The sequence below is a fragment of the Mchenga conophoros genome, linkage group LG11 (genome assembly GCF_057382185.1).
Source record: "Mchenga conophoros isolate Kocher_MC1m ecotype Shallow Benthic linkage group LG11, M_conophoros_male_GT1.1, whole genome shotgun sequence".
NCBI classification, from domain to species: Eukaryota; Metazoa; Chordata; class Actinopteri; order Cichliformes; family Cichlidae; genus Mchenga; species Mchenga conophoros.
Window position 1 is genome coordinate 6,409,041 of NC_140536.1, and position 109,495 is coordinate 6,518,535.

The 109,495-nt window shown below is 42.3% G+C and overlaps 5 protein-coding genes across 9 annotated transcripts; 3 read left to right on the top strand and 2 right to left on the bottom strand.

The window, feature by feature from the left end:
* Nucleotides 1-2,437: 2,437 nt before the first annotated feature.
* LOC146563494 (dolichyl-diphosphooligosaccharide--protein glycosyltransferase subunit STT3B-like) lies at nucleotides 2,438-76,949 on the top strand. The gene is made up of 16 exons (XM_085290612.1): nucleotides 2,438-3,047; nucleotides 44,131-44,239; nucleotides 45,164-45,451; nucleotides 48,089-48,154; nucleotides 50,126-50,225; nucleotides 55,698-55,796; nucleotides 56,221-56,367; nucleotides 59,434-59,482; nucleotides 60,292-60,446; nucleotides 67,988-68,199; nucleotides 69,462-69,649; nucleotides 70,793-70,964; nucleotides 73,430-73,603; nucleotides 73,705-73,818; nucleotides 73,902-74,111; nucleotides 74,217-76,949. Exons 1-16 carry the CDS (start codon nucleotides 2,776-2,778, stop codon nucleotides 74,295-74,297), a joined length of 2,436 nt encoding a protein of 811 aa, XP_085146738.1. The 5' UTR covers nucleotides 2,438-2,775; the 3' UTR covers nucleotides 74,298-76,949.
* Nucleotides 76,950-77,312: 363 nt separating this feature from the next.
* On the bottom strand, nucleotides 77,313-80,455 carry kiaa1143 (KIAA1143 ortholog). Its single transcript, XM_085290616.1, has 3 exons — nucleotides 80,246-80,455; nucleotides 79,546-79,696; nucleotides 77,313-79,410 (listed from the first exon to the last, which is right to left on the bottom strand). Exons 1-3 carry the CDS (start codon nucleotides 80,357-80,359, stop codon nucleotides 79,187-79,189), a joined length of 489 nt encoding a protein of 162 aa, XP_085146742.1. The 5' UTR covers nucleotides 80,360-80,455; the 3' UTR covers nucleotides 77,313-79,186.
* On the top strand, nucleotides 80,453-85,016 carry LOC146563496 (uncharacterized). Of its 3 annotated transcripts, XM_085290613.1 has the most exons (10): nucleotides 80,453-80,843; nucleotides 80,975-81,159; nucleotides 81,831-81,941; nucleotides 82,113-82,253; nucleotides 82,331-82,567; nucleotides 82,659-83,034; nucleotides 83,156-83,391; nucleotides 83,490-83,665; nucleotides 83,739-84,178; nucleotides 84,304-85,016. In XM_085290613.1, the coding sequence occupies exons 1-10, from the start codon at nucleotides 80,732-80,734 to the stop codon at nucleotides 84,555-84,557; spliced, it is 2,268 nt and encodes a 755-aa protein (XP_085146739.1). In that variant the 5' UTR covers nucleotides 80,453-80,731; the 3' UTR covers nucleotides 84,558-85,016. The 3 variants fall into 3 exon arrangements, with proteins under 3 accessions (XP_085146739.1, XP_085146741.1, XP_085146740.1); XM_085290615.1 differs by having other exon boundaries at nucleotides 80,453-81,741; XM_085290614.1 differs by lacking the exon at nucleotides 80,975-81,159.
* Nucleotides 85,017-85,123: 107 nt separating this feature from the next.
* On the top strand, nucleotides 85,124-87,063 carry LOC146563497 (transmembrane protein 42-like). Its single transcript, XM_085290621.1, has 3 exons — nucleotides 85,124-85,344; nucleotides 86,159-86,305; nucleotides 86,439-87,063. The coding sequence occupies exons 1-3, from the start codon at nucleotides 85,150-85,152 to the stop codon at nucleotides 86,580-86,582; spliced, it is 486 nt and encodes a 161-aa protein (XP_085146747.1). The 5' UTR covers nucleotides 85,124-85,149; the 3' UTR covers nucleotides 86,583-87,063.
* A 354-nt stretch (nucleotides 87,064-87,417) lies between these two features.
* On the bottom strand, nucleotides 87,418-105,139 carry zdhhc3a (zDHHC palmitoyltransferase 3a). Of its 3 annotated transcripts, none has more exons than XM_085290617.1 (7): nucleotides 105,031-105,139; nucleotides 102,725-103,148; nucleotides 102,406-102,530; nucleotides 98,052-98,148; nucleotides 97,769-97,850; nucleotides 96,301-96,431; nucleotides 87,418-88,996 (listed from the first exon to the last, which is right to left on the bottom strand). In XM_085290617.1, exons 2-7 carry the CDS (start codon nucleotides 103,064-103,066, stop codon nucleotides 88,790-88,792), a joined length of 984 nt encoding a protein of 327 aa, XP_085146743.1. In that variant the 5' UTR covers nucleotides 103,067-103,148; nucleotides 105,031-105,139; the 3' UTR covers nucleotides 87,418-88,789. The 3 variants fall into 3 exon arrangements, with proteins under 3 accessions (XP_085146743.1, XP_085146744.1, XP_085146745.1); XM_085290618.1 differs by having other exon boundaries at nucleotides 102,725-103,186; nucleotides 105,031-105,119; XM_085290619.1 differs by lacking the exon at nucleotides 87,418-88,996 and adding an exon at nucleotides 94,741-94,979.
* Nucleotides 105,140-109,495: the final 4,356 nt, after the last annotated feature.

A 109,495-nucleotide genomic window follows, 5' to 3' on the forward strand; every position in this document is an offset into this window, starting at 1 on the left:
CACTGAGGTGAGCCCAACTATACCTAGCCAGTATCTCTCAATCTCAGAGGGGAAATGTTTCATGGTCTAATGGATGACCTCAGCAGGCAGGGATCAGAAAATCTACAGGAAATCTCTCTTTTGAGAAAAGCAACGCTGTTGAGAACCAGACTGAGCAAATATGTTGATAATTGTTCAACACAAATACTATGATCAGCTGTCTTAAAGTAAGATTCGTTTAAATAAAACTGAAATGAACCCTCACCTCTCAAATGTTGTGCCATCCTTTCTTAGTTCTCCAAATGAAATAAAGTCCCCACATTGTGAAAAACTAACAGAATTATCACTGATTTACATTTCAGATACCTGAATATAAAAGATACAATAACACACAAATGCTCAGACCTGCTCAGGGTTAATTTGTGGAGGAACCTTGAAACAATGGCTAGACTGTCACAGGGAGACATGCTGCTCTCAGGGTTAAGTCTTTATTCTCTCTTCCGTAATTCTTCTTGAGATAGCTGACTCTGTTAAATGTGATGGTGAAACTCATTACAGGGTCCGAAGATGCCTTTTTGTTCAGGAAGATTCCCTTTGCCTCAGTAGATAAATTATCAAGCTTGAGGTCTTCTCAAAGCAGCACAGCTCTTTCATCTCAGGACTATTGCTCTGCTTTTCTTTTTGTAAGGATTGGTTTTAAAACAATCTCTTTATCTGTCAACTTGTATCCAAGACACACGGATTTAATGGTCTCAGATTCCCCAAACTGCTGCAGGGATCCAGCTTTGTTTTATAGGCCAGTGAAGATGTTTCCTGGTAGAGAAACAGCTATTGTAGATCTGTTGGCTCACTGCTCCACCAAGACACATGACTTGTTTCAGAGTGGAGACAAGACTGAAGGAGAAATGTGAACAGAACTGAATATTGAGCCTCTCCCGCAGAATAATATAATACCACTGTGACTGGTTATTTATTCATTCATTTGTAACGTTTGTTTTTGCAGGTAGCACAATGAAAAATGGTGAAGAATTTGAATAAACAAAATAAAGGCAAATAGAATCCACAAATAAATGTGGAGAAATAAGTTCAGCCCCATGCAGTATGGTTTTACACTCTCTCAGTATCACCCTAAAACTGTCAAAGTATTGATTTTAAACACTAACCTTGATTTTTATTCATTTAAAAAATGTGTTTATTTATGAGCACACACCACACCACCACCAGTCTCCTTCATTTTCCCCCTCATCCAGATCCAAATGTATTTTTGAGACCAATATCCAAGCTAGTTTATGAAAAACACGCTCTTGACACACATGCACATGCTTTAATTTAAATGGGCCTATTGTGAGTCTCCCAGCTTCAACTAAGTGCGCTTTAATTAACCTCCCAACATTCAACCCCCCACCCCATAGGTAGCTATTGACCCTATAGGTCATTAAGACGCTATAAAACTTGACTGCATGCTGAGGTGGCAATTCAGACATTTGATTCATGTTACAGCACCTCATGAATGAATGAACATGGTGCAACAAAAGTACTTTTAGAAGTACATTTTTCCAAAAACTTACATTTATTTGAATTTACTTGAGTAAAGTTAGGGGTTGCCACCGGAGCATGCTGTCAAGTCTTGCTAATGACCTACTAATTTTATTCAGGTGTGTTGCAGCAGGGACACATGTACGTTTCAGGACACCGGCCCTTGAGGACTGGAGTTTGACACCCCTGCACCACACAAGCGTTTTTATGTAACCTCAGGTTTGCTAAAGTCCCCCCATTTATCCGTGTTACATAGTATGAATTTGTTTAATTAAAAGGACAAGATTATTCTTTGAACTTGTAAAATTTAAAATTACTTTTACATTCATGTTGAAGGTCTATATTTTTCAATGTTTTGAAATATAAAATTGCTTTTATTCTCTTTGTGTAGTCAAATCATAAGCTTATGGCGATAGGAGGTCTCTGTCACTTCACTTAATCATTAATATAGCCGGTAGTTGTAACTGAGACCTTATCACATAGTGGTAGCGGCATGTACTGGTTGATCTGACACAACTGTCTTTCATCTTGATGTCTTCATCAGAAACAGCTCATTACTTCCGGTGTGAATGGGTAGACCGGCTTGTACCACACAGAAAGTTGGCACAGAGCCCTTCTTCTGGCACATCGGTCCTTGTTCTGTCAGTTTCTTTACTATTTTCCGTGAGATTCATTTATTTCATTGGCTGGAGAGAAAGCCTGCCGCGTGCCATAGGCTTTTCCCGCTGTCTGTCAGCCCCCCTCCAACACCATCTTTCACTTCGCTTCTCACGCTGGAGCGTCTTCACCGGTCAGGTTGCTCTTTTGTCATTGGTCGTATTGGCCGTCTGTCAAATGCGCTTGGTCGTGGATTGGGTTTCTTCTGGAACCGCGTCCTCCTCAGCTGTACCTGTCTCGTTGTGAGAGGCTGACAGCGCTTCCTGTTCCACGCGCTGCTCCCGCCCCCTTTCATCCAGCTCCAAGGAAGGAAGGAAGAGCTGCTCGAGCCGCGTGTGTGTGTCATTTCCAGTGTGCTGCAAAACCGCGCTGCTATGTAACTCCCTGGGATTATTGAACTGGTTTAGCGGTCGGTGGGAAGTAAGGTTAGAAAGTTTGGAGATACAGCCGGTGATTTTGGGGGGTCCGGGGCCCGCAGGGAAGGTGGTGCGAGTGGGTTTGGAAGTGGAGCGTGGCAGAGAAAAGGAAGAAAGGGGGGTTCTTTCCTGTGCGAGAACTGATAGCTCGCTTCGCTTGCTTGCCACGACAGGACTGACGTAGAATATGGCGGAGCATCACCCGGTTTCTGAAAAACACAAATCCTCGCTGAACTCCGGGGTGGCGTACTCTGGGAACGGGCGCAGCAGCACGGCGGTGGCGGAGAGAGGCAACAGCGCAGGAGGAGGAGGCGGGCTGTCCGGCGGCCTGTCGCAGCCGGCCGGGTGGCAGTCCCTGCTGTCGTTCACCATCCTGTTCCTGGCTTGGCTGGCTGGGTTCAGCTCCAGGCTCTTCGCTGTCATTCGTTTCGAGAGCATCATCCACGAGTTTGACCCCTGGTAAGTTAGTTTCTCCGCAGCCCTGGCGGGTTTAGGCGGTTCGCCGAGATTAGCCTGTTCTGTCAAGAAGTTTCTGTGAGAACATGGCAGGTTAACTGTGACACATTTCGTAACGATCCTTCGTGAAAATAAAAATGATAAAATGACGGCCTGCACAGTTTATAAAAAGCAGCTTCTTATTGTGCTCAGTTATTAGACGGTCATTTAGGACAGAGCTCCATTGTGCCGACGCAGTGCTTTAAAATTATACGGCTTTCCCCCCCTCACTGTCCTGTTTGGGGGAAAAAAGGTGAGCCTGAATGACTTTGGTGAGGCTTTTAGAGTCATGTGACGCCTGCTTTGATACTGTAGTTCCTAGTAAAAGTGCAATATCAGAGCAGGCGGTGGGGAGAAGGGGGTCAGAGGAGTGACCGAGGACAATAGTGACAGCTTCATCTGACGCTGGGTGAAAACGGAAAGAAGCGGCCATGAATGAGCGTAGTGGCTCCGGTCCTTCTGACACAGATTTGTCCTGTTTACCCGCTGATAAGCACCAGCACAGGTTATGGAGGCTAATATAGTTGGTGTGCCAGCAATGTGCCTCATGCATATTACAGTAAAAGGCTTCCAGTGAGCAAAATGTACCCAGTTTTCTTTCTTTTAAAAATATTGTTGCGATTTTCAGTGGAAACCATTGTTTCTCCTTCTGAAACTCCCTGCCTCTGCAGGGCACCTTTGGTTTTCCATACGAGTACATTTTCTAAAGTTTCATTTTCAGGTGGGGTCTGAGTACAAACTGCTGTGGTGCGAAAAGGGCTTCCTTACACTCTGAGACATTTAGTGCAGCTGACGGCTGGGATACCGAGTCCACAGTTAAGACTTTGATATAAGAGAGTGTTTTTTTTTTTTTAAAAAAAAGAAGGGCTTCTGGCCAAACTTTGAACTTTTTCCCGTGTTTGTGTGCCTTTCTGAGATTCTTCAAAACTTTCCTCGGACATAGTGAAGCCCCTCACAGGCTGGCTCTCTGCTAACCAGCCGTGACACGTCTGTCATGCCTTTTTTGTGTTTCATTTTGAACTGTGTGCGTGGGTTCTGCCAGGAATAGTCCAGGTTTTTTTTGGGGGGTCCAATGTATTTTATTTGTACTCTGAGGGACGATTGCCTGGTCCAACCCTGCGTTGCATCACTGAAAGCATTTAATGATTACTCTGAGACCAGCAGCGTGGATTAAACTGCCAGCTCCATGTCTGTCTGCTGAATAAAAGAGGAGGCTTGAAAGCTTTGGCTGGGTGAGAATCCCTCAGTTTCTTGTGTGTCACTGTCTGAAAGTGTAACATGGCGTGACATGGAGTGAAATTTATTCATGCACTGCTTTATTGTTCTATCACTCTCCCTTTGCTATTAGAACAGCAGCCTTAAGTAAAGTACATGTTTGGATGGCGGAGGGGGTGTGCATGCACCTGTTGTTTTTTTGTTTGTTTTTTGTAATTTATTTATATTAAAAAATGTGATTAGTGATTACAATAAATGAGGCAGGTGGCACAATCTGCCTCACCGCGTGCATTGAAGGGGAATCCCTGGTGTGCATGCGTGAATGTATAAAGGAAGTAACAGAGCGAGAGTTTGAATCCTCTCTGCATGTGCACCTTGTGTGATAGAAGAAACCTTGAGGTTGCCCAGCATTCAGGAGAACAGGAGCGAGCGGGATTTACAGACGTGTGCGATTGTTGTCTGATGACACTTCTGTCTTGCACAGCCCTGTGACCTCACTGCAAGGTTGTTTGCTGTTCATGAGCTTATCTTTGAAACAAGAATGGAGGAGTATCAACCCTCCGCAACCCTGTTTGTTCTCCACCTCCCTCCCTCGCGCCCCCTCTCTCTGATGCATCCCTTTGATGTGGCTGGCTAATAGTGCGTTCCCCTCAGAAGTTCTAGATCGAGCTATTAGATTTGACAGGAAAGGGAGCTGTGGCTGACATTAGGTAGCCAGCCCGTACGTGGTTAGTTCTGCTTTAAGTTTGGACTGCGTTAATATGCACAGTGCAGCATCAGAAAGAAGAAAAACCAGCTTCATTAGTACTTATGTCTTTGTCTGATGGACTAAAAGTTGCTTGCTTGTGAGCTGGACCTCCCTCACAGCAGCAAGGTCTGGCAAGGAGAGCGCGTCTGATCCACCTGTCATCTTTTTTCCTAAAGCGCCATCTCTCTGTATTAAAGCTTGTGGGCAATTTAAGGGAATTAGTGTCACTTGGTGTCCGGTTCTCTGATATCGGTGCAGGCATCAAAACCATTCATAGGTCGTCCTATCAAAGTCATCCAGTTTTATTTTTTGAAATGTTGTCGTTGTCATGGCTGTTTCAATGCCTCTCTTTGGGTAACTGAGGGTTAATGTTTAACCTCATCGTATTTTTGACTGACTGTAGTTCGTAGTGAAACTGAATACTGAAATTGTTCAGTACTGAAAGCACCGAAGCATGTCTAGTCAAATGTTTAATCTTGTTTCCTAACCCTTGAAGTGGATAATCCCAGAATAAAATGAAAACTGTGACTGTTTCAGATGCTTTGTTTTTTTTTTGATATTTTAACTGACAGAAGATGAAATCGGCTGCAAGTAACAAACACAAATGCTGTAAGTAACTTACAAAACACATTATGTGCTCTTAGTGGGAGAGCCTCTGTGTGCATACTGACAGGATGTGATGCATAACTAAAATTACAAGTGAATGCTTTAGTTCAAGGCCAACAGGAGTGAGAGTCATCGCTGGAGAAACGATCTCACCGACTGCATCACAGTCGATTTCGAGAAGTGTTCTGCTTTAGTTTTCATTCATCAGGGCCTTGTGGTTTGCTGGTACTTGATGTCCAGATATATTTGTCTGAAGATCTGCTTTTCAAGTTGAAGCTACATGTTGAGAACAGTGAATATGCTTATACCCAAACTTGTGCTGTTTTTCACTTCTCACCCAAGGGAAGTTGCAGCTTTTGCACAGATCTTTTAAATGCTGGGATTAGGGCTGCACGGTTAATCGTGAGAGAATCGTGATCTCAATTCTAAGCCAAAAAAAATCGTGATTCTCATTTTATGCAAAAGCGTGCAGCCCTAGCTGGGATGTGCAGTTTGAGGAAAAAGATGTTGGAAGCTAATTGAGATTGGGATTTCACCTCGGTGGCTTCGACTGGCAGGAGGAGGTGGTGGTTAATGTTAGTCATTGTATTTTTGCCCTAGATAACAGGGAAACTCATTCATCTCTGAAAGACTTTCGGTGATGCCGCTATCCGGTCACGCTGCTGTAAGCAAAAAAAATTATTTGCTTGCTTTAGTAAAACAGAAGTTCAATTTTACAGCCTATAAAGAAACTCACTGATGTACTTTTAATCCAAGGATGCTGCTCGTGGATTTGCATCTGCAGACGGGGTCGTTGCAGTAGTAACTGCTGGGTGAGGGGTGAAAATTGCCTAACACATGCCCTGTATGAGTAATGCTGAAATCATCCCATGAGCTACAGAGTGAATGGACCTCTAGCCTTGATTTGAAATAATATTGCAGATGGCTTGAAAAAAAACAACCCAGAGGCGATTGGAAAAAGCATTTTATTTGATTTCAATCTTACAGCATTATTCAAATATATCTTAGTAGAGACATTTCCATTGAATAATTCTCTATACCCAGCTGTGCTCACATCACTGGCTAAATTATTCTAAGATTAATTTCCATGTTTGAATTCTGCAAATCAATTGAGGCAGACCTTGTTAATCAATAGAGGAAGAGAAGCAAACTGAGCGGGATTACAGTGAATTCTGTCTAACGTGAAAATGCTGTTCTGTTCCTCGTGTCCGCAAACGTGGCATAATAAGAAATGGCTTGCTGTTTATGGAGGACGGAGTTGATGCTGTGTGTGAACTGCAGAGTGGGCTATCATTGGGGCCACATTACCAGGTGCTCTGCGAATGGGAGCAAGAGGTTTTGTTTTGTGTAATGAACAGGTATTAGACCCAGGCTGTGGCGCTGCTGTATGTCTGTCTTTAAAGATCTAACCCCTCTTCTGCACGTTCCTGAGGGGGAGAGGCGCTTTTGAAGATTGAGAATGTAAAACAGGGCAGGCAGGGGAGGCGAAATGAAAAGTGCCTCATTGAAACTGAATCGGAAATCAGATTCTGCACTTAGCCTGGTTGGCTACGAAATTATTTCATCCCCACTGCCACTCAGTTAGAATTGTTTATTTCCTTTTCCTGTTTTCATTCCCCAAGTTTAGGTGACAGTAAAGTCACTGTGTAAAACAAAAATTGTGTCCCAGTCAGCAAAGCACTGCAGCTACGTCTGGGCTTTGGCTGATGATTCACGAGAGCAGCCCTGTGGTCTCCTGTGAGGTGCCTTTAGCGGTGCATTCAGCTCGGTCACTAAGGTCATGACAGTTTGTGCCTCTGGTCAGCTGTGTTGCCAGACTGAGTTGATCCAACTGACACCTGATTCCTTAGTGGCACTGACTCTGCCAAGCGCCAGCGCTTTCTTTGGGCAGGGGAGCAAATGTTCTTTCCTACTGGCTGATGGTAGCAGGCAGCGAGATGAAGGCCCGGACAGGCTATCTGGCTCACACACAGGACCTCGAGGGGACAGCGACGTTGTGAAGCGTGGACTTTAATCCACACACACATTGTCATATTTTATTTACTGCTGAACTGATTTCAAAATTTTCACCTGTGATTTTATTTTTTTTGTGTTTGTTTTGTTTTTTCAGTTGGGTCTGACACACATTGTTGAATGTAAATCAATACTGTGCAACTGCCATGCAATATATATGACCTTTATGAAGCTGATAATGATGAGCTGTAGATGCTGGGGCTGTGCCTGTTGCTGCATTACCAGAGTAATATGATGCCTACCACAGAGTTGAGCTCATTACAGGCATCACGCTACTACTTCCAGTCATTCTCATTCTCAGTGTTTAGCATTGCACGGAAATGATGCAGATGGAAATGGAATATTAAAATCCTATTTTGATGGAAACTGGAACAGCAGTAATGAAAAACAACATTATGAAGGAAATATCAATTTAGCCACAGTCATGGCTGTCAGAATGTGTCAGGGAGAGGTTTGCTACTGTACTTTGAATCAGTGCACTATAATGACCTGATTCACCACAGGACAACAATGAGTGCAATTTAAAAATAAAATAAATGAATACATTTATTGTATTGTTAAAGGTAATCTATTGTGGGAATGCATATTTAATGGCATTAATGAGGATGGAGCAGCACTCCATGTCATCACAGACGCTGCTCAGGAAGCAGGAGCTGCTCTTTCTGTAATAGCATGTTAGAAAGGATCCAGTAATGCTGTTGATCCTGGACAGGTCACCGGTCTGTGACAGAGCTGACGCAAAGAGCCGCACAACCGTCCACATTCACACCTACGGACAGTTTGGAATGATCAGCTAAGCTAAAACGCATGTCTTTGCACTGCGGGAGGAAGCCAGAGTACTCTGAGAGGAGCCATGCAAAGAGTCGGTGTTCTCTCTTTATTTTCATATGTTTTAAATAAATGTATATATTCAAAACAACACGACAAAAATCCCTTCATGTTCACACACCTGGTATTATCCACAAGGTCTAACAAAGGCGTTTGGAAATACTGCTGAGCCAGTTTTAATTTGAATCTTCTTGGATTGCATTTTAGTCTGTATCTGTAGAAACACTGACACTTAAGAGCGATGAGCAAGACACGTCTGCTTCCTGATCTGGGGCCCGTTCTTCGTACCTCGCTAAGTAAGTTAGCTGGATTTGATTGTTGACGATTTCGCGTGATCTTGGATCGTTCGGTTCCCCGAAGCTCATCCGGGACTTGCTGTCATAGCAACAGAGCCGTAAGCGTAAACCTGCTCGGGAGCAGGTTTACTTTATGTAAACAGGATTAGATCGCGGCCACGCAGGTATGTCCGCTTCATTTATACGAAAGCAACAGCGATATTCCACCACTGTTCACCATAAATAAATAACATCAATGTAACTAAAGATAATGCAGTACTTGATCCTTTTATTGATTTCATACAGATACATACAGGTCATTTCCTAAAAAAGGGAAATCTACTATTAACATTCTATTACATGTATGTGATTATTACAGATGTAATTCATATTTCAGAGTAGCAATTGCAAATTACTTTGTGTAATCAAGATGAGAGGCCACGGCTATAAAAGCGAAGGTGGATTTGGGAAGCCTGTCGCAGCCATGTCCTGTCCGTATACGCGAGACACCCATTGCGGAAGGTGCAAGATTGATAAGGAGAGTTTTCAGAATTCAGCGTATATTGCGGGACAGACAGGATCCTTTAGCTCAGCGCGACAGTGTGCTCATAGAGAGATATCGATTTTCCCGTGAGGGTATTATTTACTTAACCAACTTGTTGACGAGGGGGTGCAGGACCACCACCTGTCTTTTTTTTTGCTCTGCCCTTTTCTTGGTTGCTGTTATAAACAAACAGATCATTCCAGGGTCTCTTTCCAAGAGACGAAAAGCAATATAAGTGATAAATATTACCATTCTGTAGAATATTCTTATATTTCACTTTTACCTGTTCCCATGTTCTAGTGGGTCCTGTTGTGGCTCTAATGTGAAAGGGGATATAATATAACATATTATAATATAGTGTAATATAATAAATCTACCCTACCGCCTACTGGTGTTGGCCAGAGGGGCCGATGGCGCGATATGGCAGCCTGGCTTCTGTCAGTCTGCCCCAGGGCAGCTGTGGCTACAACTGTAGCTGCCTCCACCAGTGTGTGAATGTGAGAGTGACTGAATAGTGGCATTGTAAAGCGCTTTGGGTGCCTTGAAAAGCGCTATATCAATCCAATCCATTATTATTATTATTATTATTAAATTACTTAAGAGTTTAATTTGTCAGCAACTTTCTGCCAGCCCTCTCTCCTTGCTTTTGCAGCCTTTGCAGTGTTCCCTTGCGTTCTGATTAAACTCTGAAACTCCTGAAATCCCTCACTCAAGAGTTCTTGCTCTGCTGCCGAAAAATACCGAGCGCGCTCCGTCGACATTTTCGCCGACCAATCAGAGGGTTGCCGATCAATGTTTCCACTATCGATGCGTAGCCCCTTTTACGACACCCAGTGATGTCACATTACTGCGTCCAGCTGTACTAATCGTCAACAGCAGGTGTGTTCGGGGAACCGGATTAGCGAGCTCACGGTTAGCGCGATGGTTTGGTCTTGGATGTGTCATTTGATCTTGGATGTAGTGAGCGACGTACGAAGAACGGGCCCCTGGTGTCATCACTTATCACTTCTTACTTGATTCCTGATGACATGACTCTTTCCCGGTGGATAAACGCCAGTAGTTTATCCATCATGGGCAAAAAGCTGAGTCAGTATTTCATCTCATCACCTTTTCAATTTTTTGTGTGATTCTGTTAGTTTCACAAAGTTTGTATATCTATGGATGGATGGATGCTTTGAATTTCCCCTGTGGGATAAATAAAGTACATAAAATATAATTATATATAGAAGAAATGGAACAAAAACCTCCCGTTCAACAAAAATTAAATATTTGGCACAAGGTTATAGAGTCCAGGCAGGACTCTCGGTTAGCGTCACTTTGTGTTGCTGCTGTTTTTAAACAAACATGACTGTTTTTACAAACTCCAATTGGACTGCTCATCTGTCTCCAGGTAAAACACCTGTTAACCTTGAGTGACACATTATCTTTGCTTCACCTGGTTCCCTTTCGCTGTGTGTGGAGGAGCTGCCTGTGGCACACCTGCTCAGGAGCATGACCAGAAATGAAGCTAAACGAGTCTGTTTTCCAAGCTGACACAGCTCCTGCTTTGGTCCCAAGCAGCTCTGCTTTTTTTTTTCTTCATCCTGTGTCTGGCTTTACACTTAACCTTGGTTGCCTGTCCATTTTAGAATTCATTTTAACATTTTATTGTTTGCTTTTAAAGTTTTAAATGGCCTGGCTCCTTCTTACCTGTCAGACCTTCTACACCGATACACTAGGGGTGGGGGAAAAAATCCATACTGTGTAGTATCGAGATATTTTGTTGGCTAATAATGTATCGATACAGGGACAGCAGAAATCGATATTTTGTTACAAAAAATGTTTTTGTGCTCTGACTTCAGAGCACGTTGATCCTTTTTCTGAGCAAGAATCCTGACATTCCTTCACTGTCCAAATGTGTTTAACTTTTTTATGGCAGCAATAAACATGATAGTTTACTTATTTTAATTTAAGACATGTTTTATTTTAATTAAGTTTAAAACTTTTTTATTTAATGTAAAATTATATTTTGTTTTAATTTACTTTCAAATTCTTCAGTTGCTGAATGGGCTGCATGGTTTTCATAAATTGCATAGTTCAGAATAGCTATAATTGTACCAGATGGTTGCATTCAGTTAAGTTGGACTAGACTGTAATACAAACCGTTCAGTTTGTCAACAATAAAACTGACTGAAATGAGAGAAAGACTGAGTGTGAGACTTTGATATTAGATAAAATGAATATTGATAAAGTTTACCTTTATGTACAGAATCTGAATATCGCAAAATATTTTTAAAAATTGCAATAATATCGTATCGTGGGATGTATGGTGATTCCCACCTCTACGATACACTCCACAAAGGTCTCTCAGATCAACTGACCAGTCACTCCTTGCTGTCCCCATGTCGAGACTGAAACACTGGGGGGACCGAGCTTTCGCTGTTGTGGCCCCCAAATTATGGAATAAACTGCCCATCAATATTAGGCTGGCTCCAACACTTGAAATGTTTAAATCTCTTTTAAAAACACACTTTTTTTCAAAGGCTTTTTAGTTGTACCAGAGTCAGCTTGTAGTCAGTTTTAGTCAGCTGTAGGTCACTCTTAATCTTTTTATTTTGCTAATTTTATTCACTTATTGTCTATTTTACTCATGTTTTAATATTTAATATATATACTGTCTTTTATCTTTTTCATTTATGTATTTATTTTATTGTTATATATATTTATTTCTTTGTCTGCTTAATGTATGTTTTTAACTGCTATCTCTGTTTTATTATTGGAAAGCACTTTGGCCAACTTTGTTGTTTTTAAAGTGCTATATAAATAAAGTTGGATTGGATTACATAATAATACTAAGTGACACCTCTGCTGCAGCGCACTGACTGTGGATCAAACCCACAGCTCATGTAAAGATATAATGTGGTTCTGTCAAAGTGCAGACCTGTTGGCTGCTCATTTTTTCCTCCCTCACGCTGGCCCTTTCCTGTTGATTAGCGTATGTTTAATCAACATTACAGTGTCAGTCTCTATATATATCTATATCATACCTTATTTTTTCTGTTGTAAATATTGACGGAGTAGTTCTCCTCACTGTAAGGTATTACCCACGACTAGAGGTCTCAGGGCAAGGACTGGGTGCTGCTGTGGAACAGCGTAGCAAGATGACCGGGAACAGTGACATGTCAGCGGTTCTTTGTTAGCACTTTTGTGCTAATAAAGTGAACTCCTTGAGAACAGTCTCTTCAAGACATGAGAATTTCTTTCAACATCACCAGCTGCCACTGTGCCCTGATTCAGCTGCAGTGTCACAGCTTCACACAGCTGCACAGATGAGCTGGCAAACAGCATCAGGAGGGGACGAACACCGAACGAGTGTCATTAATAACATTTTGGACCTTTTGATGTGCCAGTAATTTGTTTTCCACCCGGAAATCCTGACCACTGCGTACACATGAAAGATTTCCTTTATTCAGCTTACATAATACTAATTCTGCCGTTTCATTACGCAACAGTCAGAGTGGGGATGAGTCATTTTAAGCTATCGTTCAAGGGAGAGGGGGGAAAAGGTCGAGCACTAGTGTGAACTTGACTTTATGGCCACCCCCACTTTACAAATGTTCATGTATTTATTTAATAAGATGACAGGGAATGCTTTTGTTGCTGGCCCCTGATTTTTAGGCTGTTGCATGGAGCCGTTAATGTGAAAGAGCAGTTAGTGTGAAAATGCATTAAAGTTGACAGAGTGTTTTACTGGGAGATTGCAGTCAGAGGAAGTTGATGGTGGTAGCACAGATTATCAGGCCCAGTATCTGCGTGTGTGAACATTGGAGTGACTGCAGTGAGCTCTGGCTGCTGCTGGAGCTGTGAAACCGATGTATTAACATAGGCTGACAGCTTCTCTTCCACCAGTGCTTTTTGATCTATGATTGTGTGCTCTACTTTTTTTTTCTCTGTGAAATCTGTGTGTGTGTCTGTGTATGGGGGCATGCGAACATTTACAAGTAGCACTGTGATGTGCTGTGGCACTTCAGTGGGGGATATAATATGCACCCGAGAGCTAGATTTCTTTGTCCCATAATACCAGTTCTGTGTAAGCAGAGTGACAGACAGCAGTGATGAAACGGCTGCGCAATAAACCCTCGTGTTTTTGGCACACGTGTCCCCATCACAATGTTTTGGATTTTTGACTGCTTGTTGTCTTTCTGGTTGTATGTTTGTGTAATGTCACCATGATTTGGTTTTGTGAGCTTGAGCTCAGATCTGTCTACAGCTTAAAGTGTGCTACCCTAACCAGTGGGGTTGCTCAGTTCTGACCTTGTGGTCCATTCTTAAACAGCCCAACACTAAAGAAGCACTCATCAGATATGGGACCAATTTATATATTTTTTAAAAAAAGAACAACACTGAACGCATTTGAAGGAGTAGTTCTCTGAATAAACTGTAAATAAACTGGACAGGAAGAGTCACGTCTTTTCTAACAGCCTGATTCAGCCCTGCTGCCACAATTACAAAGACGGGAAACCTGGAGGATTTCTCTTTTGCTGCTTTGAAATATTTTATTTAGCAAAATGATATTGTGAAACAGCACAGTGGTTAGCACTGTTGCCTAACAGCAAGAAGGTAATGGGTTTGAATCCTCTATCTCTCTGGGTTCTCTGGCATCCACCCACAGACCAAAGTCATGCGGTCAGTGGGGTCAGGTTAACTGGTGATTCTAAATTCCCCATAAATGCAAATATGAGTGTGTGTGATTGTTTCTCTATGTTAGCCCTGTGACTGACTGGTGACCTGTCCAGGGTGCACCCCACCTCTCGGCCTATGGCAGGTGGGATGGGATTCAGTCCAGCGAAAACTTGAGAGACTGATCGATAATGATTTCTTATTCCACCTCTTTTGCTTTTGTTACTGTGACACATCTTTCAGCTTCCACTGTGGATGGACCTGTCGTTGTTTGACCTCCAGCTCTATATCTCTGTGACAAACACACACACAGCTGAATGTCAGTTAACTTGTTTTCATTCACCCTGCAGGCCTCACCTCTTTGAGCTCCATGCTCTCCTCCTGCTCGGCTGTGTTTTCCCTCGTCTGCAGCTAATTGGCTCCTCTTTGTCTCTCCGGGACCTGTCTCTCTCTCTCTGCGCGTGTGGAGGTGGATTGGTCTGTTCATGCTGGCATCTGACAGAGTGAGGCAGTAGTTGCGACTCTGTGAACTATTGTCATAGTGCTTGCAAGCCTCATGAGTTTGAAAAGTAGAACAAGTAATGGCACAGACAAACTGTTTGCCACGCTGTGCATTAAACATTCTGGATTTTAAAGTGAAGGGGTCACTGCAGGACACGAAGTCATGTGACTTGTGGAATGCAGAAAGACACCAAATGTGAGTCTTTGTTTTAGGTTGTATATTAAAGCATGTGTGTGACAGTGCCTGTGACGCTTCAGTGTTTATAAAAGGTTCCCTCCTGGTGTAACTGACGTGTTCGCTCGAGAAAGTGGTCCTGTCTTCTGAGTGATGGTGTTGCACACTATCCTTTTTCCACACAAAACAGCCATGGATCCTTTGATCTCTCCCGTGGAGGGCTCCTTCACTGACCTTCTATATGTACAGACATATGGACTCTACTCATATTAACCCACTGCAACGCTGACTTAGTTGCTCTCAGTTGGGGCCACCAGTTGGGGTGGCTGTAGCTCAGGAGGTAGAGCAGGTTAGTGGTTCGATCCCTGGCTCCTCCAGTCTGCATGTCAAATAAATGTGTCTGAATGTAGTTAGAAGCACTAAGTATAGAAGAAAGTGTGTGTGAATGGGTCAATGTGGCATGTTGTATAGAGCGCTTTTATTACTCCGGGAGAGTAGAAATGCGCTATATAAGAATCAGTCCATTGCTCTCGTGGCTTCCAGTGCTGGGATGGACTCCCAACTCCACTGTCCCTGGAGTGGAACCTTTATCTGTTACTCATTTGTCACAGTGGGTTCACTTGTATTTGTAGATGGTATTATTTTCAAAATGTGTGGGTGAGCCTCCTTTTGTGTGCACCAACACAAGTTCATTAATGACGACCTCCTTCTCAGGCTGTGAAAACAGCTGTGCTCCATGGCTTGAAGGCAGCTTTCTAAAGCCTGCAGGAAAAAAAATGGCACTCATCATGTAGTCAGTGTTATCAGCTTTTTCCTCGACACTTGAAAGAGTGCACAAAGTCTGCATTGCTAATTAGAGTTGTGGTGCAGGCTTCTTGAGTTCGATTATGGGAAGGGTGCAGAACGTTTGACCCACATTGGTTATGTTGGTCTTTGATGTGTTTTCATTTTGGCATTTTACATTTTCCCTTGTGAGGCTTCAAACTTTACAGTTAATATTTAGGACTGCTAAACGTCTGATAGGTGTGCACTGATTGTGAAAGTGTGTGTAAGGGGGTAATTTGGCTCATAGCTGATGCAGTCACACTGATTTATTTATTTAGCCTCTTGGTCACTGTCAACGAGCACAGCTAATGTCACACGATGTATTATGGTCTCTGTAACAGTGCCTTCCTGATTGCCTAGTACACCTCCATGCCCCCACACACTAACAACAGTCCAGCAGCAGTCTTATGGGTTCACAGACTGTTACTGGGTGAACTGGGTTGCTTTGAATTTCTCACTAAACTTTAAAGAAGCCTGTTTTAGCTGCCTTTTTGGCTATGTACTGCATATGTGATTTGTCAGACCAATCTTACATCAGTACCCTACATCTCAGATTGTTCCATATAGTGAAGCATATAGATATTTAGTTGGAGTTAGCTGCTGCTATTACTATTATTAATATTGAAAGTTTAATAATTGAATCTGTAGGATTCCTGCAGTTTTCCATGTGGATGGTTTATGGACGTGAGTAAGCAGCAGTTCATCAGAGAGCCATTCTACAGAGACGTTTCTCTGATTCTGTCTGAGGCGGCACATGGTTGCATTTTGTTCTGGTAAATTTGTTTTGATGTCTCCACATTGGCACTACTGTCTTGTGGTGAAGATGAGAATATGAAGTTAAGAGTGTGTGATCTGTCAGTTCACCAGAAGGTGATGGATACTGGAGAAGCATCTATAATTAAAAATGGCACCCAGTGTTACAAACTGCTTTCTTCTGTTTGGTTTTTAATAATTGCTATGAATTAAACTGAAGGGCCCTGCTGTTTATTTTGAGTAAGAAGATTTTTTTTTTTTTTTTTTTTTTGCTGTGAACACAATCCTTTAAACTGCTGTATCTGGCGGTGTGCCTCCACACTGCTAACACACTAGTATCTGCAGTCTTTTGAAATCCTATTATGGAGACACTGACTAGATGCACAGATCTCTTTGTAAATTATTCAAATGAGTGGCAGATGCTTAATTTTCACTTGCCCTCTGCAGTGTTTTGGAGGGATTTGTGTTGAAGGAAAAACTGTTGAGTGTGTTGTTGCTACCTGTGGGTGCTCTGACACAAGCGTTCTGCCTTAATGAGTGCATTTTTATTCCAAACCAGATTTCATTTAAGTTAAACATTTTAGTTGTTTGCAGCTAAACTCTCTAGCATGCTACCATCCGTCTGTGATATCACCCACTTCCACCACCCTCACATGTGTTGTGTCTTTGCTTTGAGTGCAACTGTGTGACAGGTCTACAGGCAGTGTGGGAGAGCTTTGTTTGGGATGTGATATCTTGGTTATGTCTTCAGGATATTTCATTTTGTCCTCCGTAAATGTAAACTTGAACTTGATGCTCAACCGATTAGAAAGGTCACTTTGACCTACCTACCCCCCCCCCCCCCCCCCCCAAAAAAAACAAAAAACAAAACAAAATAAAAAAAAAACAAAACAAAGATTTTGTCAATACCATTCCTGCACCAAGCACGACGTGATTTCACTTGAGTGTATTAAAGATTAAAGACAAAGTGATAATTCAAAAGGTCAAGGTCAGCAGGTCATCACGATGGTCATTTTATAACTTTCTAGAAGCGGCTCATGTCGGACTCAATCAGTGTTTAAGCTTCCTCCACACCGTGTTCTCAATTACTTTTATATCTACCAAAACATCAAAGCACAGTAAAGGTTAAGGATCCTTAAAGAGGTAGTGCACACAGAGAGCAGCACCACACACCATCAGAATAGAGGGCACTGAAAAATATTCAATCTGACATTTTATATTGTTTCTTTGCTGTGATTGCTCATTGCTTAAATGTTTGTCAGAGATACTGAAGAAGAATATTGCAAACTTTTCCTGCAGCATTTACTGGTGTCGTGACACTAATGTTGTGTAAAGGGTTACCCCGTAGACCCATGTTTGCTTTTAAATTTCCATTCCCCTGCAGTGGGTAAACTACAGCTCCTACAAAAAGAGTGTTTTTACTCATTTGTGTCAGCAATATGCATGGTGGCACAAGTTTATTAGTACATATTAAGAAAATTTGCAGTTTTGGGAATATTTATCAGTGGTTGCCCCTTTCAGGTGCAAACTTTCAATTTTAGGAAACTTACTGTAGTGATGTGCAGACATTTTCTGAACTGAACACATTTCTGGTTAGTTTGCATCTGGAAACCTTTGGATACAACTTTCTTTAGTGTCTCTGTGCCCATTTGTTATTAGCAGTTGGTACAGTTAGTGAGTCACAGGCCAATCGCCAGCATCTCAGCCAGTCAGAATCCTTTTGGCATTAGCTCTTAACTCAGCAGCTGCTTCCTCCTTTGTTTAGTCAGATGTCTCACTTTGGATACCTTTAAACCAGGTTTATTTTATTTAAAGGATATAAGAAGCATCACTCTTTCTGACATGCAGCTGTCTCCTCGTCTCTCTCTTAGCCAGTCGTCCTTTACCATTTCCTCAAACATCCTTTCGTGTATCAGCTTCCTTCTGCCTCTTGTTCAATCAGTGAAGAGAAGCTGACGAGCTCAGTGCCGGCTCCACACAGGCAGCCACTGAATCACACTCTGACTGATTTAGCTCCAAGTATTTCCAGCAGCATCGGTTTGGAGTGAATGTGCTGCGCTTGCAGATTGTCCCATTACATTGAGGAAAGTCATCTGTAACCATCTGAGCCCTTTCACTATCTGTCGGGGACCAAATGACTGCTGTTGGATCTTGTGTGCATAAGTAGTGAGATTTGCCATGCTTCATTTGATGAGTAAATAGATGCAGTCTGGCTGGAGGACTTTCCTCCTGATGATTTCTTCCTCTGTGCCTCTGAAGGAGTCCCTGCTTTGTCTATACTCGATGTTTGAATATGACACGGATCAGTTGAGCTTTCGTCATTAGTACATCACAGTTGACACGTCCTGAGTTTGGTAGTTTCTGATAAAATCAAATCTTTGCCTGAGCTTTTGTTTGTTTTGTGCACTTCAGGCCTGAAAATGTTGTAACTCGCTGCACAGTTGGCATTACACTGAAACTCTTTACTCTACATATGAATGCAGATGAAATGTGAAAAAATAGTATTTGGCGTCTCGACTCTCAGCAAAAAGAGGATTTGCTTTGTCACTAGTCAGCGAGCAGCTTTCTTCTTTCCCAGCGGCGCTGTCCGATACGTTCCCTTGTTAAAATGACGAACGTGACTGGCGGCAGCTCATATCAGCTGTTGCTAATTAATTTTAATCCCACAAATAACTTGAAGGCAGACCGACGTACTCGACACAGTCTGTCTGTATCCTGCCAAAGAGCGCCAACGCCCCATCACGAGAGAAATGTGTGTCTGTGTTTCACATCTAGCTGACGGACGGGCCTGCTATCTGGCACATTGCATCTGTGGAGACTAGCATGATGCAAACTCCTAGTTAAACTTTTACTTCTCTTTCAGTAATTTAGGTTGTGAACTTAATGCAGCTGCTGTACGTGTTTTTATGTTCACATATGGTCATTAAGAGCTCATTCCAGTCATGCATACCGTTGATGACTTTAGGATTTCTCTTATCTTTAGAGTGTGTAGGCAACACAAACAAAGACGGGAGCTCTTTCTTTCTGTAGGCTGTTGGATTATAACGGAATCAACTAAAATGGTTTTCTTTGTATTTGATATTTTGTGTAAATTACACAAAGAGTCCTATCCATTCGATTCAGAGCATGAAAAGAAAAATCCACTGACTCGGATAAACATGTTCCTGTGTGTGTGTGTGTGTGTGTGTGTGTGTGTGTGTGGTGTACGAGTAAGCCTTTGACATAGTGGCTTTTGTCAAAGGTTCAGCAGTGGAACCCCACTTATTTAGACCTGCTGTCAGCTTCTGATTTAGAGGCGCTTTGAATTAAATGGCATGCTGTCAGAGAAATACTTAACTTGTTCTAGTCTCACACTTGCATAAAGTAATAAGTAACGCTAGAGCTGGGCGATTAATTGCATTGTAATTCAGTGCCAATTTTTGCCTTTCAAGGATTTTTTTTTTTTTTAAACAGGATAATCGGGATAAGACTTGTCCTGTGTTATAAATGAAATGCACAGCTTTTCTTTACGACAAGCTTTCAGCCCTCTGAACAAGCTCAGATTCATTCACTGTTTAGTGCAGCAAAGGTGACAGAAAAAAAAAACCCTTTGGACAATGAAATCTGTTTAGAAAGAGCTACATTTGTTAAAGGTTTCCACAGGTGAGCCTGTGCCTGCAGCGGCTGGAGGCTGTTTCACCTGTCCGAGGCACTGGTTGCTTCAGCTGGTGCTGTAGTTTCTGTTTCTGGGAGTCTCTGCTTGGGTCCGACTGTAAATTTCAGTATCGGCTAGTGAACATCTTCCTCTGCACCTCAGTCTGTGCCTGCTAATAACCGCACTGCAACACACCAACTACACATGAATCCTTGAGCTAACTCAGCACAGTGGACTTGGGGCCACATTTACTAACATGCTCCAACAGTGCAAACTGGGCTTTGGCCAAAAGAAAGTACCGTCTGTATTTACAAAGAGAGCACAGTGACAAGATTGTGTTTCAGAGGTGGGAACTGTGAGAGTTTTAATGGTGTTGCATGTGTGTTTTTGCGATTTACTTTCTCAAGGCCCAAACTAGAGCTGGGCGATATGAGATTTTTTCATATCACGATACGTTTTTTTCATTTCAGGCGATAACGATATCTATCACGATATAAGCCAAATAACTATATTTGTAAGATTTAAATGTGCCGTTGCTCACAAGTAAAATGTGAAATAATCAGCAGCTTGTTTTTATTTAAATATTTATTTCCCATAATAAGTTCAACAGGGTAGATGTACTTAAGGAACATGAGACTTTTTCAGATAAATAAAGGCAAATATTGCAAACTACACAAAAGGCAGCCGCTAAAGCGTTTAAGTTTCAAAATAGAACAAACGAAACAGACTAAATTGTCAATTCCACTTAGAAACAAAGTATTAATTCTAAAAATAAATCTTAGTTTGTTTTACAGAAGAACAGACAAAACTGACTAACTTTTGTCAATATCAAATAAACTGAGAACTAAAAGGAAATTCTCAATCTCTCCTTGTTGTATAGCTGAGCTTTTCAAACACTTTTAACAGTTACTTTAGTCTGACAAAAGCCGAATGACGAATTAGCGCTTCCAGTCAGAGACTGAGGCTACGTCCACGGGTACACGGGTATTTTTGAAAACTGAGATTTTCCGTTTTCGTTTTAAAAAATAATCCCGTCCACACATAAAGGCAGAAATGAAGGAAAACGCTGCTATGAACATGCCAAAGCAGCAGATGGAGCTAGATTCCTAACCGTGCAGAAATGTTGGCCAATCAGAAGTCTAGAAGCCTCGGTGGGAAAAAGTAAACAAAGCTGGGGCATAGAAGCAGAACAGAGTTGTATGTGTGGAGGGACTAACTGTGTGTATATGTAAGCATTTAAACACTGCAGAGAGTAGAATTAACAGTAACAGTATTGTAGAAATTCATTTCACCGAAACAATAACGTGGCGCACAGTGTGACGCATGCACCAGTTTATTGTATTTCCAGACTTGCTTTCGGCACAATTTACAGTGCACGCTACTCTGTTTTTTGTCAGACTTGAAATAGCCGAAATACCTTCACACTACGGAACTTCTATGGCTCTTCCGTTCGACAATCTCTCCGGCATTGGAACCATCATCTGTTTTCTCTTCGGTCACGCTCGGTTGATTTTTCTAGTCGGCACACTCATTTCCTCCATTACCCGCTGGCTGCTTCCCAAACAAACACACGGCTTGGCACTTGTGCTGTACGTAACAAGTCACGCGACGTGACGCTGCGGCTGTGATTGGTTCGGCTCTGCGCTACTTAATTTGGATTGGCTGACCTTTTTTTTTTTTTTTTTGAGGACAAGAGCGGCGAAGTCTATCGCGATAGCTTAATTTCTCTATCGAGTAAAAGTTATATCGCGATACATATTGTTATCGTTCTATCGCCCAGCTCTAGCCCAAACTATAGGGAGGAGAATATTTAAACAAAGTGTGCAAACTGATGCACTAACATTTGCTACGTGCAGTTTACTGCTAATTGTGCTGATATTTGATGCACTGTTGAACAGCATATCTGAATTTCACTGACTGCTCCTGTGTTTAGAAAACACAACTTTTGAAACCACCTGGAAACTAATCGCACTAATCACACCTATGAGTGTGTTTGGCGATTGTGCTATTATATTTTGCCACATTCAGGATATCTGGCCCTTGGATTACAGTAGGAGTGACAGTATGTCTTTGGAGTCCATGCTGGGTCCACGTGTGTGCCTGCAGGCAATGATGTTTCATACCTTAGGCTCTGAAGCCTGGATTATACTTTGTTGTGAACAAAGACAACTGGAGACCCGACAGTAGTCGGGCAGTAGTCATTCCTCTTATACAACTTGAAAGTCTTTTTGAAGACTGTTGCCAGGACGCATGCATGATTGATCCACTGTAATGTAACTTCTGTGTGGGCGAATCATCAAAAAACAGGCAGGGATAAGAACCTCTATGTTGACACCCATCCTCATTGTCCAATGATAAAATCTGCGTGAATTCTGCATGGCTCTTTTTGTTGCACCTGAAATGCCCCACAAATTGCAAATTCACATGTATTGCGCTATACAAATACGGGCCATTTACCATTGTAAGATGGGCTTGACAGTCAAACTGCCTATTGGACAATCCTCTGTCCCACTCCATGTCTACCTGTTTTTCATTTAAATTATATTTAACGTTGAGGGAAATTTCCTGCAAAAAGACATCTTTTAAAAGTCCAATAACTATATAATTAATTTGATAAATCAGTGCAGTAAATAACAGCAGTTACAGTTGATGATTACAGTTGACAAACATAATTGTTATCATGTGGAAAGCTAGCAGGATTCCAGCTATTCTAATGTGCAAAAATGTAATGATTAGTTTAGGGTTGGCTAAGGATGCTAGGTACTCGTGCTGTAGCTGATTTGGGTAATGCTCCATAATAATAAATCTATTATGGTACCTATTTGCTGTAGTTCTGTATTTAATTGTTAAAGCATTGCACACATATTTTTCTCATAACAACTAATTTTCACAGCATGACCTAAAAGCAGAAGTTTGAAAGGTGCAATGGCTTGCAGTACAGGGAAAGGTGAAAAAGCTGCGGTCAGGCCTGCAGAGGAGAAGTGCGCATGAGTTCCTCTGCTGTGCTTCTTTGATATTCCGCCCCATTGTTCCTCATCTTAGATCCACATGAGCGGCATATTAAAGGGAGTTTCTACAGTGCTAACTTTGCATCAGAGAAATGTTGTTACCCAAATTAAACGTAACAACAAAGCTAAAATGATCAGAATGGTGTCGCCTTCTTTTCACAGCTGATTAATCTTTTAATGTGACAACAAACAGTCTCTGTGGCTGTCACTGATAAATATTTATCAGTATTACAAATTCGTTGTCCTGGTTTTATAGCTGACAAGAAACACAAAGGAGCTTGTGCAACAACAACAACAACAAAAGACAGCAGTAAACCTGAATAATTTTTCCTGCTTCCATTCCTGTCTTCTCTCTCTCCTTAATAGCCCGAGCTAGCCTTGCTTCTTCATTGTGGTGCTATGCCTTCACCAGGTCAAAGATATTCTAGCCGGGCATGTCTGTTTAATGCAGCCAGCCCTGTCCCTGTGCTGTCTGCTTCACTCTCGCACTTTCTCTCCATCTCTCGTCACGGCATTTCTCTTTGACTCCCAGCAGAGCGACGGGTTCTTACATGTAAGCCTGGCAGTGATGTGAATAGCACAGTGATAATAGGGGATCTTGGTGATGAAGATAGCAGTGGTTTTCTCATTTTGCTCATATTTTCTTGGGAACAGATTAAAGGGTTTCCATATAAAGGATGTGCAGCATCCAGTCTGTACTGCTGATTGGATGTTGCTGTGTGACTATGGGAGAGTGACCTGCAATATGCCAGGATGGATGCAGCAAATTCACCTCATGCAATCTTAAAGCAGTGTTAGGGACATAGTTTTTCCATTAGGCGTTTTAGTTGGAAAGTACAGTGTGGCAGATTCCCTGCAAGATTTTTTTCACTCAAAGTCAGTTATTGACTGCTTGTCTGTGGCTGCCAGACAGGTGGCTGTTAAACTCGAATAACCAAATCAACACTTTGACCAGTGTTTTCAGAAAGTGCAAAAGGACTGCTGGTAACCATAGCAACGATATTTGAATACAGCCTGTCTTATGTTTTCTTTGATGTAGAAGCATGATAGTGATGTCCTGATAGAAAACACCCACAGCTGTGATGTTCAGAGTTCAGACATCCAGCAATCATAAACAGACCTTTAAACCCACAGAGATCAGCTCTGTACAAACCTTAATATCATACAATCTTTTAAAGGGAACCTCCAATGCCCCCCCCCCCCCCCCCCACTCCCCCCACTCTGTCTCTCTCACTCACACACACACACACACACACACACACACACACACACACACACACACACACACACACACACACACACACACACACACAAGTTTTCAATAATGAGATCAGTATTCGTGCAAGTAATAACCTGAAAGCCAAACGTTCAGGCTTTTTGAAATGCTAACTCCAGTGTCCCACAATAAGTACCTAATGACGGAATTGTTTCCCTCTTGTAGCAGTCTGTGTTGCTGGACATGTTCATGCTATCTGCATATTCAAATACGTGGATTTGGATTTCTGTTTGCAGAAGGCTACCAAAGGGCAACCGATCAGACGAAAGTGTACTCGTGGGGCCTGAGACGGCAGCTAAAATGGTTCTTTTCATTTCAGAAGTTGAACTGCGGGGCTGCACCAAAGCTCACTGTAAAACGAGGATTATTTTGAACTGTGTATCTTATAAAGCTAGACTAGGTCTAGACTAGTTCTTTTCCTCTGAGCTCAGCTCAATGTCGGGTTGTTCTGTAAATAAGCGCAGCTTTTATAGCTGGGATACTTCATTTTACCAAAACTGTAAGTAGCATTGGAAGCAGTTTCTCCTTGCTTGACATCTTTTTGTTCAGTGTTGCCTTTTACTAAAGCCACAGGTAGATTATTTTGATTGGAGGATCTATCAGTTTTTATTAATTTTCTATTAATTGCCCAGCCCTAATCAGGGGAAATGGTGTAAACAAATTCCATAACATGTTGGCTCACATGTGCCCCAGAGGTGATCCTACCGCATGCTGACTTCACAGCATGATTGCATTGATGGTGCGTATAAAGAAATGCAGAAATTCATATTTGAATGACTTTAGCTCAGTTTTTGGCAACACTACTTGACTGTAGTCTAGAAAAAAATTCTGAGCTCCTATCTTTCCTCCAGCAATTTAGCAGCTTTTTAACTCTTGTAAAAAGCGAGCCCATGTCGAGGGAGAAGCTTTGTCAGGAGCTGGCTGCGAATTTCTTTTTGAGCCTGAGAGCCAAATGACAAATAGGACAGCCTTGCCCCAGAAACCAGACTCAGGGAAACATATTGCCTCCTTCATCATGTGGGCAGCCACCCACCATAGATAGACCTGTGACCTCTAATTTAGGAAACAACGCTCCAGGCCTCACAATGACAAACTGCAATTGCTTCAGTTACTTTAAATGTATTTGCATCACTTCTCCTCGGTCAGACGTGTGGGGCCACACTGGGCTGAATGTTCCATTGTGATCCATAATGGGAATCATTATGCTTTGCTTGCACTTTGATTACTGTGATGGCAAGCCTGTCACATAGCAACCTTGTATTATTATCACCGGCTGCTATTAAAATGAGTATTCACACAGCAGCCGCTTCCACTGCTGCAGCTCTGTGCCATTTATTATTAGGAATTTGACCTCAGTCTGAATGAAGACAGTGTAGCAGAGTCAGAATTTAGGCCAAGGGAATGAGTGGGTGAGCAGTGTGCTTATGCTCTGGGATTTCTATGGGCTCAGCAAACCTTAAACAAAAGGCATATTATTTATAAAAAATGGTGATTTTTTCCACCAGACTTTCACTGATGTGCCGAACTTTTTAATCTTTAAACACACTATTCAAGTCAAACCAGTATGTTTCAGCGGCCTCAATGCCCTACTGACCTTAGAAACCGCTGCAGATCGACAGGCTTACGGTCAAAAAACACATAGTACTCACTCCCTTGCTGAAATCCCTTATAAATATTACTCTATTTTTTTTTTAAATGTTTTTTTTTAAATATTGAATGCACTTTAGTGAATAATTATGTAAGGTAATAAACTATTTATTGAGCAACATAATCATGGGATTAGTTTTTCCCATAATGAAGCAGCCCTGTGATTGACTAGAATATCAAATGAGACAAACAATACACTGCAACAACAGGAATGCCAACCCCTGTAGAGGATTGGTGAAATGCAGAATGTAGATGGGGAAGAAAATGATACGACACACACAGCGACCAATGAAAGTCTCGAGTCTGGCTTGAGAGACTTCTGGTCTCAGTGGGAGTTCCCTGCATCAGTAATATAGTACACAACAGACCAAGACTAGCCAGCCGTCCCGTGCATCAGTTCAAATATGTTTTCTCATACAGGTTCATGCTGGTTTGGATCCTTTGGGCGAATGCAGTCAAGTACAAGCACAGCTGCAACCGCTGGTTTTATAGGATGCGTTAGCACACACGACGACCTGCTGTACCGTCTTCTCCGTGTTCTTAATGCGCTTCGTGATTTTTATGGAGGTATTTCAGAGAGGCTGACGTGCAGCAGTCACAAAAGTGCAGGCCTCAGGCCAAGGCTACACTGATATGAAAGGAAATGAATTCATCACACAGTGCAGAATATGAAAGACCACAGCAGACACTTCAAACACTTCAAAGCCCGTTTGCTGCCAGAGGAGCAGATTTGACAGGAACGATCTTGACATGCATCACGTTTTATGCGTCGCTGCTCAGAAAGTGGCCTTACAGCCAAATTTCCTTGGAGTAAACTTGAAGCTTTGTATGTAAAACCAATACATATTTACACCAGGGAATCTTAAATTGATGTTCGTGAAATGTCAGCTCTTGCCTCGCCATCCTCTCCCCATGTAGCTTGTGCATCCACACTGGGTACTAAACACTTAATAACTTTCCCTGACATGCAACGTGAGTAATGGCACCGAGCCACCAGCTAAATGGAGGTCAATTTTCACAGTGGCTGGTCAGTTTGTCTCCTGCCAGCCGTGGTCGCGTGTACTATACCAGCTGGAGACTTTAGTCAGCAGCAGCACTCTGTTTTGACTCTTTAATGAAGTGAATAAAGCTGGTGAACTTTGCAGAACTTGGCAGTGTGGGCAGTACTCACAGACATCTCTGTGCTCTAGAGGACGAATGGACCACTGAATATGATTGATTAAGCTTTATGCTGGCGGTAGGTTAATGTTCATTTTATCAGTTTAGACTGGAATTATTAGATGCTTGTTTCTTTAAGGTATTGATAAGGAAACTACTGGTGTGATTGTACCCATATATGCCAGGAGTGTCAAACCACAAGGGGCCAGAATCGGTCCTTTCAAAACCTCCTTGAGTTTGATGTCCCTGAGCTACACTATGTGCTCGATCAGTGTGTGTAGCTTAGCCAATGAGTAATTAGTGTGTCCTCTGGACTGGAAGCAGTGTTGGCTTATTGGAGTGAAAGATTGCATACATTTTTCCTTATCAATCAAGATACATGAACGACAAATTAGACAAACATAAAAAATCTTAATGAATACATTTTTACCTAATTTTATGATGTCATGAATGTTTTAAAACTGGATATGACAAGCAAGAGATAATGGTATTTGTCCCCGATAGCTGCTGTTTGCTTTTAGTCTTGTTTCAGATTCTGTGAAACCTTTGAGTTCGTTCATAGGTTCAGTATGAAATGCTTAATGATTATTTTGAACTGGGAATCACATAAAGCTACTTTAGTCAGTGCTAATAACGAGCTTGAAATGCTTTAAAAAGCAACTCGTGATGTTGTAGCTGGACTCTAGCCCGTGAGCATGTTCAAACCCTGGCTCTCAGAATAACTCCATATGCCTTAAGCACCATTACACTGATATAGTATTGTAAATTAGCAGTAGTACTACTTTCGGCTTTATGCCCTCAGTCTCTTCATAGTCCCTGACTTGCATTTCAGAAGTGGATAATTTCATGAATAATTTCACAGGCTCCTGAGGGGATGACCATTACCTTTTCTAAAGCTATATTCACATAAGAACTTTGGACAGTCTAGAGGGGATATTTTCTGTACACGGCCCACAAGATGAAATGGCCACATCATGGTAAATGGCCTGTATTTGTATAGCGCTTTACTAGTCCCTAAGGACCCCAAAGCGCTTTACACGTTCAGTCATCCACCCATCCACACACTGGTGATGGCAAGTTACATTGTAGCCACAGCCACCCTGGGGCGCACTGACAGAGGCGAGGCTGCCAGACACTGGCGCCACCGGGCCCTCTGACCACCACCAGTAGGCAACGGGTGAAGTGTCTTGCCCAAGGACACAACGACCGAGACTGTCCGAGTCGGGGCTCGAATCGGCAACCTTCCGATTACAAGACTAACTCCCAACTCTTGAGCCACGATCGAGCCACAAGCCAGATCCTTTTGCACATGAGGGAACTACCCGCTTTACTTTCCAGTAGTAAACGTAAAGAATATTAGCTGTATTATTTGCACAGCTGAATTTTTACCAGGGAGCTGACAAGTACAGGAATTTGCATTCCCATATGCACCTCTGACCAGTGATTTCCTGAAAACGTCTGAGCTGCAGTGAATGTGTCAAAGCCCCAACCTGTGCTAGCAGCGAGTCCTGGAATCATTGGTTTATAGACTCTGAGAAAAGACAAGCTGAGGTGAGCTGGTAGATGTGCACTGGCTGATTTGCAGGGTGTGGCTGATCGTCTTATGACGGTGTGAATAACTGCTCCCTGCGTGCAGTGAAGAGAGTGCGCTGCTCTGTTTCGTCTCCTCCGATCTGTTCCTGAAGTGCTGAGCAGCTGGTTGGAAAGGCAAAGCAACTCCTCATTAAATAATCATCAGGACTGCAATGGGCTGAACGATGGCATTGGGCTGTTTGTGCTTCACGCTGACCAACCAGCACCGCTGAAAACAAGAGCTCCAACCAACCCGTGAACTCGGCTTTCATCATAATTATAGAAATTTTGCCATAGTGGATTTGCATTTGTGCTCATATGTACTGAATTCATGTTTCAAACACAGTACAAGTTGCACAGGTCAGTTTGAGCACCCACCTCCTCGCTGCTACTGCAGCGGGCTCTACAGCCTGCTCCAAAACTCCAGAAATGCACATTCACTTTATACATATTTGATAGACTCCTTGTCCAGGAGAGAGGTGCTTTCAGGGTGTTGTTGGGTCTCAAAGTCAAAGCAATCTGCAAAGAATGCTCTTCTGGGAGGCTAATATGTTGCTCTCGCCAACTTACTTTCTTCAAGGGCCTGTTAACTTAAACTTGGTGTCATTTTGTGTCATATCACCTGTTTTTGAAGAAGTATTACTCGGCTGTTTTCTCCCAGTCTTACTGATTCCTATGAAAAATGTTTTCTCCTCGGCTCTTTAAAGTTATAGTCAGCTGCACATGCTGAAGTCCTTGAAGATGAGCAACTGCACATTGAGGAGAGTAAAGACATGGAAAGGAAGCCACAGCTTTGTTAGTCTGCTTATCAGATCACACATTGTGCCGTCCTCTTTCATAGGATTTGGATGCTTTTCTGTTCTGGAAATGGAGACTAGTTCAGCTTCACTGTGCACCAAAAGCAATCTGGGTCCTAAACCTTTACACATTGGGCCTCCTTCTCAAACTTTTCTATAGAAATGTTATTTTCCCTCACATGAAAAACTCCCACTGGATTTATGCTCACAGACCAGTTTCGTTGAAACCTCTGTGTTTATTTGACAAAACGGTGGCAAAGGACCCTGAATAACCTTTAGCTTCATTTTTCTGCCTGGCGTTGAGAGATCGACGCTCACTGTAATCAGTGTACATAAGTGGTTCTTTCTTTTTGATTAAAAAAACAAAAAGCTTGGTCAATAAGGTACGTTAGCTAACTAAATAGCTGTAGCTTAAATGTAATTTTGAATCAGAATCAGTCTCCTGATGGTTGGGCACGGGGAGGTGTTAATTTAAACTGGGCAGGCTGCCAGGCTGTAATCCACTGGTGAAAACGCTGCAACATTTATAAAGCGCTGGATTAAGCTTTTATTTATTTATTTTAGCTTTTAGACTGTTTGTATTTAAGTGATAATGGTAGTACTGAGAGAGCGGTCAGTTTTACTAATCCACTCTTCGGTGTACAGCAAGTCCTCCTTTGTTTTCATCGGTGTTACCGACGATGCATTAGTTATCCCGGCTGTTTTCTTTCATGTCATACGAGTTAAAGATGAACACATAATAATTAAAGTGAACTGGTGATGAATCGTCCTCCACCCCAAATCATACATTAACAATAGCCTGATTTTGCACATGATTCATAATGATGAAGATAAAGGAAAAATAGAAAAGACCAATTAATGAGACTGAAAGAATGACCCATTTAAACCTGAAAGTAACTGCATCATGATGTATCTGTAGGTTGTGTTGTAGAGGAGGCCTATGTTGAAGATGTGTTGAGCATTTGTTTCATTGCTGTTCTGTTTTAAGAATTTTTAGACCAGGTTGAACCGGTGGCTGTGAAATGCTAAATGAATGAACTGGGGATTATTTTTTTATTTAATCTTCTTATGCACGTCAGAGCTGTGACTTGTAGCTTATTTTTAAAGGGCAAAAACTGACAATTGCAGTCCAAGTTAAAGGAAGCTGCTTTGTCATCACTCGTTCGTGACCCTAAACTCGGACTAGGAAGCAGGATTAGTGGCTGAGTGAGGGAACTTCATGGTATATTCAATCACTGTCTACTGATCAAGTCATCAATCATTTCTCTGGAAAATAGTAACAGTAATATCCTCTGAAGCAAGGTGTGCAGACAATAAGATCATGTAGTTTTTAAGAGGACATCTAAAGACTTTCTTTCCCTGATGAGCATCAAAAGATCAAGATCATTATGAGCAGCTTTATTTCTGGCTTTTTCCTGGTTGGCTGCAGGAAATGCCCTCGTTTAAGCCCTAGCATAGCGATATCCAAGTGTTCCTAAAACAGCCTTTCTGAATCCTTACGCAGCGTAAAAGTTGAAAGTAAGCCAACTTCCTGGTTGAAATATGTTTTAACATTTGTTGTTTTCTTGCTTTTAGATTTTTAGTTTTCAGAATCTCCAAAAATGATAAATATATTAAAAAAAAAAGTTTTGTTAATGGATAATATCTGGATAAATAATCTAGCTGGGGCTACTAGATAATCTCCAGAGCTTTCTGCATGCTCTCATTTGTTCTGGGACGGTTATGTAGTGTAACACAAACTTCATGTAAATGCACTTGTGGGTAAATTTGGAAACCCTGGATTACCTACTTATCTAATAACCACCTGTGACCGCGTATCGTAATGCTAACAATTGGTTAAGTGCAAACAATATCCTGAGCGTGTTCATAGTGCAGCTCCTCTGGTTTACTGGACGGATGCAGACCGACGTCTCTTAAATAAGGTGGAAGATCCACATTCAACTAGATTTTGTGCTTTTCTCCAGGAAGTGACAGCTGTGACGCAGACGATCAGTAGAGATTGATGTAAGGAATCAGACTACATGATGAGATGAAGGGAACAGTGATCGCAGTCCTTTTTAAAAAGCTTTCGTTTTTCTCTCATCACTTTCTGAAATGGACTCCAAGTGCAGAGAATTAGACCATGAAATAGGCTACTGACTCAAATGGCTTTTCTGAGTCAGATTTTTTTTTGTGTGTGTGTGCTTGATTTCAGTCACAAAATGGAGAATATGAACACAGTGGCAATAACACAAGTCATTTAAATTAAAACCGTTGCAGCTAAAGTTAACCTGCAGTAACAAACTCTGCCTCTCTGCTAGTGTTGAGGGGTTTCGGCATTCAAATATATTTTCATTTATTTACATGTACAGGAAGCACAAGTTTGATGGCATAGTTTAGTAAATGCTATTAGACAGGAAATACCAGTGATGAGGTAAAACACCTGTAATTAGTTAGCAAAGATGAATAAACCAGTGGTAGCCATCTACCAAGAATGGGTTCATGTAAAGAGTGATAACAGAGTCAGTGAGCAGACATGTGCGCCTCGTCTCCACTTCCAGAAATGATATTAATGCATATACAGGCTAAAACGTCATCTCTTAAAAATGAAACCTGGTGAGCAGCTTTCCCAAAAATCTCCTTCATGGCACTTGGACAATTCCAGAGCAGCGTTAACACAAAGTTTCACAAAGGATATATTTGGCTTGTGTACAAGAATTGCCACTCTGCTTTTTCATTTTTCCCCACTCTGTGTGGGTATGAAGACATTAGAAAATTTAATTTTCCCACATGATTCCATGAGTGCCAAGTCAAAAGACAAAAGGCAAGTATAACAGAGACAAAAGGCTGACTTTTTAAAATATTTTTCATATGACTCCCACACAGTTTCATGATTTCCAAGAACAAATCTGTTGTAGGTGGCAGAGGCTGTTTCAACAAGTTAAAGTAGCTTTGATTCTACCAATTACTGAAACAGGTGGAGACCCCCATCTGTCTGTGGAGTCGGTGATTTCTTCCGTCACTGCTTCATAATTAGTGCTGGCAACATCCTCCATCCTTAGCACAGCTTGTAGCCCTAACACATTTGTTTGCTGTGTATTCTCGGATACCCCCAGATATTTATATTAAATTTATGACATCGTACATGTAATTTTATTTTATTTATTTTTACAAATAAGTAAATAAACATCACAAACAAAAAGAAGAAAGGAGGAGAAAAAAGCAGCATAATAGAATAAGAGGCCATGGTGTGGGATTCACAATAAAACAAAAAGCACAACGTCTCGTCTCACGCGATTGGCTCGAGTCTGTTTGAAGGCCTCAGTAACGGTGCCAATTCTCATGATATATGCAGTTTTGAAATAAATGCAGTTGCATCAGCATACACAATGTCTCTCTGGTTTAGGGGTCAATGTATTTGCCTTACATGTGAAAGATCATTGTTTTGACACCAGGAGGATTCATAAACCCAGCCTCAGGTGGCCACAAGCTAATGTGCTTCCAGTGGTGGAAAAATTTGGTGAGCTATGGGCTCTTGATTTCTGCTGTTAGCCTTGAAAATAAGCTATTATTATTGTTATTATTATGAAAACTCATTAGTGTGGCTGTAGCCCTAAAGCACCTCCTCAGCTTGAAGCTGTAGTATTTGGCTCGAGCTATCAGATAACCGATGATCGTACTTTCCTGGCTGATTACTAAAGCAAGTTTTTATTAGAGCTGGCCCGGGGGTAAAATATCATGCATCGAATTTGCTTCTGTTTCTGGCCATATGATAAAGAGCCATCTCCGGCCCCAGCTGCCGCCTCCCCACGCCTGTTGAAGGTGATTTAGACAATGAATGAGGGTCACCATTTCCTACGGTAATTTGCACTCTGATGATTTCTTATCTTGTCTGCAGCATCCTCGCTGCATGCTCAGCATCGGGTCACTGGTTGCTTTAGTTTGGAATTTGTTTCATTTCATTTACTTGATTTATTTAAATTAAGGGAAAAGTTGTGGGTGATTTTGGTAATCTCTGATTCGTACCTGTGCTGACCTTTTGTGGTGGTTTTTGTTTTTTTAATTGGCCAATAATGCTCAGGTGGAGTTATTCTCATATCCTCATTGTGTCTTCTTGCTTGTCCACTGCTTACCATAATATAGGATTTTCAGGAACCTGATGAGATGTGATCTCAATGAGGATAAAACCGAGATCCTCCTTATTGGCACCAAATCCAACCTTTTGAAGGCAAACCATTTCTCACTCACCATCGATAACTCCACAGTTTTCCCTTCTCCTCGGGTTAAGAGCCTTGGTGTCATCCTAGACAGTTCACTTTCCTATAAATCTCACATCAGTAATCTCACCCGTTCTGCCTACTTCCATCTACGTAACATTAACAGATTGCTTCCTTCTCTTTCCACCCAGTCTACGTCCATTCTTGTACATAGTCTTGTTACCTCCCGTATTGACTACTGCAATTCTCTTCTGCATGGTCTCCCCCAAATATCCCTCCATAAGCTTCAACTGGTTCAGAACTCTGCTGCTTGCATTATCACCAGAACCCCCTCCTACCAGCACATCACCCCTGTTCTTCAGGAACTTCACTGGCTCCCTGTGAAATTCCCGATAATATTCAAACTTCTTCTGCTCACCTTCAAGGCCATTCATAACCTCGCTCCTCCTTACCTTTCTGATCTGTTAACCACCACTTGTTCTGCCCGTTCACTTCGATCTTCTTCTTCTATCCAGCTTGCTTCCTTCCGCCTCACCACCATGGGAAGCAGAGCTTTCAGCTGCTCTGCTCCCAGAAATAAGAAACACTGGTTCTCTCCCACAGTTTAAATCGCAACTCAAAACTCATCTGTTCAAATCTGCATATTCACTGTGAATCCACTGTTTGTTAATTTTATCTTGTGCTTTTGTTTTATTGTTCTTATTCTGCCATTGTTTTACTAAGTGTTTTATCCTATTGTAAAGTGTCCTTGGGTGACTTGAAAAAATAAATAAAATTTATTATTATTATCTGATTATGCTTTTGTGCAAGGTCCCTCTCCTCTCTTGGCGTTCAAACCACCATATTTGTTTTTCCTCTTAGCCTCTGACTTCCACACTCCATGCCTGCTCAACCAACCAAACATTAAGAGATCAATGATCCTTTTTTTTTTTTCTTCAGTTTCCCAGTTTTCTTACTTGCTAGTGGGTTTTTTTTTTTGTTTTTTTTTTTTGGAGGGGCTTTTAGTTATTGTAGTCCACATTACAGGTGGATTCAGAAGAAAAGGTGAAAATCAAAAGTCCATACTGTACTATCCACACAGACTGGTAGAGCTCTATGTGTTTTCAGCTTTCCAGTGTTTCTTTCAGCACACACTGGTTTATTGAAACTGGTGATGGGTGAAGCTGGTAGCACTGATTTTCTTCCAGTACTCAGAAACTCTGAGGGTGTAACCACCCACCTGAACATTGTTTTGGACCAAACACCCAATCAGAGTGCGCTGCTGCCAGGCATCACAAAACACATTAAAGGAGACAATAAAGGACAATTATCAGTTTTATCAGAATGGCGGCTGTTCTTCCTGTGCAACATGGATATCCAGTGGTTCACTACAGTGATGGTATAAAATTAGTTCCTCCCATGTACAACCGTTGAAATAAAGAGTCAAGCACCATATGCGTTTCTGCTCAAGTCCACCTTTATTAGCTTAACTTAAACTTTACTTTAAATGATGGTTTTTGTTTTTTGTCTTTATAAACAAAAAGGTGAAGTCTCTCTCAACCTGCTTATTTCAGTTAGTTTGGTATGCTTTGTTGTGCCTAAAGAGTTTTTTGCAGAGGTTTAACAGATCCTAAGAAGTTCAAAAATGCTATTTTTTTTTATTTATTTATTTTTTTTAGTCTGGCTAACCTTTACTGATCACTGATGTTGGTACGCGCTTACACTGTGTATAAGAGAGAGAGAACCAGCTGCAGACACTCTTTTTCTCTCTCTGACAAACATGCATATATGCACACACTACACACACACCCTCTCACACAGTGATTGCTAACTTTAACAGGGGACCTATGTCTCTTTCGCTTTCACTCACACACACAGGCCACTTAAAGTGGAAGCCTCTGTAATATGGGGTTTATTCTGAGCAGAAGTGGCGTTCGCTGTCCACTCCAGGAACTGCCCGTCTGCCTGCAGTGAGATCTGTTGTCAGATGGAGGCAGTGTACAAAGTATGTACTACAACTGGTGTGTGGGCCATTCCTTGCTTGTGCCGTTTTTGGTCTGTTAGCCAGCCGCAGAAGAGAGTGAAGTTCTAACATGCAAAGAGCTGAAGTGAAGTGTCCACCTCTGTCTGTGCTTTTCATGCATCATTCAGGATCATGAAGGACTCCACTGGAGTGCATCTGGGGTGGGTGAAAACCCCTCTCTCACTTCTGACTGGAATCGTGTATGTGGACAGGCACATGTGGGACCATAAATCCCTCCCTGCCAGTGTAACGCCTCAAAGTCTGTTTTTCCAGGGGCTGGAATACTGTTGCACGATGCAAACTCTCTTAAGGCTTAAACGTGCTGATGAATGACTTGGCTAATAGAAAACTAATTACCAGCATTTTTGGTCATTAATTTACATTCATTATAATGCTGAGCTGTGGGTAATCTTGATGGCCTCTTTTTGTTATTTTCCTCACAAAAATAAATGAAAAAATAATTGCCACATTAATCAGTAATGAATGAATTATCAACTGTTCATTTGGAGCATATTTAAAATTTGATGGGAAAAAAAAAAAAGTTAGCCTGTTCATACTCCTATCCTCGTCGTCCCCTCTTGCCTGGCTCTGATCTTTCCTCCGCACTCCTCCTGCTCCTCTCTACATTCATTTGAACTAATGTCCCATCCTCCTGTTTCCTGTTTCTGCTCCTCTTCTCCTCCTCTCCCTCTCCCCTGGTAGATCACTTCTCAGCCAAGACTCGGAACAATGCAACAGTTTAAAAAGAGAATAAGAAACCCCCAACACACACACACACACACACACACACACACACACACACACACACACACACTCCTCTGTCTTGTCTTCATGGACTGTGAAATTAGGTTTTACTTAAAATGGGGCCAGTGGAGTTTGGTGAGGATGAGTGATTTAAAGGATTGTTTGCAGTTTATGAACATAAGGAGAGGCAAGGGAACAGAGCTCCATTTCTTTCATGTTGGCTGCGCCCATCTCATCAAGCATTCACAGAAGTCTGACCTCATACACAAACACAAGCACGGGCTTGATAGGTGGAGAGAATGCGCTCTTATACTTTTTACTGCAGGGGCCTCTGACCCTCTGCCCACTCATGTCAGTGCACGTGCCGAGTACCCATCAGCACGGTACGGAGCTTGATATGGTTTCTCCCGCTGCCCTTCTGACCTGAGCCCCCACTTCAGCTTTTTTGAAACTGTGGCTGCCTCTCCCTTTCAGGGATCATTCTCACAACCTGTGTCCACGTTCTGGTAGTTAACTTGCAGGAGTCCAGACTTGCTCTTGGAAAAGTGTCAATATTTTGGGTTGATATGAAGCTCTGTGCAGATAACCTGGTGATGGGTATTACTCAGTTTTCATTGACTGCGGAAGCTGCTGTTGGTGGTTCTTTTGCATTCCTGCACGTGTTGTGTGAGCAGTGACTGCAACAGTCTGTTAACTTAGTCATTGTTAGTTTAGCAAATCACCTGCTGTTGTGGGCTTTAAAGCTTTTTATGTCAAATCCAGTGCATTTACTGTGACACTTCACTGTCTCCCTGTTAGTCTAAAGAGTTTTGAGGGTGGCTTTATTATTAACAAGTTTTCAAGGAAAAATATCTCGAATCTTTTAAAATATCTTTTTGGGAAAAAGTGGAAAATGAAATCGCACTTTACTTTGCAGCATGAGTCGACTCTACCAGCAGTTAGAGTAACATTAGCAGACTAGTGTAGGTCAAGTGTTTCATACAGGCTGTACACAAAAGTTGGCATAGCTCAGTGTTCCCCAACCACTCAGGTGTGCTGTGGAAGATTATCTGGTGCCACCTGACTAGTACTCTAAGCGACTGGTGTGAATAACGGGCAGAACAATTACATTCTCCTATACTAGAGGGCAGTACAACTACCTGCTACAATTAAATGGGTTGCCAACTGCCAGTAAAAGAGAAGAAGACGAGGAAGAAATGACATAATAGTCATGCTGTAAGACACCCCAGCGTGTAATAGCAATAGATAAATATTTGAAAACAAAAAGGAGTCAATCTGACCTGGGTCATGGAGAAAATTCCAACCCGTTACATCAGTAACGTGCTGTGTGGATCTGCTGGCAGCCGTACAAGACATGATCTGGGTGCAAAATGAATCAAACTAAGACTACCCAAATAGTGATGCTGGCATGGCACAAACACCGTCACTGTGAAGGCTTAAAGAGACGGGGTCTTAAATAACCTGGCAGAACACTCGCCAGGTGTTCTGAATCTCCGGTCATCTCTTGAGTGTGCAGCCAAACAACTCCTGCAACGCACACATGATGGTCTTGGAGCCGTAACACTGTAATAACATCAGTCACTGTAATATGGAATCATTTGAACGATCGCAGTTACAGACATGAATACTCATTTCCTGTGTTTTGAACTTTAGAAGTTGTTTTTCAGTAAATTTCCCCGTCTCTAACTAGACCAGTCACTTCCTGCTCTGTGTAGTAAGCTGATTTTTAAGACTTGGTGGAAAGAGGAAAGCATGGTGTCTTTATTTGGATTAAAGCAGAGTCAAAGTGAAGGATTAGAGAGTCCCAGTAGAAACTGCTGTGTTACTTCTGGAGAAACCTCTCTGCCTGCCTCTCTGTACTGCGAGCATTTTATGCATGACAGCACTTCAGAAGCCATTTCATTTCTGTTGTCAATTTAAATCTCGAGGGTTTGGGAATACATATAAGATTTTGGGGTGTACTGCTGTCGCTCTCAAATGGATTTGCTTTAGTTTGGCCGATTTGAACATTTTTCTGGGACTGAAGTGTGCAGGTTGGAGAAACCAGAGATGGTTTGGAAAGTGTCATTCGCTGAGTGTCCCACCAGAACCTTAATTTTAAACACATACTCAGGTCACATCTGCTGAAAACGAGTTGATTCAGAAGCAGTGAAACAACGGGAAAACTAGACTCAGGCTGGCTTACATGACAACAAGGCTGCTCTTTTAAGTGCTGCTTTGCTGTTGGTTAAAACAAAACAAGGTTTAACTGAACTATAACAAGTTCAGAGCAACACAAGGCAGCATGCAGTATTTGGAGTGTTTATTGTATGTTTTTATGGAGGACACACACATTGGTGCCTTTGTTTCCTTCATGCACCTTGTACAGATCCTTCACTCTTAACTTGGCATGTCAACACCACAACACTATTCCTTCTGGGACCTTTTTGTGTAAATATTTTTGCATGCATGCCTTTTTTTATTATGTGTGTATATCATCTGCTGTGTGTGTGTGTGTGTGTGTGAGATTGAAGTGTACAGCTGCGCATTCATCTCTTTGATGTCACTTCCTGTCATCTCCTCAGAGCTGTGTGTTTTTCAGTCCTCCTGTGTCGAGCTCCCCCACACACCATCTGAAAGCAGCGGGAAGCAGGATCAGCCTGTGGAGGCTGCCGCTGCGCCGCCTGTCCTTGGAAAACCTCGCGGCGTGGGTCATTAGAAGGGGACGCTGCCCTCGCTTTGGCTGCACTTTGGCTGCCTGCCGCGTTTAAAGATGCAGCAGGCCAATTTTCAGCGCACACAACGAGGAGAAAGGCCTTGTTCTTTGAGATAATAAAGCAGAGTTCTATATTTGACTTCACTCTGCCCTAAAATGATGGCTCTGATTCAGCTGCAGAAATCAGCTCTGACCGATACTGTTATATTGACAGTGAAATGACATTTACTGATGTCGGTGCCAATATTTATCTATTGTCACATCACATTTGTGCTGCCTATATTCTGAAAAATGTAGGCTTGAAGAGCTTCGTTTCCCTGCGACAGAAGGAGAAATAAACAAGAACAAAAAGAAAAGGAAGCTAAAAATGATCAGCATCCACTCTTGGAAGTAGCTGCTGTGACATCACTCACTGGTTTATGAAGGCCTGTTTTGAATAGCTTGTCAAACAGAAGTCATTCGCCAATGAGCACACCGGAGATGATCTGTCATGTCAGTCTCATGTGCTTCAGATGAAGAGAGCTGGACTTACTTATTTTGTTTCTGATTACATCTCACCTCTCATCTAAGAGGCTGCTTAAGTTCTCAAAACGGGTATTGAACCCCTCGTGGAGTTTTCAGCTTGGAGTTGGTCCTGAGAGAGTGACGGGGGGTGAATTTCCCAAGAAGTGCATGTTCAGTTAGACGCCATTTGTGTCCACTGTGAACATGAACAGAGGTGATCGTTGAGCAGGTGGTGGCGGCCTACAACACAAGCTATTAGCCATCTCTCAGATCAGACCTGAGTGCCCTTCGCAGGATTTAAAAGGCATTTCTTCCTGGAAGTTTTACTTCTACCACCACGATACTGTTTCAGAGCACTGAGTGGCAGGTCTCTCACAATCAGTGGATCCCTATAAAAGACAAGAAAATGTCCAAATGGAGACTCTAAGACACTGTACTAATAAATGGATACATGTACAGACCATGCATTTGGTACTCCTGTGAAATTACAAGCAGACAGCGTTTTGCTGCAATTTCCAGACGACCTGCAGAAGGTGTTGTCATGGTAATCTGTCCCAACGATAGTTTTTCATTCATTGCTTGAGTTTTTGCTCCCCGGGGGCCGAGCGAGACCACATGTTGTCTGTGGTAAAGTAGATTTATCTCAGTGCAGTAAAGCTTTCTGCTGGCTCTGAATTATTTCCAGACTATAATTTTTCTAGCCAACTCTTAATTATCTGATGATGAATGGCTGAGAGTGATTAGTGTTTGTTCTACTCTGGAAAAGAGATGTTCGTATTTAACCCAGAAGGCTGCTGCTAATGGAAGCGTAGTGCTGGATTTGAGGCTCGATGTTGTACTGGATCTCTCATACATATACCACTTGAGTAATATCTTTAAGTGGAAAAACAGCGAAGTAAACAGCTCATTGGTTTTTGTCAGTGGATTTGAACAAATGGGCATCTGAATATATTCTCTGTATACCCCACCCCAAAGCTATTAGCAAAGAGTGAATAATGTGCAGAGTTTGGTCAGCCAATAGTGCTGTCATATATCTTAGATTTGCTTTTTTACTTTATCTTCCAGGCATGGGGAAGGGCCTGACATAAGTAGGACTTTATCTGCAGTATTGTGGTTCACTTTGTGAAGTACAGATTTTACGGAGGCATGTTTTAAGCAAGGATCAGCCTGTTCAGACATCCCAAAACCTCAGGTGATAAAAGAAAACAGAAGAAATATGTGGAAATGAGAAAACTCAATCAATTACTGCTGGGTTTATGCTGCTCACTCGATCATCCTATCGCCCCTTTACTTTTACACTCCTGTTCAAAATTGAGAATGTTGTCTAGTTCCCATAAATGCAAACAGCTTGGCTGACCTTTAAGACTGCGGTGTGGTTGCTTGCTTTAATTTAGAGCCCTGAAGTGTTTAAGTTTTGAAGGTGCAAACCTTGATCAGTGCCATGGAGCAAGAAATTGAAGTCCCAACAACTCACTCTATAATTTACTGAATGACACTCTGAATATGTAAAACCTTGATATACAGGGAAAAAAACCCAATTGTGTAAAAACACATTTCCCCGTAGAACTTTAAAAGTCCCCGTTGACTCATTTAGTGTGAACTTCTGGGGTTCAAGAGCCCACACTGCCTGTAGTGCTGTGTGGCTGGGATCAGATTTTCTTATCTGTGTTGAGCTCTTAAGTCTCTGATACCAGTTTTAGTTGGTGTTATTATTTGGAATAGGATGGGACCAAGCTGGAGTTTTAGCATAGAAAGATTTCAAAAATAAAGAAGGTACTCATTCACCAGCTTTTGTTTGGTACAGTAGCTGGAGTTAGTTTCATGTCCTTGACTGAATTTAGAAAGGCTAGTGTGCCTTTTCTGGGGAGTAAAAAAAAAAGTTTTTCTGTGTTTTAATGAGCCCATATCCCACGGGTGAGACAGAATTCTGCTTCATCTGACATCCTGGCTGGAAATGGTTTTGAGAGCCCATCATCCAGAGTGTTGAGTGTGGGAGGTGAGTGTTTAGCCCATCCACTGGCTGTCTGAAAAGCTTTAGGATACTGCTGGCTTTCCCAGACTGTAATGGTAAGAGGAAAGTTAGAGGAATTTTCTCAGACCAGGGAGGAACCAGGGCAGCAGACACACGATGGATGACTTCTGTTGTATGTACAGGCTCCTTTTCTCTCATTGCTTTTTTTCTTCTCTCCAATCAGCCTGCAAGAGTGAGCATAAAAACCTGCGCACGTACCCTCAATCTAGAACTCATTCCTAAGGGGGCTGAGCAAGCCATATGCTGCAATCCCGCCATCAAGTTCTGTTTTTCGTGGAGGGACAGTTTGTATTGAGCACTCTAATACTTTGGAGAGGCTCAGGGGACAAGCAGACTAACTGCTGAGTAGTCTCAGCTTGGAAACTAAGAGCTGCGTGCAGGATTTGTACAATAGCAGCACTCTGTCTACCTGAACCATCTAATTATAGACCGGGCTGTAGTTGAATTGCTCTAAAGTCTCACTGTCTGTAAACAACAGGCAGGCAGAAGGCTGGGGAAGAAAAAGAAGGTAAAAGTGAAAATGTTAGCAAATGAGCATGAGTGGAGAGGGAAAAAACTGCAATGAAGCTGTGCATCTGTTACGGGTGTCAGCTGAGATCACAGTAGTATGTGAAGGTGTGGATGAGGCAAGTTTCTGCCAGTTTACCCAACAACCCTTTCAATTAGCAGTAATTGGTTTTTCATACGAGTGTTAACGGTGCAGCCAAACCATTGGGGACCGATACAAATACGGTCACACCCGGCAGTTTGCAGGAAAACTAGGCACGGATCTGACCTGACTTTGATAAAAATGCAGTGCTCAGCTCCATGTAATGATGTCCTGTGCCGATGGTTTCTCAGCAACACACTGTTAATAGGTCGAATACAGAGCTACAGCTACTGTTGCTTGTGGAAATGAAAAAAGCATCTGCCTGTTAGCAAGACTGCGCAAAAGCTGCCTAGCTGAATATCAAGAAAGTTGATGAAGAGATGGCACAAAGGCGAAGAAAAAGACCATTGCATTTTGCCACACAACCATACTTTTGCTAAAATTACTGAATAAGCTGTTGACCTCACTTCTTGAGTTCTGGCTCTGTTTAAATGCTGAAATAAAGGCCAGTTTTTCCTACACATAGACGTCTGTTATAGCATACTGCAAAGTTTTGGGCAGTAGGAGCAAGTCGGGACGTTCTCAGACCTGAAATGCTGAGAAATGGTAGGAAAAGACTGAACCCTACATCTAAGTTGTGCCCTCTAAGGAACAATGTAGGTTTTTCTTTAGTAGATTTAAAAAAAATAATCCACTCTGCATTAAATATCGCCCACTCTCCAAGCCTCTACTTACCTTAAGCCTTCACCTGCCTTGTGGCGAATGATGTTTTTAAATCACTTGCATAAGGTTTGGAAACATGTTCAGGTTAAAGTTGTGGTCTCCATTTGCGTTACAAAAACATGGAAGATATTTTCAGAGACGCAGTGAGGACATGCACAGTGTAAATACTTTAAGCCAGTGGCTCATAAAACATTTAACTCCCTGATGAAACAGAAACACAGGTCCCATTTATAGATTGCTATATTTCTTTTTAGATACCCCAGAAAAAAAAAAAAAAAACATGTCACAGGGGTTGGACGTGTCCACACGTGTGTACTGAATACATGTCTAGACTGGTGTCTCTTGGCTGTGGTCAATTACTTGTTTACATCATTACAAATAAACCAATCAACGCAGATTGGGAGTCATATGAAACCAGAGGTGACTGAACTGAACCCCTGGCGAGTGTCATCCACAGTGAGTGCTACGTGGACCTGCAGGGGAGGGTTTATATATTTAGGAGACTAACGGGAAGCCGTGCTGTGCTTGTTTATCTTGTCAGTCGTTGCAAAGAGCTTCAAAGGTAATGATGATTATGTGATCTGCTAGTCGTGACTGGAACTGAACCTCATGTCAGGAATAATGAGAAATGTTTAGAAATTGGCAAAGATAAAGAGGTGCTTTGTATTGTAAAATGACATGGAGAGTGAGTGGGAGGTAGTTATGTTAAAATGCAAGGGATAGAAACTGAGAGGCATCCAGGTTATCAAAATCATTCTTCCAAGCTCAGCAGTTTCCCTGTAAAACAATGTCATTAAAGTCATGTTGGCAGCATTTCTATTTTTACACAGTATTCATATTTAAAGTTCATAAAACTTTCACCCCCTTAGACATATAAGCAGAATCAATAATTGTAGTTTTGTCTGTATTCATTCTTATTCTTGCTAGCTGATGGTCAGTAGGTTGATTTGTTTACTCCCCACTTGGACTTGGTAGTTAAATGGTAGTTCAACTCTAAATCAATTCATTACGTTTTTTTAAAATTGCATTTACAATAAATAAATGTTATATTTATAAGGTTGGTGGTTTAAACCCTGGTTGTTCCAGTCAAATACTTTTGGGCGAAATGATGAAATCCAACTTGCTCTCCAATTCGTTCATCAGAGTGTGAACGTTAAAGGCACTTAAATGTCCAAAAAAGTGCTTGTGTGAATGCCGCATGTTGTATAAAGAGCTTTAAGTACTTGAGCAGAGTAGAAAAGCTTTTTATAAGAAGCAGCTGTTCGGTTGCTGTCTCTCGTAGGTCCTGGACTGTGTCTAACTATCTTGTCTCTGGTTGATTGTTTCAGGTTCAACTACAGGTCGACTCACCACCTCACCACAAATGGCTTCTATGAGTTTCTCAACTGGTTTGATGAAAGAGCCTGGTATCCTCTGGGTAGGATAGTTGGGGGCACGGTAAGTATTTTGTGTCTTCTGTGCATGTGTGTGTTTGTGTGCGTGGTGCGAGTCAGAGATGCCTGACTCAAGGTTATGAGGCACTGTGTGCACTTTCTGCCTGTACTGCACCTCTTTCTTTGTCCTTATTTCTCAAGAGTCACCTTATCATGATGAATCTTCCATCATCAGCTCACTTTAAACAGCGCGCGCACACACACACACACACACACACACACACACACACACACACACACACACACAAACTAAAGCGTTGCTGGATGGCTAAACGGCTCCGAGGGGAAGCGGGGAGGTAAGAGCTTGTACGACACAGAGTGGATCTGTCTTCATAACCGCTAAAGGACAGACTGGCTCGAGTCACTTTTAACTCGTCATTACATTACAGCTCATCTCTGAGCGCCTGACTCCTCCTCTTCTCTATATTTATAACTTACGTGTGATCTCTCTGTATGGGTTATGGGCTAATCTGTTCCCCAGAGTGCACTTCAGTGCGTTCACATTATCAGAGAAAACAACAGCTTGAATGTGTTTTTGCATAATGTGACACTGGGAAGAGAAAATGTTCTACTGAAGCTATACAATTATAGTTGTGTGTGTGTGTGTGTGTGTGTGTGTGTGTGTGTGTCCGTGCGCAGTCTGTAGAAACAATGCGTTAGGGCTGGGCAGTCGTTTCCTTGTGAGATCTTTAGAAGGCGATACAATCACAGCTGGGCGAGAGGGGGAGGCGGAGGGTTCCAGTGCACCCATTAATTAATGAAATCTATACACTGTATGTCCCAGGAGGAGTTATGTGCACACCCACATTGCTTGAATGAATTATTTAATAAATATTGCTGTTTTTTTAGATAAGGCTTTAACACATTGAGTGAAATGGAAATAAAGATTTATGATATTCTGAATAAATTTCAACCCTCTTCCTTCTAGGTGTACCCAGGCCTAATGGTCACAGCAGGCCTGATCCATTATGTGCTCAACCTGCTGCACATCACTGTCCACATACGGGACGTCTGCGTGTTCCTGGCCCCGGTGTTCAGCGGCCTGACCTCCATCTCCACCTTTCTGCTCACGAGGGAGCTGTGGAACCAGGGGGCAGGACTGCTGGCAGCCTGCTTCATTGCCATCGTTCCTGGCTACATCTCCCGCTCCGTGGCTGGATCCTTTGACAATGAAGGGATCGCCATCTTCGCCCTGCAGTTCACCTACTACCTCTGGGTATGCCTGAATACTTCTTCAGCCTTGCCATAGTCTTATCACTCATACAGGGAATAATTAGAGTGTGAGGCTTTGAAGCACAACTCATGTCTTTTATTTAAAGCTGCATTAATCACTATTCTTAGATTAACAGTGAACCAAAGGACGTGAGGTACTGCTGCCCAGATTACTAATTAACAGCCAGCACAGCACTGACCTAGCCTCATGATCTGACTGAAGTCCATTTTATTCATGCCTCATTAAAATATGCCATAGCAGGGGCTGTATTTGCTCTGTGATAAATCTGATCCGTTGGTTGCTACTGGTTGCTAGGAGCAGGTGACTAAGAGATGGGCCAGTTTTCGAGCTGTTATTGCTGCTGGCTGAGTGACAACCATTTCTATGTTGTTTCTATGTTACTGCACTCATCTCATTCACACTGGTTACTGTGTTCACCATATTTTCTCTGGCATGTGCGCAAGAACATCATAAGCCTCGTTTTTTTGCCCTCCCAACAACAGCTGTGAATGGCATGGTTTTTCCAAGTGCGGAGCAGCTGTTGATGGGCTGGAACAGTAAGGTTGAGAGGTGACACGGAGATTCAAAGGCCCAGCAGGGTCATTCAGCCTGAGAGGAAAGATATCGGGGTTTTTTTTTTCCACCTTTCACTTCATAAAGCTCTGATAAACCTAATGCTAACTGCCTTATACCAACAAACAACTAGCTGGTGAACACAAGGGAACATTTGGTGCACAAAAACGCTGCCCTGTGTCTGCTTGGTGTGGATGTAGGTTAACAGACTGCAAACACAGTCACCCAGGTAACGTCAAGAAGTCATGTGCTTTTAGCTTGTTTCCCTTTTAATAGACAGGTTCCAGTGTACTTTTACACTGAAGGTCCTTCACTCATTGATAGAACAAGTGCTTTTCTTTCAGTGGAGACTTTCCACCTCTTTAGCCGCTATGGAGTTATCTGAAAATGAAGCGGTAATACTTTGAAACTCTGCATGTTTCAAACCTTATTTTGGGGCTTTTTTTTTTATGTTTATGTGTAAATATAGTTTTTATTTCTCAGTGACCATGCCCATCCATTTAGACTTTAATAGTTGCTCAAACATCTCAGTGGCTGCCAAGTTGCAACACCTGCTGATGGACGTATGGTATCACTTTCAAAACTCACAAGTCTAAAAATGCATGCAAGATAAACCTGGACGTCTCTCTTGGGTTTCTGCGACTCGCTCAGCTCACTGAAAGACACGATTGTTTTGGAGAAAGCCTTAAATAACAATGAAAATAGGAAAAAAGCAAATGAGCTTGCCAAGTGTTAACATTTTGGCCTGAGATGGTTGCTTTCAGTCTCACGCTGCCAGGATTTTATCTCACGCCAAGTAAGAGGAAGCCTCAAAGCTGCTCATGAAAAAAACAGACATGTTAAACAGGACAAAGTCTGAGGATCTCATTTTTCAGCTTTTCACCACCAATGTTGGTCAATAAAAGTTATTTATTGGCAGAGGCAGGTCAAGCTACTTAAAGTTTATTAAACCCCTGCAGTGTGATGCAGCAGCAGGATTCATCCACAGTGACTTGTGGAGTTGTTAAATTGCCAATGGCAGTGTGTTGACTTCGGACAGGGGAGCTGTCACTCAGGGTCGCTATTTAAGAATTCAATGTGTGAGTTAACAGAAAACTAAACGCATTCAATGCATTAGAACTGGTTTTGTAAATGTTGTAGCAACGTCTGAATGAAGCCCTGAGGCACCGACATGTGACCCGTGTGTGGGTGACAATGCCATCGCTTTATCAGACTGATGAAGCCAGCAGTGTTATCTGTCCCAGGATGAGAAGGGCTTAAGCATCTTTCTGCTTCTACAGATTATTCCTCACACTGGTCCTCAGCGATTTGTCCACATGGGCAAATGGGCTAATGTTATTCTTACTAAAGACCATCACCATGACATTTCAAGCATACCACTGAGATTCAGAGGACCCCTTTATCCCTGTTAAAGAGCCCTGAAGTCACTGTTAAGTGGTGGAATGGAAAGATGGGGAATACTAGAACAAGAACTGATTTCTGTTTCCTGGATTCAGGCAAGTCTGAAATAATTGCACCATGAATAAATCACACACATAAGTACACATACAGGCTTTTGAGGGCTTAGTAGATCTGCTCTAAGTGAAATACAGAATAGCTTAATAGTCTCCAGTGAATGCTCCTCATTCTCCTTTATCATCTTGTTTCCCCACTTGTTCACTTGTCCTCAACTTTCATTCAGTATCTGCTCTTCCTCCATCCACCACATCTCATTGGTTCGGCTCCATCATCTGTGCAGCCAATTGCAACAGCTCCCACCTGAGCCTTCGTTAAGTCAGGGCTCGTTAGCCTCGTTAGGCCCTCGTTAGCAGCTGCTGTGTCCTGCTGTGGGCAAGGTAAAGATCTGTAGGACACGGTGGTCTGCTTTGTGTGTGGGTCATTAAAGAGGCAAACATGATGAATAATTCAGACTATCATGTTGGGCAAGCAGCAGTGGAGCAAAATCATCGAGGAAAGAAACAGCGAGCAGCACAGCTTAGTTAATGGAAGGCTCTGATTTACATTTGTGTGTGTGTGTGTGTGTGTTTGTGTGTTTGTGTGGTTAATGCTCTCTGGTGTACACCGCAGGTGAAGTCTGTGAAGACTGGATCAGTTTTTTGGGCCATCGGATGCTGCCTCTCCTACTTCTATATGGTGAGAACTCACACGCACAAACACACACAGATCCTTTGTTATAATTGTGACACTTTGCTGGTAACACTTGTGTTCTAATATGGCAGGAGGATGGAAATCATTCATGAATGTTGTTAGGACTAAATGTGCAAATGCAGAAGTGTTAAAGGTCATTGTTTACTATTCCTCGTACCTCCGTGTGTGTGCTTTATGAGAATGTTTGGCATAATCAGGAATATTTTCTTTTATTGTTGTGCAGTAGTTTGGAAATTTAAACCAAAGGCCTGGTCCCATGGCTGCCTTAGTGCTTCCATTTCTGACGTATATAAACAGGATGTCTTGAAGCCTTCTCACCGTGCAAAAGAAAATATCGTAGATATTACAAATTTAATTGTATTTATATAGCACTAAATCACAACAGCAGCAGGCACTTTATATTATAAGATAAAGACCCGACAATAATAGAAGATGCCCTATGAGCAAGGACTTGGCGACAGTGGGAAGAAAAAACTCTGAAGATGCTCCTGGCAGAACCAGGCTCAAAGAGGGGCAGCCATCTGCCACGACCGGTTGGGGGTGAAGGGAGGGAGACGGGACGAAAGATGCACTGTGGAAGAGAATCAGATTAATAACAACTAATGATTAAATGCAGAGTGGTGTATAAACGCAGAGTGAAGAAAAACCGCTGTGCATCATGGGAAGCCCCCAGCAGCCTCGGCAGCTTAACTAAGGGATGATTCAGGGTCACATGATCCAGCTGTAAGCCAAACACTTTGGTTCTCCTTTAAAATATGACTATAAAAGGTAGCAGGCGATAACTCTTAGATTATGATGGCTTCTTTTAACTTCTGTTAAACGCAGGTGCCACTGGTTAACTCTTTTAGCTTTCATTGGCTCCTGTTACCTACCTGGTTAGCTAGTTTCATCGAATGGCAGTCGGTGCCTTAGCACGCCCTGAATTTCTCCAGACGTCTTCCGCAGTATTCGAGTTTGTTATATGGTTGGTTTGTAGTTGATTTAAGCTGCTTATTAATTTTAGCGGTAACCTACAATAGTTATTAATACACACACGCATAAAATGATCTTTTTTTAGTTAGCGGTGTCATTGTTATGTTCTGCCCCTGGCTGAAAATAATTGGAAGGGGTTCAGCAAATAGCCTCTAGCCCAACTTCAGCATTTGTAGTCCAAGGCTCAGTTTGAGCACAGTTCCTTAGAGAGAGTGATTCTGACACTTGATAAGGACGGGCCCTGAACCTTAAACTGAAAAGGAGAGCAACTTGTGGATCGCAGAGTCAGTGCACATCGCCGTGCCCTTCACAGAACTGTTGCAGCAGTTATGATGTCCATCAAACTTTGTTGCACTCGAACCACTGGGAGCCATTTTCATCAGACGAAGACATGAAAAATGTCCTCGGGAGAACCGTTCCCTTAACCTGCCCATCATTCACGTCAGAATGTGAAGAATCACCTCGTGCCGTAAACTGTGACGCCGCTTCACTGGCAGCCGCTCGCTGCCTGGCAGCTACATGACACTTTGAGACGAATCAGAACAAAGCTTGAAAAGGGTTGCGTGTGTGTGCATCTCTGTTCTGTGCACGTGTGTCTGTGTGTTTGTGCTTCTGAGGGGTTTGTACCAGCAGCATAATGTGAATGCCAGTCGTAATGCTGAAGCTCATAATGATTTCACAGCTCACAGGTGGGCTGTGCAGCTTTGCACCCTGCTCCTTATTGCAAAGCGTCTCATTATTGAAGTGAATAAAAGAGAAAACACAGTCACTCTTTAGGGATTCGTGGGCCAGTTATACTTCTACTGATTATCTGCTACAGTCGAAAGCATTGTACACATTCAGCGGGGATAAGCTAGCCATGTAGCAGTCTGTGTATGTGTGGAGGTAGGCCTTTCTGCATGCATAATCCAAATGATTCCGCCCCGCCATTAATGAAAGCTTTGAATTAATTAAAGTGGGCTCATTAAATGTGTTTTTTGACAGGTTTCTGCTTGGGGTGGTTATGTGTTCATAATCAACTTGATTCCTCTTCATGTGTTCGTCCTGCTGCTCATGCAGCGCTTCAGTCGGAGAGTCTACATAGGTGAGATGCAGCAAAAACACACACACAAACTCATTTACATTCATTCGAGAGTGGGAAGCGACGACTTGAGGGTTTGCAGTTGTGCTCATTTGATGTTGACTTTATGCAGAATCAAGAGAAGATGTAGGGGTGCATTCAGCAGCTATGCACACACAGGCTCTGCTTTCTCTCCTTGAAAAGACTTTCAGGCCCAGCACATGTGGGGATGCCACACAGAAGACCATGTGCTTCTTTTTCATATCTGCGCTGCATAAACACAGTTACTAATAATTAACACCATCCACTAGCAACTGATGTTCAGTTTACACAAATCCCCCAGAGAAGGGCAGAAAGGATCTGGGATAAAAGTGCGGGACTGAAAGTGGAAATGCAGGCAGGCAAAGGAAAGATTAAAGTGGTCTTCCTTTCAAAGAGCTTGCGTCGTCACACACTCCTGAGCTCGCCGTGCTCTGACTCTGATGCCACATCACCGTGCCGTTGTTTCAGATTGAACTCGGTAGCTGAGCTCATGATCGTTTGGAAGTGACATGTGGATATGCACAGACAAACTGGTGAGGGGAACTTGGTGGGAAAGCTGTGAAGTGTGGAATCAGAGAAGCCATGCTGACTAGTGGCTGAACTCAGGACAAGTATAGAAAGAGAAGGCTAAAAGTAGAGATGAGACGGGGCGACTGTTGGGTTTTGCATCCTCCAATAGGATTATTGGCAGAATGAATAATTTAACATGGCGCTTTCCTCCCTTGGTCTCTCACCTCCTTCATCCTCCTCCCCTCACCTCCTGCGTCTGTCTCTCTCTGAAGACCAGCACCGTACATTCTGCTTGCAGCAACACAGTAATTGAGTTAGTTCAAAGCTGTAATAGCTCGCTGTGTTCTGTGATGCATACCTTGTACAGTGATTTGCAGTCCAGTCTGTGGCCCACTGTCACACCCCAAACCCCGCTCGCTTCATCTTTCCTGTCTTCCAAAGCAGAAAAGCCGTAATGAAATCCAGCTGAAATTTCGTTATGAGCAGTGCGTCCTCTGTAGCTGAATAGAAACCCACTCAGATTCCTCTTTTTCTCTATCGGACTCAGCTTCTCACTCAGTGCTCGTCTTGAGTCGGCATATTGCTCAGCATCTAGAGAGCTCGCACTGTGTGCGTCTTTATCAGAGAAGGGTAAAGTGTCAGAAATAGATCACATATATTGATCTTTTATTTCTTTATTTTTGCTTGATGTTAAATAATGCAGAGAGATTTAAGTAGATGCCACAGTGGTGGCATACACTTTTACCAATAAGAAACTTGTTTACGCAAAGTCAAAAATCTAATTAAATAATAGAGTATATACTCTGTGACATAAGCAGCTGCCTCTGTAGAGAGTGCATGGGCTTGAATTTGGTAGGATAGACCACTTCTCCATGTGATGCAGGGTCTGGTTATAGCGTCCTTCCAGCTGGAGAAATACAGTTCCACCTAGGGCTGTGCAATATGACGAAATATATCGGATGACGAAATTAAAACATCCGTCGTTTCACATTATACGCTATCGTTTGTTTCATGGTGACGCAAAATACACTGTTTATGGTAATATTTTTTTATTGTTTGGATGGTCACCGTGTGGATGCAGGCACAGAGAATACTAGCATGGCCACTGAAGATGAGGCAGAATCGGGTAGCTCCAAACAGAAGGAGCAAGAGGCTACCTCTGTAGCATGGACATGGTTTGGTTATGAGAAGTCTGACACGGACCAGAAAACTATGCAAATTATGCCGCAAACCGGCCGCCACCACAGACTCAAACATGACAAACCTCTTCTACCACCAACGCAAGAGTCACGTGAAAGTAAGGAGAGAGTTTGCGGATGAGAAGCAAAAAAGAGCCGTCAGGTACTCAAACTAAACCTTACACGCAAACATTACATCGCGCCACGCCATGCAATAAAGACTCACAAAGAAAATGGCGGCCGTTACAACTTATGTCTAAAAATGTATGGGTTCATGCATGGGTCATAAAAACTCGACTCCAGGTACACAGCGCCCGGCTGATATGATTGTGATCATATCACACATATCGGCCCCAGTTCCCCCGGCTATGGAAAGTTTTGCCCAACTTCAAAACAACAGACTTTCTGGAGAAGTGGTTAAATGATATGAAGAACTGACACAACAGCAACGTGAAGGCTGGGGCTCGCTGGTACACAGCCACTAAATTTCCAAAATAAGAGCAAAATAACACTTTAAGTAGTTCACTAATAAACGAGTCAAGACTCAGGCAAATATAGAATAAAAAGTGACAGCCATTAATATACCTGGGAAGCACACTCTATATTGCACCAAGCACCAAAACGGCCACCTTAAGCTGCTGTAAGGTAAAGACTCTACAGTAATACACAGTGGTGTGATAGTAATGTCTTTGAGATGGATGTGTGCCTGAATATTTTCTTATGTAAGGTTCCCAACAGTTTATCAGTGAAAGCAGCTCCACCTATCAGAACAGAAAGCATGTGCTTTATATACATATTAGTGTAGTTCTGTATTTCCACTTTATGTGACTTATAAGGTCATTAGGTACAGCTATTATCAAACACGGAGCCCTGCTCCAAGTCTGTCTCTGCTAAACTTAATCTGTTCGCTTTTAATCAGCATCAGAATCATAAAAGCCCTTCTCAGTGTGATGCAATACACTCCCAGCAGCTACAGCTTTGAAAAACACACCGTCGTGTTGAATCTAATTTATGTCACAATATCATTTTTACAAAGGATTTATTTCAAGTCTAATTCTGTTTGATCACAGTAGACTGTACGCGCATCAATGTTTCAGCTCAGTGCATCAGCGCGGCTAGAGCAAGGTGTTTCCTTACATTAATTTACCACAGCAGTTGGTGAATCAGATCAGGCCGGCATCAGCAGTCTTTGTTTCCATTTTCCTCGTCCATGATAATGTTACCGTCATCAAAAGACAGTCACGGTGGGAGATTGATCGAGTCAGCGACCAAACAAGCTGCACTGCTTTTACATGGAAATATAAAGTCTGCTTTGTGGGCCCACACGTGGGGGATCTCTAGAGCACTGCCAGAGGAGGAGAGGAAATGTACATATCTGATTGGATAGTTGAACATTTGAACTTCCTGTTCCTCTTTGTTCCCTTCAGTTGGGTCAAGGCAGCTTGAATATTAAAAAGAAAACTGAGTGTATGTATGTCGGAGTGAGACATCTCTCGGTGCAATAGCAATAATAATCATGTCAGCTTGTGAAGACAGCAGTGGGGGGCTGATGTTTGATTCCTTTCTCATGAACAAATTGGTGTAGAACCCAACCACGTCCCTCCACACACCCCTACCCCGCACATCCCTTAGATGTGCTTTTTTGAGGCTCAAGTGGAAATTGGAATCCTTACTATTGTTACAGAGTGACAACCACATTATGTTTTCTCCTGGCATACAGCAACAATTCACTTAATGTTCTATTTAAATACATCGACTGCTTAAACTAACATTGTGCAGGACATCACTGTTTTCATCATTGATTCTTGTTTCCTGTCCATTCAGTCAGTTTGGTACAAGAAATCTCCTTTATGGATTCACTGCAAGTGTAGCCACGGTAAACATGGTTTAAAATATGTATGCCTCAAAGATATAAAGGCCTGGATGATCTGTCCTCTTCTTTGCAGATTAGGTCAAACTTGAGGTTATTTGGCTCTAAAAATATCAAACAGTGTCTGGAGCAGGAACATGAAGATTTTGCTCCATAGAGCAGCATTAACAGCCACAAAGCCACTCTGAAGCGCTCCTGTCCCCAAGTGTTCCCTGGCCTAATTATTAAATGCAGTCGAGGGGTGTACCTAAGCTGCAGTAGAGAAAGCAAGACACACCCACACAGTAGGCTGTAGGTGATTATGTGCAGCTGCAGAGCCTACAATATCGTGACATGAGGCAGTAGTCTGTGATGGCAGGCCACCAAACGAGCTTGGAGGAGAACGAGGCAAACCCCCATCGTCTTGTTGTTCTCCAGTGTTAGTGAGGATTTTTACATTGTGGGCACACCTTGATCTTAAATGGGCCCGACCAGGGAAACTCTCCTTTCTGCCAGTGTAAAGAAGTTCAACTGCACATTTATTTCCTGAGATATCATAATATAAGATGGTGTGGATGGTCGTTGGGAAGTCTGTCCTACTAAACATTTGTCAAAGCTGTTCAGTGGGCCAGTATTTGACCAGTCGATTCTGGCCCACGGGCCTTATGTTTGACACCCCTGCCTTAAAATATTAAGCTCCTCCAAATAACTGATGTTGTGATCTGGAGCTGTACAAATAGAATATAGAAACAAGTATAGAAACATGAGTCAGATGGCTCTAGCAAGTGCACATTCTCAGCTTGCGTGTTAGCCTGTTGTTTCATTAGCTGTGTAGTGCAATTTTTTATTTTTTTTATTAACTAGCAGGACTTGTTTGGAGGCTTTTATTCCTGAAGCTCTGTTTAAGTGTGTCTGATCCCTGAGCGCTCATTTGAAATGGTTTTCAGGTTTAGTCGACATATTTTACAGCCTGTTGTCTGGTTGTGCCGCTGACTCCCAAGTGTGTAAATCATTTGAACTCTTAAGTCGCTCTTACACTGTCATTCATAATTTAGGCTCAAAAGGCCTTCTTTGTTTCTTTCTTTTTCTTGTGTTCAGCGTCAAGGACCTTTCTGGGTTTGTTTGCAGCTCTTCTAAAATCACAAACGCCATTTCTTCTCAGGCTCCATCTTTCTTTGAATCGCAGACATTCTGTTTCATTTATTCACATTACCAACACATTCCCCAAGTCTCTGGTAATTAGAAACACAGTAGCTGCCACAGATGCATTTGTGCATGTTAAACAGGAACACGTTTTTTTTAATTAAGATTAATGTGCCAGTTGTAGGTCCTTCTGTCCAGTTCAGGTTTTCTGTATGATGTAAATTGTGTGCTGCCTCATGTGATGAAGTACTTACATCTGTGAGATCTGTACAGTGTTGTTTCTGCAGTGAAAGGTCATTCTGTCATTGTGAACGGCTCAAATGAAAGCCTCTGCTTACCCACTTCTTACACTGGAAGTTGCCCGGAGCGCACTGATTCTTAATGACACATAAAAAGACGTCGCAAATACCAAGTTTAGTTTCAGAGGAAAAATAAAAAAGGGGATGCGGTTTGATTAATAGCGGTTTGTTTTCAGCTGTGGTGGTTTGCAGTGCTGTAATGAGTGTTTTGTGCAGCTGCATGGAATTTGTGGAACTGAGTTAAAATAAACTAAAATTATTGTATGATCAGTACAGTGAAGGATTCTGTCAGCAAATGTGGGGCTCAGAGGAACCGGATAGACTTGCATGTACACGCTGCGCTTGTTAATAGAATCTATTCATCAGTTGGCCAGTGTGCTGACTGGATTAGATTCAGACTGATGAGTGAAAGTAAACACATGTAACACAGTTGACTGTGCTCATCTGGTCTTAACTGGTTGTTGTCTTCCTGCAGCCTACAGCACTTTCTACATCATCGGCCTCATCCTGTCCATGCAGATCCCATTTGTGGGCTTTCAGCCAATCAGGACCAGTGAACACATGGCTGCAGCAGGTCAGTAACCAGTCACCTGGGGTAAGGGTGGAAAGTATTGTTGGAAGTTGTTTACTGCAAAGCTATGGAGCAAGTCAGGTTTTCTAACATTCAGCAGAATCATTTTTATACTTGCAAAAAAAATCTGCACTACTCTCATGCTTTGTCAAACACTGCACAGTATGCTAAAAGCTAGATTTCTACTGTGAAGGCTGAAGTGTAGATTGAATGCACGTCTTGCCTATGATGTTTGCTCATTTCCATGGAAGCATTTGCTTTGCGTGCTCTAAAAAAAGATGTAATTATCTGCAGCTTCATTTTTACTTTGTCAGATACAACTTCTCGGTTTGCTTCTCTTCTGGTGACTTTAAACAGTTCTGCATATATTTTCTGGTTGTGTTTATTTCAGATCTTAAACCCAGTCTTGTTTGCACTGTCTCTGCAGGTGTGTTTGTGCTGCTACAGGTCTACGCCTTCCTGCAGTACCTAAAGGACAGACTGACCAGGCAGGAGTTCCAGACTCTCTTCTTCTTGGGAGTCTCTCTGGCTGCTGGAGTTGTTTTTCTCTCTGTCATCTATCTGACATACACAGGTTGGTTATCTATTAGAAGGCTGGTTGTTTATTTGACAATGTGTAGTAAAGATAGATAAATATGTGGCGAGAAGCAGAGAAATGACATGCAGTAAAGTTTAATCTAAGTTTGTTTTTTTTTTTAGTGCTGAGAACATCCTATGTTATGTTAACAATTTGGAAATGCAGTCACTCCAGAAAGATTTGATAACATTGATGACCCTGGTCTAAATACTGTATCTTCCTATGGGAACGCTGCCCTGGTGTCACTGATCATGGAGGTTCCACTAACACCATGTGTGTCTGAAGGCAGAGCCCTATCCACTTTAATGACACGTGTTCACTTTTACAACAGTCTAAATCCAAACGGTGCCCATTCCTGATGGTCCATTCAACCGTTTGTCCTCACAGGTGTCAATGCAGTCTGTGAACATGGACCTTCTGCTGTCAGGATATACACGTTCCTGTGTAAATGATCATGCAGAGGCCAAAAAATCTCGGGAAATCTGCACGATATTTGGCTCCTGCTTAGTAAAGTATCAAAACACTAATAGTTTCACTTTATTTCCAAATCTTCTGGTTCTTTTTGGTCTTGCACTTGCAGGTTTTTACTTGGATGTGCAGATTTTTGCTCTTTGCCTGGAGAGAGCTGTGACGGTGGTCTCAGTGGGCACTGGGACACAAACTGGACATAGAGACTCATCAGTGTAAAATTCTTTTAAAGCTTTGGGGTTTTTGCTCAAAAGTGATTTAACTAGCTTTTCCCAAGCTCATGCTTATATGCTGTGCAGTTTTACAACATTTTGCAGTTCGTGCTGGGAGTAGGGGCAGAATGTGTCATGCAGCTGCAGTCTTTGGCACATTTTCCCATAATTCAGTTTTTCAATTCAATTTTATTTATATAGCGCCAAATCACAACAACAGTCGCCTCAAGGCGCTTAAATACATAGTGACAGCCTAATACAGTCTTGTTGTGTATTCCTTATGACTGCAGACTGTATACAAAGGGATGGATTTTTACACATACAATCCTATAATTACATAATATTTCTGTTTTCATGGTAAGACATGGTTATTAAGACTTGACAGAAGCTATTCTTGAGTTGGCTAGTCACTCAGTTCCACGTGTGTGCAGCATTTAACATATCTCCAAAGGGTAATGATAAGTCAGAACAGCATGGCGTTAGTCTGGGATTTTTCATGAGCGGTATAAGGAAGTAATGTCCTGTTACACAGTCCATCGCTATTAGGGGAAAAATGATGCTGTGAGAGGAACGACACAAGAACGACTGAGCAAACGTGATTGTGATGGCAATTTCCATGATGGAGCCTTTACTCTGTCAGAGATAATAGTTCTGCTTTCTACGGATGAACTGTAATCAGCACTAGAATGAAAGCGAATAGGCAGGTCATTCAGCTGAAATGCACTGCGCTGCACAGGTGAGCTTTTCTAAATCACTCTGTTCTGACACATCAGGGCTAAGAAATCTCTCACTATATCATTAGGCTGTCACTCTCCTCTGTGCCGCAGAGTGCTGTTGAAGCGCGTGGCATTACACGGGGAAGTGGCTCTCTTACTTCATGGATCTCAGTTGGTGTGAATGGGATGGACAAAAAAGTAGGAACGCTTGTCAGTTCAGAAGAACCATTAAAAACAACCTCAAATGATCACACAGTTGAAATCAGTCCTCTCAGAGCATTGTAATCTTGTTGAAAGGAGAACCTGACCGCTAGGATGGATTCACTAAGAAAGATGTAATGGACCAAAAACTGCATTGTAGTGTGATTGACTTGGCTTTATGCAGTTCCCCTGAAGGTACTTTTAGTTGCTTCACATGGCTTCACCACATCAGATGGTTTCCAATCCTCTGCAGAGATGTCGTTTTCCAAATCTTAGTTCCACACATTTAGCTTTATAAACTTTGGATGTTATTTCTCTATCAGTCTAGTGAGTGAACATCTGTGTATAACTTTAAATTTAAATTTAAATGTATGCCTCAGTTTTTCAAAGGACTTTGACCTTAGAGTTTGAACAGTACAGATCTTAAATCTTTCGGGAGCCTAAACAAGACAAATACATGTTCTTCAAATGTAACATCTGCCAAAGCCAGCATCATGTTTGTCTGCTAAACAAAAAAGTCTGAACTTTTTTTAAGAAAACAGATGATACTTTACTTTTGCATGAATTGTGATCCCAGAAAAGATCGTAGGATCCTTAGATGAAATATTTAAAAGATGTGGACATGACTCTGGAGTGTAGTGGTTTACACGTTCGCCTAACAAGTGAAAGTTTCAGGAGCGGCATCTGGTTTAAAAATCTGTCAAATCACACATGCGGCGCTGCCCTCTGACCCCCACTACAGAGGGAGCAGCAGCTTTCCTTATTAAAATGTCACAGAAATATAATTTATAATTGAATCGTAAATTATAAGTATTTATTCTGGGGTCTTATGTAATAAGACACTGCAGCTTCTTTATAGTGGGCTTACGCACGTCCTATTATGTTACACATACTGTAAGTTTGATGGATGTGCAGAGACCCACCAACTTGCTGTTCAAACCAGAAGCCAGGGTTTAAAAAATGGGATGAATGTACAATACATAAGGATTGATTTGACCTGTGAGTTTTGCAAGTCTTTGACAAATGTGCTTTATTACTTTGTACCCGAAATCACCTGAACCTTTAGTGCCATTAGGTCTTCTTTGGATACTGAGTGCAGGCCAGGTAATTATAGCCCTCATCTAAGGTCATTGAGATGCTTCGTGTAAAACAATAGCGCTCTCTGACTGGAATCAGTAAGACAATAGAAGCACCGATCTATTATCCGCATAGAAAAGGACCACCTGCTGGCTCTCTAACGGCGGTGATTAGTTTCCCTGCTCTCATTTATCATCGCACCGCCCACATCAGAGAGTAATTTCATGATCGATACATGCAGGAGGAGCGTAGCGGACCAATTAATTGTTCCACCGGTGTGTGACAGAATACACAGATCACTGACCGTCCACAGCCATGTGTGGATGTGAATGTGAATACATTGTGAGCAGGGTTCAAGTTCATATGGATGTTGTGTGTTCCTTTCTCAGGTTACATTGCTCCATGGAGTGGGCGTTTCTACTCCCTCTGGGATACCGGGTAAGCCAAAACTCTGTAGTAGCACAGTTACTCATGCAGGTACAGTCAGTCAGTTTCACAGCAGATTTATTCCACACTGATTTACCATGAAAATCTCATTTATTCAGCTTTACTCCATCTCACAGCATGTGTGTTTTTGTGTTTTTTTCCTCTCATGCAGAGAGACAAAAGTTGTCACTCAGTTGTAGAAATCACTGCATTTTTCAAGTAGCGTCCTCACCTTTAAGCCAAATTAAATGCATTACAGCAAAGCAAATGCCGTAGCCTTGCCTCCCCCCTCATTCTAGCTCCCAGAATTTATTTATTTATTTTTTTGCCATTGGCGAATCAAGTCAGCACGTCATCCTGCCCCATCATAAAATCCCAACCAGATAATGCTCCCCTTCTCTGCTCCCAGATCAGGGCTTACAGAGAACTGCCAGACTGCAGCATCAGCTGTAAACTGCAAAACTCTCACTGAGTGAATGTGCACATGGGTGTGTGTATATGTGCGTGTGTACGTACATGCCTCAGTAATTTTTTTTCAGTTTTTTTATTTTTTATTTTTTTTGAAGGGTGTTAAGTTTTCTGCTGCAGTGCAGTAAAACTAATTGGGTCACGCTCGGACCCAAGATAACTGACATCAGCCAAACCTGATTCTCTGCTGTCTGCATGAGCTCTCACATGTTCACCATCAACACCGTTGCTTTATTGGTGTGAGTCGGGTGGATGTTAACTGTTCTGATTGACAACAGTTCATATAGAGTTTATAGAGACCCCCTTTTTTCACTTCCTTTTATTAACTGTTTTATTTCCTGCGCTCTTCACAGCTATGCTAAGATCCACATTCCAATCATCGCTTCGGTATCAGAGCACCAACCCACCACCTGGGTGTCCTTCTTCTTTGATCTTCACATCCTCGTCTGCACCTTCCCAGCAGGCCTCTGGTTCTGCATAAAGAACATCAACGATGAACGTGTCTTTGGTAAGAACAGAATAAATAATTTTTTTCCCCTAAAACGTGGAGCACTCCTCATCGCTTGCTCTTAGTGAAATGCTTCTGTGTGTCGATCCTCTATTTTTGTTGCCACTTTTAAAGGAGACATGTGGCTCATTAGCATTAATCTTTCCACAGAAGCACTTAGACTCCTTTTTCACTTATTCTTGCAAACTTGGTGGCACAGGTGATTGTGTTGATGCTAAAACCACCTGTTAGCCCTGAGTAACAGCTAATCTTGATCTCACCTGGTAATGGTGAGGGTAGGAGCTGTCTGAGCTGGTGTAAAAGTCCAGCATTGAAGCACCAACCAGAAAAGAAATATTGGTGGATCTCTGCTCTTTATTTTTCATCCTCTGTCCGTCGTTACTGTTCTTGAGTCTGTTCAGAGCTCCTCCCGCTACCTAGCTAGCTAGCCTGGCCACCAGCTGTGTAATTGTAAGCTGTGCAGTTATTGTTAGGATTGTTAAAAGGATATGCGGAGAGGTGCAGGAAGAAGACAGCAGAGTATACAGAAGGTGGATGTGCTCGGTAAACTGAGTAAAAGCATGACCGGTAAGCTCCAAAGGAAGCTACAGGATGTCCTCCAAGTTCTGTTGTCTTACGGTGATGTACTGTTGCATATTGCTGCACATGGGTTTTTGATGGTGTTGAGCTACAGAATTTGTACAGTGCTGTGTATGCGTTCACTTTCCGGTTACTGTACCTGCTGTTTACAGTGTTGTGTGACCACTGGAGGAAAAATATTTTCCCCTCACAATACACGTAAAGGTAAATGCACCCTTTTCTCTGCAGAGAATGTAAAAGTGTGATTGTGATGTAGTATGCAGAGCAGCAGTCAGTTATCCTCAGAGACGCATTCTTTCATCAGCACACACACACTTTACACATTACGCATAAATGAAAAGTTTGAGGTGAGTCCCATCTTTTTTCAGATTATCTCTAATTTTGTCTTCATGCGTGAGCTGTTTTGTTGAAGATGAACTTCAGAAACATTACAAGGACTGTGCCAAAGCGATAAAGAATAACTATAATAAGGTTCCATTATGCACTGGAGAGCCATCAATGTGTGCAGTGCTGTAACAGATGAGTTTTGATGGCTGGTTGGTAAAATAACCATCAAATCCCTTCTGGAAGCTTTTTAATCTGTTTCTCTTTGAGTCTTTCTGACACTGCAAACAATAAGAAATGCTAATCTGACAAATACATGCTAGCAGAGTGATGCAACTCTTAACAAGGCTGATTTAAGTATTTCAAATGTGGAGGCATTTCATCAAAGTCATTTAGAGAAGATGACTCATGACAAAGTACTTAATATATTAATATCATTTATGTAGCTCAAGTAAACGTTGTCCCTTTTAATAGGCTCATTTAATGTCCATCACCTTTAAATAGGAGCCGTCTTTTGACTTGAGGATGAGCGCTCACCCTAACAACACAGTTGCACAATATTCCTGACCCGAGTGCACCACAGTTTGCCTCCTGCTATTTACTCAGTCGATATCTGCAGGCTCACAAAGTCCAGTGAATGTGTTTTTTTACTTCTGTGGCTTCAGCAGCAAAGTTCTCAGTGAGGAGCAAACACTGTTCTTTACTATTCACACACTGAGATCCAGAGCTGGCAAAAGTGCAGACATTCTGTACTTGAATAAAAGTACGAATACTACTGTTAAAAATACTCCAGTAAAAGTTGAAGTACTTATTCAACTTTTGTACTCAAGTAAAAGTAAAAAAGTACAGGCCTCTAAACGGGAACTTGAGTACAGTCAGGAGTTAAAGTTGATTCAGCAGAGGTGGAATCCTAAAATCAGTTGTATTGGCTCAGTGTGGGGAAAAGAATCACACTCTCAATAATTACTATTGAGAGCTTCAGTAGATTTTCTTAGTGTACAGGCTGTGATCAGCTGACCTGCTGCTCTTTGTGGAAGTACACAACTCAATTCAACCAGATGTCAGCAGATGTTTCATGACTTTTCCTGGCTGAAGTCCATCCTCTACGTATCTACACATCCTCTTTGTGTTGGATCAAGGACACGTCTAAAACCTGCAGGACACCGGCACCTAAGTCCTGGAGTTGCCTACCCCTGCTCTACACTGACAGTACGCTGTTTATGCTCTCTGTTTGGTATAAAGGTGGAATTCAGTGAATTCATCTAAGCATCATCAGCTAAAAATCCATATGAATCTCTGCTACACTTAATGTAACCTAACTCTGACCATAACCACAGTCACTGTGCACCAGCCACACACTGTTCTTTATTTTAAATCCATCACAGTACCGCAAACTAACCTGGTTATCCTTCACTAACCTGCAGAGGATTGTTATGCAACTATTAAATAACACAGTTGGTCTGAAGTGTTGTGGAAGTTTTCCATTATAATAAATCCTGCAGAGAAGCGGTGAGCGGTAGCTAACAATCTTTAATCACAAACAAAGAACAGAAAACCAAGCTTGGTGAAGAGCCTGCATGATCGTGGGGCAGACGGTCAGCAGAGTCTCCCCTGAGCCCAGCATGGCTCTCAGTTAAATACCTTCTCCAGGAACAAAAGGCAGTACACAGCTGTTCACACCTTAAGGTTCACACTCCCTTGCTACCTCCCAAAGATGTGGAAGAGACAAAAGATTCTTCCGGTGGAGTTGTCTGCTTCCCCCAACTTCCTTACCAGACCCCCACCATCTGTCTACCTGCATGAGTGTGAGAAGTGCTAAAATTCAGTGGCACCAAGGCATCACACAATACAATAATGTGATTAATACATAAATAAAAGAAATTGTTATACAGAAGTTAGCTGTGCTGTGAAATACAGCAGCTGGAACTTTAGTTAGCAACTCACATAAAATGTAAGGAGTAGAAAGTAAAAAGAAAAGTAAATACTAACGTAAAGTACAGATACCTGAAAAATGTACTTAAGTACAGTCATGAAGTCTTTGTACTTCATTGCTTCCCACCTCTGTTGAGATCCAGTCAAATGCTCGAGTGCCCCTTCCTGAGATGTTGTTGACAAAGAAGAAAGCTTTCACCGTTGCACTCTGAAGGCTTTCATGTAACTGTCAGTCAGGTGGAATTTGGGCTCTGGATAACCTGTCCCAGGTTTACTCATTGTTATTTTACAATTAAAAGCTCAATAAAACCTGTCACTCTAATGCAGGAACTCTCACTTTGGTAATATAGAGTGCATTACACTGGTGAGCATCAAGCTGCTAGCTGAGCAATAAAAGCACAGATTAAACTGCACCGGGCTTGATGGAGCTTTCAGTCACACCCTCTGCTCTCAGCTGGAGTTGAGATCATTCTTCCCCCAGTTGTTCTGCCTTCTGCATTTTGTATGTTGTTCCCCATCAGTTTCTAATGAAATGCCTTCGTTATTAGAAAGAAAGGCACCACCATGCACAGGTATTATGTTAATTAAATCATTTATTATGCAGATCCTTGCTGGATCTATAAAAATACACATTCTGCCTTCTTATTAATCTTTTTCTTTCAGTAGTACTAGCTCACAGCTTACTTAGTTTTGAGACCCTTCGGTTATCAGCCTGCCCTGCTGTGGAGGGGATGGGAGACGTCTGCTTTGTTCCCAAGTCTGATGACATCCGATGGATCAGTCAGAGCTTATTGAGTCGTAACAACTCAGAATGATGACTGCTGTGGCTCATATAGTGACCCATTCCAGAGAGCCAGGGTGGAAAAGCCTGGCGCAAACAATAAGTAAATAAATGTAAAAAAAACTTTGCTACAAAGCTTCTTTTTGTGCCATGTTGCTAAGCTAGAATGTAAGTGAAGTCTCTGGTCTCTGTCTGCACATGTGGAGTTGTATAGTACAAAACATCAGTGAGACATAATCTATTATCAGATCTAATTCTACCACAATTCTGGCACAGAGCCTTTTATTTGCTCTCATGTTGTTCTAGGTCTCGTGCATGTCTACATTTTCTCCAAGAACTCAGTCTTTCTCCCACTGTCCAGGTGTGGATGCAACATGGATGAAGCGCCTAAGGGTGTAAAATAATGGGTTGTATGAATGTGGGTTAAAGGGTGAATATAGCTTGTAGTGTGTGGCGCTTTGAGTAGTCCCTATGACTAGAAAACTGCTTTTAGTGCCAGCATTTGCTCAGAGTTGGGCTTTGAGTAAGCAGACCCTGAGGTGAGATTGATTGGATTGTAAACTGTTTTTGGATTTACTCAAACATTGGAGAAACAAAATCAGTTTGCAGTTACAGCAACAAGGGAATCGTAAGTAATCCTGTTTTTTTTTTTGGCCTGTGTATATCAGACATTCTTAGCTTTCAGAGTAACAGAACAGCCTGATCTTCCTCTGTCAGGTGATGAAAACACAGTAACCATGTTCTCTGCACTCCAGCCGCTGTCAGTCTGTATTTAGGAGTTTCATGTTTTAACACTGGAAACTGATCGTGTCTCCTGTATCAGCATGAATACAGAGCATAGTTTGTGGTCGAGGTAAGAACATTTGCACAAAAGTAGTGTGTAAAATGGTGCAGATGTAGGAAATCCTTTTAATGAAGCTAGAAGGGACACTGTGAAAGCACAACCCTCTGCCAAGGCCATTCTCCTTTCTTGCAGTTTTAATGTGTAAACTGCATTTGCACCAAGGATTTAATGGCTTCTTGTTTTGCCCACGTTCCACCCCTCCATCAAGGAGATCCAGCCTTGTTAGTTTTTGTGTAATCTTGCAGACAGAAAAACAAAAGACACTGAACACATTAATTAGCCCTCTGCCTGAGCTCTCGACTTGGCAGAGAACTAATTTATCTCTTTGGATTCATTTATTCTTCTTGTTTGTTCATCGTGTCAACAAACACCTTTCAGAATCCAGCGGGGTCCCAAAGTCTGACAATCCATCCAGGAACCTGAAGTATTTATGCAGAGATAGATACATATAGATATATATATGTATCTATAGATGTATAGAGAGATAGATATACAGGGTGGGCCATTTATATGGATACACCGTAATAACATGGGAATGGTTGGTGATATTAAAGTCCTGTTTGTGGCACATTAGTATATGTGAGGGGGCAAACTCCTCAAGATGGGTGGTGACCATGGTGGGCATTTAGAAGTTGGCCATCTTGGATACAACTTTTGTTTTTTCAATAGGAAGAGGGTCATGTGACACATCAGACTTATTGGTAATGTCACAAGAAAAACAATGGTGTGCTTGGTTTCAACGTAACTTTATTCTTTCATGAGTTATTTACAAGTTTCTCTTTGTTCACAGCCACCGACATGTCGAAGAGGTTAACACGTGAGGAGCGGATCGAAATTGTGTTGATATCTGGTGAACGCAGTAACCGGGTCACATATACTAATGTGGCACAAACAGGACTTTAATATCACCAACCATTCCCATGTTATTACGGTGTATCCATATAAATGGCCCACCCTGTGTGTGTGTGTGTGTGTGTGTGTGTGTGTGTGTGTGTGTGTGTGTATAGATAGAGATATGATTCTGCAGTATTTCAAGGTTAGCTGTCACACTAGGAGAGAATCAGTGCCATTGACCAGCGGTAACTCGTTTGTACAAAAGGTCTTGAGTTCATGCAGACTGTGGTCTTGTGTTGGCATCTGCTCACACAGCTCTGTGACTACACAAAGACGCTGGGAATTCAGCACTTGCCTTAACAGCAATCGTATCCTCCTGAGAACAGATGAAAAAAGAATCTTCCCATTGAACTCTTTTTGTGATTTCCTGCCTCTCTGGAGATAACAGAGGCCACCCAAACACACCAGATATCAATGAAGTTGTCCTCTATTTAGTACATCACAGACTATTACAGAGGACATAAATGAATAGTCTGCTTCCCAGGAGGATATCTATGAGTCCAATGCTGATTGGTTTGTTTGGCAGGTAAGGGAATGACAGTGAAGTTCATTAGGAAGAGAAGGAACATTGCATGAGAAGCACAGACAATTCAATCCACTAAAGCAAAAATCTGCCTGACTGAGGGGGCAGCTGTGACTCAGGTGGTAGTGCAGGTCATCTACCAATCGAATGGTTGGTGGATCTATTGTTGGTGGGGATGCTGTCCTTGGAGTCATGGGCAGTATTTTTCTTCCTCCAAACACGGCGAGTTGAGTTGATGCCAAATAGCTCGATTTGGTCTCATCTGACCACAACACTTCACCCAGTCCTCCTCTGAACCATTGAGGTGTTCAGTGGCAAGCTTCAAACGTACATGTGCTTTCTTGAGCAGAGGGACTGCAGGATTTCAGTCCTTCGTGGTTTACTGTGTTACAACTGTTTTCATGGTGACTGTGGTCTTAGCTGCCTTGAGACCATTGACAAGTTCCTCCCGAGTAGTTCTGGGTTGGTTCCACACAGTTCTCATTATCGATAAGGTGAGATCTTGCGTGGGCTCTGGACCAGGGGAGATTGGCAGTTATTTTATGGTTCTTCCATTTGCGAATAATCGCACCAACGGTCGTCACCTTGTCCCCCAGCTGCTTGGCGATGGTCTTGTAGCCCATTCCAGCCTTGTGTAGGTCCACAGTCTTGTCCCTGACATCCTTTGAAAGCTCTTTGGTCCTGGCTATGGTGCAGAGTTTGGAATCTGATGGATTGATTGCTTCTTGAGAAGGCTCCCAATGTCAGCTCGTTACCTGGATAAAATATATACCTGGGAGCCAGAAATCTTGCTGATTGATGGGGATCAAATACTTATTTCATTCCTGAAAATGCAAATTTATACGTTTTTTGAAATGCATTTTTCTGGGTTTTTTTTTTTTTAATTTTTGTTCTGTCTCTCACTGCTCAAATAAACCGACCATTGAAATTATAGACAAAATCAGCTGAGGTTCAAATAATTTTTTCATTGACCGTACAAAGTGCATTATTTGTGACGGACTCTCTCAGAGGTGCTAATTTAACTGTTTTAGCACTGAAACTCACAACACCAGCCTCTTGCTTGCTTATATCATAGTTTTTGTTCCTGGTTGAGAAGAATGAAATCTCTGTTGCTGATATGGAAACATAAAACATCGGGTTAGAGACCTACCTACCAGTTTGAAGTCCGTCTTTCTCCTCCGGCTGGTTATTGCACTTTCTTCCTTGCACCACTTTGTTGTTTACTTGTTTCGCTGCTCCTCTCTCCCTTGGCAGTTTTTTTTGTTGCTCTCTACCTGTTCCCTCCTAATCACTCCACAGATAGGCTTTGATCTTTCACTCCATGAATAAAGCCACACATGCACATTTGGCTTTGTGTTTGATTTTGTGCTGTACTGGTCTTTCTGCTGTTCTGTTTCTTCTCATCTTGCTGTTCATCCTCCCACCCCCCTCTTTTGACCTCCTTTCCACCTATTAGTGAGGTTTACCCTGTAATAAACACAGAAAAGAAGTGCAGCCATTTAAGTGGCTATCAAACAGCAAATGCATTGCAGATGTAAAGTGACTTGGTCCCATTAAAGTGACTAAACATAGTTGAATGCAAAACTTAATGAAACTCATCAAGTTTGGATTGTTGCGTTGCGGTCACCTCTGACCTCCTTGTGTCTCTCTGCTTCTCGTCACAGTGGCCTTGTATGCTATCAGTGCCGTATATTTTGCCGGCGTGATGGTGCGCTTGATGCTGACTCTGACTCCGGTGGTGTGCATGCTGTCAGCCATTGCCTTCTCCAGCGTCTTTGAACACTACCTGGGCGATGACATGAAAAGGCAGAGCCCACCTGCAGAGGACAGCAGCGACGAGGACGACAGGAAGAATGCCGGCAACCTCTATGACAAGGTCAGGGGTCATCGTGTGTTCCCTGCACAAAATATTTTTTACAGACTTTGCAGTCATTGTTTTGTTTAAATGTACTACGCAGGAATGAAATGGCATTCCATCAATGGGTGGACATGACTGTAGTGTCACATGTCAGCCAGCACCACAGAGTCAAATATATTATAATCCACCATGCAGCATCTGTGTCAATGTGATCATGACTGCAGTTCACTGCAACATCTGGAGTCATTTATAACAAGTCTTAAAAATTATGCAGAGAAACTTTAACACTTACAGGCGATGAAGCTGTGAAGCTGTAAGTTTTGTCGGGTGGAAGCGGTTCTGTAAACTCTATATTTAATAGTAGACAACACATCTGGCTACTAACTAGATGTTGCACATAGTGAAAGCTTTTAAAGAAATACATTTTTTTTGTTCAAATCAAACTAGTGAAAAGGAAAATGAATGCTAACGCGTATTCATTCTAGCTGGGTGTGGAAATGAGCCGCTAAAATCCAAGGCTGCCATGAGCTGCACTACACTCTGAAGTGGCTAAAAGTAGTGGTTCAAGTTTCTAATCAAATGCACAGCTTGATTTTTAACCTCTGTTGGAGTCATTGTGCTAAGATTAAATATATTTTTTAAACGTGAACTAAATGCTTCAGAGTGGGATGAACAGTGGTGTAGTAGAAATAAGGATTATTTTGGATTGTGTATCATGCAGAGAATCAAACTAAAGAGCTGGAAATGATCATGAGTCTCTTTTAATTGTCGTGTGACCTTGCTCGTTTTAGAGTTCAAAGCTTGAGTCGGATACGAGGCATGAAAATAGGAGCAGAATAAATCACCGTTTAAAAAACCCCAAAACAAGTTCTGTCCTAGTCCCTGTGTGTGCACCACTTGCTGGATGGATCAGAGGGTAAAAGTTTACGGGAAACATTTATCATAAAAAGTTTGAAGTGACAACACTGCAGTTTGTAGCTGTTACGCTCCTCCTCCCCCTTTAACCTTTCAGGAGAAACAAAGAGAACTCACGTCCAATGTTTTCCTCATCCTTCTGCTGCTTTTCCTCCAAATCGATACGTGGGGAATAATGCATCACAGGTCTGCTGAAGGGTGCTGTTAAATGTCACACTATAAAAGCGCAACAACAGTTAATTGTCTGCCTGAGAATTCTCTGCGAGGACTATTAAATAACCCTCTAGTACATTAGCAGCTTGTTTGGACAGCGGACATGTCCTGATGGAGTTTCAGTAACCTTTACCTCGGCTTCTCCCTGGCAGGCTGGGAAGGTACGCAAACACGTGTCGGAGCAAGAGAAGGCGGAGGAGGGCCTCGGCCCCAACATCAAGTCCATAGTCACCATGCTGATGCTGATGCTGCTCATGATGTTTGCCGTCCACTGCACCTGGGTCACCAGCAACGCCTACTCCAGCCCCAGTGTGGTGCTGGCATCGTACAACCACGATGGGTAAGGACTCTGGTTTAGCAGGACCTCTGTGATTGGAGGAACTATTCTGTGTTTGAGCTGTTTACAACAGAGCTGAGAGTATCCTTGTACAGTTGGCCCCTCTATAAAGGGTCAGTCCACTGAAATTACATATTTTTCCCCTCCATGCTGTAACTGTGCATTTAGAGATCTGCCCCTGACATTTCTACCCTCACTCTAATGTACGAGCATGGTTTGCACCTCTTACAGCAGTGACATTTAAAAATCCAACAGCAGCTTCTCTACACAGACCACGCTGTCATCATAGTTTCAGTGAGGTTACTCTCTATTTTGTGGGCTTAAGTGGATTACAACATTTGGCTCCACATGATGCTACCTACCAGATGTGCTGTGTTTTTTTTAAAGTTCTGTTTGCTGAAATTGTTCACTTCATGCTTTAAATGAATAGAGGCTGTCTTAATCCGCACCAAAGCTCCTTGCTCAGCGGCTCCATGCTGCCACTCCTCTCTGCAGATATCAGAAAACGCTGTGGCAGAGTGCTGCACAACAGACTGCCGTCAAACAAACTGTCAGGCACATTCTGGTTCCTGAGGCAAAGATTTTAAAGAGGGACCCATCCAGCGTGTACTTATTTCCTGTCAGAGTAGATGCTGTTACAGTGATGGACGCTCATTATTATTTTAGAGTTCTTACCTTAAAATATAAAGTGCCTTGAGGCAACTGTTGTCAATAAAATTTAATTGAATTCATATTAAACATGGCCAAGGTTTCAAATAATTATAGCTGGTGTATATACCAGTAACCCCTGTGAGCTGAAAGCTCAGGCTAATAACCACTGAGTTTGTTTTCTACATGTTAGGGACATGATGCAGGACCACATGTTTATCTTGAGTCCATGGCTCTGAGTGTGAGCATGTACCTGCTGTTTTCAAGGGGCAGCCAATCAGAAGAGTTCTTAAAGGGAAAGAAGCTAAAAGCACTAGTATCAGACAGGATTAATGGGCCACAACAAGCCCTGCATACGATCAATAAGCATTATTCTCAATTACGGATCAGGCAAAGCTCATTTAATTAAGTTATAAAATAAATGTAATCAGCTGGAAACGCGTATGCTTAGGCCCAACGTCACAGGAGTATTAACACATCTGCAACTGTCCCCAACAGCTCTCGCAACATCCTGGACGATTTCAGGGAGGCCTACTATTGGCTGAGGCAGAACACGGACGAGCACGCCAGAGTGATGTCGTGGTGGGACTACGGCTACCAGATAGCAGGCATGGCCAACAGGACCACGCTGGTTGACAACAACACATGGAACAACAGTCATATAGCACTGGTGAGAGCTGATCTGCCCGTTCCCCTTTATCTCCTGTCCCAGGTTTGGAAAAGCTGGTTTGAGTTTACCCTTTTAAGTCTGAGCCATGAAATGATTGCCAGGAAATTCTAATCCGGGTTGAAGGGTCATTCCCAGAGTTTACACTTCTGCTTGGTCGTGTGTTTGTAGAGGAGTGTTGTCAGAAATGCGTTCACTGCCTTGTCTTGTTTTACTCGTGTATTTCTGACTGCTTTTCTCTTACCCTTCTTTTGCTGATGGTTGCCTAGTTACACAACTTCTGGTCGATGTTTGTCAGCCCTCGTGTAGCGCCCTGAGTATTGATGTGTTGTCTTGGTGTATGACACCACCAAGTGGACACAACTGCATCATTTCACTGCACTGCAAAACCCTAAGAGAGCTTAATACTGTACATGTGAAAGAGGCACTCCATAGATTCAGTGCTGCACCGCTACAAAGACGCGCTGAGAACGGAGATTTAAATCAAAGCAGCAAAACCCGACTTACTCCTCGAGTCAGTTACCTAAAACCTAAGTCACCTAACAGTTTCTCTAACTGGAAATGGGTTAGTTATAAGTTGTTTCTTATCAATAAGTTCAAACCATTTAAATAGCTGACTGTGTGGATTGCATCCATGTGTTCCAGAGCACAGACACACAACTATTATTTTTTTAATAATAAAAGCAGACCTTAAATGATCTGTATTACAAGATGAACAAGTACGAGTATGAAGCTATACAGCATGGGCGTTTGATGCCCAGAGCGAGCTCTGCTGTGAAAAACAAGGAACAACAACATCTTTTCCTCAACAACAGCCCATGAGGGACCTGTAGTGCATGAAGCTTTTATCACTTGCTTATTCATTATTCAGTAAGAGCAGTTGAGGTTTCACAGCCCTGCTGTCTACTGACCAAAATCCAGAGTATTTCCACTCGAGGTCACTCTGGGTTGTGAACTCTGCTATCATTTCCACACAGCTGCTGGGTTGTTGCTGAATAATTCAAGCGCCTAAACCAACCACCAGAAGAAAAGACCAATTATTTTAGGTTTAAAATGTTTGGTTTGTTTCCCTTTTGTATTTTACATAAGCTGCAAACATTAAGTTACAGTGGGGGAACTGATGATTTGACCCCCTGGTGAATTTGCAGGTTTGCTCACAAATAAATGATGGTAGTTTAGATTTTTATGGAGAGAGACAGAATATTAGCCAGAAATCTTGAAAAGAAAAACATGAAATAAATGTTATAAATTGATTTGCATCTCATCGAGTGAAATCTGGGTTTTGATTCTCTACAACACGTGATATGTGTATCATGCTGAAATCAGGAGTCTGTTTCTTCCATTCCAACCTCTCCTCCACCGTCGTAAGAGCAAAGAGCTATCAAAGGAGGTCAGGAATAAGATTGTAGACCTGCAGGAGTCTAGAATGAGCTACAATACCACCAACAAGAAGCTTTATGAGCAGGTGACTGTTGGTGCAGTTGTTCAGAAATATTACATGAGCATCAATCGTCCTCAGTCTGGAGCTTTGTTCGAGATCTTGCCTCGTGGGGTGAGGATGATCATGAGAAATGCGGTGAATCAGATCAAAACTACACAGGAGGAGCTTGTTAATGACACGAAGGCAGATGGGACCATAGTCAGTAAGAACACCACTGGTAACGCACTACAACATAATGGAATGAAACCCTGCAGCGCTCGCAGGGCGTGCTGTGGGAACATGAAACATCAACTCGACCCATCGTGTTTGGAGGAATGGAAATGCTGAGTATGTCCCAAAAAGCACCATCTCCACAGGAGGTGGAGGTGGAAACATTATGCTTTGGAACTGTTTTGTTTTTTTGTTTTTTGAGAACCTCAAAAAAAACCCAGTTCCTTTCCAGTTCCTCCTTTCCTCAGCCAGAACATAGTCGAGTCTTCAAGCATGACAATGACCCAAAATATGGCGTCAAGGCAGCAAAGGAGTGGTTAAAGAAGCAGCACATTTAGTGGCCTAGCCGGTCTTTAAACCTTAGTCTTATAGAAATTTGTGGAGGAGGCTGAAGCTTCGAGTTTCCAAGCAGCAACCAAGAAACCTAAAATGAAGGAGTGGAAGAAAATCCCTCCTGAGATATGTGCAAACCCACTGACCAACTACAAGAACCATTTTACTGCTGTGCTTGCCAACAAATGGTTTTTATAGGTCGGGCGTCTTTTGGAGTTTTTCCGACTTTTCTCAGAGAATTCTAACATTAATCTCAAAGCTGTGACATTCTGAGAAAAATGAATAGTTTGCTCTCAGGGGTTGTATCTGTGCAGCTTCTATCTATCTTCCTTACCTAAACTTAAGCATGGCTGCTCTCTGTGTTGCATATGGAGTCCAGCTTGCTCCCACAGTCCAAAGACGTGTTAGATTAATGAGTGTAAATGGTCTGTGAGGCAGCTTAAGTGTGATATTTCTAACCTGCGGTGTGTTTGTGCCTTAACAGGTGGGCAAAGCCATGTCGTCCAATGAGACTGCATCCTATGAAATCATGAGGTCGCTGGATGTCGACTATGTCCTGATCATCTTCGGAGGGGTGATTGGCTACTCAGGTGATGACATCAACAAGTTCCTGTGGATGGTGCGCATCGCAGAGGGGGAGCACCCCAGGGACATCAGGGTGAGGGAACCATCTCGCACTCTCTGGTTACATATGAACACGTGTTCGTTCTTTTCTTTAATTTATTTTCTTTCTCCACCTTTTGTTACGGCTCACCCCAGGAAAGTGATTATTTTACCCCCCAAGGAGAGTTCAGAGTGGACAAGGCAGGCTCCCCCACCCTGCTCAACTGCCTTATGTACAAAATGTCTTACTACCGCTTTGGAGAGATGCAGGTATGTCATCGTCAAGGAGCTTTTTCTACTAAGCAGAAACTAGTCAGTGTTTCATTTAAGTTATGCTTTTGTTTCTTGTTCAGTTGGACTTCAGGACGCCCCCGGGCTTCGACCGGACACGCAACGCCGAGATCGGCAACAAGGACATCAAGCTGAAGCACCTGGAGGAGGCGTTCACTTCAGAGCACTGGCTGGTCAGGATTTATAAGGTCAAGAAGCTGGAGAACAGAGACCGGGTGGAGCACAAGCTGCGCAGCACTGACACCAACAGGCAGAAGTACACCTCTAAAAAGGTCCCCACATCCATTCCAGCTCACCGCTGTTTTGGACATTTTAGCCAAACTTGCACACAAAATCATACATTTCTACTTGAACCTGTCATTTTCTTCTGTTTACAGACGGCCAAGAGGAAGCGGGGATATGTCAAGAACAAGCTGTCCCTGAAGAAGGGCAAGAAACTCACCAAGAGATCTTTATAGAAGGTCCACCTCCTACAGAGGCAGACTGTGGAAGGAGGGAGGAAAACGAATCTGACACACAGCTCAACAATATCAAGCAGTAAAAAAAAGAAGAAAAAAAAAAAAAGAAAGAAAAGGAGAAAAAAATCCACCAATCGAGATTGAATAAGGAACAGCAGAGGTTCTCTGCCCCGCCCCCGCCATCATCTTGAGCATCCTCACCTGGAAGCCCAGGCTGGGAAAGCATCGCCCAGGATCCCGCTGAACCCGAGCCGACCTTTGACTTGATGCTGGGGTCGAGGAGGAAGAGAGAGAGAGAGAGAGTGGGTTTGAGTTTGAGAGCCTCCTCCACGCTGGATTTAACCTGACGAACTGTGACCTTTGACTCACTTTTCTTTTTGTACTTGAACGTGCTGGGGAGTGAGGACGGACCGAGCAAGAGAGATTAGCCGTCCCTCATCAGGGGACTCTGCTTGGGGCTGCTCTATGCATCGCATCATTTACACACATACAGAAACTCTGTCAGCACTGAAACCCAGACTGACCGTACAGTACGCTTTCATCTAACATCATCCTGCTGCACCGACAGCACGCCTTCATTTTTAGGTTAATTCTCACTTGCTACAGTGCATTAAAATTTTTATCAGCATGCCAGATCAACACAGTTGTAAACAAAGATGGTGCAGAGGGTTAAATTACTTTTAAAAGCAAGCAAAGTCACAATTTGAGCACCACAGGCTTACGGCCACATTTCAGGCTTTCAAGGCAACTCTCTAATATACTGTCACATGTCAAACATCGGCGTCCTCTGCTCTCACCGCTGTTCGCGTCAATCACTTATTTCAAAATTCGAGGAAAGTTTCCCCCTCACCTACCAACTTTTTCTGCCATGTCTGCAGGTCGCTCCGTGTGTTTCATGAGGCACAAAGACATGTTTTCCCCCCTTTCCCCACATTTGTGTAAGATTTTCTACTTCAGAGTACAAAATTAGCGCCGTGAGCAATTCAACGAATCACATAAGCAGAATTTAGTTAAAGGCACAGGTGGATGGCTTAAAGCTGCGAGTGTGGTGCCAAAGGTTAACTTTACTGACTCTTCTGTTGTTTCTTTTTACTTCTCTGTAGTATCACATCAAAACTTATTAATGTGATTCGGTCAGCTCTGAAGCGTGTTCCTGTTCCTCGTGTCACTGAATGTAAATATGGAGTTTTGCAGGCGGCTGACAGTCGTCATCGTTCTGGCTGTCCATACACGGAAACAGGGTGGCACAGTAACTCTTCACTAACATGCAGCCTGGTAAATAATTGCGTTGTGCTGTTGTGTGTATCCTAAAGGCCCGCCATCACACACAGATGTCAGGTTTATGAGGTTCTCTGGATCTTGCTCCACAGTCGTCATCAGTTTCTACCAGAGGAGGTCGTCCTCATTATCAGAGTTTAATGTTTCTCCTTCAGCTGCTTCTCACTGATGTGAAATCAACATGTTACCCTGTGATTATGTTATTCAGGTTAGTGGATATTATCTCGTGTGCTCTGCTCAGTAAGATGCTGGCATCTGTGCTCACGAGTTAGCTCAGTGTTGGATCACATGCACAATTGTTCTCCCGCTGGCACATTTTTTGTGATGACTAATTTGCCCTGTGATAAATCTGACCCCGAATCTCTAGTCCTGTTCAGTCTCCAGAGGTACTGGAACCTACATTTCCCACGATGCACCTGCTCTGCTTAAAGTGATTTGTTTACAATCTGTGTGATCAGCTGGCTGTTTACATTATCTGAAATGGTAATGCTGAGCTGCAGCCCAGCAGGTGGACACGAACATATCTGTACCCTTCAGTTTTTAATCAGCTGACTGTAATTAGTAAATGAACGAATGTGGGAGGGATCAGCGCTGCAGAACGCAGAGCGGTCCGTCCCACCTTCAGGTCAGTAGAAATGTGCTTGCTTTGCTGCTGGTGCCAGTGTTGTTGTTAAGTAGCCATTTGAAAGTCTCCTCTGCTCTCAGTGAAAACAATGAAGAGAAATCAGCAGCAGCAGTCATGCACCCAGCTGTTCGTCTGCAGTACCTGCTGTCTGCATGTCAAAAGGTGTCCCCGAGGCCTCGTTCCCTTTGATCCCCCGTCACGTATCCCACCGCACTCTGTAGATATCAGGCTGAGTCTCCCTCCGCAGGTACCGGGATCAAACGCGTTCGCTGCTCGTCCTCTCCTGAATTTAGAAAACCATCATCTGAGCTGGCAGGAGCAGCAGGAGGCTCTGCGGGTTACAGCCGCTCTACACTCTGAATGTTCCTTTTAAATTGGCGCACTTCTTTCTGTAAACCAAACTTTCCCTAGATTCAAATCTGCCATGTTCATTTTCTTACAAATATAACAAGTTGACTTTTTTTTTTTATGAGGTTTTGTTAGAACACTGCTCCAAGAGTCCGTGTGGAGAGGGACAGCACAGGCCTTAAAGTTTAATAAAAAAAAAGGTGTTTCCAAAGCTGCATGTCAGCGGGTGTATTTATTACATGGACGATGGAGGCTGCTGCCTCACACGAGCGCAGCGTCCTATCATGTGATGCAATGATTTTGATTTTTTTTCCAAGTCAAAGGTTCTTCCATCAATTGTAATGATCTGGATGCAGGTGTGAGAATGAAACATGCCTTTTTGAATAAAGAGGTTGAAATAACTCATCTTTACTTTTTTTCTTTAAATGAACAAAAATGTTAATCTTTAGAATTTTTTTGCAGGTATAAAATTCACAGGTTGTAAGCATCGATTTTATTAGCTGCATTTATGTCCAGTTTAGACCAAATCTGCTTTAAGACACAATGGAAACTTTAAAAAATATTTTGAACTGTAATCGTGCAAAGCTGCTCTTAGACAGTCCTGGAGTGAAACTATGCATGTGCAGAGCTTGACAGGTGGCGTGAGAGGAAGAAGAATTAGGCAATCGGCATCTGAAGAATAGTGAAGGTGTAGATCTGTTCATTCATGACATGAACACAGGTGGCACTGATGAGGCAACGCATGACAGTAAAAACAACCAACAAAGATTTCTTAATATTTTTATATCAAAAGTTCACAGGAGTTGTAGCACTGTCAAAAAATACACAATGAAAACTGATGCACACACCAAAAAAAAAAAGGATACATCACAACTGCATTGACACAAATGCATCGTTTCTACATGAACTGTTCAGCTCCGCAGTCGAAGCTAGAAAATATTCATACATTCAGTGCATGACTGACTGTATTTAAGATTCTACAATGAGCCCCTGCGTACGGCTGCCAGACACGCACACACCTCAGCACACACAACACAAGATTCAAACACAGCAACAAAGATCCAGGCTGATTCAGAGTGTGACACAGTGATCCGCAGCACTTTGGAACCTGAAGAAAGAACTCACAATGCTGTCATATGGGGACAATTTAATTTGTAATCACACAAAGTTAATTTAATTTCCATTAAACTAGCTGCTCCTGGAATTTAATGACATCCATTTATCAGCTGCTGATGTTCGTTTGTGTCTGATGAAGGGACGCATTACATGTAATACTTTAAAAACAAAAAGACCCCCACTGCTTCCAGTACACTAAACTGAAGCTGGACAAATTTAGCTCCCTGCAGCTCTCAGTGTTTTAAATGCGAGAGCAGACCCGCTTCCGATGATCTTAAATTTTTCTTTGGGATTTGCTTTGTGGAGAGCACTGCTGAGCGGCTCCTGCAGCTGAATTAATTGGTTTTTCTAAATTAAAATTCACAAGCAGCTCCCGCTGTGACTTTGATTAGAAGTATAACAAAAAATAATTAAGGAAAGCTGCATCAAATAAATTTCAGGAAAACCGAATCTGCTGGAATTCATTAGCACTGATTCTTTGATACAGAAAAGCTCTCTGCGTGCTGCTGCTTCAATTGTTTACACTGGGCTTGAAGGGTGGGGTGCGGGGCACACTGTACAACTGATTTTCCACTAATTAGTCCTGGTCCTATGACCACAGCTATACAATAGTGATTGGATCTATAGCACAGCACACAGTTCAGGTTATTTATGGACGCAAACGCGGGAGAAATTTACACCTGAAAACATGTAGATGAGCTGGTTTCAGAATCCGTGCAGTTCAGAGACACTGCTTCAACTACCTGCCTGTGGTGTGTGAAAGAGCTACACTGAGGTAAAGCCATACGGTGATGTGTGTCTTCACTCATCAACTCCAGAATCAAGCAGAAGCTGGTTTACATCTCTCTGCTTGTGTTTGAGACATTTATAAACTTTGAGGTGTGAAAATATGAATTCTTGTCCCACAGCCATGACTTTAGTCCCCTGAGAACTAAACCACCTTAACAGTTCATATTTGTCCTCACAGAACACACACGAGAACATGCAAACTAAAATGTTAAAACAAAGTCACGGGGCTGGAAAAGAACAAACCCCAAGTTCTACAAAGTGACACGAGTCAACACAGTCTGGTAGCTGTAACCAGGGAAACGTCCTGCTAACATGTCAGAGTGGGCTTTCACACAGCAGCTGAACCAACTCCCCTCTTATCAGTAACACAGTACTGTATAAATGTCCTTGTGTAGTTTGTGACCCTGACATGGATGCAGGATAAAGTTACACTAACAGAAGTATAACCTCATCGTCTTTGATGCATGTTCATTTTCCCCCTCAGCTTCACTGTTTCTGCTCAGACTGTTAAATGAATCGGAATCATCCCTGTAGTCAGACGGAGACGACTCGGAATAAATTCAGTTTGTGCCAGCTGATTTTTATGCTTTACTAAAAATGTATGAATCTATATGTCATGAATGACATGCAAAAACAGTAGCACTGTCCTTTAAAAAGAATGGACAGGTTGAACCATGTCTTATACTCAGTACAATGTTCCTGTTTCCTGACAGCCTACTCTCACCACTTCCATTCAGTCCTCCTCCTCCTCATCCCCTCCAAATGACAGGAGGCTGTTATTTTTAACTTTCTTTCCAGATGCCTCCTTTTTCTCCTCCTCCTCTTCCTCCTTTTCCTTGTCCCCTCCACTGCTCTTCTTCTTTTTGCTGGAGCTAGCACCGATGCCCTGGAATTTATCTGAGGAAGAGCGCTTGGCTGGTTTCTTGAAAAGGATTTTACCGTCAGGAGGCTGACCATCTGCGGAGCAGACGGAGGTATGTATGTGCAGGGTTGCAAACACAGGGTTTTATGTTAACATGCTGTATACAGTGCATGCATATGTAAATATTTTCTTACTCCTGGTGTAATTAAATCATTGAACTGGACTCTCACCTTTCTCTGAGCTGCCTCCAGCCTGTATTTCATCCTTCACCTTCTTCACCTCCTCTGCAGTCAGGTCTCCACTTTTAAGGACCACGACCTGGGGCAACTCGTCCTCTCGATCGCTGCCGCTGTCGTCATCCAGTGTTGGCATCACCTGACGCTAGGATAGCAAACAGACCGTTAGCCTGTGTGAGAAGTGTTTTGAAATCCTGCATTCACTGTGAATGACGATACCGAGGTTTCTTATTTCAGTGATAATCATTTCATCAGCAGCCCGACACTCAAACTAAAATCAGGAACCTGTACTTCAGAGTCATGATTCAAGTCGTGGTGGTTTTTTTTTTAAAATACAACTTCATAAAACAAAAAACAAACCCATTCATGAAAAGCCATGGCTTTCTGTTGTAGAGTACATAAATTCAGTTGTAGAACGCCTGCGCAGTCACAGCTGAACGCTGCAGCGCAGTTCGAGACTGCTCTGATGGTCCGGAGGAACAGCTGTAGCTCGTGCGGCCTCACTGCTCAATTCAGTGAATGGGACCCTCCGTTGAATTATGATTCAGAGCATTTATTCTTCCTTATATGAACACCATGCGCCTGCGCTCAGAAACAAACGTCGCAAAGTGTAGCTGTCACACAACTGAAAGAGATAATGGTTTGGTAGGCCCGGTGCAGCTAACTGGCACGGCTAACCCAACCGCGTAGTTACCTTAGTGTCGACATTCGGTCCCTCTTTGTACCCCACATCGTTCTTAAACTTCTTGAGAAACGACGGCTCCGCCGGCTTCACCCATGCTACTCCGCGGCCCTTATTTTTATTCATGGCAAAGAAGCAAAACAAGTCAAGCAGCCAACGAATGCAGACTGCAGATCCGAGCAACTTCCGGCTAGCACGGACTCGTCAAAACAGAGAAACCGTCACTAAAACGCGCCGCGTCACGTGACTTCAGGAGCTACTGTCATTGATGGATTTGGGAACGTTGATGCCACAGCGCTGCTTGGTGCTACATTGGATCTGCACAAGGGACGATAAGCTAAATGATGATTCAAAGCGAAACATCGCAGAAAAACTAAGCCGATGAATGTCCTCCACATAAAGCAGCAACTCGCCCTATTTAACTTGAAGAAGGAAACTCTCCGCTGTGACTGCTCGTAGCGCCGTTAGCCGTATGAGCATGAAAAGTTAAGCATTAGCATGAGACAGTTTGAGAACTCTGCCGATCTGGACTCTTTTATTAAAGAACTGGAGGAAGAGTCTCAGACTAAGTTTATCACCTTTTCCGTGGGCCGCCATTATAATGACAAAGGTAACGAAATGGAGAGTGACTGCTAGCTGGACAGCAGAGCCGTAAACACTGCTCCCTGCTATGGTCCAGTAGTGAGTGTGTCGGTTAACGCCGGGGTCTTATCAGGTCGTGTGCTTGTATTTGTCACACAGATTGGCATCCTTTGCCCGGAAACCGCGTCTACTGGCAGTGGGCTGGGGGCTCTGGGATGCCAGCCATTGAATTCACCGGAGTCCCATTTATGTTTGTGGGCTCTAAAAGGCTCGTCTGCCATCAGGGCAAGGACCTCGCCGTAGCTCAGAAGCAGAGATATGCCGAGGAAAGGGCAAAAAAGACGGTGATTTCACTGCGCGTTCAACACACACACAGAGGCTGGCTGGTGATGCGAGGAGCCGAGGGATTGGTTGTTTCGCTGCTAGGCAACCGATGACGCTGCAGCCTTGGAGAAAAAAGCGCGCAGAGTAGACGAGTTGGGAGTAGTGCTGTGGGATACTGAAATTTGTGTATCAATGCAATACTAAGTAAATACAGGACCAATAGTGACAACACTTTAAACCTAGAAAAGGCAGCTTATGTAGTGGAGAGCATTGCGTCATGATTTATCAGACGAATCCTCATTAATGTCCAATTTCTGAACACGATTTAATGGCCTATAAGTCAGTGTGGTTTTTACTTTTCCACAACAAAACACACCTTTTAGTTTTTCATTTATTTTGAAATTGGGGCTTTCTGGAGACCTTGGATGTGCCTGTCTCTAAAGCACTTTGGATCAACTACTGTCATTTTAAGGTGCTATAGGCTTGGATGGCATGGATATTATCAATATTAGGATCAATCTGCTCACTTCTAATGGACAGCAGTGAACCACAGCTACTAAGAAAGGCGCACGACTCCACCTGTTTCTCAGTGTTTGATTTGAGTATGCTTAGATGTTCTGCTCAAGTTAGCTAATCTTGACATGAATTATTGAATGCATTATTTAACTGATTTCTTTCCCATAATCCACAGATGATTGACCACACTTTAGTTAGGAACAAATCAAACTCGCAGTCTAGTAAAAAGGTGGGATGCCCAGCAGCCATATCAATCAGCAAGATCGCAACATTCCCTAAATTCAAGGTAAGTGGAAATGTTGGCTCTCCTACAGGAATGTGACCTTTAAGCAAAGACAGCTGAATTTAAAGGAGAAAGGCATGGAGTACGAGTTTAGGACTCAGACTAAATCATTTTGTTTCGGCACATGTTTCTCTCCATGATCACCACTCTGATTTCTATCTGCATGCATGTTAGTTGGAAGAAGACAGGGAGAGGAGTAAGAAGGCAGCCTCCAAGATGCTGAAAGAGGCTTTGGAGAGAGATCCAGTTGTGTGGGGAACATGCTATGTTGTTACACAGCCAAGTGCGCATGCTGGGCACGCAATGGGAGAAATGGTAACGAACAACAGTCTCCTCACAAAGGACAAAAATCTGTGTTTCCATGTGAAACTACAAGTGTGCTATATTTAAAGGAGCCCGTGGACGCAAGAGTGGAGCAGCAGGTGGTGGAGCTCAGAAAGCAGGGCGTGAGGAAGGTCAGCGAGCTGAAGCGTCATCTTGCTCAGTTTGTAACAGCCGAGCTTTTTAAGGGAGCTAGCCCACCCCCTGCGTCCAGGCGCCGGTACTACCCCTCAGAGAAGGACCTCCGAAATATAATGGCTAAGGTGAAGGACCAGGCTCGGCACAGAATCGATCAGGTGAACCTGGAGGTGAGCGGCGCCTTTATCATTCCTGTTTGGGTAAAACACCAGCATGTGACTAGTCCGTATAAAAAAGAAAAAAAGATTGTATTTGTTGCAGGGCTTGTTTGAAGAATGGTGTGCTGCTACACCTGAGGACAAGTTCCATCTGCGCCTCCGTACAGAGGACGCCTCCTTCCTCTTCTGCCATCAAACGTTGTGGCAGATGAGGCTGCTGCGCCTGTATGGGGCAGATGTCTGCGTGTTCGATGCCGCCTACAGAACAATCCGCTACCCTCTGCCCCTGTGCTTCTTGTGCGTCCGCACTAACATCTGCTACTCCGTTGTGGGAGTGATGGTACTCCAAGAAGAAACAACAGAAGCCATCAAAGAGGGTCTGGAAGTGTTCAAGTGTTGGAACGCAGACTGGAGGCCAGCAAGCTTTATGGTCGATTGCAACGCTGCCGAAATCCAAGCTGTTGAGTCTGCGTTTGAAGGTACGGTGAGCTAAAATGAAAACAAAGTGATCACTGTGGATCTTTACTCTTTTTATACATGTTGGTGTTATGATTATATATCAGTGTGCTCTCTATTCAGTCTCTTTCTACCTCTGTGCAGGCACCAAAGCGCTGCTCAGTGACTTTCACAGGGAGAAGGCATGGGACGAATGGATACAGAAGGAGCATCGAGTGGCTGACAAAGGAGATGCTCTTACAAAGCTGAAAGCGATAGCCAGCTCACTCACTACAGAGCAGTACGAGGAGGCAGTGAAGGCCCTGATGGCCAGCCACACCTGGGAACAAAATCCTGCGTTTCAGAGCTGGTTTTCAGACACGTGGTTGTCCAAAGCAAAGGTAAGCATCTGAGAAAAAAGCAGCTCCTGCACAGAGACATTTGAAAGCTGAAATTCTATCGCCACAACAAACCCTCGCTATATCTTGCTTTGTTTAAGAGATGGGTGTCTGCCTTCAAAGAAGAGACACTGAATATAGCTATCATCACAAACCATGAGACTGAACACCAGAATAAATTGTTCAAGCACAAATACCTGGAGGACTACAGGGACCGGGCTTTATCTGAAATGCTGGACATCGTGACACATGTGTACATCCCTGAACTGCGGAGGACGTAAGTTTTCCATTTGCACAAGCTTGTCTTCAGTGTGCACGTCATGTCAGCAAAAATAATGTTTCTCTTTCAGGTACATTGAAGCTAATGTGAGGTCATACGGACAGTGTGACTCCAGTGTCCCTCCTTTCCTGTGGGACAGACCCGCAGACGTCATTCAACACATCACGAGCTGCATGGACAGCTCTCTCTCTGAGGGACACGTGGTCAAGCTGGGCGACGGTGTGTTCAGAGTGAAGAGCGAGACACAGGAGGACCAGTCTTATGAACTGGCATTTGGGTCAGACGACAGCTTGCCCTCCTGTCAGTGCGATGACTGGAGGCGGTACAAGTTGCCATGCAAACATTTCTGTGCAGTCTTCCAGAAGGTCCCTGGCTGGACGTGGCAGCAGTTATCCCTGAAATACAGGGAACACCCGCTTCTTAACCTGGATGCCACGTGTTGCTCCATGACCCCAGACTCAGTGGACGAGTGGGGCACGGAGGTAGTCAGTGAGCCAGTAACCTGCAAGGGTAAGGTTTATCTGCAACATGAGAGAAGAACTTCATAAAAGTTACTGTCTTACCCGCACAATCATTAACCTGTTACCTCAAATTTTAGGGAGTGCAAATTTGTCTTAGTGTAACTTTCTTTGCAGACACACAAGTGACCTCTGACTGTGACAGTCCACCACGCAAGCGAGTGAGCAAGTCATATCTGAGGAAGAAATGTGTCAACCTCACCAAACAACTCATGGACAGAATATGTACCACTGAAAGCCAAGACACACTTCAGGAACTTTCTGAGACGTTAGGCAGGCTGGTGAAGGGGCTCACACCTGCGTTTGGCAGTGAGGATGGTATGCTTCATCTGGAAGCAAAGCGGGTCCGAGTTTCCAGCTGCACAGACTGAGGGTGGAACCCACAAAGTGGCTGGCCTCGAAATCATCAGAACCCTCCCGGAGCCGCGCGATTTTTTTCGAACGCTAACTACGTCATCAGATTCCCGGAAAGGAAACAACCAATTACAACAAAGCAGCTACAGTCAAGAGGGAGAAGGCATGATATGGAAAAAGCACTTAAGCTTCACAATAAAACCAAAGTAGTTTTAATCAAAAATTGTGTCTCCATGAATAATGACATTATCCATGAAGAGTAGTTTCTTTACCTATTTAAAATAAATCCTAGCGGAGTCCGATGACATCACCACTGAAGCTGTTTGGTCACCACTGAGCAAAGTAACAACTGACAAGCATTTATATGAGGAGCCATTATGATGTTAATGCGTAATCTATACCTGCAAGAAATGTAAGATTTTCGGATGACAGCGACAGAGTGTACTTTACTGTATAAATAAATTAGTGAAAAACCAGGCCTTTGTATTGTGTGTCCTGTTGTGTAGTGACGAATGGAGGAAGCTGCCATACAAGCTTTTATTGTGAAAATTTTCGTCTGCCTGTTCGCATCCTTTAACTCAGGCTTGACTGCGGTCTGAAAGGATTAACATGGAGCCCTCTAACAACCAGCCGAGTTCGGGAATGTTTTCAGCGTCCTTTTATGCGTTATTAGCGGGCTTTTTGGCAGCTACTGCCTCTCTGTCAGCTAAGCTGTCGCTCGGTGCGAGCTACCTGAGAGAGATGTGTGAGACGCGGCTGAGCGACTGGAATCAAACACCTGGTGGAAGCGCAGCCTGTGACTGGGTGACACTGACTCTCTGACATCTTTGTTTTTGTATTTCTACAAATACCTAATTTCCTTGGCATGGTTACACACACACACACACACACACACACACACACACACACACACACACACACACACACACACCCTTGATCATAATGCCTCTTCCACTGAATTTATTAAAGAGTTTTCTCGTTTCCGACTACTGCTACAACAAAGATGGCAGCCAGCCGGTGTGACACCGGTAGAAAACAGTAACAACTTGGAGGAGTAATATTCATGCAAGTGATCAGAAGCCTCTTAAAGCCTCCATAAAATACCTTAAAACATTTAATTACTGTGTACTTAAAGGTTAGCTCTGACTTAAATGAATGTTAATACGAGACGAGCACAAACTGTTGCCGATTAATATGAATAATAAATTAATTCATTAATGATGCAAGCTGATAGTTTTGTTCTCAGTAACATGTACAGCATCTAGCTGTAAAACATAAGCCAAACAGGTGTTAGTATTGTCATTAATTAGGGCGTGTGCCGGTACATAGTCAAAATTAATGTGATTAGTAACAGCTGTATGATTGTTTTTCTGTATCTAACTGTGGTGGTGGTTTAAGGTTTTTGGTCATTAACCAGGCACGTTTGTCAAAGTTTAGGCTGTGAGGTAAAAAGTATATGTTCTTCCTGGGCATGCTTAATTGGAAATGGAGAAACACTGTTTAGGAATCTGAACTAAGGATCTGCACTCAGTTCTGGTATTTAGCCAAGCCGTGACATTTTTGCTGCAGAGGGTAAAGTTACGTTTTCGTGTGTGTCTTGCTATACCTTGGCCTACAGCTCCACATCCCCCTGCGGCTGCTGTGCGGCGGCCTGCTATTCGCCTGTAATGCAGTCATGTGGACCACCTTCTCCAAGGCACTCCGCCATTCCACCTCTACAGCCAGGGCCACTGTCACGACCACTGCATCCAACTTCATTTCCTCTGTAAGCTCTCTACATATGCTGAACTAATTTGATTTTTCACAACACTATAACAACAAAAGGGAAACATTTTGACTTTGCATTCAACATTCAGATTACTGTTTTATATTTATAGTGAATGTGTTCTTCTGTCCAGGGACTGCTAGGGAGGCTCTTCTTTGGAGAGAGCCATGCAACTCTGTGGTGGGCAGGCATCGCTCTCACTCTGTGTGGACTGCTGATGCTTCATGGTTCAGCACCTCAGACACACCCACAGGAAGCAGACAAGAAGGACAAGTAATGCATGTTGGAGTTGTTCCAAGTGCGCAGCCTCAAAACTGTTGACTGCAAAGAGCAGTTCTGTCAGGTTCTCCGCCTGCAGAATTGACTGATGTATACTTTTTAAGAGTTCTTCCTATAAGACGAACAACAACTGCCTTTTTATGGACTTTCACCTGAATTCTGATTCTTTATGAGGGGTTCCCTGGGACTTGCACAAAATCAAAAAACCCTCATATTATTATTTTTTTTGTACCTGTGTGGAAGTTGATTTTTTTAATGTGTGATGCATGTATTACAAACCACACTGTGACTTGCTCTGCATTGGAATACTGAGTGGAAATGGATATTTTTATAAATAAAATGGAAGTCGAACAAATGAGGGCACTTAAATACCACATATTTTGTGCAGAAGAACAGCCATCTCACAACCATGCTAAATTCACTCTAAAGAATTGAGAATGATTAGAAAGTCAATTGATTTGAGTTTGGCACCACCTTGTGGTACTTTTAGGGATAGCACCGGAGAAGACTGCACGCCCAGAAAATTGAGGAAGCGTTTTTTGTCGACTAGTTCAAACTAGTTGCAGCTGAATATGTTACCTTACAATGCCCACAAAAGCTAGAAAGCTCACACAAAGATATGCAAATGACCAGCTGCAGTAGTCGGCAGAAGCGTAATGATTAAAGGCTGGAGGTAAACATTTAAAATAAACCCTCTCCACATGGGTCAGTGACAACTACTGAACGATAAAGCCAAGCTCCGGTGTGCAGATGTGTTTTGTTCAAATTAAATTGAATGAAAATTTGGAGGGCACCATGTTTCCCCCAGGACGATACAAACAACATGCCTGCTGTTCTGTCTGAACACCCATTTATTCCAGACCACTTAGCTGTGCCTCAGCTGCAAATGAGGTGTAATGTTTTCTCCAATTATGATACACACTTCTACCACAACAGCTGTATTTGTCTTCTGTGGTTGGCTATCATCAAAGGCATCGAAGCAGAAGAGCTGAAAGTGGTCACAGTGGAACAGAATGGAATCAGTGCAGAAAAACACAACAGGAGATAAGATGTACCACAACGTAAGGAGTGCTCTGACACGTTGATAAATATGTTTTTTTCCTTTCTCGCAGTCGATTAGATGAGATGATAAGGCTGTATGAAAAAATGTTCCTATTAAGTTTTGAACTGGACTGTCAGTAGCTTTTGGTGTACAATTCAAACACTGCAGATGTATTTGCTAAAAACAAACAAATAATCTGTCACTAGATTTAAAACAAACAAACAAAAAAGAATGACCATTCATATAAGGAAGGAACCCACACAATGAGTAGATTATTAAAGCAATGTAAACATGATTAAACATAAGTGATCCCATAATGTCCAGCAGCCATTTAGCAGTTAGAAGCCCTTATCCTCCAGCTTACATACACACACAATAAAAATCCTCTATATGAAGTCATCTACTGCCCTTTTCCCACATGTGCAATGGAGCGAGAAATATGAAAATGGCAACTTGAGACAGTCTGGAATCAAGATGAGTAATAAAACAATGTAGTGTTTCAAACATTTGCTCAGTAAAGATAGATAAGGCACGAGGTGAGCTCGAACTAGTTTCTCAGACATGGGTCAAGCCTAATCTTAGACTAAAAACCTTTTCCAAATGGAGAGTTTGTATTTCTAGGCTTAACCGTTATCTGTGAAACTGGCTGTTCAAATCTGGGGGGGAAGGCAAGAAGGTTGAAAGGAACCATTTGTGCTACAGTGCTGGAGCAGAGCTGCTGTTAGTGGTGTTCTGAGGCAGCTCAGGGAGGCACTTTACAGTATTCTCTTCTCCAAACACTGAGCTGACTGAGCTTTGAGTCCTCACAGCGTTTTCCTAGAGACAAATTCAGGAAAATGCTGCAGGTTTGGCAGATTTAGTAGAGAAATATGAGATCCTTAAAATGCACATTAGACCTTCAGTTATGTGTGCAAGTATTAAGCTAAGATACAAAAGTTTGATAATGGGTGCTCTGCACACCTATCAAATGGCTACACTGAAGGTAGGAACAGAAACTGTAAAATATATCCAGAAAAAAGTCCTGTACATAAAGAAATGCATACATAATTAAAATAAATTCTGGGCAGTTTTTCAACATTTAGAAAGTCCAGTTTCAAAAATATCTTTGTGCTTGTCAAGAAATCCTGCCTGTCTGCAATTTATGCTTTCCCCAGCAGGTGGCGCTAGTTGAGTGGTATCTCTATGACATCCTCCTCGATGATCTCTCCCTGGGGGATGGCGACGTGGTGCTCAGGGCTCTTCTTGCAGCTCAAGCCTGAAAAAGGGCTGCACCAGGACAGTGAGAAGGGGCCTCCGAATGCAATCTGCATGGCCTCCCAACACGGAACTTTCCCCCACTTCCCCGTCTCCCCCTTCAGCCGCTCGATCCCCTGGAGACAAAAAACAGTGAGGTTCTGAGGTGAAGGGGCAGAGAGACAAACAAAGCGCAAAAAAAAAAAAAAAAAAAAAGCACTGCATGGGATCACCTGCATGCACCATCAATGACATCCACAACACAAAACTGGTGATAGTATGTTACTATGTGATGGTTTTGCTTTTTTGTGCTAGTCCCTCAGACACTTAAACATGTCCAGCTTATTTAAAAAAATAAAATAAAAAGTCTTCAGGTTGAGGGTTTAATCATTTACTTGTCATTGCTGCCATTTATCCTGTGTGTACTGGCCAGGAAGCAAAGAGAACGGGACTGGCAGTGGAGCCAGCTGCTCTAATGCAGCTGAGGCTGATGGGAATGTGATTACTTTTACAGGTCTTCGTTCCTACAACAAAGCACCAGAGACATATTTGGACTGGCTGACTGTCTCAAAGCACATTTAAGTCCAGCTGAAGTAAATGAGGCTTCAGTGGATGCCCTCTTGGTAATAATTTGTCCGTTTATTTTTATCCTCAGACCTTTGAATGTTACTTCCTAATCCAAACCAAGTGCCAGCTACCACAAACTTGAGGCTTAGGCTAATGCAGGAAGCAGCTTATAATACAACACCAGTAACAGTAATGATGCTTTCACCTGGCTCCCACTCAAAACATGTCAGCCTCTCTAGAAGTGCTAAATCAGTCATTTTTAAGGAGTCTTTAAAGCCCTGCTTGATAAATACGCAATGTCTGAGTTTTTGGATGCGATTCTGGCTTTGATGTCCAATGTGTGGGTGTTGACTGATAGTAGGCACGCTCCAGCTTCAAAAATGTTTGCCATTCATTAAAGTAGACTCAATATTTGGGGTTCACGACTGCTGTCCAAACAGAAGGCACTTGAAGAGGTCACCCTGAACTTTGAGAAGGTGGGATAGGATTGTTTTTCCCTCCAGTTTGTTAGTTTTGGGGTTCATTTCAAGATGGCCAACAGTTCTGATTTCTAATGTATAATGGCAAAAAGTAACGCTGACAGATACTTCTAGAACTAATGTAAGAAGTTATTTTAGAAGGACTGTGTTCCAAGATATTAACCTAAAGCAACATGTACTCATCTGGATGCATGCTCAATCATCCAGGTTAGGAAATCCTTAAAAGTTGCTTCTGTTCATCTGGACGAAACGTTTCTCCCACTGAAAACGCTTCATCCTAGTACATGTGCATAATGACTGAATGGCGAACAATGGGCAGTTGAGTTTTTTGATCATTAATATGCAAATTTGTTATCAGCACTGATCAAAAACCATTGATCAATGGTCATGAGTACCATTCACAGAGAGTTGGGGAATGGCTGCAATCACAGCATTGTAACATGGCAGGAGGTACCGTTAAGCCCCCTCCTCCATTCATAGATGGTCGTAAATTGCCTCCTTGACTCCTGCCGGTGGAGGTTTCAGTCATTGTGCAAAGGTACTGTTTTATAAGGTGAAGTAAACCTGCAATCAGCTGACATTAAAGAAGTCACTTGGATGAGTGACAAAGCGTTTCTCCCACTGAAAACACTCCGTCCAAATGAACAGAATCAACTTTTTGGGGCAACGTGTAGTTCTGTGAGCTTTAGAGTGCTTACGGGGTTAGGCTAGCAGGTGCCCTGTTTATAGTCTTTATGCTTAGTTAAGAAACTCAAGTACATGCCACTGAAGGTAGTTTTCGGGAATTTTGTGTTTTAAATGTAAATGTAAAAAAAAAAAAACAACCTGAGTCTTGACAGAGTATTTTTAGTGACAGTCAAAGATCCATTTGGGTAACTCAGACGGCTGAATCTAATATTAGTTTCAACTTTGGGACTTATATTTATGCAGTGCAAACAGTGGATTTTACAGCCATCTTCTAGTGTACTGGTGCAAAGGTTGCTTCATGGCCACAAGTTACAGTTAACACTAACTGAGAAGTTAGATGACTTGACTTCTGATGAGTTTTAACAGTGTCCTCTAAATGCTTTAGGTTCCATGTTATTCAATTTGTTTTTAAAGAAACATGCCCAACATTTCATGCTGCTGTCCAAAAAGACTGGCATGCACTTCAAAAATAAACAGATGGCACATGCATCACAGACAGAACTCACTCATTCATTCAAACCGTTTGGTTGAAGTAAAACAGCAAAGGAGGAACTGAAAGCACACGTCGGCCTTCTGATTGAAGCGTGCATACATGTGACATGTCAAGCTTGATGGGGACGGCCAATGTGACTGCTGTTCGCAAGCTTACCTCAGTCAAGATTACAAAGGGCTGTCTGCTTCGGAAAGCTTTCGGCAGAGTGAGTTATCAACCAAAGCAAAAATGCATGAGTGAGGAGAGGACACAGTATCGGGGGGAGGAGGATCCCAGACGTGGGAGCAGAATGGAAGACAAGGACGGAGGGAAAATGCAGGATGTGAGGGCCATATAAGAACTGTGTGCACGGGGAGAAGGAGGAAAAAAAACCCAACAAAAAACCCACATCTGCTCCGGTATTACTATTTGAATATAAAATAAAGGGACAGGCAAAAGTAAATAAATGCACCTCCACAAAGGAAGCAAACACAGTTGTTGCATTGCATCTGAGAAGATTTTATTCTCTGTGCACGTGCTGAAATCTCTTCAGAATATTTAGAAAGAATTAAAATTTCTGTAAAAATAACAAAACAATAATAATAATCTCTGCCGTCACTCAGCTGCTTCATCATACCAGCAGTGTTTCACATACACAATTAAACTAGCCTTCAGCTGTACCATGCATTCAAAAACAAAGGATACACACAATATCATGTAAACAAAGAATAGAAGAATAAAACCGCACACTTTGGAACAAAGCAGTTCACCCAGGAGAAAATCTCAAATGATAAATACAAAGAAATACAAAGTGAAATTAAATCTTCTTTTTTAACGACTTTAAATTGGATAGTGAATGTTAATACCTCGGTTAAATGCTTTGTAGGCTGGCATGGTGCAGAAATGAATATTCTAAATCCACGTCTTCTCTTTAACTCCGAACATGATTTTATACATTTCCGGCAGCGAAGAGGATTTTAAACTGAAGCCAGTGTCCCTTCAGAGCAAATTCATATCAAAGGGTTCCCAAATAATCGCAGAATTGTGGGTTTTATTGAATTTGGCACACGCTCACAACATCAAAACACCACATGGGCTTAGAGCTGTGATTCACTGGCACGTATTCATGCAAACAGAGTGTTAGTGGGAGGCTACTGTAGGAGGCTAAACCTTTCTTATAAAAAAAATAACACAAAAAAACCCCCAACAACATAAAAAACAAAATCCAGAATGAACATATGTTGACAGACTGTCAGCATCATTCTAACCCACATGTTTTTCCTGCTTAAAGACAGGCTGAGGTCGACATCAGTCACCTTTGAAAGGCTTTCCCTTTCCTTCCTTTAGCAGAACTCAGACTGCCAGCTTAAACACTGAGAATCTGGATCTGTTTGCTGGAACAAACAGAAACCTCCTGGTTTGTTTTAGCCAAAAATAAGATGCATTTCTGTCTTCCAAGAGGCTTTGTTTTTCTTGAGCATGTATCAGAGAGGAAACAGGGACAATGTTGTAGGTGCTAAAAATCACTGAAAACATGATTAGGCTGCAGCGTGACTTTTTGGTCTTTTTTGTTTAATCACAGAGATCCTCCAAAACGGACTTTCAATAGCTGATCAAGGGTCAGCTACTAAATCAGACCTAATTTGTTTTGCTTTTCCTTATTTTGAGCCATACTTTGTGTTATTATGCTGGGTGCTTATATTAAATAAGTTTCAAATAATGAGGTGAGACTTCAGACTGCTCTAAACTCAGTTTCAAACTGTTTGTTCTACTCTTTCCTCTGTTTGATGTCAAAGACAGAGGATCTCTCTAACATGGCTCTCTGGCTCTGACTGTGGACACAGAAGCTCCATCCAACTCAAACATTCTTTTTACAAGAGGCAGCCAATCAGAATATAGTTGGTTTTGAGAAAGGGCTGCCTCAAAGGTAGGGAACTACACCACCTCGTTTCAGATGAGCACAAAGGTCCCTCACAGGATAAATAAAGATTACTAGCTTAGCTTTGCATGATTCACAGTTTAAAGAAAACAGAGACCAAGAATGGAACTGTGGAGCTGGGAATGAGCATAACAAGCCCACTTTAAATATTCAGTACATCTGCTATCCTTTAGTCACAGCAGGCTATCAGCTCTGCTTTTTGGTACCACTGCGATCCCTTGCCTCGTGTAGTCTTACATTAATGAGAACCCAAACGGTTAAATGCAGTGTAATGTGCAGGTTTTTACATGATGAGATAACAGAGCTCTGTTTTCAAAACTGCTTTCAACTCCACCCTGAATGTAAGAATGAGACAATCTGAAAGTCACTGCTAATAGGGAAGAAAAGGGATCCATTTGGAAAATTAGAACTCTCATCACAAACATAACAGACCAAAAGTCTTTGGATTAACTTTTGTCCTATTAATGAAATTTTAAAAAAAATCTCCCAAGAATGAAAAAAGTGAATCAAAGAAGAGCAAAAACACTCAAAGGTAGAACATACATAGAAACTACAAGAGCGCCACCGTTGTGAAGTTCTCATGGCTGGCCTTACAGTGCTGCGTCCCCATTGGTCAGCTACTTTTAGACAACAGTCAGTGATGCACAGATTCAACAAGCGGTAATACCTTCTAATGTCAACAGCAGTCATAATAACATCTCAGTTAGGACAGACTGAGGGATAGCCCATTCTCTAATTAATGGAGTTTTACTTTCAGTCCACTGACATGTTCATCTAAGTGTAACTAGCCCACACGAGAGCTTTGTGTCAGAACTGGGGCTGAAAAAAAGACCAAAGAGGAAAAGTCTGAACCCAGAAACAAAGGTGAAGATTATCATAACCAAATGGAGCACTCTATGCAATTCTAATGTAAATTCTTTTTTAGAATTGTTGTGTTTTGCTTTCACTTTCTTTGCATTTGATTCTTGAGAGATTTTTTTCAGTAACTATGAAAAATCCCACTGTAACAAAGGCAAGATGTTGATGTGCTATAACAGAGGGTCGGCCTGAGCGTGGGTCTGATTACTGAATGGTTCAGACAATCCATTCCTGAGTAGACCCATTTAAAAGCTTTATCCAGTCCATGTCTGGAACACACTGACATTGAGTAATATTTAAAGGGTCAGTTCATCTAAAAAAATCCACCAAGCTCTCTACTGGCATCAGAATAGCTAATGTGGAATTACAGTAACTCTAACCCTGATGTGTGATTTTAATATAATCTGGAGACCTGCAGTTTCCAGCCAGTTTTACCCTAAAATAGTCCTTAAAATGTCCTAAAACTCGGTGCTTCGCCAGTTTATGAAGCATTTTTGTTTACCTTATACATCATTTCCTATTTTCACTGTAATGAAATTAGCTGGCAATTACAGGAAATACATAATACCTGCTTTTTCTTTATAATTTAGCTGAACTAACCCTTTAGGGAGAAGCAAAAAGGAAACAGTAAGAAGAGAGAGGGGCTTCTGATAGAGGAGAAAGAAAGCAGGTCAGAAACAAACAGATCCATCACAGTGTTTGCAAACACGACTGTAAAGTGTTTCTTTTTCTCTGCAACTCGACTCACTCAAGGCAACACAAAAATCAAACGTATAGAGCACTTAGTTGGCAACACAAAAAAAGCACATGAAAAGCTGTCCATTGCTAATGTGGGATATACAGTGTAAATCGCGTTGAGCTGTGTGTGTGTGTGTGTGTGTGTGTGTGTGGGGGGGGGGGGGGGGGGGGGGGGTGCAGGCCTTCCCACTTTGGTTTTGATCACTCCCTGTGCTGAGCCTTCACACCACATATTGGTAGGTCTCAGCCTTCCCGTGGTCGGGGGTGGAGAAAGGGCTAAACCACAATATGGAGAAAGGGTGTCCGAATACCGCCCTCATGTTCATCCACTTAGTTTTTTTAGCCCATCTTCTCTCTTCCTTTTTCAATTGCTCTATGCCCTGAAAACGAGAGACAACCAAACTTCAGTTGGTGTGCTTTTGCGGCCCAGCGATCACAGTAATCACAAACTCCAAATACCCATTTCTGTATTAGAAAGATAAAAATAAGATCATCGGGGGCTGCACGTCAGGCGCTGCTGAATTAGGACAGTGGAGAGCCGATGTTGTGCCCTTCCCTTGTGTGTTGCACAGCCCTGTGTATGCTAAAGCCCTCTCTTCATAATAAATAAGGTCTGGAGTTGCAGACAAAAAGAAGTTGAAAACAGGGAGAGTTTGGTTTGGTGAGCTATGCTTCCCATGCACACAGGCGCCGTGTGCTTGATTATTTCAGCTCCAAACTTGAGAAGACAGAGATTCCTTCTTTCGCTGATACACTGACAAACGGACCTTTATTATAAAATTGCATACAGGCCTGCCCTTCATGAACAGCACATTAGACTCACCACCAGGGGGCAGACTACTGGTAATGAGCAGGTGTAAAATCTGGACTCTGCTCAGCAGTTTAACTGGTAAACTTTGTGTTTTAGTCTCCTTTATTAAAGCTAGCCAATGCACACAAAGCTACGTGCACTATTTGCCTGTGAAAAGTTGTGACTTTATTCAGTTTAACTAGCTCACCAAAGACAAAGTGAGTGAGAGAGAGAGAGCTTATATATAGTTGGGGTAGTAACACTGGGAGAAGGATGAGGATGGATGTATAGATAAATCAGGCTAATGAACCTTTTGTTACATGAGACATCTCCACAACAGAAAGAAGCACAGGAGTACAGAATTGCTTGATTTTGTATCACATTAATCCACAAGTCTGGAAAGGACTGAGATGTTACTATTATTGCTGTTATGAGTTACACCTGCACTTTTCCTGCTGAGTCTAAATGTCTCGTGTGAGGAAAGGTCCTATTTACAGATTGATACTGCAACAGTCACAGCCACAGTTGCCTCATACTTTAAAAGACAGTATGAATTAAACATTGGCAGGTTGGAGTTGAGGCATTGTTATTGTCACTCTGCCATAAAAAAGATGGAAAAACAGCCAGTAGGAGGTGACTTCCTTTGGTTGCAAAAACAAATCAGGCTCTACAGAAGTCTATGATCCACCTCTGCAATTTCTGATATGATGGTAGGTGTAACTCAAATTATTTGCTTTTAAGGCACTTAAGGTTGAAGTTCTGCTGCAGAGTAAGAGACGTCAGCTGATGTTTTGAGACGTTAAAGATATTCATGTTAAAAGAAGTTGAGAGTTGCAGCAGCAGGGAGAAGTCCTGAAGCACAGAGGAGTTAAAAGGAGGTGGTTAACAGGATGGTAAACTGGGTCACTTACGGTCTCGTCGGTACAGATGGAGTGGACTTGGGTGCCGAACATCACAGAGGTGAAGATGAGGAAGAGGAGGCCCTCAAAGCACAGGAGTATGAGGAGGATGACTGTTGCTGGAGGAGAGAAGGTACTGCACTCTGGGGGAATGGGAGGGAGGTGGACACAGGGAAGTGAAAGGGCAAAGAAGAGATTCATAGAGGAACTGCTGCATCCAACTGCAGCTCTACAGTGACGATGCAAAGCTTTGAAGCCAGCGAGTATGAGCTTAGGTCAACTTCTTAAAGACTATTGTACGGGATCAGGAAGTTACGGCATCAGTAACTGGAAGGAAAATAAATGTCACAACAAAGAAGTAGAGACAAGATGTACTCATGTCAACAATATTTCATATTTTCATTTGTCCTAAGGAGTTGCAAGCATTGCCATATAATGACACTTATAGTGGCAGGACATAAATATCTGTCTGATGGCCCAAAATGATCCTTTCCTCTAGCCTGTGGTCTGATGTATGTCCAGATTGTTTAGGTTTCAGTTGCTTGGTTTTATCACCAATAGAAATGCCTGCATTCTCTTTAATATTATGGACCTAAATAGCAATTGCATTGACAAACTAAAAGCCCACCAAAAAAATCATTTGAAAGCTCAGCAACAAGACCTCTTTCCTCATGACGCGGTTATTCCATAAACCTTGTTTATAGATAAGAATCCTTGATTATGGATAAGAAGTTGTGGATTTTTTTTTTTTGCAGTGCCTGGGTCATAACTTTGGAAACTAAAAAAAGCCAACATTTTCAAAACTGGGCAATTCACATGGAAAAAAATGTAGCTGGACAAACACCACTATAGACCAGAGGGAGAATGTGCAACTTTGATTTTGTGTTGTATGTAGATGCAGTGGGCTAGGATAGGCTACAGACTCCCAGCACCGCTGAATAGAATAACCGATAGAAAGTGGATGAAGATCATATATGTATGATCAGGCACAACATTATGAGCATCTGCCTAATATTGTGTAGGTTCCCTCGACAGATGTGCTGTGGTATCTGTTCTGCAAGATGTGAGGTGGGGCCTCCATGAATCAGACTTGTTTCTCAAGCACATCCCACAGATGCTCGATTGGTTTGAGATCAGGGGAATTTGGCGTAGCTCATCTACTGACCACACGAGCCAGCCTGTGCCCCCCTTAGTTGAATTGCAATGATTTTCGTGGCTGTAGAAGGCGTTTCTGTTTGTTTGTCCCCCATTTATGTAAACAGGATGGGATAAACACAAGAACAGATATATGGTCCTTTAAGAAATGGAAACTAATGTGAAGAATATTGTAAGATGGTCAATGTATGTAAATACAAAATATAAAATCAAGCAAATTACTTTACTGTCATGTTTGAGGGAAGATGTCTATTTACATCTAGAGCTCTGTTCTTTATGTGTTTGCAGGCTAAAGAGAACTGTAAAAAAAGGAAAAAGCACTTACTCGTCCAATCATCTTCAAAGCAGTAGAGGAAATGGAAGACCACCATGACCAAAGCGTGGAGAGAAGTGAGTGCAATGTACATCTGGGTTAAAAAAGAAAAATGAGAAAGTGGATACAATGAGCAGGAACTGACAACACAGGCTAACCACAAACAGAGTGGCATTTACCAAGAAACGGCTCCATTTCTATAGCAACAACTGGTGACTTTATGATTGAAAATCATGTGACAGGTGTAACCTTCAGGGTGTTTTTTCGTCAATTTACAGACTAACAGTGGACTTACTGTGAAAAGCACAAAGTACTTTTGGTTGTTCTCTCCAACACAGTTGTTGACCCAGGGACAGTGGTGGTCCATCTTCCGTATGCAGCGTTTGCAAACACTGTAAGAGAAGAAATTCAACTGAAAACCAGGATCAAAACGTTTTGTCAATATACAAAGAAACTAAAAGACAACATGAAATATGGGATAAACTGAAAAAAATGAAGGTTTTTAATGCAAATACTAAAGTTTAAGGATTTACATTCTCTGCATTTGAGCAAACAGGAAGCTGGTGGTAAGGCTAGTGCTAAAGCTGGGTGTTCTGTGCAAACAGCGAGTGTTTGGAAATCATTACTGGATTTCCTGAGAAGATTTAATATGTTGCTTTACTGCTTTGTGACTACAATCATGCCTATGAACACAATTACAATATAAAGGCCCGATAAGCTATACTATTCTATGTGTGTTTGTTCATCACCTATCGCAACAAGAATTCACTGAATCCACTTCAGTAGTTGGTACTGACAGGAAACGGAGTAAGAGCAGTACTGAATTTGAAGTTGTTTAGTTGAGCTAAGGTTGTTCTCTCTTACTAGTATATTCCTTCTATATACACCCCCAAGGCTACATGCAGCTCACATGAGGTAAATGGGAAATTAGGATGCAAACCTAAATAAGTATATATCATGCAGTTTGATGCATTCTAGCAACCAAATGCTGTCGGGTAAGATTCCCATTTGAGAATGACTTAGGTTTTAGCAGTTTTGTGGGAAAACACAATATAAATTTATTGGTTTTATTTTGAAGGGAAATGCTGTTTTTATTTTAAATGCATGTACAACGATGAACCAAACCATTAACTTATGTGAAAGCAGTTGTTGAAACTAGGATAAGAAGAGAGGTGAGGATCAGTGAGGGGCAGTGTGGCTTCATGAAGAAAAAGAGCACTACAGATGTGACGTTTGCTTTGAGAGTGCTGATGGAGAAGTATAGAAAGAGTCAGAAGGACCTCCACTGTGTCTTTGTGAAACTAGAGAAAGCAGAAGATAGGGTGCCAAGAGAGGAACTGTGGAACCGTATGAGGAAATCAGAAGATGGAGAGATGTGAGGGTGGCTCAAGACATGCCAAGCCTGATCAAGCCTGGACTAAAATGTTACCAACTAACAGGTGTTACAAGTGATTACTATCCAAATCTGACAGAGAAAAAAATGTGGGCGCTTTTAAGCAGATGTAAGACAAAGTGACTGAAATTGTTATTTTTGCAGTGTATTATATACCAGAAGATACTGTGAAAGTCAGGGCTAAAAATTAACCCTGTTAATGATGTAATCAGGGAGAGAACACTGAATCACAATTAGTTGCACACTGTTTGATTGAAAATGGTGACATAGGCTACCACAGAGCTGTCAAGTGACTCATACAGGGCAAAGTGATGAAGAGTGTGAAGAATGACCACACGTAGACACACTGTTTGGGTTTATTTCCTCTTTTATTGCTGACACGCACTACTGACAGTCTGTCTGTTTCCTCGGCTTGGCACCCACAGGTGCAGCTTTCAGCCGCATTCTGACCTCTCCACTCTCTGCCCCGGTTTCACTAAAATTCACACACCGAGAGAGAGAGAGAGATCGTTAACTAAAAACGTCACACACCTATGTCACAAACCACCACGGCATTGCCCCGTGATCTCACTGCACCACCCCTCCCCTGCAGCTGAGCCAGGGACCACACCTCCGCCACAAAGACCATGGGAGCAGAAATTTAAGAGTTTTGGAGAAAGAAAGGTAAAGATATTTTAGAGGTCTGAGATGCAGATAGAAGAGAAATCCTGAACTACACTACGCTAATGCATGATCTAAACACCAAATCGAAAAGCAAGGGCCTACATGCACATAAAATATAAAGCCTGGTAAAGGCCTTCATTTAAAAGTTGCAGTTTCTTTCAAGCCAACTGGAGAGCAACATTCTTGCTCATATGCAAACAGAGAAGATGTTGGTTCTCTTTGGATCTACTTTGATATGTGAACAAACTCAGTGAAGAGGTTTAACAAATGCAAATACAGAGCTTCTCTCAGTGATCATCACCTGTCCACTATCCTTCACATTTCCAAACACTGAACCTGACTTCAACAGACTTGTTCAAGCACAAAACAGCCTATATTTCTCTCATTGAACAAGAAGAATTGAAATTGCAGGGGAATTCAACTACAAACACAATAGCAAAAGTACTTTATACAAAGTCGTATTTCATTCAATACGATTTTGTTTTAGGTATGTGATAAAGTGTTTTTTATTTTTTAAATAATTGTTTTAATTGTTTTTCTTTGTTTTCATGACTATTTACATTGTAGATTCTCACTGAAGGCATCAAAACTATAAATGAACACATATGGAAGTATGTAATAAACAAAAAGTGTGAAATAACTCAAAATATGTTTTATATTTTTCAAAATAGCTACCCTATGCTTTGATTACTGCTTTGCACACTCTTGCCATTCTCTTGATGAGTTTCATGAGGCAGTCACCTGAAATGGTTTTCCAACAGTCTTGAAGGAGTTCCCAGAGTTATTGAGCACTTGTCTTTTTTGCCTTCACTCTACAGTCCATCTCATCCCAAACCATCTTGATTGGGTTTAGGTCAGGTGACTGTGGAGGCCAGGCCATGTGTGTTTGGGGTCATTGTACTGTTGAAAAAGAAATGATGGTCCAACTAAACACAAACCGGAACGGAGTGGCATGTATCTGGGCTCTAATCTGAGGTGCTGTTAACTTGCGGTTTCTGAGGCTGGTGACTCGGATGAATTTATACTTGGCAGCAGAGCTCACTCTTCCCGGGGCGCTTGATGGTTTTTGGGTACACATTCAAAGATTTAGCAGTTTTCTGGACTGACTGACCTTCAGTTCTTAAAGTAATGTTAGATTCTTACTTCTCTTTACTTAGCCGATTGGTTCTTGCCATAATATGAATTCTAACAGCTGTCAAATGGGGCTGTCAGCTGTGTACAAACCTGACTTCTGCACAACAAAACTGATGGTCCCAACCCCATTAAGAAGGAAAGAAACGCCACAGATGACGCCTGCTAAGGCACACCTGTGACGTGAAAACCATTTCAGGTGACTACATCATGAAGCTCACTGAGAGAAGGCCAGGGGTTTGCAGCGCTCTCAACAAAGCTAAAGGTGGCTACTTTTGAGTAATCTAAAATATAAGACATTATTTTTATTTGCTACATAACTGCGATATCTTGCTTCTTAAAGTCGATATCTTCAGTTTGTATCTACAATGTAGAAAGTAGTAAAAATAAGGAAAAACCATTAAATGAGAAGGTGTGTGCAAACTTTTGACTGGTAGGGACACACACACACAAATGTTTATTTGGCTATCTTTGTGAGCGTATTCATTCACAATGTAACCTCTGCTCCCTAACTGTAACCATCAGGTTAAGCCAAACCTTCATCTGAACCTAAACCTAATTCTAAATTTAATCCAAAAACAAACTCTTAACCTTCAAACAGGCTGAAAATGTCATCATTCTGAAACTACAACAGAATCTCACAAAGGTAGCACCCTGTTTTTTATATGCTTTTATTGTAACTGTCTGTTACTTTATTTAGTCACTCATGTTGCTTTATGGATTGGTTCTAAAAAACAAACAAACAACAACATCTGCATTTTAAAAGCAATCACACCCAAACACATTCAACAGTGTATTCTACAACTAGTTCTCTTTTCAAACTTGCCTGCATGTGGCCTGCAGGCCAAATGTAGGGTAAATGTAAATAGAGCCTGACCAATATATCACTACTTTTATTATAGGCAAATATTTTAGTGTCTGCATTTGTATGTGTTTATAGCAGCCAGTAAATGAGAAGTAAGCAATAGAAGGGAAAACACCCTTCATCTGTGTTAGAGGGCTGATGTTGCATACTTTGACCACCAGAGGGACTCTGATCCGAGGAGAGTGTGGCACAGTGTAAACAAGTAATCCCCAACTTGATGTGACAATAAAACCTATTTTTAGAATCCGCTGTCATATTATCTTAGTAAGGAATCATAAGTAGCTACACACAACAAATGTTCTGGAAATCTGTTTATACTTAATAGGTAAGAATGAAAAAAATATCACCCGATATCAGATGTTTAAATGAACAAATAATGGTATTTGTCTCAAAAATCCTGTATCGGTTGGGCTCTATCTGTAAGCTGCAGCTAGAAATAAGTAACCTCGGTCACTCCCTCCGAGAATGGGAATTGCACCAGTTTCAGGATTTATGAAAGGTTACAATTGGGGACGTTACTGCACTAAAGCGATGCATAGGACTAAGTTTGTGAATGTCAAATGCGGCAGTGGGAATTTCGCATCCTTTTTGCCCTACCTGCAGTGGTGTGCTCGGTCAGGCTTGATGCTGCAGCACTTGGGACATTTGTAGACCACCTGTCCTGGTTTCAGTTGAAGGCTTTCTATGTATTCCTTGGTGGCGTTTCCTTTTGGCACGGCCCCCTAGCAGGAAACATGTACATAAAGTAGATGACCTCAGTTATATGTGCAGCTCATTAATCACCATAATGGTCATTTTATTAAATGTCTGCTACATTAATCAGAACTTCATAAAGCTAAAGAGCATTAAGTGTCAGCATGACATTGAGAATTAAAACAATTCGTATGCATGAATAATCCAATGCAACCTGACTTACAGGGTCAGTGCACATGGCCCTGAGGTGAGAGGCGAGGGCAAGGAAGGCCAGAGTGTTGAACAGAGTCCCGTTCACAATACTGTACATCAGGTTCTTGGAGGGCAACAGCATCACAAACAACACCACAAACTCAGCGTACAAGACCAGCAGCCAGGTGATGATGGCACACACAATGCCGCAGGCATCCCTGATGAACCACATGGCCGAGGCAGAGGAGGAAGTGATGACGTCTTTGGAGATGGGGATGCGCTGTTCCTCCTGTAGGCAGCTGGTTCCTCCCCCAGCCCCAGACTGTCCACGGTTATGCTCCACATCCCTACATCTGTGCACCGGGCTCTTCATCCTTCATCTAAGCTGGATTCCTGCTCCTACTGCCACCAATGGACCCACAGCGCCTTCAGGCCTCCGCCTTAGTCACCGCATGCTAAGAAGTGAGGATGGTTCAAAGATTAGGTACACGAGCTGAAGGTTTAAAAAAAACAAACAAACACAAAAAGAACAAAAACTCAAAAAATTTAGCCGCCAGCTGTCAGGTCAGTTTTATAGTGCAGGCAGTGACTGGTTCAGTCTTTCACAGTGACTGTTTTTGTTTTTTTTATCTTCTTCATTTTTTTTTATTTCGCTATTATATAAAACTAACACCACATCTTATTTAAAGTTAATTTGTAAGTTTTCCAAAATGCTACAATGATTAAATGATCTCAGATGTCTAGGCACTGTGGTGGTTCTACCCTTTTGTTTAGCTCTGAAATACTTTTTTCCCCCCCACAATCCGTCATGACATGATCTAAACAATTTGTGGAATGAACAGAACCTCTAAACATCATCTTAAATACGTATTTTGTTAAATTAACTTGTATTTGGGAAAATTACAAGTTAACTTTTTCAAACTATGACTTCTTCACCATGACTTCTACTGCTGCAGGATGCATTACAAAACTGATATTGAGTATTTTCCTGGATATCAGTATCAAGTTTCAAATTCTAATATTGTGAGAACCCTAGTATCTATCTCCTCTTCTTTAGTATTTATTTATTTATTGTCATTGTCAGAGAACAATGAAATTGCATTTACTTTATTTACTTTACTTTACTTTATGAAATTTGATGTATCAGCTTACATAAATGCCAATAGTGATAACTCAGCAAATAGCCAATATCAGCTTGTTATTAACTTCTTTGAGCTCTAACAATTAGAAAATATTACACATATACTAAAAATTCTATTTCTCCAAAAATCAGATCACTACCGGAGCCTTGATATTTTCCTTTACATTTCTAACCATTAAAACCTAGTGTATGCGCAATTTGGTGTTATCAACTAATCACTGAACAATGAAATGTGAGCTTTGCACATGTGCAGTGTTACACCTGGAATGACACTGCAGATTTTTGACAAACCCTTGTGTTACAAGAAATGTCGGTTGAACCGAACTTTCTTGTTTGCTGTGACTGGGTATGTGGGCAAATAAATTGTCACAAAAACTATCAACGCAGTTCTTTTGAGCGTGTTTGCAACATTACTAGAGGAAAAGAGGCATAAGAGTTTTTAATCAAACATTCAGACGGCACTCAGGAATCCTCTACATGGTGGATCTTTTTCTACGGACACCACAGGATTCTTCAGCCGTCTCCTCAGAAGTGAAAGCTGGCCAGCTGCATGACCGAGCTTTGTCTCTGCACTCAGCTTTACACAACCTGGAGCTCCACCAAACACACGAAATGTCTGGTCAGTGAGAGGTCACTGAAAGGTAGTAAACTGTTATCGTGACCTAATGCAACACTTCTCTATTCAAGACCCAATCCTCGTGTAAGTTACAGCTGGATAACGGGATGATGTATATGACCTGAGTGAAAGACAGTAGTATAGCTGTCAAAGTACATATCGAGCAGTCGCCTTAAAAATGTGGCTCGATGGTTCCCTGATTATCCTGTTTTCATGTGCGAAGGAGTTACGATTTCGTTGCCATGTGTGTAGCAGCTTTACCTTCAGCCACGTAAGAGCAATAATACCGGGCTAATAATGTAACATTATTAAAATCTATTGAAGACTACTCTACTGCCTGTTCTAATTCAAATCAATAAGGTGGTGAAACATGGAAAGCGGGTTTAACAGCGAGCGACACATTACCGTCAGCCCACTGCTAGCTAATACTAGCTACGTAGCTACCATATCAGCGTAAGCGTCTAAGTTTTCTCATATTTATAAAACAATCCTTCCGTTTACCTGCAAACCAGGAGGAATCAAAGAGTGCGTCAATGCCTTCACCTCATTGTAATTATCATTATATTCCACTGAATCTCACCTGAACGATGCGCATCCGCCGGTGGCTTTCTCCCCTGCTGCTGTTTGGTTACCCACTCGACGCCGTGCTCCCGCCCCTTCATGATGACGTCGTGGCGTAGAAGGCAGCGAATGGAACCACGATTAAGTTTTACGCGTCAGAGGACGCGTCCAAGACGCACCTATTTCTGGTATCTGCCTCAGTACCAAGGCCGAGTATTTATTAAATCAGTTTTAGATAAGAAAAGCGGAGAGTGTAGCACAACAAGAAGGACGAAACACAGTCTACAGGAAACAGCACACAAAGGCTAATGACATTCTGTAGTGGCATTTAAATGCACGAAGGGATGTTAATTGAGGGACGTTGCAGGTTTATCTGATTCAGTTCCAACTATGTGCTGGATCCAGACAAAATGAAGGTTTAAGCATAGTCTTAAAAGTGGAGAGAGTGTCTCTCTCCTAAACCCAAACTTAGAGCTGTTTCAACAGAAGAGGAGCTTGATAACAGAGGAATCTGGCTGGCATTTTACTTTTAGAAACTTAAGGAATCACAAGGAAGCCTTTACTTTGAGAGTGAAATGCTCCAATAGGATAATTATACTATGAGGTCTGATCATTCATAACTTTGTAGTTCTTGGATTTTAAACTTAATTCTGAGTTTAACAGTGTGTCAATGAAGACAAGCTAATATGGGAGAACATATTGAATATCCAGTAGTGAATAGAGTCATTTGATTTATGGCAGTGCAAACACATAAAAACTGATGGTCTCAAGGCTGTAAAAATAAAGCCAGAAATCCTATCACTTACCTTTTTAAAAAAACATTTAAGGTAATGGTAAGGCTATGACTAAGCAACACACTTCTGTTAAAGCTGGACTACATATGAACATGTGTTACAATCAAGTTATAAAACAGCAAGTTCACATAATGCTGATTAAGCTCATCAGAAGAAGACAAATCTCCTGGAATTTTGCAGTCCACCAAAGTTTTAAATCTGCTGTTGTGGCTGCTAGTAACACGTTTTACACCGGCCAGGAATAATGGGTTTGCCAAAGGTGACTGTGAGTCAGAGAAATCCTGCTTAAAGTTTTTCATGCTCCATTACAAATTACAGTAAATAAAAGAAAAGAAAAACTATTCCATGTAGGTAAGATATGAGAACACGTCTTTGTAATTGCTCTCACCACCTGTAGTTTGGTGGCTCTATGGGTGCAAGTTTCACTCAAGCACAATGTTTGGCAATAAGGTTGTTGGACATCCTGCATAACTTTTAAATACATTCTTATTTTAATTTTTTTATTAACTTTTCTATCTAATTGATTTTGATTCAAGATTCAAAGTGTGTATTGTCATATGTCATAAGAGAAAAAGGCATTTCTCTGTGCAATGAAATTCTTTCTTTGCTGTCCACCCACAGACGCCGATTAATATATACAATAGAAATAGAACATATAAATACAATAGTACAAATAAATAAATAAACAAAGACAGAAAAGGAGACAAAATATGGAGATGTGAAACAGAGATGTATGCAAAAGAGCTATAGCTTAATATGCTGGCTTAATATGCAGAATGACCTGATGTGCAAAAAAAAAATTATTATTACTGTTCAAAAACAGGTCAGCTGTTCAAGAGTCTGTTTGCAGTGTGGAAGAAGGAGTTGTTGAGTCTGGATTTTCTGGATTTCACACTTCTGAACCTCCGTCCTGAGGGCAGAAGCGTGAACAGTCCGTGTTGGGGGTGTGTGGGGTATTTGAGGATGGAGGCAGCTCTCCTCTGGACTCTGCGATGGTAGATGCTCTGCAGAGAGGGCAGCAGAGTCTGGATGATCTTCTCTGCAGTTGTTATCACTCTCTGCAGGCGTTTGTGGTCCATGCCAGTAGTGCTGCTGTACCATGAAGTAATGCAGCTGCTCAGTGTGCAGCTGTAGAACCTTCCTCAGCCTCCTCAGGAAATACACCAGCTGTGTGGTGTTCAGTGTCCAGGTGAGGTCCTCAGAGATGTAGACGCCCAAGTACCTAAAGCTGCTCACCCTCTCCACTTCTAGGCCCCAGATAAACAGCGGCTGGTGAGGCGTCCTCTTCTTCCTCATGTCCACTATCATCTCCTTTGTCTTGTCAGTGTTGAGGGTGAGGTTGTTGTCCTCACACCATGACACCAGACCTGCCAACTCCCTCCTGTAAGCCGCTTCGTCCCCTCCAGTGATGTGACCGATCACTGCAGTGTCGTCCACAACTTCAAAATGATGTTATCTTTGTTGGAGGTGACACAGTCGTGGGTGTACAAGGTGTAGAGGATGGGACTGAGGACGCAACCTTGTGGAACGCCAGTGTTTGTAATAATGCTGGCTGAAGTCCTGTTGACGATCCTGACGGACTGGGGCCTGCCAGTCAAAAAGTCCTGTAGCCAGTCACATAGGGTTAGGTGCAGGCCGAGTGTTACCAGCTTGTGAGTGAGTTTGTGTGGGATGACAGTATTGAATGCGGAGCTGTAATCAACAAAAAGTACCCTGATGTATGAGTGATGTAAGACTTATTCGTCCTCTTCTGTGTTTGCTTGGGTTCAGACTGACAGTCAGAGTGAAATGAGTTCTTGATTCTGTCTGTTATCCGAGAGCTTTTCTGTTTTTATTGAGGTGAAGCAAATGTGCATGTGTTGCCTACTCATAAAGTAATAGTCCCTTTTACCGACTACGTCATCACTGTTTATAAACTGTAAAAGGGCCTATTAAAAATGTCATCCTGAGATTAGCTAGAAACTAGCAAACCTGCTTGAGTGAGAAGGGGAGGTAGGTTGGATGAGCATAAAGAACACCTGCATGTACAGGGTGGGCCATTTATATGGATACACTGTAATAAAATGGGAATGGTTGGTGATATTAAAGTCCTGTTTGTGGCGCATTAGTATATGTGAGGGGGCAAACTCCTCAAGATGGGTGGTGACCATGGTGGGCATTTAGAAGTCGGCCATCTTGAATATAACTTTTATTTTTTTCAATAGGAAGAGGGCCATGTGACACATCAAACTTATTGGTAATGTCACAAGAAAAACAATGTGCCACAAACAGGACTTTAATATCACCAACCATTCCCATGTTATTACGGTGTATCCATATAAATGGCCCACCCTGTATTATATTCACAGTGTTGGGAAGGTTACTTTTAAAATGTATTCCACTACAGATTACAGAATACATGCCCCAAAATGTATTTTGTAATGTATTCCGTTACGTTACTCAATGAGAGTAACGTATTCTGAATACTTTGGATTACCTAATATATTATCATGCTGTTAGGCTACATTCTTTAGGGCTATGCCTGTAGCATTCTGCCTATTAGCTTAGCACAACAACAACAACAAAAAGGCGCTCTCTCACCCAGGAAACACACAGTCACCCTGTAACCATGGTAACCGTAATGCTGCCGCCTGGAACAACAGAACGTAGCTGTCAAACAAAACCCAAACAGTCCTGACCCGCGACAATATGAAACAGGAAAATACCGCCATGTAATCCATTTATTTCAACAAAGTAACTGTATTCTAAATACCACCTTTTTAAATGGTAACTGTAACTAAATACAGTTACTCATATTTTGTATTTTAAATACGTAACAGCGGTACATGTATTCCGTTACTCCCCAACACTGTATATTCATCACAAAGTATCTAGTGATTCTGTGAACTCATGGATGAATTATATTCATATTTTAGGAGTAAATGACACCCACTGGTGAAGACAATAGAGCTGTTCTGTTGTCTGGGAGGAAATATCCATCCACCTGGGGGGCGACCGTGGCTCAGGGGACTGGGAAGCTCATCTGTAACCGGAAGGTTGCTGGTTTGATCCCCCTGTTCTCTCTCTGCTGGCCGGCAAGACACTTTACCCTATCACCTACTGGTGTTGGCCAGAGGGGCCGATGGTGCAATATGGCAGCCTGGCTTCTGTCAGTCTGCCCCAGGGCAGCTGTGGCTACAACTGTAGTTTGCCTCCACCAGTGTGTGAATGTGAGAGTGAATGAAAAGTGGAATTGTAAAGCGCTTTGAGGGCCCCGAAAAGCGCTATATAAATGCAATCCATTATCATTACTATTATTACCTAAAAATCTGCACCTACAGGATACCCTGATGTTTAACAAAACAGCTTCATCAATATTTCATTTCATGGAAAAGTTCAGGACACCATTTTTTCATTTGAGTGGATGGAACTCACATCCATCCATTTTATTTTCCTTAAACAAGGAAAGAATTCTGTGATCATCCACTGTATCTTCTTTGCTCATTTTTTTTGTTACTCATCAACCTTTAGCTGCCCTTTGAAATTGTTTGTCAGCCAATCATCTAATTAAAGTCACTGTGGTATTGTAAAGAGGCAATACTACAAGAATCCGGTCTTTTTCTTTGATCTTTGTAACCTGAATTTGGTCTCAGCTTTATCTATTCTGAAATGTCAAGAGTGGGTTGATGGAAGTGATTAAAATGACTCTGT

Coding starts and splice junctions, on each gene's coding strand:
- LOC146563496 (XM_085290613.1), top strand. CDS start 80,732: ATGAGACAGTTTGAGAACTCTGCCGATCTGGACTCTTTTATTAAAGAA. Junction 80,844..80,974: donor CCGCCATTATAATGACAAAG/GTAACGAAATGG, acceptor TTTGTCACACAG/ATTGGCATCCTTTGCCCGGA. Junction 81,942..82,112: donor CAACATTCCCTAAATTCAAG/GTAAGTGGAAAT, acceptor CATGCATGTTAG/TTGGAAGAAGACAGGGAGAG.
- zdhhc3a (XM_085290617.1), bottom strand. CDS start 103,066: ATGAAGAGCCCGGTGCACAGATGTAGGGATGTGGAGCATAACCGTGGA. Junction 98,149..102,405: donor GACCGAGCACACCACTGCAG/GTAGGGCAAAAA, acceptor CTTCTCTTACAG/TGTTTGCAAACGCTGCATAC. Junction 88,997..96,300: donor CCATCTGTACCGACGAGACC/GTAAGTGACCCA, acceptor TTTTGTCTCCAG/GGGATCGAGCGGCTGAAGGG.
- kiaa1143 (XM_085290616.1), bottom strand. CDS start 80,359: ATGAATAAAAATAAGGGCCGCGGAGTAGCATGGGTGAAGCCGGCGGAG. Junction 79,697..80,245: donor GACCGAATGTCGACACTAAG/GTAACTACGCGG, acceptor TTGCTATCCTAG/CGTCAGGTGATGCCAACACT. Junction 79,411..79,545: donor TGGAGGCAGCTCAGAGAAAG/GTGAGAGTCCAG, acceptor TCTGCTCCGCAG/ATGGTCAGCCTCCTGACGGT.
- LOC146563497 (XM_085290621.1), top strand. CDS start 85,150: ATGGAGCCCTCTAACAACCAGCCGAGTTCGGGAATGTTTTCAGCGTCC. Junction 85,345..86,158: donor GAAGCGCAGCCTGTGACTGG/GTGACACTGACT, acceptor CTTGGCCTACAG/CTCCACATCCCCCTGCGGCT. Junction 86,306..86,438: donor CATCCAACTTCATTTCCTCT/GTAAGCTCTCTA, acceptor TCTTCTGTCCAG/GGACTGCTAGGGAGGCTCTT.
- LOC146563494 (XM_085290612.1), top strand. CDS start 2,776: ATGGCGGAGCATCACCCGGTTTCTGAAAAACACAAATCCTCGCTGAAC. Junction 55,797..56,220: donor TGAACACATGGCTGCAGCAG/GTCAGTAACCAG, acceptor CTGTCTCTGCAG/GTGTGTTTGTGCTGCTACAG. Junction 73,819..73,901: donor ACCGCTTTGGAGAGATGCAG/GTATGTCATCGT, acceptor TTTCTTGTTCAG/TTGGACTTCAGGACGCCCCC.